This window comes from Nothobranchius furzeri, chromosome 12, assembly GCF_043380555.1.
Source record: "Nothobranchius furzeri strain GRZ-AD chromosome 12, NfurGRZ-RIMD1, whole genome shotgun sequence".
Taxonomy (NCBI): Eukaryota; Metazoa; Chordata; class Actinopteri; order Cyprinodontiformes; family Nothobranchiidae; genus Nothobranchius; species Nothobranchius furzeri.
In genome coordinates, this window is record NC_091752.1 from 64577080 (window position 1) to 64704934 (window position 127855).

General features: G+C 41.8%; 2 protein-coding genes and 1 long non-coding RNA gene across 4 annotated transcripts; 1 reads left to right on the forward strand and 2 right to left on the reverse strand.

Annotated features, from left to right (window-relative positions):
* Positions 1 to 3192: 3192 nt before the first annotated feature.
* Positions 3193 to 64970, reverse strand: sp100.1 (SP110 nuclear antigen, tandem duplicate 1). Of its 2 annotated transcripts, none has more exons than XM_070542827.1 (16): positions 64638 to 64970; positions 47462 to 47636; positions 46754 to 46975; positions 44361 to 44480; positions 34931 to 35064; positions 34800 to 34841; positions 34681 to 34720; positions 24371 to 24430; positions 24141 to 24272; positions 23896 to 24035; positions 14019 to 14087; positions 13730 to 13857; positions 8949 to 9066; positions 8786 to 8860; positions 8535 to 8678; positions 3193 to 7053 (listed from the first exon to the last, which is right to left on the reverse strand). In XM_070542827.1, exons 1-16 carry the CDS (start codon positions 64779 to 64781, stop codon positions 6967 to 6969), a joined length of 1830 nt encoding a protein of 609 aa, XP_070398928.1. In that variant the 5' UTR covers positions 64782 to 64970; the 3' UTR covers positions 3193 to 6966. The 2 variants fall into 2 exon arrangements, with proteins under 2 accessions (XP_070398928.1, XP_054591219.2); XM_054735244.2 differs by lacking the exon at positions 64638 to 64970 and adding an exon at positions 49860 to 49999.
* Positions 64971 to 67001: 2031 nt separating this feature from the next.
* On the reverse strand, positions 67002 to 89464 carry fam20cl (family with sequence similarity 20 member C, like). Its single transcript, XM_015945436.3, has 12 exons — positions 89339 to 89464; positions 87369 to 87509; positions 81798 to 82319; positions 79420 to 79598; positions 74146 to 74224; positions 73984 to 74076; positions 70969 to 71084; positions 70673 to 70853; positions 68833 to 68942; positions 68615 to 68696; positions 68483 to 68542; positions 67002 to 67291 (listed from the first exon to the last, which is right to left on the reverse strand). Exons 3-12 carry the CDS (start codon positions 82316 to 82318, stop codon positions 67042 to 67044), a joined length of 1671 nt encoding a protein of 556 aa, XP_015800922.1. The 5' UTR covers position 82319; positions 87369 to 87509; positions 89339 to 89464; the 3' UTR covers positions 67002 to 67041.
* Positions 89465 to 97838: 8374 nt separating this feature from the next.
* LOC139062287 (uncharacterized) lies at positions 97839 to 100182 on the forward strand. Its single transcript, XR_011515863.1, has 3 exons — positions 97839 to 97938; positions 98890 to 98994; positions 99442 to 100182. It is a non-coding gene; the product is annotated as an uncharacterized lncRNA (long non-coding RNA).
* The last annotated feature ends 27673 nt before the right edge of the window (positions 100183 to 127855 follow it).

A 127855-nucleotide genomic window follows, 5' to 3' on the forward strand; every position in this document is an offset into this window, starting at 1 on the left:
CAACTTTCAAAGAAAACTAAATAAAGATAAAACATTGTTTACTGAAACCAGATCTTTCTGAATATTGATTTTTTTTACCAAAACCCAGAAAAAAAGAGATTTGTAAAAAAAAAATTGACATAACCACAAAACTTCTAAATCATTATAGATTAAATAAGTTTTTAACTTCAATAACTAAAAAAACCTTAAAGGGACTTTACAGAGTTTTGAATTTTTATGCTCGCGATTGCCCCCTCAGGCCAAAAGCGTAACGGCAGCTTCAATAATAGGCTCGTGCGCATGCTGTATGTGCACACTCCTTAATGAAAATAACAGCTGAGACAGTCCCGTGTGTGTGTGGCCCGGAGGACAGGAGAACACGCAGCTAATTAATTAAATAATATGGTTCTGTACCTTTCTCTTCAGCACAGCCGACAAAGGTTTAAGATGGGTCAGTCCTCCTGCATGCTCAGATCATTCCCTTCCCTTGCTTGAAAAATTGTTCCAAAATGAAAGTTGAACCCACATCTTTTTTATCTGTGAATTCAATGCCGTTCGGCGAGTCTCAAATAAAAATTTGGGCATCTTACTGTAAAAAAAAAACTATACCATCAATGTAAAAAACTCTAAAATAACTATGCTCACATTCAGAATCGAGCCCGGGTCTTCTCCACGAGAGTCCCACGTCTTACTAGGTGAGCTAAAGTGCCAGCAAAGTCTCCTGTATCTGTAACATTTATATCCTTGATGACAGCTGAAACAACGTTCAAAGAACAGTTCGGAGCGAAAATGGCTATTTTGTTGCTAATTTGCAGGAAATATCTAGAAGAAAGTTCTACAGAAAGTAGCTAAGGGTCCTCAGAAATGTAGCTAGGTTCATCACTAGGCGTTAGGAACAGCGACAAAGTCGCTGAGTTGGCACTGCCTCTCTCTCTGCTGCTAAAGCTACGGATAGCAAATGCTACGGGCTATGCCTGAGCGTGAACGCACATGAAGCAGCCTGCTCGACCCGAGCAGCTCTCTTTTTCTGTGATTTTACAGAAAAACAGGCAATCACAGTAAAAATGCCAGGGCTCATTCTACAGGACCAGGGCATTGCAGGAGAATGTATGAAGAAGAAATTTATTATTTCTATACATGTTTTGGCTGTCAAACTTCCATAATGCCCCTTTAAAATCTCATAATAAATGTGTAAATTTGGCACCACCTATTTTTACCGTTAGTCATGATTTGTAGTAGTTCTCCAGTGGGCGGGACCTTCCTCCTGCTAGCAAACACACCTGATACTCATCAGCTCCTCACCTGTTGGGTGTGATCCAGAACTCTTCCTCTCCTGTTGCCTGTTTCTGTCTTGATTTAGTCGTTTTACGACACTCTGCAGCTCCTTCTCGACAGAACTCACCTGGAGGAGCGTAAGGATCTTCTGGTCCATCCTGCTCTTCGCTGCCTGGAAGCTCAGCCGGCCCGCTCTCCAACATTTCTCCATATCAGGATTCTACTCACTGGTTCAAACCAGGAAAGCGCACCACCCATCACCCCTCCTTCCAGTCCCCGATGCGGCCTCCACAGGTATGTCGTTTCTGAGTCCACCTAGGCCAGGGGTGTCAAACTCAAACTCACACGGGGCCAAAATGAAACTCTGGGACGGAGTCGAGGGCCAAACTTAATATTTTTGAAAAAGTGACGGCAAATTTGCAAATTTTCTTTATCAACATATATGCAATTTTGAACCTTTAAATTTGGAAACAAACTTATTTCTGCATTAACACTGAATGTGGAATAACCAAATTACACACGAGCAAGTCAGTTTGAAATAAAACACATCAGTGGTATTCATTACTTGTAGTATAATCAGTATTTTTAAAATCTATTCAGGATTTATGTTGTTTATTCATTTTTCTTATTTTTTATTCTCCTTTTTTTCTCCTGTAATAAGTGTCATCGCTGCTGTGACGTCTAGCTTTCCCCACTGAGGAACAATAAAGGGATTTTCTATTCTATTCATCTATCTGCAGCCTTTCCACTTCCTGTTTTACTGTAGGTTAAATCTTTTCTCACGGGCCAACAACAAAATAAAAATATAATTTTATCTTAAATGAAAATGCAACATCTCACCTGTTAACTTTCATGTTTTGGAGCAGAAAAAGAGCATAAAACCAACATATTTAAAGCTCAGTTTGCTCCACTGGTTTACTGTGATGCTCACCTGTTCCAGCCAGATACCTGCATCATGGGGTTGATCTGAGCTGAGGAGACTCCTGTTGTTTTGTTCATCTTCATCATAATAATGACAACATTAGATGACAACAGGTGCTCACATAGGTTTGTGCTGATGAACATGTCTGAGCAGCTTGACCACGTTGTTGTGTGTCGGGGAGGAAACACAACCACAGAGTCGTGCTGGTTTGAGCGTGTCGCTGCTCGCTGCAGTTATCAGCTCTGTCTGGACGTTAGTTGGAAAACTTTCTCTTTCAGTCGTGAACACATTACTGAGCGGCTAGAATCTCTGTTTCTGGGCTTCAACGTCAGAAAACAGCTGCGTGAACTTGGCGCTGAGTGAGAGGAGTGTAGTTTGTCTGAGACAGCGGAGCTGCAGACACCGGCAGCAGGCACTGGAAAAAACTCAAAGGAGGGGGCGCGTCGGCTCCGCGCTGACGCAGCAAAGCATCATGGGAGTTAAAGTCTTTGCGGTAAAATCGGCCAGCTGGCTAGTTTTATTATGTTTTTGATATTTATCTCGCGGGCCACATAAAACTGCCCGCGGGCCGCATCTGGCCCGCGGGCCTTGACTCTGACATATGTGACCTAGGCCAATGGCGACCTGCACCTGTCACATAAAATTCTCCCTCGACTTTATTTTAGCCAACGTTTTCCTTCGCAACACTGAGCAGGTTGGATCCAAATATTCATATCTGGTTTTAAAACCATTCTGGTTGGTGCATTTAGGGGTCTTAATCAAAATAAATGATTAAAGATAAGAGTAAATATTTTCATACACTTTAACGGTTGCTTTTCTGTAATTCTAACTTTATGTACATGTGCTATTTACACACATTGATGTTTAATGTTTGCAGTAGGATGGCTTTTTTATGTTGCCCAATAAAGCTTTAGAATTACAGCCGATTATGTAACTGGTGCACGTGTGATGGTTAATAACTATTAGTGGTCTTTGACACATCAGAGGTTTGGTGATCTCTTCATGAACAATAAATCTGGAACATGGCTCAAAGCGGTTTATTTAAAAGCAAACATCCACATTAACGGTCAGAGGGACATAATACATCATTACAGTAGCATTAAAACTGTTTAAAAACACAAACGTGATGTAGGGAGTTGGACATTTTTTTAAAAGTGATCAAATGTCATGTTTAATATGTCTACTAGATAGAACCTGAGCTCACTAACAAAACGACACCTCATTTGTCAAAATCCACCCAGTCAATCCAGAAACATTAAACTTTTAACAATCCTAATTAACGCCCATTAGTTTCAACTGGAAATGCATTAAAACCTGTGATCAAATTTTTATTAGCTGTCTAGTTCATTGCATGTTAGTTATTAATAGATAATTGGTTGAAAATTTCAGATGTCAACAGATGAAGAATGTAAAAGAATTTAGCTAAACTGCACCAAAATAAACGAATAGTAGGGCTGCACGATATTAGGAAAACCTGCGATATTCGATAAGTGCTTAATATTGCGATATCGATATTACTCACGATAAATGAACAAATACTAAAGTATGCAGTGTTGATGTCGTCTGGCGTGTGACGTCTGCTCTGGGTTCAAAGCAAACAAAAACTAATGCATGAATTCAATTACAACATAACATTTTTATTGCAAAAGTATGCAGCTGCACCTGCTACTGTATTAGCAGCAAAACAACAAACTGCATGCACGCAGTTTCTCAGTGACTTTAAAACATCACCTCCACCATAAAACTTTTTCTGATGCTCCAAATACAGAAAAACATCCCTTACCAGGGTTTCTGAATAAATAAAAAAATCAGAAAATAAGTTTGAATGTTAAATAATAGTTAACATCACTTAAATGCAACAGCAAATTCTCTCATTGCTACTGAACATTTTCTCCACTTATGTGCTTATGATATAAGGCTGTTGCTGTAATTGGGAAGTGATCTGTGCTGGGCCAAACTAGGAGAATATTAAGATTTTTTGAGGGAAAGAGAAAAACAATTGTCTACCTTTCAGAAGAGGAACTGGCAAAAAAACTACATGGAAAATATGTGAAAACGTTTGTTTTTAACCCCAAATTGAACAAGTTTACCTGGATCATAAAAAGCAGCTCAGATGATGAAACTGCAACTATGATTCTGATAACAAGCTAACAAATTGAACTAGCTCCTCTAAGATAACCAGCTAGCAGAGCTTCTGACTGACAGTTTATGTGCAGCAGCAAATCAACTATCCTGATTAACAAGGTTATGAATGAAAAATCACTTTGATGTGTGGGGGAACTTTTCCAGGCCCTCTTTAGCAGGGTGGGACTGGGAGGAGAGTGCTGTAGCCTTTTAGCTGGAAGCTAATCGGAGCCTGGGGCTAACATCACCACCCGGTGGAACACTAGCGACATGGAGGTGGGTTGATTCACCGACACGTGTCGGAGTCAGCCCGGTAAAAATGATTAACGACACCGAGGGCTGCGCAGTGGTTAGAACTGTTGCCTTGCAGCGAGAAGGTCCTGGGTTCGATTCCCGGCCTGGGATCTTTCTACATGGAGTTTGCATGTTCTCCATGTGCATGCGTGGGTTCTCTCCGGGTGCTCCGGCTTCCCCCCACAGTCCAAAAACATGACTGTTAGGTTGATTGTATCCTGCCTACTCGCCTGTTGACTGCTGGAGATAGGCACCAGCCCCCCCGCGACCCTGCGTGGACAAAGCGGGTTCAGAAGATGGACTGGCCGCATATCGGAAGGGCTACATTTGATTGGTCAAATAATACTTCTGCGTAAAAAACAGAGCTGGTTTACAAAAAGTTGATGTATGACATGGATGGAAATGTTTGAACCAAACATTTATCACCGTTAGGGATGGGTACCGAATTCGGTACTTTTTAAGGTACCGACCGAATTCCACAGTACCGACCGAGCACCGATTCACTTCATTTGAAACGGTGCCTCGTTTCGGTACCCGTCCGTCACAACGAGAACTTGCCTAGACAGCTGTGCATGCGCAAGAGCGTTATGTCATCGGACGCTGTGAGCGAGTTGTAAACAGAGCAGCATGGTAGAAAGAATGCACGCTAAAGCTTGGGTCCACTTCACTAAATGTGATGGGTAACTGGGTGATGATGAAACCAGCGACAACGATCTAAGTGAGACATCCTCATCTTAATCTGCTCCGGTAGGTAAACAAAATGTTTAAGATAACGTTAGCTTGATTTGTTAGCTTCCGTTTGCTAATGGTGCGTTTGCATTCTCCTTGGAACTCCGAATTTCCGACTAGAAGAACATGAACGCGCTCTAAAGTTTGGCTTCACTTTACTAAATGCGACGGGTGATTGGGTGAAGATGAAACCAGTGACAACGATTTAAGTGTGAGGCATCATCGTTTAAATCTGCTCCAGCAGCTAAATAAACTGTTTAAGATAACGTTAGCTTGATATGTTAGCTTCCTATGCCACCATTGTTATCATCTAATGGTGCGTTCGCTTTTTCCTCGGAAATTCTAACTTCCCAGTAGGAAAAATCAAATGGAAAAGGACGGCAAAAGGAATGAAGATACAAAGTAAATTTAGTTCACAGTAAAGATGTTTGCTTCAGTTTAATTATCAGCTTATAAAACTACAAGGACGATGTTAAAATACAAACAGTTGAATGTTATTTATTGTGATATTTATCAAATATGGTTATATATTGAAAAAATATATATTTAATTATAAAAGAGAATTAAAAATATTAAACACTCAAAAGTAACAAATTGGTACCGTTAAGTACCGGTATCGATTCGTAGGTACCGGGGATTATACCGGATCGATTCAAATGTCAAAGGTACCCATTCGCCGTTTTTGACGTGCTTTGTGATGGGCCTATCGCACGTCCTGTTAACCCGATGACGATAATTTTTCGATATGTTGTGCAGCCCTAACGCATAGAAACCCATCAATTTGCTCCAGAGTTCATTCACATCTGAAATTACATGGCTACTTGTTTACAAACACAACGCCACTGTCCAATCAGATGACATCATTTTTGGTCACGTGACCCATACAGACAGCTAGCGTCAAATATGCCAGAATCACCCGATGAACAGTCATCCATTCGAGGCTTGAAAACACACTTTGTACTCTTCGGTATGCATTAAAACTTTGTCAAACACCAGATTGAAATATATTCTAATATCCTCTATACCTTTCGATACATCCTAAGAGCTCCGTCACCGTTTTGAAGAGGGCTGAATGTGAGCCAAAATTTCGATCGTGTCAAACTTCATCACAGACATACCGAAAGGGACGAAATCGGCAACGAGGTTGAAGAGGGGGGTTTCCCCTACGTCATATCAAAGAATCACAGGGACTTACCACCTCTACGCCAATGAAAACGCTGAATTCTGAGATGAGCTCCCTGGCCCCGTGATCCTCACGCACAAGTAACAGTGGAGAAAATGAACGCAGCTGAGTGTCAGGATTTCCCAAGTACCTAATTAATGTGGTCTTACAGAATCCTTTTGTAAACATTACACGTATCTTTTTCCTTATTGGTACATTAATAATTTAATTAAATGCTTTGGCTTTCCTTTAAAGGGGTTAATAATGGTCCGGGAGCGGTGGTTTATAGCCTTTAGAAATGTAAACGTAATGAATAAAAAAAATGCACATAATCGAGGAAACGGACCTTATTTCCATCGTGTAAGGGTCCCGTGTAAAAAGTACAAGATGAGCTAGATAAATCACAACGTTCTAAAACATTTTCTTTAAAAAAAAAAAACCTCCCAGTTTCAGGGCTGAACGTTCACTGTTCAGCCGGCTTCTAGTCTGGGATGTTGAAGACTTTCCTAATCTCCTGGTCCAACAGCAGTTTCAGATGTTTGCCCACGGCATGAAATTCAGCGTTGTTCTGCAAAAGAACAACACAGGTCAGGTGCATTATGGTATTTACCCCAAAAGGGTCCTGAAAGAGAACCATAGCTCATATGACTGATGTGGAGAACTATATATCACTACCCACCGAGAGTCGCTGCCCAAGAGGAGAAATGCACGCAAGAAACAATGTGAGAGAGGAAGAGTACAGATAAAAACCAGTTACTTCATAAAATAACAATGCTGTCTTTTTTTAAATCTTCTATAATTATTTAATTACTAGAATTTTCTAAAACAATTGGAAAACTTTTATTTTAACATATTTTCATTGTACAGGGTATCTGCAGATTTAAGGGACCCAAATTTAAGACTTTTTAAGACCTTTTTTAAGGCCACTTTGACCAAATTTAAGCTATTTTAAAAATTAAATTTAAGCTATAATTTCCAGCTATTGCCTGGAACCGGTGCTAACCACGTCGCGAACGTGGGATTAGCCATCCAGTTACCATTAAACTTGCACTTCCCCATGGCGCAAGCTCCCACTAGCTTAACCAGCAAATGTGCTCATCTAAAACAATAGCCCCCTTTCACAACCAACTGACTGCGTACGGTTCCGCTTACGGCAACATCATACACAAAAAATGCTGAACACTAACTAGAAATTCACGAAATTTTTATAGAAATAAAAGAATCTTGTTTATTGGGTCTTTGGTCATTTAAGACCTTTGGAAACTGGATTTAAGGATTATTTGTCATTTTTAAGGACATTTAAGGCCTTAAATTAGGAAAAGCTAATTTAAGACTTTTTAAGACTTTTTAAGGACCCGCGGATACCCTGATTGTAAAACTGTTAAATTTACAATGAAACAGTTCAAGGAAAGTTAAAATGTTTTAGAGTTTGTTTGTTTTTTGTCTTGGAACAAAACAAGTTGGAAAAACTCTTGAGGAAAGTTAAATAAGTTCTAAGCCAAGTTAGCCTGGAAATCTAGACCGACAATAGCTGAGATTTTCTCAGCAGGTCTAAAATTAGCCTGAGCAGTCTTGTGTTATGCCAATCCCAGCGCTCCATCGGTTGGGCGGGTCGATCGAATTTATTTGGAAGAAGGATTTATTTGCGTCTTTTTTGACAGTGTATGGCGGACTGCCCTGTTTGACATCTGTAGCTGTGAGTATGGCCATGTACGGGATATAGGCCATAAAGAGAAATGTGATTTGTTTTCTTTTGTCACGTTTCCTATAAGCACACTAAAACTACAGCTGACAACCTTTACGTATTATTACAGTCATATCTTCACATACAATATATGATATCCACAAGCATGCAGTTGCTAACAGGCGCCCGAATTAAAATTGTAAATTAAACAAATATGAACGCTAACGCAATATCTTCATCCACCGTCACCCGCGAGCTACATGAAGGAAAATCTCCAAATTTCTGCTTTAAGTGTGGCGAAGTGATAGAAACATCTTTGCATGAGTCCTATTACCCAAGTTTCTACAAGTAAAATGCTTTCTTACCTTGTTGTATGTGGTGCAGTTGGTGAAAATCAGTTCAAAATCAGCCAGAAACTCTCCCAAAGTCTTGTAAAGTTTCTCCTGAAGTTTCTCAGCCATTTTGCCCAGCCACATTGGAGTCTTAATAATGCTGGTGTAGGCTTTCAGCTGTTGGCATCAAGCACAAACTCTACTTATTTCTATCTGTTTAGGATGGGATTTTAGCATCTGCAACAGAATCTTTTGTAGTAACTTTAGACCGTTTGAAAACTCACATATTCTTCAGGGTTTGTGGCGAATATTTGATTCTCGTCGGCGCTGTACACAAACAGGAGGAGATACGGGCATGCCTGGCAGAGAACGACAGGAAGACATGAGTAGCAGCAGTGAGACAGCGGTGAGCGAGAGAGAGACTGGGAAAGAGACGCTGATGCTAACCACCATGTGTCTGGATATTTGATGAGTCATGACGTCTTCTAGCTTCTGCTCATCAGGGTAGAGAAGTTCTTGGATTGATTTGAAAGAGCAAAAAATGCACATCCATGGTTTGTCCTCCCTGTGCAGACAAACATATTTAAACACGTAAAACGATACACTCGCTATCGTGTGGCTTGCAATAAAAATGATTCAAAAGAGGACACCCTGGAAAAGCCGCCAGTCCATCACAGGGACATACAACAAGTCACACACTCACTCACATCTAGGGACAATTCGGAGTCTCCATTTAACCTGATATGCAAGTTTTTGGTTTGTGGACCGAGGACCTGGGGAAGACCCACACATGCTAACTCAGCATGGTGACCTTCTCTCTGTGAGGCAATAGCGCTACCAATTGTGCCGTGATGGTGGAAATAGTAATTTTAGGGGAAATATTACTAGACACTAGAGATACTTTGTGATCGGATCCAATCACCTGATTTTTAAACGATCAGAATCGGGTAGAAAAGGTCGGATTTGACTTTATAGAACAACAAACATGACTTTTCCAATTCATCAGCACAGTCGATGAGGCAGTTCTACACCACAGTCAAGCTCATCCTCACCTCTTCAATCACCGTGTGGTATGCTGGAGCTACCACCAGGGATAAGAAGAGACTGCAGCAGGTTGTACGCTCTGCTGAGAAGGTCATTGTCTGCAGACCCCCCTGCAGGACATGCAGGTCGCATCACAGCAGACCCGTGTCACCCTGGACACAATCTCATTGACTCGCTCCATCTGGCAGGAGGCTCAGATCTATTCGGACCAGAACCTCCCACCTAGAGCTGTAGCGAAGCTTCGATGACGTCGACGGCTCGATTCTAAAAATTTGTCGACGTCAGATCCGGAAGTCGACGCACCACGCCCACTTGTTGCATCACCAGGAGTTTGTAAATAGAGGAGGAATCTGCCTGTTTCTCCTCTAGTTCACCCTCTTCTCCACCTTCACTAACATCTCCACCAAATACCGAAGACCCGGAATAATGTCCGTCCGCTACTGGATTCCTTTCTTGTGTTGCCCGCCTTCGTCTCCCGGCAACGGACAACAACTTCCGGGGTCAGATGCGCTGCTCCGTCTCTACCGCAGATGTAGAAAATCACCGGGAGCGTTTCTCCCTTCATTAAGGAGCTTCTTTCAGACATTAGGAGAGCTGTTTTGGTGCTAGCAGTCTCTCCTCCGTGCTGGTCTGTTTGCTGCTGGGTGTTTTTGGTTTATTTAAACCTGGTAACTTGAACTTAACGTTGGTAAAGCTACTGTTAGCATTTTCGCTAGCAGCTTCGTGCGTTTGGATAAGCGGTTACGTTTTGGTTTAGAGTTAATCTTTTTTGTGGTGTAGATCTCCCTTTTATTACATTTAGAGTGTTGTGGGTTTTCGGTTTAGTTTAAAATATCATCTTGAGTTTGGTTTAACCGCCCAGTTTAGAGTTTGGACCTTTGGAGATCCTTATTTTGGTCCAGAACCCAGTAATCTTTGCCCAGTGGGACATCCCTAGTTATTTGTACTTTTGTTTTAATTCCCCACAGGCAGAATTAGTTTTATTATTCCCAACCTGTGGATGGAAAGATTTATGATTTTTTGTAGTTGTAAATAAACCTGGTCATCATTTTAATTTTTAAATCCCGTTATTGTACCTTCCTTTTTGCACACGAGCCAAACTCCCCAGGAAGAGTCGTAACACCACTCGCCTCACACACATAAGTGACCAAAACAAAGCAGCATGGAGACACTCCGTCTCCAACCACCTCTCAGGCAGCAGCCTCCACTCCCAAGTTCTACACGTCACCAGAACATAACCAACCAACCAACACAATAAAAGCAGTGTTATACAAAATGGAAGGCCTGTGGTGTTTATTATCTTACAGTAACAATTTATCAATTTTTTGGAGGAATTTATTTGAGATTTTCTTGTTTTTATTAATTGTGCAATAAAAAATAATCAGTATATTAGTCGCCTAAATAGTCATTAGAATAGTCGACTATTCAATAAAATAATCGTCAGAATAATCGTTTTAAAAACAATCGTTTACCCCAGCCCTACTCCCCCCACAAGAAAAGTTTCTTCCCCTCTGCGGTTGGACTCATGAACGACAATCGTAGCCCTGCCCTCTCCAGCTGCTTTGTTTCAGTCACATGACCCCAGTGTTGTGTTTGCACCTGAACTGACCTGCTCTGACCAGTACCGACTCTACTTGTATAAAGAAGCTGCTTCTCTAAATATTGCCTCAAATATTATCATTTTGTTGTTTATTAATTAATTCTAATTTTTCTTATCATTTATTTTTTCTTGCACCAAGTACCGCAGCGATTTCTTTATGTTGTGATTCTTGCACATATGCAATAAACCCTTCTGTAATGTGTGCAAATTGAATATTTCATGTGATGGAAAAGACAGACCTCCATGGTACGCCGCCTCACAAACAAACTTTCACTTCAGGTGTCGCCACAGCAAATCATGTACTGTGATATAACGTAAGCCATACACCTTTTTTTTTTTGCTAAGCACGCCCCCTTTCCCGCAGAGCTCCGTCCAATAGGAAACTGAGCGCCAACCAGAACTAACCAATAGCCTTAGACTACCGCTTAGATGCTTCAAAAATTTAAGGAATACCTCGGTTGATGCAGAGTTGATGAACTTTTCATGGACAAGTAAATCTCTAAAATATAAATATATGAGAGCAAAACATGAAATGAGAATAATACTCGTAAAACAACGTGTTTTAGCTGTTTGTCGGCTACAGAAGCACATTTATAAACAAACGTGAAGTCGCCATCTTAAAAAAACGGATCAACAGACTTTTTGTGTGATATGCTTGTCAGCCACTAGATGGTGCCATCGGATAAGAGCTAGCTGCTTTAAGTCCTAGTCCGCCAGTGATACTCAAAGTTCGCTGTGGAAACTCGGACAAAAACACAAACAGCGACATTTAGGGTTTGGCATTCTCCCGGGGCCACCGTATTGGTTAGAGGTGTCATGCCAATAAAAGTTAGTCTGCTGGTCTCAGAGTTCCGGTCCCGTCGCAGAAACGCAGATCGCTCAACACAGCCATATATTTGGGAAGTTAACAATTTCAAATATGAGCAACAAGGCAACGTTTCATTATATTTGTAAAACATTTCTTATCAATGAACTTCCTGAAGAGTGACGTTTTTTTCTATAGTATTAATAAAAAATTCTTTTTACTACAACAAATGTGATTTTTTTCTCCATGTCACCCCACTCTATGCGTGATCGCTGGTTTGTGTGGTAGAACATTTGTTTTGCCAAATAAATGACTGTGAGGACCCAACTTTAACATAACTGTAATCCTGTGGTTTTCATGATGACCCGAGAATGTTGGAGTAGAGGAAACATTACAACTTTAGCTAAACCAATATTTTCACCAAACTTGCATGTGACTAACCCCAAAATTCCACTATCTCCGCCCCGCCCCCGCTTTCCGCTGCTGCTCGCTTTCGAACTCAAATTATACTATACCCGCTCTACAAAGGCTCCGCTCCGGTGCGGAGACCTGAGGTGCGCAAACAGGCATGCGCGGGATTTTCGAGATCTTGCAATACAGTCCGAGCAATAAACGCGGAAGTTAGATCCAAACACCCGTTGTGTGGGAGAAGCATCGGCATGAACTGTTTAATCTGCCCATCATTTGTGTTGAGAGATCAGCAGTGTTTGGATCAACAGGGTGACTACTTTGATAGTAGAAACTGTATTTATGGCTTATTTTTGTGCATTTAAAGTTCAACCGCCATCAATAGTTGTTAAACCTGTGCATTTGAAATAAAAAACGCTTTTTGTTTATCGATTTATTGTGAAATAACGGAAGTTGTGCTTGCTCCCTTTCCTGTTGTGCGGTTGTGATTTCTGTCCATTGATTGCGGAGGTGCTCCGGCGTCCGGCAAAAATAGAATCAATCCTATGTTTGCCGGATGGCGGAACAGCAGGCGGCGCACTGCGCCGCAGTAGTGGAACAGCTCTGATTGACTAACAAAAGGACCGTTTTTGCTGCGGAGTTCGTGCCGGAGCGGAGCGGAGGTAGTGGAATTTTGGGGTAACCCCTTCTTTTCACCAGACAAGGCAACATAACACCTGTGAGATCCCTTCTAATCGGGAGTGATTTAGATGCAAAACGGGTGCGAAAGCGCTTCATGCAGCTAGTCCCGCAACGCTAGAAAAATCACGGGAGAATTGTACCACCACGCGTGACACGATAACAAGCAAGGAGAAAAATGGCAGTATGAATCCAAAAAGGTCTGGTTTATTTCCTGTTTTGTTGACCTTGGCTACAAAGGTTTCACAGGAAATGGCGTACTTTTTTTTTTACTAGTCAAACAACTGAAAATCTGAACATGACTTTCATTTTAAAAGTTTCCAGATGTTTTACACTGCTTTTGTGTTTGAATTCCTGTCTGTCCCGATCTGAACTACGCAGTCTGACAAGCTCTGGAAGTGTAGCGCATAAAAATGGACTGGAAATGTAAGTAACGTGTCCTCATGCTTCGGGGACGCATTCAAAACGTGGCGCCTTGCGGCCGATGGAAAGGCATCCGTCCACGATAACGGCGGCTAATTTCTGCGAAGTACGTTTTGTGGCCATGTTGTGTCCAGTGGAAAGGAGGGGTGAACCTCTGGAACATTTTTCACTAAAGTAAAGTGAAATACAAAGAAGGCAGCAAAGTGATTTGCATTTTAATTGAAGTTTTAATAGTAAGTATCTGTACACTCTGTAATAAGTAAAACTTACTTAATGACTTGTTCTTTGACTTGAGGCACATGGCACTTTTGGTGGAAGGATCTCGGACAGAGATCGCACTTTACCAGTTCCCCGTTACTTTTACAGACATAACACTCGTCATCATTTTTCTCATTTTCCTGCCGAGGCAAAGAGTCCGTGAATTCAATCATAATCAAATACAATACAGTCTTGTCTTTTGGGTTTCCTGAACATCAAAACATTCTGACTCGCACAATTTGTATTATCTAAAAGCAGCTGAAAACTTTTACGAGGGTTGCGTGAAACTGACAAGACTTACCAGGTCTTTGGGACTTGGTTTGCACAGACAACATATGCACAAGTCCGAATGGATGTACAACATCTTGTTCTGAAAGAGAGAAGACAAGAGATGTTTTCTAGGATTCACACTTCAATGCATGCTGGTGGGTTGGTCAATTATTTCCAGCATTTTATTTTTACCTCTCCATCTCACTCAGTTCACATCTCAGAAGAGCCACATTAAGTATTGTCAAAGTCTCACTGCCACGACTAAGGTTGGGCACCGTTTGATTTTTAACGATTCCGATTCCAATTCCTTGTTTCGATTCCAGTTCCTATCGATTCCGATTCTTTCAAGACGTGACGTGTTTTACGTGAGCTAGCTACCCACAGGTCCTACTTGATGAAATAATCTTAACTTCAACATGAATTTTAACTCTATGAACAACAACATCACCTTCATTTAGACTAAAACAAGTTTTGGAGAAAAAGAGAAAAAAAGAAAAAGACTTGCAGCACAACCAGTGTGTTTGTTTCTGACCACAACCAAAGTCTGGGAGAAGCCTCTGGGATGAGAGGCTAAATGTCTCCAACACATCCAGAAACGTTCAGCTGTTTTCAGCTAAAACTCTCAGGATGATCATGTCCAGGATGACTGAGAACTACACCTCCATGCTGCAGCAGCATTCAGTCAGAACAGAAACTTAAATGTAGCTGCTGTCAGTGACGATCTAACAGATTTTAAACATTAAAACTCTCAACAGAAATAGTTCAGAAAGAAAAATAAAATCTTATTTATTATTATTATAATTATTTATTGTGGCAGAAGCTGGTGTGGTCCACCACAGAGAAGCTTTTCTAGCATGATGACTTTAATTATTCTACAGGTTATTGTTCAGCCTTCTGACGCACACACGCACACGCACGCGCGCACACACACACACACACACACACACACACACACACTCACTCACTCACACTAGTGTTGGTGAGCGGCTGTGTCTGACTGCTGATGCTCCGCGTGTGTTTTTATTTCTGCAGTGAGACAAACTCACCTCACACCGTCCAGTTTGTTCTTTAAAGCTTCTATTAAATCCGCCGTGCTGACGTGTTTTAACAAGTTTCCTCTACGCTGCAGGAGTTAACGTTTACATCACGGAGTAAAAGTTCGGCAGACGTGTTTGGTTATATCTGGGTGGGGGGAGGGGGGACTCGGTGCTGCACACAGACAGCTGGTGTGATCAGCTCTGAAAAGCGTTGATCACAATTTGCAGATCACGTTTATTTTTCACGGAGATCGGCTGCGGATTTCTCTTCTGGTCGGCATTCTAGAAATCAAAATAAAAAACTTTAACCATTCCGGGAAAAACAGTTGGAACCAGTTCCAATCGATGCTCGATGCCCAACCCTACTCACGACCCATGGATCCCATGCTATACCACACAATACCATAGCAGATGTATTTGTACAGCACATTTAAAAACAGCATGCCAGCTTACCAAAGTGCTGCACATAATCAAAGATGAACACTTGGGTCTCATTACTGCACTCATTTGTTTTAAACTGAGCCTTTATTGTTACACTTAAATCTTTAATGGGAAATCTGCAAAACATGCCAACGTTAAACATTTTTATGCTTCTTAACATGTTTTAACATAATACAGCTTTTAGGGACGGACAATATATCGGCATCAATATCGGCCGATGTTAGTCATTTTTTAACACATCACTATCTGTCTGATGAAAAAAAAAAAACCAGGCCGATATTGACAACCAATATTTTTTCCATATTGTCACCATTTGTTTACCTGTTTCCGAGGGAGAGGGGGGTGATGTGTAATTGCTTGGTCATGTCACAGTGATTGTAATCATCTCAGAAGCCAAAATGTGTGTGGTGTGTGTGCATAATAATGTAAACTCAGCTTTAATAATTTCTATTCTATTCAAAATCTGCTGATATTAGAAGCATTAATGTCAGTATGCCGTAGGGCTGGGCAATCAATTGAAAATTTATCGTTATCAAAATTTCTGTGTTATCGATCATTTTTCCCATGTCAATATATTTGAGAACTAAAACTAAAGAAAAAAAAATGTGTGTAGGTTGGCAACATTCATGTCCCTTTAACTCATTCACTGCCAACTGCATTTTTTTTACTGTGTGGGCGTCGGACGAGCCCCCGCACAGTGAGAACAAACATCTCAGCTCTAAAGCCGATCTTCATCCACATACATCACACGTCACGTGATCAGGAAGCAGAAAATCCATGTGTTAGGAGATCGTTTTGGGCCACTGCTGTAAAAAAAGTGAGGCGCGAACCGGAAAAGCTTCTGCCGATCACAGTTCAACAAAAGATTTTGAAAGAACAGATAACGCTCGAAACGCGCAGATTCTTCCTGATGTAAGAGGTGAGTCGCCGCTTTGTTTTGGCGTCAACATTAGGGCCCGACCGATATAATTTTTTTGGGACCGATACTGACACCGATATAAAACTTTTAAGAAAGGCCGATAGCTGATATAATGGCCGATAAATGTCCCTCACAAAAAAAGAAATAAAAATTTTCTTAAGCTTAAACCCTTCATTCTCTGCCATTTGATGCAAACTTATTTCTCTATTACACACCAAAGAACGGTCTCAATAACTCACTCGGGTTTCCAAGTAATGCAAATAAGATTTATTTAGCAGATCTAAAAACAACAGAACACACAAACTCAGTTGCAGCATAAATCTAACATTCAAGTTTTTTCTTGTAAACTGTGTTTGTCACGATCTGCCCCTGCCCAACCTGACTGTGTTCCTCTCCTGCCGTGATTGCCCTTATTGTTCTCACCTGTCCCTCGTTTACCTGCCCATGTTTCCCTAATTAGCCCTCTGTATTTAAACCACCTGTTTTGCCCCTGTCCTTTGTCAGTTCATTGTTGTTGTCTGTTGGTGTTCCTGCTCATCCCATCCTGCCATTAAACCATTTTTACTTTTACCGAAGCCTGCATTTTTCCTCCGTTCAGCTCATCCACACATGGTCCGCCGTCTCCACCTCCTACACCGTGACAGTGTTTTCCACAAATACATTTTAACTTAAAGGAATATTCCACCACTCAGTAAAATTGTGTCTTGTTAAGATTCCCCAGAGTTAGACAAGTCAGAAAAAGCATTTTATAACCAGCCCAATATGATCTGGCAGCAGTTGGTTTTCTGAGTTTAGCATAAAACGATGTAAGTGAATTCACCTACATTGTAGTGTTTTTTATGTAGGTGTGAATGCAAGCCTTCCCTTCCATTGCTTTATGCTAAAACAACTGGTTACAAAATGTTTTTTCTGACTTGGCTAACTCTGCGGAATCTAACAACACACACAAGTTTAGGGACAGAAGATCCTGTAGCGAATGAATGACCTCATTTGTGACCCAAGGGTCACACTTCCCCAGCTAGGTCACGCTGTCCTGGCTGAACTTCTGTCCCACAGATTATCCATCACAGGAGACGTAAAGTCTGCTAAAACCATCTTTAATCTGACTGCTTTTTATCTGTCTGCTATTCCTCCGCAAGATGAAGGACACTTTAAGATTTAAAATAATAATTTTTAATAAACTCTTTTCACGGTTTATTACAAGGTTCATAATAATCATCATAAATAATCATCATGGTTCATTATAAATGTATTTAATTACTGAAATGAATTATTATTCTTTGGTTAGTAATAATTATTATTTATGTCTGTGAAGGTTCTCAGTCATCCAGGTCATTGTAGTCTAATGAGCTTTGAAAGAAAAGCGTCTGGACTTCTTTGAGTTGCTTGAAGACGAATAGGACCTACACCCACCCTCAATGTATTTATGTAGAAGATCATCAGGGGGTCTTTTGTTCCCTCCTCAGGGGGAAACTCCCACTGGGTTTAAATCTGGACTCTCCACCATTTGACCTTAGAACTGAAGAAGCCTCTCAGATGAGAGGTGAAACGTCTTCAAGCAACTCAAAGAAGTCCAGACGCTTTTCTTTCAAAGCTCATTTGAATCATTATTTATGATAATCAGTAATGTTTAACAGTGTGAAGAAGGTCATTTGCACTTGTACACACCATGCAGAGGGGACTGAATCAGGGTAAAGGTAACTTGCTCTCACATGTCTTTGCTCCATAACAACAAGCTTTCTATCTCTGAGAGGGCGTGTCCTGAGGTTTTAATAAAACCAAAAACTCCTCAGTTCAAGTCCAGTTCTTGAACCAACCAGATACTCTCCGTGGCGACGAGAGTCCATGAGGATAAGGGTTGGCCGCCCGAAGCCTCCACCTAAGCGGTTCTGTCACGCCGATAGAATTACTCCGACAAAACGCCACCTGTGACCAGCTGACGCAAAACTCCTTCAGAGTTACTGATTTTGAGACGCAACTAGTTTCATCAGTCGTTGTGACCCGGAGACATCTCAGGACCGATTTGGTCGCACCAAGGTCCTTCTACCAACCTCGTGCTCGGAGGTCATCATCTCCACCTGACATCTCGGATCCAGAAGAGGGTCTCCTAAGTGGGTGAGGTAGACACTTCCCACAGATTGCGTCTGTATGCTGTTATCTCTAAGAAACAACTTAGTTAGCTGCAAAACAACTTTTTCCACTTAGAACGCAATTCTCTCTCTGAAAGAAATCTTCTGAGATTCCATTCACACATCCAAACACGCACATTTCAATTTAGTCTTCACCCAGACACAGGGTTGCTTTTGATACCAAGTTTTAATATCAAAGCTGTTATAAATTGTCAGTTTTAAATTGTTGGTAATAAATTCTCAACTTTTTAAACCTGACTCTTCTTTGAAATGAAACACAGAATGGTGTGTATTTGGTTATTGAACAAGCAAAGATTCCATTAAGTCTTCTGTTTAATAAATAAACTTTTGCTATTAATTAAATCTCTTAAATTAAATATTAATCTTTGGATTAAATATAGACCAAGACAGTTGGTGTATGAACTTCTATCGATTGTATAAATATCCTGGATATACATGATATAAGCTTCATATGCTAATATTGTTGATCTTTCTCAGGCTGATAGCAAACAGCGTTAAATCCTAGTATGTAGATTGTCAATGCTACAATCCCTATAAGAATATTAAAATAATAAAAATGCAGCAATAAATAAAACGTAATACTTGTGCTTTGTAACAAAGTAACACTCTGTGGAAGTTAACTTGGATGAACTTATTCACCCTGGACAGGACATAATTGCACATAAGAAACATAAATAAGAATAAATTTAAAAAAGTTCCAAAACAATAATTTGTGTTCAAAGTTCAAAGGAGTGGAGCCACACAACATGGGTTCATAAAGCTGGCGCCATCTGCTGGATAGGTAGTGCAATATCGGCCATATCGGCCGTATTTTTGGCCATTAACCGATACTGTTAATGACCCCAATGCATGTTCCAGTATCAGGGAGGTGTGGCCTAGGGATGATACCCAACAAGAAGGGTGAGAATTCTGTGACCACATTTGTGTTTAAAAGCTAAGTTTTAGGGCTGCACGATATTAGGAAAACCTGCGATATTCGATAACAGTGCTTAATATTGCGATATCGATATTACTAACGATAAATGAACAAATACTAAAGTATGCAGTGTTGATGTCGTCTGGCGTGTGACGTCTGCTCTGGGTTCCAAGCAAACAAAAACTAATGCATGAATTCCATTACAACATAACATTTTTATTGCCAAAATATGCAGCTGCACCAGCTACTGTATTAGCAGCTGCACCTGCTACTGTATTAGCAGCAAAACAACAAACTGCATGCACGCAGTTTCTCAGTGACTTTAAAACATCACCTCCACCATAAAACTTTTTCTGATGCTCCAAATACAGAAAAACATCCCTTACCAGATCACTTAAATGCAACAGCAAATTCTCTCATTGCTACTGAGCATTTTCTCCACTTATGTGGTTATGATATAAGGCTGTTGCTGTAATTGGGAAGTGAACTGTGCTGGGCCAAACTAGGAGAATATTAAGATTTTTTGAGGGAAAGAGAAAAACAATCGTCTACCTTTCAGAAGAGGAACTGGCAAAACCTACATGGAAAATAAATGAAAACGTTTGTTTTTAACCACAAATTGAACAAGTTTACCTAGATCTTAAAAAGCAGCTCAGATGATGAAACTGCAACTAGGATTCTGATAACAAGCTAACAAATTGAACTAGCTCCTCTAAGATAACCGGCTAGCAGAGCTTCTGACTGACAGTTTATGTGCAGCAGCAAATCAACTATCCTGATTAACAAGGTTATAAAAGCTCATAAATGAAAAATCACTTTGATGTGTGGGGGAAATTTTCTAGTCCCTCTTTAGCAGGGTGGGACTGGGAGGAGAGTGCTGTAGCCTTTTAGCTGGAAGCTAACCGGAGCCTGGGGCTAACGGTGGGTTGGTTCACCGGCACGTGTCGGAGTCAACCCGGTTATTATCAGCTGCTTAACGACACCGAGCGGACTAACGTTCACGTTTGAAAGCAGCTCTGATTCCAGAAACCTCAGCACAAAGTGCGTTCGTTAATCTGAGCCAGCATGACGAACAAGGGAAGCGAGCGGCAGCGGAAAGCGGGGGCGGAGCAGAGCGGAGATAGTGGAATTTTGGGGTAAGGGTCTACGTAGGGGGCGGGCGTATTACGTGAACGGACCCATCTGATTGGCCGCATATCAGAAGGGCTACATTTGATTGGTCAAATAATACTCCCGCGTAAAAAAGAGCTGGTTTACAAAAAGTTGATGTATGACACAGATGGAAATGTTTGAACCAAACATTTATCGATGTTTTTGACGTGCTTTGTGATGGGCCTATCGCACGTCCTGTTATCGCGATGACGATAATTTTTCGATATATTGTGCAGCCCTACTAAGTTCTTTTGTAAATTTACTATTGCAGCTTTAATAATAAGTTCTAAGTTTCTCAAGTGAGTTATGGTGCACCTCAGGGATCCATCCTTGGACACTTTGTCTTCCTTTAACCTGCTTCCTTTTGACCAGCTTGATCAGAACCATCTTTATGCTTTTAAAAAACAGCTTGTCTTTTGTGGATTATATGGTTCAATATATTCCTTTTTAATTTTAAGGCCATGCAGTGATGGAGTGTCTGAACTCATTTCATGTCAGAGTTTCAAGCCTAAAACTTCTTATTGTCTGTCACGATTTCTGTTCAAAGTGACGATTGAGTAAGTAGAAAATGATTGTTCCCATGCCCGTTCAAATGTCAGGCAGTAATCGCTTTATTCAGCCCACCTGTGGTTGCTGATTGCTCTGATGTCTCATTTGTGTTCTACTCCATTTAAGCTCCTTTTAGACACTGATTGCCAGTGTGTGAATAGATGTTCAGCATTACTCCAAAAATTTTGATCTCCGGGTTTTGACTGTGCTTCTGACATCTGCCTTAACTCTCTAAGACTAAACATATTCAAGCCCAACTGTGCCTCTAACTGATGTAAATTAGTATCTACGGTCTCTAAAGTATGAAATTTGGTTATGTTAGCCACTACACAAACAACAACAAAAGCCATCAAAAGGTGCTTTTAAGACAAAGCCCGTTGATCGACAAAAGAAATTGATATGAAGTTATTTATTCAAAATATACAACTGTATAAGAACTTTACTGAAGTGAACGCCGATTTTGATCAAACCTACAGAGTGCCTTGCTGAGCTTTCTGCGTTTAGGTGCACTTGAGTATTCCTGGTGTATTTTTAGTCTAAGAGGAAAATTAAATATAGTGTTTCACAACTCGATGCCCAAAGTTTAAATTCAAATTCAATTCAATTCAAATTCAAAGATACTTTATTAATCCCAGAGGAATATTAGTAATCAAGTAATTGTGAATAGGAATTTTAACCATAATCTGAGTAGCTCTACTTTTTTTGCTCGATTCTTTAAAACAACTTTTAATTTCTCAAAACTTGCATTAGAATAACTTCAGCTGGCCTCATGAATATCAATTATCCTGTTCATTAGAAAAGTAAAGGACTCAAAGCTGAAACAATCATTGCGCTGTTAGAAAAAAACCTTGGGAGGTTTACATTAGGGAAGTTGTTGGTCTAAAGCGGTGGTGTTCAATCCTGGTTCTCAAAGGCCAACACCCGGACGTGTCACTGTATTTACACATGTAGCTGGCTTTTTGTAAAACCGATTGTCCTACCCTGCCCATATATGAAAAGAATGTGGATCCACATCGAGGCTGTAAACTGCATTAGTCCCCAAATTAGGGCTGTAGCGAAGCGTCGACGGCTCGATTCTAAAAATGTGTCGACATCAGATCCGGTAGTGGACGCACCGCGCCCACTTGTTGCATCCCCAGGAGTTTGTAAATAGAGGAGGAATCTGCCTGTTTTTCCTCTAGTTCGCCCTCTTCTCCACCTTCACTAACATCTCCACCAAATACCGAAGACCCGGAACAATGTCCGTCCGCTACTAGATTCCTTTCCTGTTTTGCCCGCCTTCGTCTCCCGGCAACGGACAACAACTTCCGGGGTCAGATGCGCTGCTCCGTCTCTACCGCAGATGTAGAAAATCACCGGGAGCGTTTCTCCCTTCATAAAGGAGCTTCTTTCAGACATTAGGAGAGCTGTTTTGGTGGTAGCAGTCTCTCCTCCGTGCTGGTCTGTTTGCTGCTGGGTATTTTTGGTTTATTTAAACTTGGTAACTTGAACTTAACGTTGGTAAAGCTACTGTTAGTATTTTCGCTAGCAGCTTCTTGCGTTTGGATAACTGTTACGTTTTGGTTTAGAGTTCATCTTTTTTGTGGTGCAGATCTCCCTTTTATTACATTTAGAGTGTTGTGGGTTTTCGGTTTAGTTTAAAATATCACCTTGAGTTTGTTTTAACCACCCAGTTTAGAGTTTGGACCTTTGGAGATTCTTATTTTGGTCCAGAACCCTGTAATCTTTGCCCAGTGGGACATCCCTACTAATTTGTACTTTTGTTTTAATTCCCCACAGGCAGAAATAGTTTTATTATTCCCAACCTGTGGATGGAAAGAGTTGTTTTTTTGTAGTTGTAAATAAACCTGATCATCATTTTAACTTTTAAATCCCGTTATTGTCCCTTCCTTTTTGCACACGAGCCAAACTCCCCAGGAAGGGTCGTAACATCACTTGCCTCACGCTCATAAGTGACCAAAACAAAGCAGCATGGAGACACTCCGTCTCCAACCACCTCTCAGGCAGCAGCCTGCACTCCCAAGGTCTACACGTCACCAGAACATAACCAACCAACACAATAAAAGCAGTGTTATACAAAATGGAAGGCCTGTGAGTTTATTCTCTTACAGTAACAATTTATCAATTTTTTTGAGGAATTTATTTGAGATTTTTTGGTTTTTATTAATTGTGCAATAGAAAAATAATCATAAGATTAATCGTCTAAATAGTCATTAGAATAGTCGACTATTCAATAAAATTATCGTCAGAATAATTGTTTACCCCCAGCCCTACCCCAAATTGTCAACATTTTTTGCAAAATAAATTAATAAATAAATAACCTTGGACGCGGAATAACTAGGTGGCGGGAAACATCCATTCTTTACGTTGTCCTTCACTTGTGTTCCTTTACATAAGGCAGTATTTGTAAAAACAGGTCACACATGAGACGTCAGAGCATTTCTGTGGCAGGCAGTGACGTTTCTGAAACTAAAACCCGTTATGTTCATCTACAACGAAGATTTTGTAAATATCTGTTTTGGTCGGAGGATTTTAAATGAATCGTTTTTGAAGCGGTTTATCTTCACTTTCGTGTGGATAGGCCACATTGTAGAAAAATATCTTTGGTTTGTGGGAAACCCTGCTCCATGCGTACGGAACCTTAGATGTTCCTCTGCTGCACCACACTTTATTTGAATGAAATGGGGATTAAACGTGCACGTTGCAAAAACTCCCATTTCTGACACCACTCTAATTATTTTCACCTTTATGAGATGGCCGATTGGTTTTCTGTCGTACTCGATGTCCTTCATCCAGGAACCATCACGTTGGCCTAGTGCTTCATAAACAAACTCCAGAGGGGTCAACCACCTTGTCTCAGTACGAATACTTTTCCCACACCTCCCTAATGCAGGTAGAAAAAAAACGACATTTCAAACATCACTGTTCAACAGATGCAACAAAACCACTGCTGACTTTCAGACACGATGGACAGATTTTTTTTTGTTACCTGATGCAAATCGCTTTTTATGCAATTGTCCAGATAAAGCTCCGCATGTCACCAGGAATGCTACTTTGTCACTGTCGGGGTTGGTCGCTGATGCCTGCTCATCCAGAGTGTCCATGTTTTCTTCTTCCTCTTCTGAATTAGACATGTGAACAAGATGCACAAAAGCTGCCATGTTATCTGTAACGCTTATATTTTTATGAAGTAAGCGTGGAAATCAGAACTTGGAGCACCTGATGAATTAACTGTTTTGATTGATGAATCCTGGTGTTCCTCTTCATCTTCACTGTTCCCTTCATGACAAATAAAAATAGATTTTAGCAAATAAAAACCAACGTTCGTTCCGCCAAGCTCGACAATAATTTTATTGCAACGACAGACTTTTGAATGAAGCTATCACCTTCACACAACAGAGGGTGATGTCACAATCGTGTTGAATATTGAAAATGCAAGTAAACATGGGGAGTCGGTTTGGTTTTTATAAACTAGTTCAGCTGAGATGGCAAACTGAAGCGATGCAGAGATGTGGGAGCTTCTGACCTTTAGCAGCTGAAGCACAGATCACCAAATGGTTCACAAGGACTGTGAAGTTCAGCCACCTTTTTGAGAAGTTTGCAAAAAATAACTCAAGGAGTGTGGCACTAATTGGGATTAAAAACATGTTACATCAAAGCTAAATGGAGGATGTCTGTGACAGCGCGTTGACCAACCCCATACCCCTATAAAAACACATGATCGCACCACATTAATGCCAAAGGGGTGACTGATTTCACCTTTGCTTTTAAAGTGAAAGTCCCATTAGTTGCCACACTGGTGTGTGAAATTTGTTCTCCGCATTTGACCCATCCCCCGGGGGAGTGGTGAGCTGCATACACGGCCAAGCTCCGGAACCATTTGTTGGTTTAACCCCCTGATCACCTTAATGCTGAGTGTCAAGCAGGGAGGCATTGGGTCCTATTTTTAAAGGAGATATAACATGCTTTTAAGTTATTCCTTTTTACATCTAAATCCTTCAGTTGGGGTCTAAATACAGTGGAACTGCAGTTCTTTGGTCTGATTTCCTCATTATTGTTGCTCTACAGACCCTCATCTACCCCTGTTCTGAGGAGAGTCTTGAGAACGAGCCGTTTTTGGGTACTGTCTCTTTAAACTGGAGGAGGAGCTGTAAACTCCGCCCCCCTCCATAGTGCAGACCTGTACTCTCCTCCCCCAGTCGGACTTTGTAGTTCTATAGAGAAATCATTATTTAGCATAGCAGATTTAGCATAGCAGATTAGCATTTTTAAAACATGTGGGGAGGGTAGTTCATCAAGCTGTTTCAAGGCTGCTAACTCTCTCATGCATTTGTCTGTAGTCACTCACTCACACCCGTCACTGCCGACGGAGGGACAAGCTAGCAGGCACGTGCGCGCGCGCGCACACACACACACACACAAGGAATGCTGCTTGCTTATTTATTTCTATAAAAAATGTTTTAAAAAATGATACAGCTCATTAAAACACCATTAAAAGAATACATTTTATTAAGATCTCTATCTCTATATATACATACATATAATTATAAATAATTTTATAAGTAGTCTTATTTTATATTGGGTGTCTTAATGGCTGAAAATGGATAAAAAGCAGTTACATTTTAATTTAAAGATTTGAGATTCTAGTCAAAAATAAAGAACATTCCTCCAAATGTTCTTTAATGTGATCATTATAATTCTAATGCTTACAACTTTGTTTTTATTGTCTGCAATGCGTAGCCTATATCTTTATTAAATGTGTTAAGCTGTAAAGTGGTAATTCTCTCTAATGTGTACAGAGAGGTGGACATCAGTGCTGCAGTGAAATTCCCAAGATCAGTCTGCTTTGCTAACAAATATAGTTAAATCTTACCTGCATTCTAAATAAATACCGTTAGGTGAAAACATCAGTAGGCATTGAGTTATTGATACAATCCCTAACAGCCAGAATGGAAGAAGAGCATGCTGGGTCATCCTGGATCTGAGCCTGTTCTGTGTATTTACCTACAGGATGCAATAAATGTCTACAAGGCTGATTTTGGACCATTACATCTAAAAGAAAACATACAATCAGTGATTTTTTTTAATTGTTTACATTAATATACAAATTTTCTAAGTATTAACCTCACAGCAAATAAGTAGAACAATATAATAAACAGGCTTTAGTAGTTAAAATAGGCGTTGTGCACACAGGTGCTTTGTGTCTCGGTGCTGGTGGTGTCTAGGTCTCAGAGTTCCTGTCCTCCTGCCGTCTTCTGTTGTCCTCAGGATACGGATTGATGTTTCCTGATGATGAGGGAGGGGCAGTATGTGGGCTTCAAACTGGTCCTGGATAACAGTGGGAGACCTCCGTTGTCTGAATACTGAGACCAGAGAGTTGGTGAGATGCAGATCTTCTCTACCTCATCTAGAAACGGAGTTGGTTCAGGGAAAACTTTTCCAAAGACCAGTTCCATGATGTCATCGCCATATTCTGCAATGATAGACAATAACTTTAATGACATATTTTGTTTACAAGCAGCTTTAGGAAAGTTGTTTCTTTAGCTTTCATGTTTATAGTCACGTTTGTGTTTGTTCACAAGTTCACTTTGCTGCAGTGACTTCATATTCTTACAAATGTAATAAAATAGTGACACTAAAATTATACAAATGATTCCTTATGAAAGGAAGCTCATTAGAGAGCAGTGCAGACAGACTTACTACATGCTGCAGCTGTTTTTACAGGCCAGCTGCTGCTGAACTTGGGGAAAGTTATTCTGCACACATCCAGATCAGATGGTCGATTACAGAAAATAATGTAATTCAATAATTTCTAAACAGATTAAACAAGTAAAACATCAAATAAATCACTCTGCTGTCATCAGACGGAGTGATTCAGGGGGTGAGGTGTTCTTAATGATGAGGGTGGCTGAGGTGTGTCATCACTCACTTTGGTCTGGTCCAGCTACCATCTCTTTACTGGTGGGTCTCCTTCCTCAGTAGGTGACGTGAAACGCCAACATCTGAACGTTCTGTGTTCCTTAGAGGAGAAGAAAAGTAACATTTGCAAGCTGGCTAAATTATTTTTTACTAGCATCTCGGAGAAGCAGATCTTCACTTACCTAAACATCAGACCAGTTTGTCCCAGCTGAGCTCATCAGGGCGTTAGTCTGACAGCCTGTCAGTGAAACACGGCTCCAGTCTTCTGGATGTGGACTCTAAAAAGCAAAGGAGCATTTTTACTTTTGTTTTAATTATTTTACAGCCAATTTTATCAGCTTTCCGATGCTCACGCTCATACAGACGGTGAGCTTTGCTGCGTCTGACTGATAAAGTTAGTTTTTATATCTGCAGTGAGACAAAAAACTAACCTCACTCCACTCAGAGATTGTTCTTTAAAACTATTAAATCCACTGTGTTGACGCACTTTAATGACTTTGTCACGCTGCATTTTAGCTGATATGGGACTTTATTTACTGGATGCTAAGATTACATCACACTCACGTAGAATAACACACAGGCTCTCTGCTGTTACAATCAGTGGGAGGTTATCATCTGGTGTAAAAGAAGGCGTTGATCAGAAATCACGTTTTATTCCACGAAAATCAGCCAAATCCACATTAATCTGGGTGCTAACTTTACTAGCATACTGTGCTAGCGATAGCAAGCCGGATGCTAACGCTTTAGAGCTGCTAATGCCCGTAAATCTAAAGTAAAGTTTGTCGACATTTTAGAGTGATATGAAGCTTACCGCTCTGCTGCTGTGTCCCGGTGCTGCCAAATTCAGATGGAAATAACTCCTTTTAGATAGATGAAGCCCTCAGTACTTAGCCACTAGCCTGGAGACACGAACGAACGAACCACGCGCACGCGCGCGCACACACACACACACACACTACTTTTTCTTCTGTGTTTTTTTAGCAGTAGTGTCATCAGCTCCTGGGTTTAAATACTGCCACACCACCCTTCCTTAAAACGAGGAACAGTTTTGAGCTGTGTGTGGCTAAAATAACCAGACATTCTGCATTTTTCCAATAGGACTACAAAAAATCTTAGCGAGAAGAAAAAATGGCGGATTGGCTCTGTGTTTAGCCGAGGGCCATTACCATATTTGGTAGTTATCCTGACTAAATTAATTACTGATGTAATAGATAATGTAAAAACTGAACGGATGGACAAATATGCCCAAAACTTAATTATTAAATATCTAAATAGCAACTCCAGTGAATAATATAAGCCTTTTTGCTCACTTAGACACTTAAAATGTGAAACACACTGTGTTAATGGATAAAAAAGTGGGTTTTTCATGTTATGTCTCCTTTAAAGTCTTTGGAATGACCCCTTATGATGAACAATATAAATGGAAACCAGACACCCCCCCCCCACCCCCCCACCCCCAGGATTGTGTGCTTCTAAGCGCATTCTGGAGGCCATGGTTTTTAGAAAAACTTTTTTCTTACATTGAACTAAATAATTAAATGGACATTTCTATCTTTAACTAGACAGATTAGGAGTCAGACACAAGCAGGAGCATCAGGGCACACTGACCTTTTGCTGGTCTTGGTTCAGTTTGCTGCACCATGTTCTGCCACGCTCAGCGCTTTGATGTGAGGCTTATTGTGTTCCAAGAATGAAATAACCAAGAATAAACTGCTCCAATGCTTGCTCATTGCTAACTGCTTCGTGCTTGAGCACATTTGTTTGATCATGTGATGAGCTCATTTATTCTTCTGCGGTTGCCCAGTAGACATTTTTGATGGTGGTGCTCTTGCGCCAACTAGTGGCACAAAATTTATTACACCCAGCACAGCAAACGGATTTGATACAAATAACCGGGCAAAACTATTTTACCCGGTTATAACGTTTATGGCAATTAACCGGTTAATTACGTATATCCCTAGGCCTGGTATGACTCCATTTTTGGAGTCCCTTGAGGGGGCGCGGGAGAGCGCTCCTTCCAGTGACTCCTTTGTTCTGATGGAGGACTTTAATGCTCGACAGTGTGACCTGGAGTAGTGTGGTAAGGAGGAACGTCCCTACTGATCTTAGTCCGAGCTGTGGTTTATTTGACTTCTGTGAACGTCATGGATTGTCCATAACAAACACCATGTTCAAGTACATGTGCTCTTGATACCTTAGGCCGCAGTTCGATGATTGACTTTGTTGTCATTTTAAGCTGATCTTTGGCTGCATGTCTTGAACACTCGGGTGAAGAGAGGGGCGGAGCTGTCAACTGACCACTACCTGGTGGTGAGTTGGCTTCGATGGTGGGGGAGACAGCCAGTCAGACTTGGCAGACCTAAACGTGTTGTGGGGGTCTGCCGGGAATTTCTGGCAGTCTCCCGTATGAAGGAGCTTCAATTCTCACCTCCGACAGAATTTATAACATGTCCCGAGGGAAGGGGGAGACATTGAGTCTGAGAAGGGCCATGTTCCGTGCTTCAGTTGTCAAGGTGGCTGACTGGAGCTGCAGCCGCAGGGTTGTCTGTGCCTGTCGTGGTGGCAACCCTTGAACCCACTGGTGGACACTGATGGTTAGGGATGCCGTCAAGCTGAAGAAAGAGTCCTATCAAGTCTTTTTGGCCTGTGGGTCTCGAGAGGCAGCTGATGGGTACTGGCAGTCCAAGTGGAATGCGGCACGGTGGTCGTGGAGGCAAAAAACAGGTGTGGAAGGAGTTCGGTGATGAGACCATGGAGCAAGACTTTCGAATAGCTTCAAGGAGATTCTGGTCCACCACCCGGCGTCTCAGGATGGGAAAGCAGTGTGCTACCAACACTGTTTGCAGTGGTGATGGTGTGCTGCTGACCTCTACAAGGGAAGTTGTAGACCGGTGGGCAGAATACTTCAAATACCTCCTGAATCCCACCGGCTTGTCTTCCAGGGAGGAAGCGGAGTCTTGGGACTTTAGGTTGGACTCTCCAGTCTCTGGGGTTGAGGCCACTAAGGTGGTGAAAAAATTCCTTGGTGGCAAGGCTCTGGGGGTGGATGAGATCTGCTTGGAGATCCTTAAGGCTCTGGATGTTATGGGGCTGTGTTGGTTGATGCGGCTCTGCAGTATCGCAAGGACATCAGGGGAAGATCCACTGCATTGGCAGACTGGGGTGGTGGTCCCCAGAGTGAGTTCCAATTATAGGGGGATCACACTCCTGAGCCTCCCTAGTAAGGTCTTTTCAGGGGTTCTAGAGAGGGGACTGTCGGATTGTTGAACCTCTGATTCAGGAGGAACAATGTGGTTTTAATATTCATATGGACAATACGGCTCTCCCCCCCACCAAAGATTTCTCCTCATCTTTGGACAGTTTCAGTTTTCATCAAAATGCAAATTTTCCCACTCACATTAAAGGTCACACCCTGGATTCAACCTACTGCTCCGGCCTGACCCCTTCCAACTGTATAGCTGATCAGCTCCCTTTCACGGACCACTTCCTCATCTCATTTTCACTTCCCCTCCATCTCTCCATCAAATCAGCCTGTATCATTTCATTTCGTAATATCAAGGACATTGATCTAACCTCCCTTTCCTCCAGCATTACCACCCTGACCCCATATTTATCCTCTAGTCCTGGTGATCTTGTCACTCAATACAATAATGGTCTGGCTTCCATCCTCAAATAATTTGCTCCTATCAAATCCTGTTCTGTCTATTTCACTCGGTCTGCTCCATGGTTTCCCTCTGCCCTACGCTTCTTGAAAGCAACAAACCGAAGGCTTGAAAGACTTTCCAAGAAAACCGGTCTCACCATCCATTTAGACTTATATTCATTATTTTCCACAATGAACAGCATCTTTCAGCTTCCTGATTCCTTACCCATCCATCTTTATTCTTCAGAAACCTGTATGTTTATGTGCTTAGCAGACGCTTTTACCCAAAGCGACTTACAATTTTTTTTAACCTATAGGGCATGTTGTGATCTGTGGGGGAAACCGGAGTACCCGGAGAAAACCCACGTATGCATGGGGAGAACACGCAACTCCACGCAGAAAGGCCGCAGCCGAGTTTCGAACCTGTGACCTTCGTGTTGCGAGGCAACAGTGCTAACAACTGCACCACCATGCAGCCCCTGTAACTCTCTTCTTCAGTTTTTCAATAATAAGGTCAGTAGAATCTATCTTTCGTTACCTCATTCCTTCCCCCCTGCCCTGATTTCTTCGAACCCTCCATTCAGTTCTCCTCCTTTAAACTTCCCCATCCCTCAGAACTATCGGATCTCATTACTAAGTTCAAACCTTCTACCTGTCAGCTAGATCCCCTTCCAACAGTTTTAGTTGGTTTCACTCTTACTTTTCCGGCTGCACTCAGTTCATCCTGTTAACATCCTTCTCCTCAAAACCCTTCCCAGTCAAGTCAGGCTTGCCCCAGGGCTCTGTCCTAGGACCCCTCCTCTTCATAAACTATCTCCTCCCTCTAGGCAATATCTTCCGCAAATTTAGTATCCAGTTTCAGTGCTTCGCGGATGACACCCAGCTCTACATCAACTCCACTCCACCACCATCCTCCCTTACCCTCTGCCTCTCAGAAATCAAATCTTGGTTCACCTCATATTTCCTCAAACTCAACAGCAAAAAAACTGAACAACTTATTGTTGGTACCAAATCCACCATCTCCAAATCTGACAGCTTTTCTTTAACTATTGACAGCGCCACAGTCTCCCCCTCCCCTCAGGTTAAGAGCCTGGGTGTCATCCTTGTGATCCAAATTGCGAGAATCGAGAAAGATGGCGCCTGCTGTAATGGCTGCTCGTCTGCCGCTCCTGTTTTTGCTTCTTATTGTGTTCACAAACTGCTGGATTACCGAATCCAGTACTGTCATCTCATATGACCGACTTACTCTCGTCGATCTCCGGCAGACACTCGGATCACTTCAGTTCCACAGTCGTGAGTTTGGAAGATCTTTTGGCTTGCGGTTTGCTACGGTCCCAGCGTTTCTGCTCTTCGCCCCACATCCAGTTTGGTTCCGAAAGAGGCGCCGCCATTGCGACAGGTTGGGGTGACGCAGAGCGAAGCGAAGACTGTCACCAGGGTCCTTATCTTTGATATCTATCATTCCTCTGCAACCGGATCCTCAACTCTGTCACTGGCAGGCGGAGTCCATTCAAACCCTCTGTCGGAAGATCCCCGTGAGTGATCGCATGGACGGCGGCTTTCGGCGGCGGCGAATCAGTGGGGCTAACTTGGCTAACCATAGCTATCCCAAGGTGATCGGCTCTGGCGGGCGCTTCAATCCCGGCTCCAAGACGTCCACTTCACTCCTCAGGATTGCTCTCATGAATGTCCGATCGACTGGGAATAAAACGGCTTTTTTGAAAGACTATTTCATCGACCAGTCAATAAACCTGTTCTTCATGACTGAAACCTGGGTCCAGCCTGGTGAGTCGGCCCCTCTATCAGAACTTTGTCCTCCTGAATGCCTAGTCTTAAACGAGCCTAGACCCTCTGGTCGTGGTGGGGGTTTGCTGACTTTATACAACTCCTTTCTCCCTATGAAACCACTCTCTGGTTTTGTGACTCCCTCCAGTTTTGAGCTGTCAGTGTTTGAATTAGCCTGCTGCCCACCTGTACTCTGTGCTCTCTGTTATATTCCACCTAAATATAACTCAGTCTTTCTAAATGAATTTTCAGACTTTTTAGCTGATTTCCTCCCAAAATATGAAAGAGGGATTATCCTTGGTGATTTTAACATTCATATCTGCTGTCCCACAAAGCCCTTGGTAAAGGAGTTTTGGGACATTTTAGATTCATTTGATCTACAGCAACTGGTCAAAGATCCTACCCATGAACACTTCCATACACTGGACTTAGTTTTATCTTTTGGACTCTGTGTTTCTGATTTATTTGTAGATCAGGTTTGTATCTCTGATCATTTTCCAATCATTTTTAATATCTCAAACCTAGCATCTCTCCCTACAAGGCATCAGGCTAAACATTATGCTCGGTATATTGCTCTGTCATCCTCTGTTATGCTGTCATCTAGCCTGGAGGCTGGCCTTATGACAGCTTTTATCTGTGTTTAATGTGTATGTATGTGTATTTTGAATGGCTTTTTAGGTTTAACTCTGTGCAGTGCTTTGGTCAGCTGACATGCTGTTTTTAAATGCGCTATATAAATAAAATTGGATTGGAGCTCAATTTCTTTTCATGCTCACATCAATAACATAACTCGGTCAGCCTATTTCCATCTTCGGTCCATAAACCGTCTCCGCCTCTCCCTTACCCCTCATATAGCCGCTCTTCTTGTCCAGTCTCGCCACCTCCCGTCGTGATTACCGCAATTCACTTCTTTCTGGTCTCCCCTACAAACTACGTCATAAACTTCAACTGGTCCAGAACTCAGCGGCCCGTCTTATCACCAGAACCCTTTCCTTTCACCACATCACTCCGGTTCTTCAGCAGCTTCACTGGCTTTCAATTAAATTCAGATCCATCTTCAAGATTATCCTCCATACCTTCAAAGCCATCCACAACTTCTCTCCTCCATATATTTCAGACCTTATAAGTATTACCACCCCCTCCTGTTACCTTAGATCGTCTTCGTTCCTCCATCTTGCTGTTCCTTCTGCCCGTCTCACTACCATGTGGAGCAGAGCTTTCAGCCGCTCTGCTCCCCGTCTCTGGAACTCACTCCCCCCAGACATCAGAAATATTGAGTTTCACCCTCTTCAATTCCAGACTCGAGACACACCTGTTCAAATCTGCCTATGGCCTGATTTTATTTGAATTGGTTTGTTTTTCCATGTTCTAGCTTGTGTTTTATTGTTGTTTTAATGCATATTAATGTACAACATTCTGAATGTATTTTTCCTGTCAAGTGACCTTGGGTGTCCTGAAAGGCGCTTTTAAATTATTTATTTTATTTATTTATTTAACTTATGTTTTTCAGGAGGATAAACTGCTTGAGATGTAACATCTCGTTTTCGAGCAGGTCCTCCTACAACACAACCAATAACAAATAAGGTGGCAGAGTTAGAAATTTATAACAGACTTAAAAAAATTAAAATGTATTATTATTATTATTATTATTATGTTGTCCAACCCTACTTTTCACTGTTCTGAATGGCTTAACCCTTTGATGCATAATGGTCACTACAGTGGACAGGTACTCAAAATTGTTATTTCTTTATTTTTGCTATTAAGCACAGCTGTTGAAGACTTTATTGCATGTGAGCCCCTGCATTTGGACTTCAGTAAGTCAAGCCACCATATTTCAGGTTCAGAATGCACGTTGTACACTGAGATGGACATGTAATAAATTATTTGTAAATTAACAAAATGGTACAAAAAATATTTGTTGAAATTTGTTTCATTCACACCTAAAGATGAATGAAAAAAATTGTTTAAAAAATCATGGTTGAAGATTTCATAATTCATGCATCAGAGGGTCAAATATAGCAAAGAAGACAAAATAGCTCAGAGGAATCGGCTTGTTTTAAACGGTAACATCAGGTCTTATAACTGAAGCATCACAGGGTCTGGCAGTGTGCGTGGTTATTGGGCAAAATAAAAATGTCTTAATTTTGTAAAGGGTGTGTTGTCCTAAAAAAAAAAAAACAACCTGTGGCTGAATCGCTGGAGGAAAACAGGAATTTCTTCACCTAGCAGAAAAAAACAAGTGTTTTTGGTTGAGATGAGTACAAAAGAGGATCAAAAAACTTTTATCCAATCATTTGTTACCTTTTTTCTTCTTCTGAAACTTGATGACTTCAGGTTGCCCTCCTTTAATCAAGGCAAAAGATGGTTTAATAAAACACAAATATGAAAACAAATACCCATAACGCCAAAAAAAAAAAAAAATTCCACCAAACCTTGATAAGTGTAAGCAAGGGGGTGTCCTGACATCGAATGGACCACTTCCAGTTCTTGTTGCTCCCCTTCCCTGTAAGCTTCTCAAATTCAGTTGGAGTAAACCATTCTTTCTCTGCCCAAATGCATCTTTCCCCTGGAACAATCAGAGGACAAAATGCTCAAATTATTGTACTTTCATGAAAATACAGAAGCTACAATCAGTTTCAAGGTGAGTTTTCATGATTTTCTAGCATCGTTAAAGAGGTAATGACTTACAGATACATCTGTGGAACATAAAAAAATTGAAATGCTGTATTTTCAAGTTTTTCAAGCATCCATAAGAACCTCAAACCTAGGTGTATTGTTTGACTTGGCTGCTCGATTTTCTCTTGGTTCTGCCATCTTCATCTGTCTATTACGTCACTACAACTAGCATGTATGGAAGGGGAGGAAGTGTCAAAGTCAAAGGCACATGGTATTGTAGGGGCTTTAAAGGTCAAGAGGTCACCTGTACAATAAGTATAGAGCTGAATGGTGAATCTTTGGTTTAAAAGCCTGTTTGCTTCACAATGTTCGTGTGCAGTTTTTCCAACAGCTCCAAAAGAATTGTTTGTGCAGTCGGTTTCCGAGCAAAGCTTAAAGGGGTATTATGGAAGTTTGACAGCCAAAACATGTATAGAAATAATAAATTTCTTCTTCATTCATTCTCCTGCTGTGCCCTGGTCCTGTAGAATGAGCCCTGGCATTTTTACTGTGATTGCCTGTTTTTCTGTAAAATCACAGAAAAAGAGATGCTCGGGTCGAGCAGGCTGCTTCATGCGCGTTCACGCTCAGGCATACCCCGTAGCATTTGCTATCCGTAGCTTTAGCAGCAGAGAGAGGCAGTGCCACTTTGTCGCTGTTCCTAACGCCTAGTGACAAAGCTAGCTACATTTGTGAGGACACTTAGCTACTTTCTGTAGAACTTTCTTCTAGATATTTCCTGCAAATTAGCAACAAAATAGCCATTTTCGCTCCCAACCGTTCTTTGGTTTGGCGTTGTTTCAGCTGTCATCAAGGATATAAACGTTACAGATACAAAAGACGTCACTGGCGCTTTAGCTCACCTAGTAAGACGTCGGACTGTCGTGTAGAAGTCCTGGGTTTGATTCTGAATGTGAACATAGTTTATTTAGAGTTTCTTTTTTACATTAATGGTATATTTTTTTACAGTAAGATGCCCAAATTTTTATTTGAGACTCGCCGAACGGCATTGAATTCACAGATAAAAAAGATGTGGGTTCAACTTTTATTTTGGAACAATTTTTCAAGCAAGGGAAGGGAATGATCTGAGCATGCAGGAGGACTGACCCATCCTTTGTCGGCTGTGCTGAAGAGAAAGGTACAAAACCAAATTATTTAATTAATTAGCTGCCCGTTCTTCTGTCCTCTGTCCTCCGGGCCACACACACACACACACACACACACACACGGGACTGTCTCAGCTGTGCACGTACAGCATGCGCGCCTCGAGCACGAGCCTACTATTGAAGCTGCCATTGCACTTTTGGCCTGAGGGGGCAATCACGAGCATAAAAATTCAAAACTCTGTAAAGCCCCTTTAAGTACATTGCTTACGAGAACTGTTTATCAGATGAATTCATGACCGGTGGTCCAGACTTCTAATAACAATATTTAGACAGGTCCATTAACTCATTCACTGCCAATGATGACTAAAGTCATCATTTGCATCTTTTTACTGTGTGGGCATCGGAACAAGCCCCCGCACCGTTAGAGCAAACATCCCAGCTCTAAAGCCGATCTTCATCCGCGTACGTCACACGTCATGTGATCAGAAAGCAGAAAATCCATGTGTTAGGAGATCGTTTTGGGCTGCTGCTATACAAAAAAGTGAGGGGCGAACCGAAAAAGCTTCTGCCGATCACAATTCGACAACGGATCATGAAAGAACGGATAACGCTCGAAACGCGCAGATTCTTCCTGATGTAAGAGGTGAGTCTCCGCTTTGTTTTGGCCAGTGTTGGGAGTAACGCCGTTTAAGTATAACAGCGTTTCTAACGGCGTTCTTTTATAGTTAACGGAATAATCTAATTAATTACTTTTCCCGCCGTTACAACGCCGTTACCGTTACTGGGGACGGAAGGTTGTGCGTTACTATGTGCTTGTCGAACGTTGAGCAACAGGCTTTCTGACCGCCACACTTCAGCTGCAGCCAGGGAGAGAGAGGTGTCGCGCGCTAGGATGATGTCAACGCCAAAACAACCAAAACAAAGTGGAGACTCACCTCTCACATCAGGAAGAATCTGCGTGTTTCGAGTGTTATCCGTTCTTTCATAATCCGTTGTTGAATTGTGATCGGCAGAAGCTTTTCCGGTTCACGCCTCACTTTTTACAGCAGCGGCCCACATCTTCTTTTATCAAAACGTTGTTTCTGTTACTGATAAGGAAATGCGTGCGTTAAGCAGCGCGGTGTGTTGAAGCTGTCATCAGCTGATCAGGAGCTAAGGAGGCAGATGTTTTCATCCAAGAGCATCACGGCCCGTGAAGAACGAGGATGACGTGATGAATATCTACGGCTGCAGACCCCCCGCAGATTTGTTGCTGCAGCAGCGAATCTGCGGGTCTGCAGCCGTGCCCTTAGCGTGACAGCGGGACGTCCCGAAGGTCCGCTCACCTGTTCACCGCTCAGACGTCCTGATCTTCTACCTTCCTAGATCATCCAGCTGTAACCTGTTTCTGATCATGTCTTTAGTCCCGCTGTAACACTGATGCATCAGTCTCAGACGTCATGGAGCTCAGGTGTTATCAGAACTACCTGTGTGTGTTTACCACCCAGCTTCAGCTCTTCTGTGGTTGGGTCTGACCCACGTTAGTACATTTAAGTCCTCCATCAGATTTGTGCCTCTTCTACTGTCATTTTAAAGGTTTTATTTATTTATTAAACCGTTACTAGATTACCAGCAACAGAAATGCTGCTAAAAACACACAATTATGTGAAGCTGGAAAAATTAGAATACTGTGCAAAATTACATTTATTTCTGTAATTTAACTAGACTGAGAGACCATTTAAAGGCTCGGGAACCTTTACAGGTGTTTCTATTTGCAATTTTAAATTGTAGCTGATTGGGTTTTTGTTAAATATCACACAGTGACCTTTTAATAGTCTAGATTAGTGTAATGTTCCTGTTAGTAGTTCCTCCTGTTAAGTGCTTATTTATTGAAATTATTCAGGTTTATAAAAAACATTTGGACATACATTTTATTATGTTCCAGTCATTAGTCATTTATATTTCACTATTGTAGTAATTCTTGCATTCTTTAATGAAAAAAGTAACTAAGTAGTTACTTTTGTTGGTAATTAGTTACTTTTATGATTCTGTAATGCAGTTAGTAACTGAGTTACTTTTTTGACAAAGTAATCAGTAACTATAACTAATTACTTTTTTAAAGTAACGTTCCCAACACTGGTTTTGGCGTCGACATCATCCTAACGCGCAACGTTCCGTGACTCTTAAAAAAACAGTAAATAGGTGAGAAACGCTGGCGGCGAAGGGCTTTAGCGATCAGGAAACGGCTGGCAGCGAATGAGTTAATTCTCAGAGTTCAACTGCCAAGATAAAGCCAACTTTGGAAAGTTTAATCTGTTATCAAGTGGAAAATTCCAACTTAATGTCAAAGACTTGGCCAGCTTGTGATTCTGCTGTAATGCCATTGGGACATCACCAAGTTTGGGAAGATGGAAAATTTTCGCCATGTATCACTGTTGTGTGAGCACACGCACATCTTGTGCTCATAGCAGAAATGTATAAATGAAGTGCTGCGCTCTAACTCTTGTGTGCCGATTGTTTCATTAAAAGACCCAAACTGTCTGATGGAAGAAGCCTGTTTCCAACTCTGTTTTTAAAGCCACTCAACCCTCAACAAATTGACGATACCACGAAGGGTGAACAGAGAGAATTTTCCTCGACGCCTCTCTCGGCTCCTCGTCCGGTGACAGAGGGCAGACTGTCCAAAAACAGTCACTTTTACGTTTATAAATCGAAGAAAAAAATATATTGCAGTATATCAGTACTGCTTGTGCTTAAAAATGTAGTGATATCAATTTTAGGCCATACTGATGGGGCTGGATGAAAAAAAAATCATTGATTGATATCAATAATTATTGAAAACTATATGAAGAATGTCTATATGTTTTAAGCAGTGTTGCCAACTCAGTGACTTTGTCGCTGTTCCTAACGACTTTTTGACCCCCCTCAACGACTTTTTTTCCAAAAAGAAGAAAAGAAGAAGAAAATATCATTTCTATAATGCCTCTCAAGATAAAAATCACGAGGCGCTTCACAAAAACAAAAAAAATGTAAAAATATAAAAAAGCATTTAGAAAATGTTTAAAAATATATTTAAAATAAGCAAAAATAGGCAACTGGGATTTAAAAGAAAAGATGTTAAGAAAGAGAGAGAGTGAATAGGAAAGAGGGAAATCAGTGGATACTGAGGAAGGTGGAATAGGTGGGGAGAGCATGATAAAGAGAGAGGGGTTGAAGAAGGTCATACAAAAGCCAGCTTGAAAAAGTGAGTCTCCAGCTGCTTTTTGAAGGAGACCACTGAGTCCACTGATCTCAGGCTCAGGGGGAGAGAGTTCCAGAGTCTGGGGGCCACAGCAGCAAATGATCTGTCACCTTTGCTCTTTAGCCTGGTGCTGCACAACCAGTAGGCTTTGATCACTGGACCTCAGGGACCTGCTGGGGGTGTAGGGACTAAGAAGATCACCGATGTAAGATGGTGCTTGTCCATGTAAGGCCCTATAGACCAGAACCAGGATCTTGAAATGAGCCCTGAAGTTGACTGGCAGCCAGTGAAGCTGGAGGAGAAGCGGGGTGATGTGGGTGTGTTTGGAGGACTTGGTCAGAAGCCGAGCACAGGCGTTCTGAACCACCTGTAGACGGTTCAGGGAGGTTCTGCTCAGACACGTGAAAAGAGAGTTACAGTAGTCTAAGCGTGAGGAGATGAAGGTGTGGAGAACTGTCTCAAGTTCAGAGCGGGACAGAATGGGACTCAGCTTAGCAATGTTCCTGAGATGGAAGAAGGAAGAGCGAACAAGAGAACTGACATGAGAATCCAGGGTGAGAGCTGGGTCAAAGGTCACACCAAGATTCCTGACAGAAGGTTTGGTGTGGGAAGCAAGCTGACCAAGAGAGTCTCTGACTTTGGGAACCAGCTTGTCTGGGGCACAGATGAGGATCTCAGTCTTATCTTCATTCAGCTGAAGAAAGCTCCCAGCCATCCAGGTTTTGATAGAGTCTAAGCAGGTGTGTAACAGCTGCAGCTTAGACATCTCATGGGGCTTAAAGGTGATGTACAGTTGGATGTCATCTGCATAAAGATGGTAGGAGATTCCTTAGAAGGAGCTCAGGATGTGCTGAAGAGGAAGCAGATAGAGGAGGAAGAACAGAGGCCCCAGCACAGAACCTTGTGGGACATCACGGGTCAGGAAGGTGGTGGAGGACCTAAACTTGGAGACGGCCACAGAAAAGGAGCGCTCAGAGAGATAAGAGGAGAACCACCCCAGAGCAGATCCTGATAGGCCTACCCAGTCTCTCAGCCTCTCCAGTAGCAGGTGATGGTCAACAGTGTCAAAGGCTGCAGTCAGGTCCAGCAGGACCAGAACAGAACAGTCCCCTGCATCACTGTGAGTCAGAAGGTCATTAGAGACCCTAAGAAGAGCTGTTTCAGTAGAATGAGCTCTACGAAAACCTGACTGGAAGCTTTCATAGATGTTATGTTCATCAAGAGCAGCTGTGAGTTGTTTAGCCACAACCTTTTCCAAGATCTTGGCGATGAACGGAAGTTTAGAGATGGGTCTGAAGCTGCTATGGAGAGAGGGGTCGAGACTCAATTTTTTAAGAAGCGGGTAGATTACAGCGTTCTTAAAGTAAGCAGGGACCTGACCAGAGACCAGAGAAGCATTAATTATAGAGAGCACGCTGGGACCGATGGACTGAAAAGCACTTTTAAACAAAGATGAGGGTAAGATGTCGAGGGGGCATGCAGAGGTCTTCATAGAGTTAACTAGTTGGGTTAACTCAGGCAAAGAAACAGGAGCAAAGCTATCTAGGATGATGAACCTGGTTGGAGTCTGGAGAGGCGGCGATAAGGCTGAAGGAGAGATGCTAGATCTAACCTTACTGACTTTGTCCACAAAGAAAGACAGAAAGTTCTCACAGTCTGTAACAGAGTGGATGGAGGCTGTAGATAAGGCAGGAGAAACAATGCTGCTGATAGTGTTAAACAGCACTTTGGGGTTCCCTTTGCTCTGGGACACCAGGTTGGAGAAATAGGAAACCCTGGCGTCTCTGACTGCAGAGTTAAAGGATGACAGAAGATCCTTTAGGTGCAGCAGATGGACGTTGAAATGGGTTTTCCTCCACAAACGCTCAATTTTTCTGCATTGGCGCTTCAGGCTGCGAAGGCTGTCATTAAACCAGGGAGTAGGGTTCACTGCAGGAACTGATCTGGTTCTGACAGGACAGATGTTGTCCAGAATGGAGAGGCAGTGCTCGTTGAACTGAGAAGTTAAGGAATCTGGGTCGTTATCAGAAGAACAGGGTGGATCAAAAGCAGCAGAAACATTGCTAGCTGTGCTCTCATTAAGAAAATGAGAACTAACCATATGGCGAGCAGGAGGTGGGGATGCAGAAATTGACAAGTTAAAGAAAATGCAATGATGATCAGAAATATAAATGTCCTCAGGACAAACACTGTCAGCATTTAGACTCAGGGTAAAAACATGGTCTAGAGTGTGCCCCCTGGTGTGTGTGGGGCCAGAAACATGCTGGGTAAAGCTGAAGGAGTCCATAAGGCTGGAGAAATTCATGGCAAAGAAATCGGAGGGATCATCAACGTGGATGTTAAAGTCACCAACAATCACCAGTCTGGACAGCTTCACAGTGGAGGATAGAAAGTCACTAAACTCCTGAAGGAAAGAACTGTTTGGACCAGGTGGACGATAGACCACAGCACAGTAGAACGGGTCCTTACGCCAGACTTTAATCAGCTGCAGTTTAAAGGAAGCAAAGTGACCAGAGGTTGTAGAGCGACATGGAAGATGGTCTCTGAAAACAACAGCTAGGCCTCCACCACAACCAGAACCCCGGGGCTGGCTAAGAAAAGAATAACCACTCGGGCAGAGTTCAATCAGAGCAGAATAATCAGATGTTTGCTGCTAAACTTCAGTCAGAAACATAAAATCCAGGATTTTAGACAGAATTAGATCATTGAGCAGGAAGGTCTTATTGTTAACAGAGCGGGAATTTAATAGAGCCATGCTGAGTGAGGAGGAGGAATCAGAAACTACAGAAACAACTGGAGTTAGTGGACGCAAATTAGCAGGGTTAGATCCACGGTGTTTATAAAAACCACTTATGGAGGGAACAGGAGGAGAAACCACTGAGGAATAAGGATAAACCGACCTTAAAAAACTTGCACGGATGAACTGCGTCCCAAGCAGAAGTGGCTCTCAGGTCACCAAACAAAGGACAAGAAGCTAGAAGATCGCGCCGATGTTTACTAGATAAACCATGCTTTAAGAGAAGTCTTATTCTCACCTGGATTCCTGCTTGTTTACCTCTTTTCCTCCAACGTTTTCCTGGGACCGGACAAACATAGCCGGAGGCGGGCAGCTCGGGACCGTCGATTGGTTCCGGGCCAGTGCGCCACTCAGGTAAGCAAACAGGATGGCACGTCCTTGGTGCATCTTGGGCGATCGTGAACGAACGGAAGGACATAAGAGTCTGGCGATCATAGGAGATGGTAGCAGGGACACTACTGAAGAGGATCGCAGACAGGAGCAAGGTGGAAAAGAGGAGGTTAGTGGAGAAAAGTTTGAAAAAGTGGCCGGTGACTGCGGCTAAGCCAAGCACAGGTGCCATCTTGTTGCCGACCGGAAGCGCCTAGCGACAAACCTAGCAACATTTCTCAGGACCCGTTGCTACTTTCTGTAGAACTTTCATGTAGATATTCCCTACAGATTAGCAACAAAGAAACCAACTGAACTCTGAACCGTTCTTCCGGGAGTAAGGAAAGAGGACGATAATCTGCACATGTGCACGAGGACTGACCAATCATAAACCGTTTTCGGCTGGGCTGATTCGCCGAAGACAAAGGTACAGTTGCAGAGCTGGAGACCGCCGATTTACGTCTGCTGCTGCTGCAGACTCACGCTTCTACTAGAGACGGCGCAGGCATCAACCTGCGATCTCTGGTTCTGCAACTGTCAGACACTTTGGTTTTTCCTGCATTTGGTAAATAAAGTCAACGGGAGATTCAACTTCCGTCCCGTTTACACACGCAGCTCTGTGGCTCATCTGAATTTCCTTCAGTGACACAGGGATGGTTATACTATGAGACACCCGCTCCCTTTTGCTCGGAGCACCGTTATTATCACGATGGAGAGAATACACAACAGAAGTTGAGAAACTATGAGGTGTAAAAAAACAGCTTTTTAGGAAAATGTCTGTGAGAATGAGGAGAGCAGGAGGTCTGAGTTATATCCTACAACAGAACTGTTTGGATCACCACACCATATCTGTCTTAATTCACTTTATTGATACTTTTGGAATTAATTGTACATAAAGCAATTTGGGCCATTTTAATCATTAATTAATAACTTTATCACATAACAGTTTTTATTTTCCTCCCTTTTAGTCCTATATATATATATATATATATATATATATATATATATATATATATATATATATATATATATATTAGATGCTATGGGGAAAATGAAAGCCAATGTGGCGTGATGACGTCATCAATGTGTAAATTAGCACGTGACGTCATCTGGCGACATCTAGTGACTTTTGGGGGGGAACTTCAGCTACTTTCAGTCAAAAACAGTTGGCAACACTGGTTTTAAGTGCAGTTCTGGCCATCTTAGGCCTTTACTTCATGATAAAACAAGTTGATTACGTTACCAGACATGTTTTTTATCGATTCTCTGTTGCAGACTTGTAAGATTGAAGATATTGCCACGCTGGTGAACTACTGTAACATTTTTTCATCCACCTCTCTTTGCTGCAACATCTTGTTTAAGTCACATTGCTGTCTGTTTAGGTTTGAGAGAGGAGGGCTTGGTGCTTGGGTCTGTGTTTTTGATTGGTTGGGAGTAAGCAATGACTCTAGTATGAAGCTAGGCAATAGGCTATAATGGAAAAAGGAAACTTTTATTGAAGTTTTTATTGATAATTTATTTTCTATTTAACCACATGTTTATTGATCAATATATATCGTTATTGAATTATTGTCCAGCCCTATATGTTGCCCATTCTTGGATGTAGGTGCTACAATCTAGATTGTACTTGCAAAAAAAAATAAAATAAAACATCCAATCATGCCTGACCTTTAGGTCGATGATTCTCCTTCAGACCCTCCTATCAGACATCTTACCTTTCGCCAGTTTGTCTCGTATCAGTAACCCCTCCCTGCCCCCACAAGTCACAGGCAGCTGGGACTTATAAATGGGCCAGTTCCAGATGTCACCTTTCTCTCCTTTCTTCAAGGCAGAAGCTGGAAATGAGAAAGAGAATTAGTAGCTGTTCTGTAACCGTCTGCTGCTGAGAAAGACAGTTTACCAAGTGTGAACGACTCTGCAGGAACGTAATTGTTGTTCCTGATGGGGATTCACGAGCCCTTTTTAGAAGACACACCATGCCGGCAAATCAGCGTAATGCTGCCACCACTGTGTGTTTTATGAACGCGCCATGGCGGCACCGACTAGGGTTGGGCATCGAGCATCGACTGGAACCGGTTCCAACTGTTCATTTTTCCTGGAATCGTTCAGTTTTTTATTTTGATTCCTAGTTTCGATTCCTAGAATGCCGACCGGAAGAGGAATCCGCAGCCGATCTCCGTGAAAAATAAACGGAATCTAAAAATTGTGATCAACGCTTTTCAGAGCTGATCACACCAGCTGTCTGTGTGCAGCACCGAGTCCCCCTTCCCTCCACCCGTCGTGCAGCAGCCAAATATAAACAAACGCCTCTGCCGAACTTTTACTCCGCATTGTAAACTTTAATTACTGCAGCGTAGAAGAAACTTGTTAAAATATGTCAACACGGTGGATTTAATAGAAGCTTTAAAGAACAAACTCTGGATGGTGTGAGGTGAGCTTGTCTCACTGCAGAAATAAAAACACACACGGAGCGTCAGCAGTCAGACGCAGTCGCTCACCAACACTTGTGTGTGTGTGTGTGTGTGTCAGCAGGCTGAACAATAACCTGAAGAATAATTAGTCATCATGCTAGAGAAGCTTCTCTGTGGTGGACCACACCAGCTTCTGCCACAATAAATAATAATAATAATGATAAATAACATATTTTATTTCCTTTCTGAGCTATTTCTGTTGAGTTTTAAAGGGACTTTACGGAGTTTTGAATTTTTATGCTCGCGATTGCCCCCTCAGGCCAAAAGCGTAACGGCAGCTTCAATAGTAGGCTCGTGCACGAGGTGCGCATGCTGTACGTGCACACTCCTTAACGAAAATAACAGCTGAGATAGTCCTGTGTGTGTGTGTGTGTGTGTGTGTGTGTGTGTGTGTGTGTGTGGCCCGGAGGACAGAGGACAGGAGAATGCACAGCTAATTAATAAAATAATTTGGTTCTGTACCTTTCTCTTCAAGTAGCCTCCTAATCAGATACTTTTTTACCCTTACTTGAGTAATAAACCCTGTATCAGGAAAATATTGTCCTCGGTTTGTGTCCTTCCAGTGAGCTTTGCAGATGTGGGAAAATGTCATCAGGCAGTAATCGTTGTTAAATTCATAATTATTCTCGGAGAGAGACCAACTCTTATCTGCCCCTGGGAGCCCCGTAATGCATAGCGTCATTTCAACATGGCGGTGTCCGCGACACGGTTTATATGCAGGTAGCGGCGCTGCGGCTGCTTTATATAGCGACTCGTTGCATTCTCCCTCAACCCCAAATCCTCGGATCACGCATTTTAGCTAAAACGCTAACGTTAGCTTGCCTTGCGTTGACTGTAGAGTTGTGGGTGATGGTCACGCAGATGTGTCTTGAGATTTGAAGCGTTGCTGCCTTTCACAGACACTTTTTCTGCACGTGCTGCAAACAGGATAGCCGTCTTCTATCAACCGTCCCTCGGCATTCTTCGAATATCCAAAAAATGCCCGTACTTCCCACTTTGTCTTCTTTGAGGGATAATAAATGTCCTGAGCGCTGCCGTGTCCTCCTTTGGCCATTATTTCAGCTTTAGCTTCAAGAAAGTTTTGGTTGTAAACAACAAAGCGCGCATGAGCCGCCGGCAACTTCAGCAGATGATACGGTGGCTGGTAAGGGTCACCGCGCCTACACCGCAGCCACGGTAACCCACCGAGTTAATATAGTTTTTAAAAAACAAGACTGTTATTATTATTGTCAACTTTTTTACCGGGGTTTACCGCTACACCGGTTACCGTGACAACCCTATTATATAGAATTATCCCACCTTGTTGGTCATAATTAATTTGCAGTCGTCACGTTATAAAGCGTGACCGCTACACCAGCTTATAGTTTTCTAAAAGAGGCTGTGGAGACGGAGGCTCAGCTGCTGTGAGACATCCATCTAAAAAACAAAACTAGGTTCTGATTTTGTTTTCCTATAGGAGTTAAAATCAGGTAATTTCAGTATAAGTCACATGACCCAGAGTCAAAGACCAGCACCAACCTGTGGATCATATGGGACCATGTCCAATCTTAGATGTCTTTCATCAACACATCTCTGCCTCCTAATATGATGGACCGGAACGGCCTCAGCTGGATGGAAAACGAAAATGAGTGACTTACAGAAGAGTATTTTCTTGGCCTTTTTCTTCTGACTGGGAGTCAGCCGAGATGAAGGTCCAGGCTGCTCGTTCTCATCGCTGCTCACGCTCTTGCTTCTGACCTTCCTCTTTTTGCTGACTGAGTTGGTTTTTGGCTCCTCATCTTCTGGAAGCGTCAGACCTTCTGTTTTGGTGGTTTCTGTCTCTTCCACCTCAAGGATTTGTGTGTCAAAATGATAAGTGCCTGTACATAAATGACAGTCCAAGAGTTGACAAAGTATTAATAATACCAATAATTAATATTAGTTACTGTAAGAAGCGTAATAAATGGTGTTTATGTATTCCCTATGTTAAAATATTTTGACTGCAACAGTTTTCCCTTTTACCGTGCTTGTTAATCTAATGAGCACTTGGGTTTTTATAATCTGTTTACTATAACACGTCAATATTAATGTCACCATACCAAAGGAGGGGGTGGACAAAGGACATGCGCACCATTCATGCACCCTTAGTTATCACTGAAAATAAGAGGAGGCAAACTTTATGACACTCGTCTTGCACTGCCAGTGTGTTTTGCTTTCATTCTGCCATCTTTATTAAAACAACACAGCACGACATCTGTTTGATCTCCAGGAGTGGAACTACACACAGTGTGCTTTGGCTTTTGGAGTTGCAACAATTGCTAAACCATAACAGAAAAGTAAAAAAGAAACCCGTGAACACATCTTACCATCCATGATGCTGTTGTGCAGCATTTTTAAAGTGTGGTACTGGTTCAGGATTGTATCCTTGAAGACACATTTCCAGAAGAGAGGAATTTCCTTCGGCCGCTCTCTCTCAAAGCAATCCAGAATATCATAAATAGCTTTCTTCGACTTTTCTCCACTCTTCATTCGGGTCACTTTCTGCAAAAGTGGAGAAAGGATAAATGCTGGATTATCGCTTAAGTTAAAGAAAGTCTGAATCACTTTAATTATAATAGATTAAACAATGATTATTCTATTGTTTCCAACATTGGCATCAATTTTATTTATTATCCGTGAGACCTGACTGTACAAAGTTTGACCTATCTAAAAAAGAAATAGAAGCTACGGTTCATTTTTATTTCATAAACGATTCTGCATCATAGAAGAGCAGCCATAACCAATTATAGTGGAATGTAGTTTTGTTATTTTAGCGGCGGCACCAGCGCAGCATCCAGAGCTGTCAGAGCAGGTGTTCTCCACATTTACCAGGTAGGAAACTTTGGTCCGCCTTTATGTGGTACTGCAGGGCTGAGCGCTGGAGTTATAACCTGAGACCGAACCGAACCGAATCAGCCCGATCGGTTGTGTTGAATTTGGGCCGTGAATTATGTTGAGTGAGTGAGTGAGTGAGTGAGTGAGTGAGTGAGTGATCTGGTTTTGGGGAGGGGGCGGGGTCAGTGATGGCGGCTGCAGCATAACCTGTCTCTTATTTAGGGACACAGAGAAGTTAAAAGGAGAGAGAAATAGAAGATATAAGTGCTTGTTCCACTTTATTCTTTTGTTTCATAATGATAAACTGATGTTAAATTCAACTTAAAGAGAAACTGGGAGGAAGCTTTGGTTCATTTGAAGTTACAGGAGATCTTGTTTCCTCCAGAGACGGCATGGACATGAGGGTTACATGGTGAGGGTTACACACATCGACATAAATATATGGACAATGGGTTTCCATAGGCTCCAATAACAAGTTTTTCTGCTAAAATGGGAGGTGGCCACCACCGCCATTTTGACCGTGTCACAGGTTCCGTCAAGCCCAGACAATTCCGTAAAAGAGATGAGAGGAGGAGCTGAAGGTGGGGCTGTAAGGCTGGGATCAACTAACGACACCCGGTCGAACTAGCTACAAGCTAACCCTGGCTAACCCAAAGCTAACGCGGAGGTGGGAGCTAAGCTAACGGATGTAGCTACCTAGCTTCAACCCAACCGGAGCTAACTGTGGAACACCCATCGACCTGAAGCTCACACGAAGTTTAGGTGGGAGTTTGCGGCACTTTTTCGTGAAAAGTACCTTGAATTAAAAAATATTAAATCGGTAAGTTTATAATTTATTTCCGTAAAGAAAATATATTTTCCTTTGAGCAAGTTTTCAGTACCGTATTTTCTGGACTATAAGTCGCTCCTGAGTCGCACCAGCCATTAAATGTATAATGAAGAAGAAAAAAACATATTTAAGTCGTATTTTGGAGGGACATTTTATTATTTTTCCTTACAAAATCTGAGACCAAGTGTTTCACATTGCAAGACAAGCACCGGTAACAATAACAGAATAAACAACGCGGGCGCAGCAGCGTGCCACGTTCTCCAGCAGAGGATGGCGGTGTTTCAAACCCTCCTGGCGGGCGAGGAGAGCTCATTCCTGGGCGGGAGCTGGCCCTCAGCACCCCGCCACAGGCTGCAGCAGGCGATGGCGGTGTTTGAAACCCTCCCAGCGGGACAGGGGAACTCATTCTTGGCTCGGAGTCGGCCCGCAGCAGCGCGGTGTAGCCTACATAATTTGTTATATAAATTGCTCCGGAGCAGAAGTAGCAGGACCGGCCAGACTATGTAAAAAAGTGCGATTTATAGTCCGGAAAATATGGTAGTTATTAGTGTTAGAGCTAAATTAGCAGCCTAAATACATTTCATAAATTTCCAAAACGTAATACTTGTTTGTATCTTGTACAGCCAAGTAGCCTTTATTCTGGACTCAGTACAATTTACCAAAAGTAAAAAGACATTATACAGATGAAGTAAGCACAAGATAACTTACTGGAAGAAACTGAATTATCATGAGAACCAGAACAAGAGAGCCTGATAACAGTCATGTGAAAATAACAGTTAAAAGGTATGTATGTATATTAGAAATAAAAATATATTAGAATTCATGTAACTCACTGTGATCCAAACAGTAAATCAGCCATAGCTGATTAGTAAATATGAAATGAGGTCTGGGAGTTTTTAAGTTTCATTCTTTTATTACATTTTTTCTTAGATCTGTTAAAAGGTCAGCATGGCAGCCTGTGTGTCTCCAACATCAGCTACACAACGCAGCAAGTGTAAGTACCAAATACCTGTCTTGACCACTTCATGAATGGTTTTGTACTTTAAACAGCTAGGCCAAACCTGTTATTTTTTCTCCATAGCCATTTGGATCATTGGAGACAGCTGAGTAAGGCGCGGTGCCCAGAGAGCTGCAGAGACCCTCGGAGACAACCTTGGCCTCCCTGACGTCTGTGTCTCCTGGTTCGGTTGGGGCGGACTGAGGTGGAAAGACCTTCTCCCATTCGTTTTCCACTCCTTGCATGGAAGAGCAGTTCCTCATGTCCTCATCATCCACTGCGGCGACAATGACATGGGGGTGGTCAGCAGTGTGAAGCTGGTCAACATGATGAAGGAGGACCTGCACCAGCTTCACCTTCTCCACCCTCATATGACCATCATCATGTCGTCCATCACCCAAAGGCGTAGATGGAGGGCAGGTGTAAAACCTGCCAAAATTGAGAAGGCCAGGAGGTTCGTCAACAGTGTAATGGCTACTTTTATTTCTAATTTAAATGGTGCTGTTGTTGTGCATCCTCACATCAGACATGAAGTCCAGGGATATTTTTGTCAGACAGAGTTCATTTCACAAATAGGGGAAATGATATATTTTTTACTAACATTGCATTGTCTTAAAGGCCCGCTCCAAAAGCAGTGAAAGACTTCCAGGTGGGAGTCTCGCTGCTTTTGAATTTTGGCCTTTAGGACAGATTTATTTTCAGGCAAACAGGATAAACATATCCCTGACTGTTCTAGCTAATGTGTTGATGATGTAATTTATCTGTAGCCATTACACTGTTGAACTGTTCTTCCTTCAAACCACAATGTTGCACTCACTCTGCAACTCTCTGGGCCCATTTTATTATTACGTTTTTTTTATGTGCCGACACTTTGTGCCCTGTTGTTTTATAAAATGTAGTATAAAAAATATACATTGAGTTTTTGCTCAATTACTGGAATTTCTTTGGTTAAGACAAAAAAGGAAGAATCATTTATTCCAAGTTATTTGTACAACAGGCCCATTTTAAGTCCAACAGTTTCTTAGCAGCCAATAGAAATGTGTTCTTTACTAACTTTACTTGGTTTAAAAATCTTACTAAAATAAACCTTAGAGGCTGCCGTATTGCAAAACCCAGTCATACTTGTTATGTAAATATTAGCTTTGTAGATATTTTTTACAGATATATATATTTGTGTGCAAAAAAAAAAAAAAACTTAAATAATTTGTCATTCTTTATTGAAAAACAACAAAGTACAGGTATACAGAAAGTGTGGGAAAATGATAATGTGAAAGTATTGCTCTTTAAATGTAATACTACTTATCTTTAAAAAGAAAAACTCTAAAAATGTCCTGTACAGCAACATGACAGAAGAATGGTGGTCTGTCTGTCAGAATGTGCTGAACAGATTTGCTCTATCAAGAGGAGCCTTAATGTGTACGAGGTTCCCCTTGAGTAAAAATTTATGTTTTTGTAATATTGGTTTGGGTTATGTATCGCCACATCAGCATGTAAATGCTGAACCAATCTGGAATAAAGACTGTTGATAGAGGATAAACAAGTAAATAAGAGAAAAATAAAAAAAACTAGGAAACCAACATAAAAACAGCAACCAGCAGCTGCATCTGTGAAGAAACATTTCTAACCCCGGGTTTCCACGGGAGCCGTCAGCAGCACGTCTTGCTCGCGTAATCTGCTGCTTGGCCCTTCCCACGAGACGCGAAGCAGCAGGGGAGCAGCTGTCACCGACAGAGCACGAAGTCACACGAGTGACTTCGTCAGTAAACACAACAACAAGCAGGAGAAAACTACAACATGGTTTGTGTTTTATGTTCTGTCCGTTTTATAATCGCCAATACGGACCTGAAAAACAAAGGAGACCGCTAGCTAGGTGATAACTTCTCACGGGGACGCACAGTTAGTAACCTTTTTTAAAGTAAAGCAACCGGAAGGCAGTACGTTCTTTATTCTGAAAATCTCGGGAGCTTCTCTCCATTTCCGCGTCTGATTTCCTGTCTTTCCTTCCCCAAAAATGTCGAACTTGACCCGTTTCAGAGGCATCGCGCGTAGAAAATAGAACCGGCGCGTAAAGGCCGCGACATGCTGCTCCTAGGGATGAGTACCGAATTCGGTACTTTTTATGGTACCGACCGAATTCCATAGAACCGACCGAACACCGATTCACGTCATTTCAAACGGTGCCTCGTTTCGGTACTGCCAAGACAGTTGCGCATGCGCAAGAGCGTTATGTCGCCGGTCCCTGCGAGCCCGTTGTAAACAGAGCAGCATGGTAGAAAGAACGCACGCTAAAGCTTGGGTCCACTTCACTAAATGTGATGGGTAACTGGGTGATGAAACTAGCGACAGACAACGATCTAAGTGAGACATCCTCATCTTAATCTGCTCCAGTAGGTAAATAAAATGTTTAAGATAACGTTACCTTGATTTGTTAGCTTCCGTTTCGCTAATGGTGCGTTCGCTTTCTCCTCGGAACTCCGAATTTCCGACTAGAAGAACATGAACGCGCTCTAAAGTTTGGCTTCACTTTACTAAATGCGACGGGTGATTGGGTGAAGGTAAAACCAGTGACAACGATCTAAGTTTGAGGCATCATCGTTTTAATCTGCTCCAGCAGCTAAATAAACTGTTAAAGATAACGTTAGCTTGATATGTTAGCTTCCATTGCCACCATTGTTATCAGCTAATGGTGCGTTCACTTTCTCCTCGGAAATTCTAACTTCCCAGTAGGAAAAATCAAATGAAAAAGGACGGCAAAAGGAATGAAGATACACAGTAAATTTAGTTCACAGTAAAGATGTTTGCTTCAGTTTAACTATCAGCTTATAAAACTACAAGGACGATGTTAAAATACAAACTTGTATGTTATTTATCGTGATATTTATCAAATATGGTTATATATTGAGAAAAATATATATTTAATTATAAAAGAGAATTAAAATAATAAACACTCAAAAGTATCGAAAATTGGTACCGTTAAGTACCGGTATCGACTCGTAGGTACCGGGAATTAGTACCGGATCGATTCAAATGTCAAAGGTACCCATCCCTAGCTGCTCCTGAGACGCGGCCGACTCGCGCTGCTGACGGCTGCCCACGGCTCCAGTGGAAAAGGTTCTGTTGACCACAGCGGTTCCTATCAGCAGCTATGACGTGCTGCTGCAGTAACGTGCTGCTGACGGCTCCTGTGGAAAGCCGGGGTGAGAATCATCAAGAAAACGTGGGATGAACAACTATAAACATGTAAACCATGAACCACAAATATCATGAACAACAAACATCAACAAGCATGTGTTCGTGCGTGTGCTGGGATGTGAAGTGTTAGACCGCCAAGGATCAGGTGCACTCTGGAACGGCCACAAGCACCAGAAAACCTTGCTACAGAGAACTCAGCAAGGCCACATCCAGAACCGGGCTGACACAGTTCATGGGCCACAGGACACACACAGTATTTCCACCTGAAACAGAATCATTAAAAGCATTATATCCACTGCTACCTTTCTAATTTTAAACTCAGTAACTTATGCTGTAACTTCACCTTGCCCTGCCTCCTCCTCCTTGCTGCCCGCCGGCTGTGATCACAAGCGACAACATAGTAGTTCCCGCTGCTTCTTCGGGAAACAGCGCCAACAAAAACAAAAAAACTTGGGATCTTGTCGGCGTGGCGGTGGGATTTCAGCCGTAAGGGAAACCCTGTATGCCCTATAGCAGGGTATCTGCAGGTTTACGGGAGCCAAATTTAAGACTTTTTAAGACCTTTTTTAAGGCCACTTTGACCAAATTTAAGCCATTTTAAAAATTAAATTTAAGCTATAATTTCCAGCTATTGCCTGGAACCGGTGCTAACCTATGTCGCGAACGTAGGATTAGCCAACCAGTAGGGCTGGGGGTAAACGATTATTTTTAAAACGATTATTCTGACGATTATTTTATCGAATAGTCGACTATTCTAATGACTATTTAGAAAATTAATCTAATGATTATTTTTCTATTGCACAATTAACAAAAACCAGAAAATCTCAAATAAATTCCTCAAAAAAATTGATAAATTCTTACTGTAAGAGAATAAACACTACAGGCCTTCCATTTTGTATAACACTGCTTTTATTGTGTTGCGGTTGGTTATGTTCTGGTGACGTGTAGAACTTGGGAGTGCAGGCTGCTGCCTGAGAGGTGGTAGAAGATGGAGTGTCTCCATGCTTCTTTGTTTTGGTCACTTATGTGCGTGAGGCGAGTGGTGTTACGGGTTAAACCAAACTCAGGTGATATTTTACACTAAACCGAAAACCCAAAACACTCTAAATGTAATAAAAGGGAGATCTACACCACAAAAAAGATGAACTCTAAACCAAAACGTAACAGCTTATCCCAACGCAAGAAGCTGTTAGCGAAGATGCTAACAGTAGCTTTACCAAGGTTAAGTTGAAGTTACCAAGTTTAAATAAACCAAAAACACCCAGCAGCAAACAGACCAGCACGGAGGAGAGACTGCTACCACCAAAACAGCTCTCCTAATGTCTGAAAGAAGCTCCTTAATGAAGGGAGAAGCGCTCCCGGTGATTTTCTACATCTGCGATAGACACGAAGCAGCGCATCTGACCCCGGAAGTTGTTGTCCGTTGCCGGGAGACGAAGGGGCAAAACAGGAAAATAATCTAGTAGAGGACGGACGTTGTTCCGGGTCTTCGGTATTTGGCGGAGATGTTAGTGAAGGCGGAGAAGAGGGCGAACTAGAGGAAGAACAGGCAGATTCCTCCTCTATTTACAAACTCCTGGGGATGCAACAAGTGGGCGCGGTGCGTCGACTTCCGGATCTGACGTCGACAAATTTTTAGAATCGAGCCGTCGACTTCGTCGAGGCTTCGCTACAGCCCTACCAACCAGTTACCATTAAACTTGCACTTCCCCATGGCGCAAGTTCCCACTAGCTTAACCAGCTAATGTGCTCATCTAAAAAGCCCCCTTTCACAACTAACTGAATGTGTACGGTTCCGCTTTTGCCAACATCATACACAAAAAACGCTGAACTAGAAATTCAGGAAAATTTGATAGAAATAATAGAATCTTGTTTATTAGGTCTTTGGTAATTTAAGACGTTTGAAAGCTGTATTTAAGGATTATTAGTCATTTTTAAGGATTTTTAAGACCTTAAATTTGGAAAAGCTAATTTAAGACTTTTTAAGGACCCGCAGATACCCTGTATAGACTTCTGGAGACTAACATCAAGCACTATCAAACAAATCACCGAGCTGCAGTATTTCTGCGGTCAGGTCTGTCTCAGAGTCCGAGAGCTCCACGAGCGGTCAGCCTGCGCAGCAGCTAGGCGCCGCATCGGTCAGACGAGCACCGGGCTGACCGCTGGGGAGAACCGGATGGAATAATGGAACACAGAAGTGTCCCTCCAAGCGCTCCGTCATATTTCAACCCATTTTTATGTTAAATGCACTGGGTTTTACCCATCGACATATGCCCTATTAATTATTTTACCGTATTTTACATCTAAATTTCATGTTTAAACAGTACATGATACATGTTAAAATGATAGTTAGCTAGCTACTTTGATAAACTCAGCTAGTAAAAAGGCGGCAGTGACCTAAAATACATAAATATAATTTAACTTACCGAAAAAAAGTGAAGTGGAGACTCCTTGGACGCTCTATTACAGGGGTGTCAAACTCAAACTCACACGGGGCCGAAATGAAAATCTGGGACGGAGTCGAGGGCCAAACTTAATATTTTTGAGAAAGTGACGGCAAATTTGCACATTTTCTTTATCAACATATATGCAATTTTGAACCTTTAAATTTGGAAACAAACTTATTTCTGCATTAACACTGAATGTGGAATAACCAAATGACACACGAGCAAGTCAGTTTTAAATAAAAGGCATCAGTGGTATTCATTACTTGTGGTATATTCAGCATTTTTAAAATCTATTCAGGATTTATGTTTTCTTGTTTATTCATTTTTCTTATTTTTTATTCTCCTTTTTTCTCCTGTAATAAGTGTCATCGCTGCTGTGACGTCTAGCTTTCCCCACTGAGGAACAATAAAGGGATTTTCTATTCTATTCATCTATCTGCAGCCTTTCCACTTCCTGTTTACTGTAGGTTAAATCTTTTCTCACGGGCCAACAACAAAATAAAAATATCATTTTATCTTAAATGAAAATGCAACATCTCACCTGTTAACTTTCATGTTTTGGAGCAGAAAAAGAGCATAAAACCAACATATTTAAAGCTCAGTTTGCTCCACTGGTTTACTGTGATGCTCACCTGTTCCAGCCAGATACCTGCATCATGGGGTTGATCTGAGCTGAGGAGACTCCTGTTGTTTTGTTCATCTTCATCATAATAATGACAACATTAGATGACAACAGGTGCTCACATAGGTTTGTGCTGCTGAACATGTCTGAGCAGCTTGACCACGTTGTTGTGTGTCGGGGAGGAAACACAACCACAGAGTCGTGCTGGTTTGAGCGTGTCGCTGCTCGCTGGAGTTATCAGCTCTGTCTGGACGTTAGTTGGAAAACTTTCTCTTTCAGTCGTGAACACATTACTGAGCGGCTAGAATCTCCGTTTCTGGGCTTCAACGTCAGAAAATAGCTGAGTGAACTCGGCGCTGAGTGAGAGGAGTGTTTAGTTTGTCCGAGACAGCGGAGCTGCAGAGACCGGCAGCAGGCGCTGAAAAAACACAAAGGAGGGGGCGCGTCGGCTCCGCGCTGACGCCGCAAAGCATCATGGGAGTTGAAGTCTTTGCGGTAAAATCGGCCAGCGGGCCAGTTTTAATATATTTTTGATATTTATCTCGCGGGCCACATAAAAATGCTCCGCGGGCCACATCTGGCCCGCGGGCCTTGACTCTGACATATGTGCTCTATTACTTCAATTAATTTTGTCCAACAATTGCACCAATAATATCCAAAACAGAATACACAAGCACAGACACTCAAAATCCCGAAACAGTTTCCAGGAGAGACCGAGGCTCTACTGAGGCCTTTTCACTGAGCTAGCTCTGTGGTCACGTGGGTCTGATGCTCATTAATTATACAGAATTTTAGGCTTTTTGTGTTTATAATGGTATTTGTAAAATAAAACACTATATTGTATTCATAATGTTGAACTCCTCTTTGAGCACATCCCTTGAAGGATCATAGGTATTATAGCAACACCTGTGAAATTGTATTTGCAGGAAAGAAGTGTGTCCCGTTTATTGAAGTATTTTGTGTTTAGAGTTTTTGACGTCTTGTCCATGAGTAGTTCAGCTACGCTCATAGCTGCTAGCCAAAACTCTGGAGTTAAAAGTTTTCTGGCTTTACTAAAATACCTGTCTGTACTTATTTGATTGATGGTAGTTTTACTTTCTATTCCAATTGTAATCATTTGGCACGTTTCTAATTCATAATTTGTAATAATGTAATCGGTGATATTAGCATTAGCATTCCTATGGGTTTTTCCATCTATATTAGCATTGCGCTAACCACTCGCTGCCAAATTGCAGCCTTTGCGATTAGAAAATCTCCTTCTGTCACCTCGCAATTTAATTGCACATGCAGTTAATCGTTCAGCCCTAATATACATGCAGCTCTATGCTAAAAGTGTATTTTCAAAGAGGTAATGATGGATTTCTATGTAAAAGTTGTCCATCTTTCCAACAGAAAAATTTGCCTGGACCAACGTAACGTGATAACAACGTAACATGGTAAGGTCTAGCTCAGGGTATATACAGCAATCCTTAAGTAAAATTTACTACTTTTTAATACTTTTTTTTACTACCTTCAGAATTTTTTTAAAACCATCACAACACTAAATTGCAAGTGTTAATCAGCGACCTATTTACACATATTTTAACATATATAACATACAAAAAGAATAGACTTAGAGACTCACTGATGTTGACAACGTATTGCACATATTTATTTTACTTAGAAAATAAGCCAGGCACTTCTGTTCAGCGGTTCAGACAGTTGACCATGAGGCCTGAAATGATGCACAGACCACTGAATATGACGTCATCATTATGTGACCGGATATGTTAAAGTAGGGCTGCTCGATTATGGCGAAAACAGTAATCACGATTATTGTGACTGAAATTGAGATCTCGATTATTTAAGATGATTTTTCAATTTATGTAGATTTTTATTTTTTTATTTTTATTCAGTCATAAAACTGCTCAGGGCACAATCAGGGCAAAAATAAACAAGAAACAAGATGATCACTAAAATAACTCCTGATTCCCAGTATAAAAAGACCAATATACTTATAGCTCATAGTCTATGACCCAAGGGCTATAGACCTTGGTTTAACTCATTTAAGTCTAACCAGTACAGACCCAAATACCAATATCTTGCAAATACTGACAGCAAGAATTATACAGTGGCATTTATGACAAATACATGCAAATTGATGTTCACAAAATTTTGCATAACATTTATTGAGTCATGTCAAGGTGCTGTAGGAGCGTGCACTAGCACCGTGTCCTCAGAGAGATTAGTTATCAGCGTGAGGAACTTACTTCTACCTTATTTATAAACTATTTATTTACAAGTCCATCAGTTAATGTAATAATTGTCCCAACCACAGCTGCACCCCTCACCCCCCAACCCGGTCTCACAGCAATCAGGGGCAAGCTGCACGTGTGTTTAGCGCGCCGCACGCGCACATTTAGCCATTTTTAGCGACTCAGGAGCCCGCAGATACGGTGTGTGTCACTCACTCTGGTTAATCCAAGATTCCGAGAGCTGTTTCTTTAGCGACCGACACATCACTACATCATTCCCTTTCCTATAATGTCCTGAAGAACGGTCCGGAGAGCAGGCGGAGTGTTTAGCTAACCTGCAGGAAATGTCGACGATAGTTATCCAGAAAGTAGCTAAGGCTTACAACTTACCAGAGATGTTTCTGAGGTGTTCGCTAGGTACTTTTAAGATTTAAAAAGTTAAGAAGTGGGTCTGAAAAGCTGTTAGAAATAGCGTCAAAGTCGCTAAGTTGGCAACACTGTGGAGGAGCGCTTCATTTGCAACTCAGGGCAGCGCAAGTGGGAGGAGCAAATAATCGGCTTGTTTTGTTTTCATAATCGTTCAAAACATTTCATTCGGAATATATTTCTATGTCGATGTTCAGAATACGACACCTGATAGTCTGAAAAAAATAATACCTAATTTGGAAAAAATAATACCTCTGTGACCAAATTTAACACTTTTAATGGCCTTAAATTTGACTATTTTTATTTATCACTTTTTAATACTTTTTAAAACCCCGCGGACACCCTGTAGCTGCAGACGCAGCCCCGAAAAACCACGCCCCCGACCAAACACGCCCCCATGTGCCTGTTGAGCTCCCCCGAGCTCCCCTGGTGGTCAGAAAAGGGAAATATCTCAATAACGGCAGCCCTCCCAGTCTGCAGCTAGGTATTATTGACAAAAGACGCCTGCATGTTCGAAGACAAGAGAACTCGCATGCGTGTTGCAACACCAGATGGAAATGACAGTTCAGGTAAAGACAGATTTATATTTTTACAACTTGCGAAGATTTTTTACTTTAAATTTGAACGTTTAAGACATAGTTTGATAGCGCATTAGTGATTTTTTTCTGAAACACTTTTATATAAAATTAAGCATTATTGGCAGTGGGGGAAGACATCATGGACGCAAAATATGTTTTATATAATTTTTAATGGGCTACATGCAAGCCTTTTGGCCAAAACAAACGTAACAATAGGCTATTTATTTGACCATTTATGACTCCTCATCTAATAAGCAGCAAACTCACGACGGCAATGTGGTAGGCCAAAAATTGTCGCACTCAGACGTGTAAAATTTGTTAAAACATGTAACAGAAAATTCCCTTAAAAACCATTCAGATATATTTTTACATGTCAACATTTAAATGTATTATAGTTTTTTTGACAAGTAGTTGCGTGTATAGCATCCAGTAAATATTAGTCTGATGGTAACGTTTCGTATTTAGGATAAAAAGAAAAAGAAAACATGAAAGCAGCACCATGGTCAGTGACGACCTTACTCCTGCCTGTTTGAAAATAGGTCACCACTTTCAGGGATGGAATGATTCTGAGACAGCAGCAGTCCCACAATTATCAGTTGTTGTATTTAGCTTTTCCAATGTGTTTTGGTTGATTTGTTGATTTTAAAAAGCAGAGAGTTTGATATGTTGTCAACTTTCAATAGTGGTGGTATAAGAAGTGCAAATGTCAGTCCTCTTTGGATAACTGTAAAACAAACTGATACAATTATTTGCTTTCCTCTGAGTCCACAGGACACCGACCATGTGTATTTTAAGACACCTTACAGCTTTCCACCCAGAGAGCAGGTGAATATGAGTGAAGATTATTGCATGACAACAAAATAAAATTAATTTTAACTGCTGTGCATGAAGTCATGTTTTTGTGTGTCTTGATTAAAGACAATGACGGCATGGACCAACACAACGTTGTCTGATGAGAATTAAAAAGAGAGATCATATCTCTCCTGTCTTAGCTTCCCTACATTGGCTACCTGTTAAATTCAGAATAGATTTTAAGATCCTTCTTCTCACATATAAAGCTCTTAATAATCAAGGTCCATCATATATCAGTGATCTGATTGTTTCATACGTTCCTAACCGAGCACTTCGCTCTCAGACTGCAGGTTTACTGGTGGTTCCCAGAATATCTAAAATTAGGATGGGAGGCAGATCTTTTAGTTATCAGGCTCCTCTCCTGTGGAACCAGCTCCCAGCCTTAGTCTGTGAGGCAGACACCTTGTCTACTTTTAAGAATAGGCTTAAAACATTTTTATTTGATAGGGTCTATGGTTAAAATCTGATGTTAGCTTAAATCAGGACAAGTGGGGGAGTAGAGGGAGGTGGAGTGTACAGTCGGTAAAGACGGCTCTCCCTTGTCCTGCCTCCAACATGCCTACATCTAAATAGTATAGGTTATCCTGAGTTATCTCTGTAGTTATGCTGCTATAGGCTTAGACTGCTGGAGGATACACTCACCACTTTTCACACTCTACTGCTTTTTTCTACAGTCTGCTCTTTAACTGTACTATTTTGTGCAATTTCAGCTGTTAACTTTATTTTCTCTGTAGTGTTTTTCTCCCCAGAAGAAGCTACAGCGACGTTCTGCTGAGCTGTGGTGGCCTCATGGAGGGGGCCATCGTCTAGCACACTGTTGCTAACCACTAAAACATTCTCCCTCTCCTGATAATAACTTTTTGTTTCCTTGAAGTTGGATGTGCTACTACTAGTTTACCCGTTTAACAATAGATTCACTAGGATAAATACAATAAAGTTTATCTCTCACCAAATAGAATATTTACTAAGATATCACAATAGAACTATAGACACATCACTTGTCTTTGTGTGCGTGTGTGCTTGTGTGTGTGTGTGCTTGTGTGTGTGTGTGCTTATACTGAGCCAGGATCCTCTGGAGGTTTCTTCCTGTTAAAAGGGAGTTTTCCTCTCCACTGTCGCTTTATGCTTGCTTAGTATGAGGATTGCTGTAAAGTCACTGACACTAGTCAGTGACTTGATGCAATTGGCAGGGTTCCTTATATAGGAAACATTATTTCTGATTGGCTTAATGAACTGACCTGAATTGGAATGTTTATTATGTGAAGTGCCTTGAGACGACTCTTGTCGTGATTTGGCGCTTTATAAATAAACTTGAATTGAATTGAACGTGGTCACCACAACCTGAGATGTTGGGATCCTGAGTAAAGACGTGTCTTACGACAGGCTTGTGGTAAGGACATGCAAAGGACCACGAAACAACTTATCTTATTTAATCTGCTTAACCAGAATAATTCTGTTAAGCATCTAAATGGTTTTTGATCTAATTTTAGGAAAGGGCTCAGCAAGCTGAAGACCAAAGAAGAGTCAGCAGGTGATCTTCTTATATCATTTATCACTCAGGATAAAGGCCTACTGCTACATCTGGAAGTGAGTTTGAAATTTATAATTAAATTTGCACACTGTAACTAATTTCAGTCAAAACATGACTTATGAATTATTCAAGTGAAACATGTTCTGCTAACCTAGTGTTTGGACATTTACTTTGAGCATCCTCCAAAAATATCTCTATTTACAGGCAATCATCGCAGGAAAAGTGTCATCCACCTGGGCTTCATCAAAGGGCAGGGTGGACAGCTGGACAGAGTGATGGGCTTCTTGACAAGCCTGGTTGAAGCACAGACAACCAGATGTCACAATCAAGTGGCATTCATGATGGATGTGCTTCTGCCAGAGGTACATGCTGAAAATGTTTATGTATCACATGAAAATATTTTGTAGCAGTACTGTTGTCAGTCTATAACTCATGGATAATATCTTGTTACCTGCAACATGACAGACTAATGTCTACATGAAAGATGTCCTTTTGTTCACCTCATTACTCAGGCAACCATCCATGCGCTTTCAGCTGTCCATGAATGTTGACGGACAAAGACACAGAAATGTACGGCAGTGGGCTGCAGTATGACTGGAGGTATTCTACAAACACAAGAACAGGGCTAATGTCTATATGTATTGTTTTCACATTGTTTATGACAGCCTCTAGGTGTGAATGTCATTTTTACTAGGGATGTAAGAAAATATCGATATGGCAATATATCGTGATAATTTTTCCAGCAATATTATATCGATATTCAAAAGCCGTTATCGAAAATATTGATATGGCAATATATCGTGATTTTTTCCCTGCGATTATTACATCGATATTCAAAAGCCGTGTATCTAATCTTTGAAAGAATTTACATGCAAACATTTGTGTATTTACTTTTCGTTTGGTGCAATTCAATCGCCACCCGCTAGTTGGCAGCAGTGTGCAACGGGTTTTGTTTCCACCATTTAAAATGTAAATCCCTCCATCATGGGTCAGATACCTCATGTTAAACATGTTACGTATCAGTTTGGACAGTTTATTGAACATTCTTACAATAAATTCAGTAAAAAAAATTGCTTGTAACGTCTGACTGAATGTATTGCAATATATCGTGATATATCGTATCGTCTCCCCTGTATCGTGATATGTATCGTATTGTCAGAATTTCAACGATACACATCCCTGATTTTTACTAATTGATATTTATCTTTGTCTCATTAGTGAGAGGCAGCTGATGTCCAATGGCATGGAACTGCTCATATACTCAGAGAAATTCAGAAAAGTTCTGGACTCAACTGAATTTTTGAAGAGGCTGTAGTATTGTGTTGACTTTTTTTTTTTTGAAGGTATTTGTAAGGCCAATAAAAGTTGTTGCTGGTTGTTTCATTTGTCTGAACTTTTTTTCTGAAGCAAAACTTTTCTGCTTTTGTGTTTACAGTATATTTTTTAAAGATTAGTGTATGGTCAATATCAGTTTACTAGTCTTGTGAATTGTATACTTAATGCAAAATATTTTAGTAATTTCTAAATCAATACATTTTGTGTCAAAGGGCCAGCAATTATTCCTGTTAACAGAATATATGAAATGCATATATACACATGTAAATATGCCTAAAAATTACACATCAGCAGCTTTTCACTGTAAAGAAGCAATAAAAAATCATAAATAGTGACATAAATATTAACTACTCACTCGTATTGACTTAGACCCACTGTTAGTGCCTGTAATAACAAATGTTTGAAAGTTAAATGTTGCTGTAGGAAGCGTGCTCCCACATAAATGGAGGCTAGTGGGCTTAAGGGGTTAATTAAAACTATTACCACTAATTACTTTTTCTGATATTTTATCTTATTGCATTTAAAATAAACACTTGCACATACATTACTCACCTGCTAACTTAAGTAAGCATAGGTATGTTGCGCCTATTGTCCGGCAACTGATTATTTGTTGGTGGTATCTGTGTTTTATAATCCCACTGGGGATGGCCAAAAAGTGTGTATGCAAGAAAAAAAATCCATGCATTCATATTTAAATCTGGAGTCCTGTCTGTTTAATTACATTGTTACTATTTCTGTATAAACGTATTATTTCAATTGTATTGTTCGCATTGAAAGGCGTTTGACAAAAAGGAAATTGTTTAGGGGGCTTGAGGCTGGGTGCTGCACCCTGGATCCGACCCAGGAATGAGCTCCCCTGCCCCGCTGGGAGGGTTTGAAACACCGCCATCACCTGCTGGAGCCTGTGGCGGGCTGCTGCGGACCGGATCCAACCCAGGAATGAGCTCCCCTGCCGCGCTGGGAATTAAAACCACAGCCCGATCACCTGCTGGAGCTGACAGTGGGATGCTGCGCCCTGGATCCGACCCAGGTTTAAGCTCTCCCCGCCCGCTGGGAGGGCTGCCGTTATTGAGATATTTCCCTTTTCTGACCACCAGGGGAGCTCAACAGGCACATGGGGGCGTGTTTGGTCGGGGGCGTGGTTTGTCGGGGCTGCGTCTGCAGCTAGGTATTATTGGAATGGATCTTGCACCCAACCCAAGTAGATCTTGTACCGACACCGGCCCTCTTGCTTCTGGGTCTTTTTTGAGAGTGGCCCTCGGACCATTATAACTGAGGACCCCTGGTGTAGGTGCTGTACTATTTGAGCTAAAGCAGTTCCAGTGTCGGGCAGGTGCTGAAAAAATGCATAAATCTGGCTTTGTTTAAGTTTCACAAATCAGGGAAATTTTTCACAAATCCCAAACAAAATTTTATGCAATCTACTATTATCGTAGAATAATCTAGAACAGGTTTGAACAGTGTGGGAGTTGTAGTTTCAGAGATAGAGCAAAGATTTTCAGAGTAGAGAAAAATTGGGTGTAATGGCCCTTTGGCCTCGTGGTTTCCCGCGTTAATTTCAACTCTGCTTCTCTCGGGTCTGCGGAGATTCTGCGATCGTAAATAAGCCAAACTGTTTGATTTACCTTGAATATGTCGTCTGGGATCAGTTTGTGGTCCTTGAGCTGGCTCAGAAACGTGTACGGTTTCTCCATTAGGGACATCTCTGTCTTACTGCGGCGGAAGAACCGGAGCAGTTCGTCGGGCTCCAGGAAGTCCAGCGGGTCCATCTCTGGTCAACAACCCAGTTTCTGCGAGTTTGGCCACTAAAAACGGTCCAGCGGAGTCTTTTACTGCGGCACGAGTACAAATATAAACTTAAGAGGTTCAGTGTTAAGGAACCAAACAGGGAACGTGCTGCTGCGGGATTACTCAACCAAGAAATCAGCTGTAATCTGACTTCTGGCCAGATGTGACGTTTAGAAAGTGAAAGTTATCGTTATATAGCAAGCCAATTTTAGATTTAAGATTTAATCATCGCAGCACGTTTAGCTTGTAATAACATAATTGCTGCTTGTCAAAACTCTCATTATTATTATTATTACTATTATTTGTCCGTACTATGTATTTAAATAGTAAATTCTTGTTGACATTATGTACAAATTATTTGGTTTAAGACGTCTACAAAAAGGAAATTGTTTAGGTTTTTTTTTTAAACATTGAATGGAGCAACAGTTCAATTCCACCTACTCAAAATAAACATTTAAGATATCTCGAACATAAATCTTTCTAGGAAAACAATGTGAAACAATCATAGAATAAGATTTAGCTTTATTGGACATGATTGTTACACTACCAAGAAATTTAGTTTCAGTTTCACATGATCCCATCATACAAATGGGATGGATAACCACAGACATCAAGAATAGACCCTGCAAACGCCGCTACAGCCTCTTGGTGCTGATGATTGGCGGGGCTCCCATCTTACTGGTCTCCCACTTGTCTTTTTGACAGACGCAATGAAGAGTTAATCAGTCATAACTCCTGGAATACTAAATTTATTTTCATGCTTTTTTTTCTGCAAACATCTGACATGTTACTTTGATACAGGACATTTGGTTTGGCATGTGGGCTTAATAGTCATAAAATATTCATCATATATGTAAAATACAGTAGAAGTACAATCTGTATAAATAGAGATGCAGTGGAGAGTTATGGGGGACTTCCTAAGTTCTGCTGCAAGATGGATGCCCGATTGTTCCTCCATACTTTAAAGAAATTCCTGTGGATAAAGTTACTGCCGTCCGGCTCTCTACCCACCTCAAAACACAACAACTCCCCTACTTTCTTTGCACACACTTCCTCTCACATAAGGTGATTTAAGCGGATTTATTCTTGACATTTGCTGTACCTTCTAGAATGAGCTGTTTTAAATGGTAAATGGTCTGTATTGCATATGGCCTTCTAGAGTCCTGGAACCCCCAAGGCGCTTTACATTCACACGCTGGTGGAGATGAGCTGCGATGTAGGTTTGGGGCGCACTGACAGAGGCGAGGCTGCCGAACACTGGCGCCACCGGTCCCTCCGACCACCACCAGCAGGCAATGTGGGTTAAGTGTCTTGCCCAAGGACACAACAACAGCGACAAACCAAGCGGTGCTCCAACCTGCAACCTTCCAGTTATGGGGCGAGCACTTGACTCCTGTGCCATCGTCGCCCACACCGTTTTAGGGCTCCGTCACTTTAAGAAAACAAGTTGGATCTGACCCCCCCCCCCCCCCCCCCCCAGACTGCTGAAAGCTGAGAAGCTCCGAAATTCGGGAGGAGTTCAGAGTAGTGTCGCTGCTCCTCCAACTTGGAGAGGTGAGAGGTGGTTGTGTGATAATTTCCTCGTTGGTGACATCACAAACGGGGACTTTTTGAAACGGCTTGTTTTAGACACATAATTCCTACAACTGAACACTGGCAGAAAACGGATGGATGGGTTTTTTTTATGTTTGGAGTGTTTATAGAGGCAGTAGCAACATGGTAGCACAAAAAGATGCAAAAGGTGAGTTTTGCATAATATGTCCCCATTTCGTAAAAGCCTTCCATAAATGCTTTCGTAAAGGCTGTAAAATGGTGTTTTGTTACAAAATCCAAACGCTACAAACGGACTGATGGGGAGAACCCTGAGACATTTTACAAACGGTAGTTTGAATGCCGAATCAGTATTTAAAACCCTGTTGTAATTAAACATGAAGAACTACGTTAAATAACAAAATGTCTGTGTGTAAAAGGAACTGAAGAATTAAGCCCAAATGATGAACAACTGTTTGCTTTCAAAATGATTGAATTCATATTTTAGTTTAGTCATTAATTAGTTAACATGGTTTAAATATTCATCCTAACAGCTGGGAGCAGTGGAGCTAATGAGGCCCATAAGGAGCCCACCGAGGGCACTCTTTCTCCAAATGTGATCCAGAACACTTGAAACATTGCTTATTAATTCACATTAATAACACAAGATGCAAGTAGAAAATATATAATTTATTAATTTGTTTTTTTCTTTCAGTCGGGCCAATGATCGCCGTGTTTTTTTAAATCATCATAAATGACATCGGTGTGCTTCTCCTGACAAGTCTGAACGGCTCTCAGGACCGCCGCCAGGCGTCGGTCCAAAGCAGACAGGTGTGGTTCAGAGAGAAGGGGGGCCACGGCCCCCAGAGGATCCAGGTCCAGTGATTCCCGCACAACGTCACTCAAACGAAACTCGGGGAGGGACAAGAGACGCAGGCGGAGCAGGGTGGAGCGACGGATCCTACCAAAACAGAACACAAGGTAAGTAGATATGTTTCAGACACTCTACTAGATATTTTAATTCCAGCATCAATCCCACGTCTAGACTAAAACCTAATCACTCATCCTCTGAACTGCACATTCCTCTCTAGCCACGTGGGAGCTGCATGGTGCCCAACGTCGCTCAACAGTTGAGAGGCAGGGGACACCCTGGACAGGTCTCCAGTCCATCACAGGGACACCCGAAGACGACCATTCCCTCACACACTTGCACCTGGGGATAATTTAGCATGATTTTGTCCGTTGAAGTAAACGAAGACAAAACCCAAACATGCACCCAGAGAGCACACTAACTACGATTGAAGACTACTGCTGGGATTTGAACCTGTGACCTTCTCGTTGTCAGGCATCAGCGCTACCAGCTGCGCCACCATGCAGCCTGGGAAAACAAGTCACCTCACCTTAACATTTTGTGTTTATTCACAGTTTGGACAAATCCTCTTCACTTTTTTCTTTGCATGGCACAATTCCTCGTTTCTATTTAACGTTTAGTTTTATTGTTTGTTCTGCATCTTCATCTATTGATGGTTTCTGCAGACGAATCATCCCTGAGGGACAACAGAGCAGAGGTGTGACCAAGTCACTGCTTTGCAAGTCACAAGTCTTGCCAGTCAAGTCCAAGTCAAAGACAACCAAGTCCAAGTCGAGTCCAAAGTCAATGATGTGGAAGTCCAAGGCAAGTCCAAGTCCTTAACTTTGAATTTTCAAGTCATATTCAAGTCATCCGTCAAACTTCAATTTAATGACAATGATAAGAAATAAATTCCAGAAACAAAACTTCTTAAAGCTTCGTTTGTTTGCTCAAACAAGCAGAAAGTGCTGTTGCGTTTAGCAGAACAAGATCAAACCCAGAACCAAGAATGAGTTAGGATTTTCGTCCACGTCGAGCCACTTTTGTGCTAAAATATCAAAAATGCTCAAGTCGTCATCGAGTCAACAGAAGCAAGTCGATTCAAGTCGCAAGTCATTGGCGTTCAAGTCCGAGTCAAGTCGTAAGTCTTTATAGATTTCATCAAGTCAAGTCAGAAGTCGTTAAAATAATGACTCGAGTCTGACTTGAGTCCAAGTCATGTGACTCGAGTCCACACCTCTGCAACAAGGTGTTTTAAACTTCATCTTCTTCTGTTAGTTATGGTTTCATGGCTTGTTTCACCTGCAGCACTGCGTCAAAGGAGCAAGAATGGAAGGCTCATCCTGGGAGTGTCGCCCAAACCTGAAAAATGTTACCAACATCAATAATCAGTAAACATTTGTTTACATAAACGACAGTGTTCACATAGCTCACGCTCGTCCGTTGTCCAGGTGAAGTAGAAACGTTTCATTTCCAAATTTCTCAAAGGTCTCGTAGTGGTGTCTGTCCATATTGCCTTGAGTGACAGAAGATACCAGATCAGGCTTTTTTACTCTGAATTACAAGCGGCGTGAGAATGTGGTCCCTCACACAGGTGAGGTACCACATTCTCACTATGACTGTTTACATAATTAAGAAGTGAATGAACAAACTCATGAGAAAGTCCAGCACAGCCATGTCTACGAGGTCCACCAGCCTGGTGCCGCTGTTGTAGGGAGGCGTTTGTTTCACAGTGTCGCAGTAGGCCGGGTCCTTCTCCCACCTCAAAGAAACAGTCGGGGAAGAACAAGGTGACGTAAAGTTGACTTAAAGCAACATAAAATTGTTTTAAGGCTTTAAGTTTTTGCTTTCAAACTGGTTTCGGTGCCTATTGAACAGTTTCGCATTGAACGGTACTTTGTGGCCCTCTGCTCGCCAGAAACGGCACTGAACAGCTTTGTGTTTGAGGCGGGAACACTAGTGGGAAGTGTAACAGTAGCTGTTTACGGTGCTAGTAGTTAATCTTAAGGCTAATGGTTAGCCTTTTCAGTTTTCTGACTTTCAATAAAACGCTCAATAAGAAGAATTTAGCATTTTTGGATGGCAACATGGCGGAGCCTGGAAGTAAAAGTAACAGAGTAATGTCTTTGGAGTAATGTATAAATGAAAATATTACCAATACGTTTTTGGTAACTTCACCACCTTATCAGAGAAAATTGTGGGGACCCGAGTGTGTGTGTGTATTTGTGTGTGTGTGTGTGTGTGTGTGTGTGTGTGTGTGTGTGTGTGTGTGTGTGTGTGTGTGTGTGTGTGTGTGTGTGAGTGGGGTGGGGATGGTGGTGGGTGGGGGTGGGGGGGGGTTGATTGTGAACCCCTGCTCTAGGCAGCTCAAATATTGTTGGTGTGGTGGGATGAAACTAAATAATTTCTTAAAGTATCATGTTTGTTCTAAAAAGTGTGGTTTCATGAGCACATGAAGTGATATTTTGTCTTTGCTGTTGTTTTATTTAGGCTGAATCACTACTGAAAAACAAGACAAAAGAACACTAAAGTACACCGCTGGGTATACCTTTTTGGGTGTTTGTTGGATTTTTGCTTTAAGCTTTAAACAAATTGCTAGTGGTCTTTTTAGCTGAAGTTCAGCACCCCCGACGATGGGCTTGAAACACCCATGAGGACTCTAAATACTCTCTTCTTATTGGCTGAAACTATTAGCACCAGTTTTTGCCACCAGAGGGCAGCAACTCTCCACCATGTTGTTCTATTTTCTGCCAGCGGAGGGAACAAATTCCCCATTCCTTCAATGAAACGATACATAAAGAGCAAGTGTTGTTACTAAGTCTTGCAAAATTACATTTACACGGAACAAAAAGTTTAAAAAAAGATCTAAGATTGAATTGTTGCTGGTTACCTAAAAATAAATGGATGTTTAAACAGTTAAAATAATCTAAAACTCTAGGGAAGCTGGGATTACATTTAGGAGCGCTGCAAACCCCCAAAAGCAGGCCTATGAGGAGGCTAAATGCTCTTCTCACTGGCCAAAACTATTAGTACCAGCTTCTGCCACCAGAGGGCAGCAACTCGCCACCTTCTCCAAACTGTGTTGGAAATCAGAGTTGTTCTATTTATTGCCAGCAGAGGGCGCAGACTCCTCATTCATTCAATGAAACAATTAACATCAAGCCTTTTGTTTTTACTAAGTAATTATTGCAAAATTCAACATACAATGAAAAAGAGTAAAATATATCAGTAATGGTATTCAGTTACTGGTTACTTAAAGATGACCACTAACAGTAAAATTAAATAAATGTTTAAACAATTAAAACAATCCCAAACTTTAAGGAAGATGGAAATAAACAGCTCCACACACACACACACACACACACACACACACACACACACACACACACACACACACACACACACACACACACACACACACACACACACACACCAAAGTACTCTGGGAAAACCTCATTGCTTTGGAGTGACGTGCTGACAAAGTATACCCACTGTGCCAGCTTTGTACGACTATAGGATCGTCTCCACGGTGACCTCCAAGACCTGCGAGGAGCCAGGGTGAGATCAGGCAACATGGCAGCCAGAGAAACCTCCAGTACATGTGGCCGACCGCATACCGGGTTCTCTGTTGAACAGTAGTACTCACACTGGCCATAGAAACACGTGTTCCCAGCTAAAGACAGAGATGGGATGGGGGTTAAGGCTGGGTCAGAGGTGTAGTGGGGGTTAGTGTAACTAATGGAAACTGTGTATCTCCAAAATTTGCATTTGTGCCTCTAAACATTTACCCGGGGAGGTAAAGAAGGTCCTAGAGAGCTTGCGGTCAGCGGTAATGTCTCTGATCTCTGTGGTGATGTTGACGAGTCGACCGACCACTGGAGGGATCCGGTTGAAGCCCAACAGTCTGAGACAGGAAGTTACCAAAGACAAAGTAAAAAAAAACGTGGAAATGTTGTGTGAAAGAAAAAAAAAGTGTCTGTTCACAGAATCGTGTTATAACGGTTCTAACTGCTAAAGTTTCTACAGTTGTCCTTTATCGCCCACCAGCCTTGTTGGTAAGCTTCAAAATCTGTCGTGTTCTACTTCAGAACATGACTTTCTTTTTCTAATTTGACAAGAACATCCAGAGATGGTCGCAGCTCGGCTGACTCCCTGTAGTCGATCCATTTGACCGTAAGACTAGCACATCTCACAAAACCGGTCAAGAGCTTTATCACGCTCTCACCTGCAGCATCTAAGCTGACACTCTGCTTAAACGAGAGACGCACCACTTCCAAAGCTTGTTTCATCTTCTTCTCCACTTCTACAAGAACCCTGACCCATCACCTCGAAACAAGAACATTCCATTCAACCTGAAGTGTTCTTATAGGATTAAGAAACTGCCTCTTCTCTGACTGATGGCATCTGATTTCCACCCATCCCCCCCCAACGCCACCCCCTAAAGCCGGGCGTACGCTGTGCGACTTTTTCACTTTTTTGAGCCGATTTTCCACTCGTGAGAGAATCCACGAGATCGGGGCGAGTTTTGCGCCGAGCGGTCGTGTAGTGTACAGGGGGTTACGAGAGGCGATCAACACCACGTGACCAGCTACCGATCAGCAGTCGTGAGCTCGCACGGACTTCTGGCGTGTTTGAATTTTTGCTCGTCCCTCGTGAGGGTATCGCACTGTTGAAGCGGCGCTGCGAGCAGCTGCGACCCAAAAAGTACCAGAACCGCTCACGGTGCATGCGCAATCATGGATCAACGCCGCTCACCCGCTATTTCCCTGATAACACACGTTGTTTATTTTTATTTTTACAAGTTTTTTTTTACTCACAAAGATTGTCAAGAAAGCGTGTTTGTCGTGTTCATGTCAAATTAACCTGATCACAAAACACAGATTTACTTTCTTTATTTCGTTTTCCTCATCCAACCCCCATAAATCCCCGTGTGTCCTCCTGCAGCACTCCCGAAGGACAACAGGCAAGACAAGACAAAAAAGTCTGACGTGTTGTGTAAAAACGGCTATTTTTAGCATATTTTTTAGGGCCGACGTGTTGCTACCAGACGTACAGTGGGAGCAGTCAGGTCGCATCGAGAACTGGGTCGTACAGTGTGAGCACATGACTCGTGAGATCTGCCCTGCGAGGAAGTCGTACAGTTTGAGCTGAAGCTGAGTGCTACGAGTGAAAAAGTCGCACGGTGTCCGCCCAGCTTAACTAAGGTTGAGCTAAATCCTTACAGTTAGCAGTTCTACTGATGCGTCTTCACAAATCTCGGCTCCCACCAACCTTCTTCAGGCCATTTCTCTACCCATTCTGCTACCGTTCACACATGTCATGCTTTGATTGGCCTCAGGTACGTTTGTTTGCACCTCTGCCTGCGTCCGGCTGGAATCTACTGACCCAACTATTGCTGTCTAAGGCCTAATTTAAACTTCTCCATCAGCTCCAACGGGGAGAGGCACGCACGCACGGATGGAGACAATTTGCCCCCATGCTTATCCGTCTCCTGGGGAGTGTTGCAAAGCAATTCCCCGCCAGGACAACAGAGGGCGTAGCGCAGTTCTGTGGTATCCTGTCATGTGTCCGGTCCAAGATAGTAAGGTTTATATTGTGGGTTTTATTTTTATTTTTTGTATTTAAGAGACTCTTTAACACGGACAAATTTGTCCCTCATTCTCCTCCACCTCTTCATACACTCGCCACCTCTTAACCCACGTTTCCCATCATTTACGTCCACGAATAAAATTCTTGCTCGCTTTTCTCTCCTCCAGTCACGGGGGAATGAAACGTTCATATTTTAGAGTTTCTCCGCTAGGTATTCTTCAAGCTGCTCCGTGTCTGCCGTTAGTTATCCTCAGCTCTTTATGTTTTTGAGGGCGCAATGGCGGCGGTGTAGACGACAGCGGCGCCCTGACCAATCACAAGCCTGTGTTCTCTGTCTCGACGGACGGATGTTTAGAAAAGAGAGCTCAACTCCGTCCGTCCTTGCGGCGAGGGCTCTCCAGCAGGCTCGCAAGGACGGATAATGGCGTTGCGTGCATCCGTCCCGACGCAGACGGAGAAGTATAATTTAGGCTTAAGGCCATTTTTCTAAAACGTTGAGTTTCATTAAAAACCAACCTCCTTGGTCCAAACCAAAGACGTTTAGGAAAGACAAGTCTATCATTTATCTATTGTCGAGTAAGGGAACTACCAGTGTTGTAAATGCAGCTACAGCTTCCATAAGGGCCTTGGAGCTTATCTTATGTGACCCCTTTTGGAGCCTTTGACCACGTGCAGCATGGGTGGACTGGCCTATCTGGTATTCTGGCACTGTCCCGGTGGGCCTCCTAGCCAAGTGGGCCGCTTGCCCAGCTTGGACCGACACAAGCCCCACCCCGCTTTCACATTCGCCGGAACAGACGAGTCTGTGATCAACTGCAACAACACCCCCCGCCCCACACCCTCGCTCTGAGGGCCAACGGTCCATAAAAATGCCAGGGCCGATTTTTGGTCCCAGTCCACCCCTGATGGCATCTCAGTGTAGGTATCTCACACTTGACACACCCTTGGTTCCAACATACTTGATTGTCATTTAAACATCTCACGAGTTTCATCTCCCATGGGTTGCGGTCTAGGACCCCTCTCCTGGTAATCCATACCCTCGCTCTCTTCCCAGTTATCTGCTTTCATGACGTTCACATAGACACTAAACTGGACTTATCACTGCTTCCCTAAAGGCGTAGCTTGTTCTGAATAACCAATTCCTGTAACACACTGATGAGAGTAACGTTCTTGCCCAGAACATCACTTGCTGCGACGGTTATAATCATCTGTACCTGTCCAGGTGGAAGGCAGCGATCTCTGCATTGTGTCTCTCAAAGTCTGAGAAGTAGAAGAGGTTCACGTCTGTCTCGGCGTCTCTGGATTGTCTGATAAAGAAAACGAAACACGGTTTGGTGGAATCCTCTTGTGTTTGCTGTTAGGAGGGCGTGGCTCACCTCATGGGTTTGAGCAGAGCTTGTCCGTAGTTTGGGAATGACAGAAGCAGTTTCAGCTGTGTGCCCCCGGTCTTCTGAACTAACGGATGCACATCAAGCAAACACAGAGAGCGCATAAATACTCAGAGGGAAGGATGATCTTCATCTTCACTTTGTATGCAGCTATAGGAAAGATATTAATATTACATAAAGGCAGAAAAACAACCCTGAGGTAAGAACAGCAGGGACTTTGTTGAAGGCGTTCAAATTACAAAATTAAACCACATATGCTGCTCAGTCACTGCTGACTTTCATTTTACTAAATACTTGAACATATTTTTATTTACTGATCAGTTGATTTATCTTCAGGTGTGTTTCCTAAGCGGAAAAACTGGACATTTTAGCTTAATTTAAAGACCAAGTTCACCAATTTTTTTCAACACATTTGCAGTGGTCTCTAGTGGAAATGAATGCCTTGTGAGTTGATCTATTTGGGGGGAAAAAAAGCTCTGGCGCTCCTGTTTCAGGAACTAGAAGTGAGCCGGGGCACGGATGAGCAGATGAAGGCGGGATTTCATCGACTCTGAATGGAAAATAGCGACACGGGTCTCACTGTTTCTCTGCAACTTTCATCATTTATCTCCTCAAAAAACACAAGCCTGAAGGAGTTCTGCCATGTGGTGGATTTGCTAATAAGTAAGTAATTTTTTTTAAATTTATATAGCACTTATCACAGACATTGAATCACAAAGTGCTTCACATAGATTAAAACAAAGTCATAAAATCCAAATGATTTCAAAACAGAAATAGATTTACATCACAAAAAATGTTATAAAATTATAAAATTTTATAAACAGATGAAAGATTAAAATTTTGAGTTAAAATAAGAAAATAAAAATTTTAGGTCAAAGCAGCTTTAAATAAAATGGTCTTCAGCTGTTTTTTAACATGTCCAGACTGTCAATGCTGCGTGAGGATAAAGGAAGATCATTCCAGAGTCGGCGTGCAACAGTCTGGAAGGAGCGATCACCTCGACTTTTGTATCTGGTCTTTGGAACTTCTAGAAGGTTCTGGTGTGTGGATCTGAGGGCTCGGGTTGGAGCATAAGGCTTTAACAGTTCAGTAATATAGGGAGGAGCTTGCACATGTAGAGCCCTGGAAGTTCTAGTCAGGATTCTAAAATGAAATCTAAAGTTAACGGGTAACCAGTGCAGAGACATCAGAATAGGAGTGATGTGAGCTCTTCTGTTAGCTCCGGTTAGGAGCCTCGCTGCAGAGTTCTGGACCAACTGAAGGCGGTCAAGGGCTTTTTGTTAAAACATGTGAAAAGTGTGTTACAGTAATCTAGACGGGAGGAGATAAAGGCATGGATAACCATTTCAAGTTCATTTTTTGACACTAACCTTCGCAGTTTGGAGATATTTCTTAAGTGATAAAAACAGTTTCGGACCTACGTTTTTGAGTGATCTTCAACAGACATTGATTGGTCAAAAACACCCAAATTCCTTAAGTTTGTCTTGACAGCAGAAGATAAATGACCAAGTTTTTGACTAATCAGGGGAACCATGCTCTCAGGGGCAATGATCAGACATTCAGTCTTTGCAGAGTTTCACTGCAGGAAGTTTTCTTCTAGCCAGCTGGTGATAGCTGAAAGAAACTTGTAATTCAGACAGTTTGTAGAACTCAGAATCCTTAAAGGAGCAGTACAGCTGAATATCATCTGCATATAGGTGATAAGAGACATTATGAAAATAATCAATTATCTGTCCAAGAGGGTGTATGTACAGCAGAAACAACAGTGGACCCAAAACAGAGCCTTGGGGTACCCCACAGAAGATTGGTAGGAACAGTTCCAGAGAATGATAACAGTTAGCTTCTGCTAGTCGAGGTGTGCTCTGCTCTGTCCTGGATGCTAAATCAACAACAGCCTTTTCTGGTCATAAACAAAGATGTCTATAAATGCTCATTTTTACTGGCGTAGATCTGACTGGCATTTCTAATCCAAGAGTTTCTCCATCTATTTTCTATACGCAGCTGATGCAGGAAACGGGTAGAAGACTATTATTATGTTTAGCTTGCATGTTAAATCAGAGTGATCGATCACATTTCAAAAGTAAAAAACTAGATTTTTAGGTAATCTTGTCCATGTAGGGACTCATATTATGGTTGTTATGTAATTCACTTCAGTATTTAGTGTTTTGTTTCTTTTAGCTAAGCAGCAGTTGAGCCAAACAGTCAGCCTAATAAAATTGTTTTGTCATTTAATTTCCACATAAAGTCAAATTCTGCATGTGTTGGCAAGTTCCTCAAACATGGATGAAAAACAAAATAAGCTTCTCAGACCTGATCTTTTGTTTTTGTGACCAATTTCTATTTCAGTTGGCTAATTAGGATTAGCATGCTTTCATGAACACACACTGTTTTAGAACATTTAATCATGGAAACAAAATATAGCCTATTTAAAATTTTGATAATTAGAAACTAATAAGATTTGATCAACTAAAGTTAAAGCATCCCTCCTCGAATGAGAACAGGTAAAACTTGACAAAATAAAATGTTAGTGTGGGAAAGTCATTGTCTTTACATTAAGACACTGCATGACATTTATTATGTGTCTGTGATTTACGCTGGCAGTTCTGATAAAAACTAGGGGTGGGACTAGATTAAAAATTAATCTAATTAATCAGAGGCTTTATAAGGAATTAATTGTAATTAATTGCATTTTAATTGTTCAGGACAATTTTAACCCCAAAACATTTTAAAATCGATAATAATGATAGTGAGGCACAGATGACACATCTACACTTTAAGAAGTATATTTCTGTAACCACAAGGTCTATTTGATTACTTTGGTCTCATTATGAAGGTGTGGCATTTGTTAGGACGTGCGCTGGTGAAGGTTCTCAATCATTCAGGTCTCAGTAATCCAAAAGGGTTCAAATGAAGACAGCTTGACTTCTTTGGTTTCTTGAAGACGTTTTGCTTCTCATCCGAGGACCTTTGTCAATTCAAACTGGAATATGGGAGAGTCAAGCTTATAAACTTTGGCTGTCTGTTGTTATTTAACGAGCAGAAACTACTCTGGGTACCCCGCCTCTCCATCCCCTGATGAGTCTTTAGCCTCTATTGATTAGATGCAGGAAGGCATGACCTAGACTGAAACTGCTTAAGAATGAGATTCAAAGCTGCATTATAGGCCCTGGAAAGGTGAAATCTAAGCCCCTCCCTTATTTAAAGTGGGGTTTTCACATTTTACATAGATAGCTTATTTTACTCCTCTCTCAAACCATCTACCTTCTCTGTCCAGAATATGTACTTTGTCATCTACAAAGGTGTGTCCCTCGTCCTTCAGGTGTAGGTGGACTTGACCTGAAGAGGTGGCTCTCCTGAGTTGTGCCATGCATTTGTTGTAATTGGTGTTTAGTTTCCCCAGTGTAACAATCTGGACAGTCCTCACTACATCGGACTACATAAACAGCACCACTGAGCTTCTGTTTGGGTGTTATGTCTTGTGGATGGACCAGTTTCGGTCTGAGGGTGTTGTTGGGTTTAAAGTTTACCGGGATGATGTGTTTGGAGAAGATCCATCTAAGATTCTCTGAGACTCCTGCCACATATGGGGTGACAGTGCCTTTGTGCCTGCTGTCCTTTTCTTTGCTGGTTGCTGCGTTGGATGCTTTTCCAGACTTCTTTGTAGATTTCACAAAGAAGTCATGTCTGCCAACCCTAACCCTGCATCTAATCAACACGACTCCCTCTCAATAGAGGCCAACGACTGACTCATCAGGGGATGGAGAGGCGGGGTACCCAGAGTAGTTTCTGCTCGTTAAATAACAGAAAGCTACAGCGTATGGGCTTGACTCTCCCATGCTTCAGTTAGAATTGACAAAGCTCCTCAGATGAGAAGCGAAACAAGAAACCAAAGAAGTCAAGCTGCCTTCATTTGAACCCTTTGGGTTGTTAGGATGTGTAACTATTAGTTTATGTGTTACTGATTAATGTATATGAACATGGAACATTGTAAATATGTGTAGAACTAAACACTAGGTGGCAGCAGAGCACTGCTTATATAAACAGAGGTGTAGGGTAGAGTTCAGAGGAAGTTCAGCTGAGGGTTAAAGGATGAATGCTGCATGTGTGCTTGTCCCTCCTGCTGTAATCAAGTTCATATGGATAAAGTTACTGCCAGCCTGCTTTCTACCAACTACAAAATATAACGGTAAAAAATATTTATTTTTCTTTTATTGTCAAGATTAATTTAATTGTGGTTTTAGTCACGTTTAGAACGCATAAAAAAGGTTTATAGGGTTTTGTAACCCAGGGTCTGCAGTTTCTCTAGAGGTGCAGCTTGATATTTATTTTTACACACACACACACACACACACACACACACACACACACACACACACACACACACACACACACACACACACACACACACACACGGCATACATTGTGATGGGAATTTTTTTAGGGTTAGGGTTAATTTTTTCTGATTAATTAATCATGATTAACTCATTAAATTCCCACACCTAATAAATAAATAAAGTAACCCACACTTTATGATACAATCTGCAGTTACTATAGTGTTAATCATGAAAATCAGATGTGACAAAGTGAGGAAACAGAAATCTTCCTGTAGCTGAGATAAATGCTTAATCTGCACCGCATAGCATAAATATCAAAACATTATTTATTCTCCAGGGCGCCGAGGACAAGGATGCTTCATCTGTGAGGTGCAGAAACAAAATGAGCTGATGCAAGTGTAGTGAATATCTGTGTTTATGTATTTGCATTGAGCTCAGCTGCAGGGTAGGCCTCTAACACGTATAAAGCACTCATGCGGACGACTCAATCTGTAACTGTGTGTGGTTTTGCATGGAGCTGATTTAGTACGATCTTCCAAGAGGACCATGTTTATGACCTCACAATAAAACACCACGTAGGCTGCCATTTTGGTTATGTAAGTGGTCCGAATGAGGACCGTTTGTCTCCGTTTACTGTTCTTCAGTTGTGTTGTGTGTTTCCACTCTTCCATGAATACTTTGCATTTTCACAGCATGAATAAGAGAAATTCTTAACCTTATTGGAGCTTTAGTGAAAAAAGGAGATTATGCTTTTAAAAGAAATTATTAAAGATCACATCAGAGAAACAGCTTGAAGTTGAAAGGGCGACTAAACGAAATACTGCTGTTACTTCACCCAACCAAGTGCTGCTTTTAATTAGTCTGATCTGTTTCATTTCTTGGTCCTGTCCTTTCTTCTCTCTCCTATTAGCGCTCTTTAGTTGCTCACCAGCTCCAAGGATGCGGTTTGTTGCCAAATAATGAGTCAGTTGAGCCAGGTTGGGGTTGTTCCTGTCATACAGCTCCCAGCGAGAGATTCCCAATTGGAATTGCAACCAGGGAGGATGGGTTTCCTTGTCTCTTGTCCAAGTAACTTTATCGTAGCCATCCTCCTCACTGGCGCTTTGCCTATGGAAGGAGATGTAACACAGGAAACAGGTTTAATAAAACAATAGCTTAAATGAATTAAAGCACAGGAAAGTCAAATAAAAAAAGAAATACAGCTTAAAATATATGTAGAATCAAATTAAATGAAAGTATGAAGATAGCCTGCCATAATTAAAGAGATTCTAAGTAGTTTTGGGTGCTTTTAGCACCCCCTAGTGTTCGTAATTAAATTTCTGCCATCAAAGCAAAAGAGAAACTCATCTCCTTGCCGTGCGTTCATCTTACAGTGATGACCAGGGGATGGGGGGTGGAATTGCTTTGCTTCCATGTTGTCCGTGAGATGGGGGTGAGTTGCGTGAGGATGTTTTTTTTGGGGGGGGGGGGGGGGGGGGGGGGTTGTAGCTGTGGCTGGATTTCCAGGTGTGGATAAGGAAAACATCTTCTTAATCTAATAGATGAAAAGTCTCCCCAGCCTTCATTAGTGTCTACAGGAGCGATTCATCACATTGAACAAATCAGCAATATTCCCGATCTAAAACATGCAGGAAACGTGCTAGAAGCAGACTGCAGGGCCAGGTATGGAAGCTGAATCTTTCCACAGGTGGTGGCCCGGCACTCTGAAGTTGCAAATGCAGTGCTCTGGCCACAGAGGGCAGTAGGGGTCTGAGTGATAGTTCATTAACCCTGTAGAAGGTCCTCTGTATAAGATCTCATTGTGAGTCCGTTTATCATTTAGCTGTTAGCGTCGTTAACTCAGACAGGAACAATAATAAAAGGTCAGAGGTTGGGCAACCTCACAGAGTGACATCATCAAGGGGAATCTTGAAATGTTTAGTAGGGGATCTCCTAACCCCTTTTGTTTTGAAAGGGTTTCTGCTGCAGATGCTCAATATTGGCTTTTGATATCAGCTCTGACTCTTAATTTCTGCTATGGATTTAAACTGATACAAACATGCTGCTCCTCTCATAAGAAAGAAAAACACGTTAGGGTACTAACTTTGCATAAACTTTGCCGTTCCTCCCAATCACACCCCTCCAGGTCAAGCTGTCATTGCCCACGTGAGCATTGAAGTCTCCCAGCAGTACAATGGAGTCCCCTGATGGAGCACTATCTAGCAGGGACTCCAAAAAGGGTGGGTACTCTGGACTGATATTTGGCCCATAAGCACAAACAACAGTCAGGACCCGTTCCCCGACCCGAAGGCGCAGGGAAGCTACCCTCTCGTTCCCCGGGGTAAACCCCAACACACAGGCAGAGAGTCTTGGGGCTAACAAAAAGCCAACCCCAGCCCTCCGCCTCTCACCCGGAGCAACTCCAGCAAAGGAGAGTGTCCAACCCCTCTCAAGGACTTGGGTTCCAGAGCCAATGCTTGTGTCGAGGTGAGTCTGACTATATCTAGCCGGTACCGCTCAACCTCTGCCACAAGCTCCTGCTCCTTCCCTGCCAGCGAGGTGACGTTCCATGTCCCAAAAACCAGTTTTCTTGTCCGGGGATTGGACCGCCAAGGCTCCCGCCTCGGTCTGCCACCCAATCCACATTGCACCGGACCCTTCATGTTCCTCCTGCGGGTGGTGGGTCCACAGTTGGATGAGCCCATGTATTCGGTTCGGGCTGGGCACGGCCGGGCCCCATGGGTGAAAGCCCGGCCACCAGACGCTCGCTCACGGGCCCTAACCCCAGGCCTGGCTCCAAGGTGGGACCCCGGTAACCCTCAGGGCCGGGTACTCAGACTCTTTGAATTTTCTTCCATGAAAGATCCTGTGAACCATTCTTTGTCTCACCCTTCACCTAAGACCAATTTGTCATGGGAGACCCTTCCAGGGGCACAAAGTGCCCCAGACAACATAGCTCCTAGGATCATTAGGGCACTCAAACTCCTCCACCATGATAAGGTGACGGTTCAAGGAGGAGTGATATGATTCAATATTTATTTATACAATAAGAATTTGGATTTATCTTTAAACGTTTGGACAAATTATTGCAGTTTCCTAAATAAATGTGGTGGAAAACTGACTTTCAGAAATGCTCACCTTGTTTTTTTTTATTGTTATGATTAAATAAATATAGAAAAGTGATAATTATTTTTATTGAACTGCTAAACAACTGCTACTCCAAACAAAGATAACCATCAGGTTAGAGATGCTTGTCTAAGTTCATGAGGAGGTAAACCGTTGAAAAACCTAAGCTAATGAAGGCGTTTGTCGACCTTTTTCACTCACCACTCACTGTCGTTAGTGATGGAGTTCTCCTCATCCTCATCCTCACCCACCGAGTCTTCTGCCTCAGCGTCGGTCTTTAGCCTCAGCAGCCAGTCGTCTTCCTGTAGCTCTGGACGTGGCAGGTTGTAGAGCGGATGTTGAAACAACTCCTCCAGCTTAGAGCGACCCTTCTCCTTTTTCATTAGTTTTTCAACTCCGAGCAGTTTCTTTGCCTCCTCAGTGGCCTCGCTAATGGAGCCATTCCATTTCTGGTCATGCACGCTGGCATTTGATTTGTACCGTTCTCCATTTTGGGAGTTGGCTGGTGGTTTGTTTGAGGAAAAGGCGGCAGAAGAGGAGGAGGAGTGCGAGACCGGATCTGTTCTTGGAACAAAGGCTGGAGAGAACGGCGTGGGAAGAACACAGGCGGACTGAAGGACCGAGAAGCAGAAGATTGCTAAAAGGAGATGGAGAGAGAGAGAGATGCACGCCAGTCCCAGATAGATGGAGCGAGTAGACTGACCCCGGCTTCGACGCACCATGCTGGAACAACAGAAGACCACAGTGAACCCAGATTTACATAAAATATCATAGTTTTTCACATTTTTCTTAGTTGGACCAACAGTCCATGGTGTTTTAGACTCTCAACCATTATGCTCACATACCAGGATTCCTTGTTATTGTTAATGTGACACAGGAAGTGTTTTTGAATCACCAACCAGGACCTCTCTGCCTGGTCAGACCATAACGGACAGCTTGGCTGCCCGATAAAAACATGTTGTGTTTATTTCCTTCCCAGTTTTGCACCACGATTGACGGCTGTGATGCTGAAGCAATTTGCTGGGTTCCTTATATAGGAAAGTTTTTTTCTGATTGGCTTAACTCATTCACTGCCAGACGTTTCCTGATCAGTAAGCCCTTCGCTGCCAACGTTTTTCAAAGTTTGGATTTTAAACAACTACTTTTGTGGTCAATGGCAGTGAATGAGTTCATCAATTGTTTTTTAAGCGTGTTTATTTCGCATTTGTTTATCACGCGTGTGTTCATTACGCGTGTTTATTGCGCATGTGTTCATCATGCATTTGTTCATTGCACATGTGTTTACCACGCGTGTGTTAATTACACATGTTTATTGCGCATGTGTTCTTCATGCATTTATTCATAGCGCATTTGTTTACCACACGTGTGTTCATTACGCGTGTTTATTACACATGTGTTTACCATGCGTGTGTTCATTACACGTGTTCATTGCACATGTGTTCATCATGCGTGTGTTCATTACGCGTGTTTATTGTGCATGTGTTCATCATGAGTTTGTTCATTATGCATGTGTTTATGTCACGTGTGTTCATTACACGTGTTTATTGCGCATGTGCTCATCATGCATTTGTTCATTGCGCATGTGTTCATCATGCATTTGTTCATTACGCATGTGTTTATGTCGCATGTGTTCCTCATGCGTGTGTTCATTACGCATGTTTATTGAGCATGTGTTCATCATGAGTTTGATCATTATGCATGTTTATGTCGCATGTGTTGATTACGCATGTTTATTGCGCATGTGTTCATCATGCATTTGTTCATTGCACATTTGTTTATTACGCGTGTGTTCATTACGCGTGTGTTCATTACGCGTGTTTATTGCGCATGTGTTCATCATGCATTTGTTCTTGCACATTTGTTTACCACGCATGTGTTCAATACACGTGTTTATTATGCATGTGTTTACCATGTGTGTGTTCATTACGCATGTTTATTACGCATGTGTTTACCACGCATGTGTTCATTACACATGTTTATTGCACATGTGCTCATCATAAATGTGTTCATTGCGCATGTGTTCATCATGCATGTGTTCATCACGCGTGTTTATTGCACATGTGTTCATCATTAGTTTGTTCATTATGCATGTGTTTATGTTGCATGTGTTCATCACATGTGTTTATTGCGCATGTGCTCATCATGCATTTGTTCGTTGCACATTTGTTTATTACGCGTGTGTTCATTACGCGTGTTTATTGCGCATGTGTTCATCATGCATTTGTTCTTGCACATTTGTTTACCACGCATGTGTTCAATACACGTGTTTATTATGCATGTGTTTACCATGTGTGTGTTCATTACGCATGTTTATTACGCATGTGTTTACCACGCATGTGTTCATTACACATGTTTATTGCACATGTGCTCATCATAAATGTGTTCATTGCGCATGTGTTCATCATGCATGTGTTCATCACGCGTGTTTATTGCACATGTGTTCATCATTAGTTTGTTCATTATGCATGTGTTTATGTTGCATGTGTTCATCACGTGTTTATTGCGCATGTGCTCATCATGCATTCGTTCGTTGCACATTTGTTTATTACGCGTCTGTTCATTTTGCATGTTTATTGCACATGTGTTCATCATTAGTTTGTTCATTATGCATGTGTTTATGTTGCTTGTGTTCATTACGCGTGTTTATTGCGCATGTGTTCATCATGCATTTGTTCATTTCACATTTGTTTATTATGCATGTGTTCATTACACATGTTTATTGCACGTGTTCATTATGCATTTGTTCATTACGCATGTGTTTACCACGCATGTGTTCATTACGCTTGTTTATTGCGCATGTGTTCGTCATGCATTTGTTCATTACGCATGTGTTTACCATGCGTGTGCTCATTACGTGTGTTTATTACGAATGTGTTCATCATGCATTTGTTCATTACGCATGTGTTTACTACACGTGTGTTCATTACGCGTGTTTATTGCGCAGATGTTCATCATGCATTTGTTTATTGCGTAAGTGTTCATCATGCGTTTGTTCATAACGCATGTGTTTGTGTTGCATGTGTTAATTACATTCATGTTTATTAACTCATTCACTGCCAGACGTTTCCTGACCAGTTCCCCTTCGCTGCCAGCATTTTCAAATTGCATTTTTTTTATTTAAAATGACAACTTTTGTCATCAATGGCAGTGAATGAGTTGATGAACTGACCTGTAATGGAATGTTTTATTATGTGAAGTGCCTTGAGACAACTCTTGTCGTGATCATCGACACATAAATATTGGACAATGGGTTTCCATAGGCTCCAATAACACGTTTTTGAAGATAAATGGGAGTGGCCACCACCGCCAATTTGACCGTGTCACAGGTTCCGTCAAGCCCAGACAATTCCACAAAAGGGAAAAGAGGTGGAGCTGAGGGTGGGGCTATAAGGCTGGGATCAACTGACGACACCCGGTCGAACTAACTACAAGCTAACCTGAAGCTAACCCAAAGCTAGCGTGGAGGTGGGAGCTAAGCTAATGGAGGTAGCAACCTAGCTACAACCGGAGTTAACTGTGCACAACACCAGAGCTTCTGGGTCAGAGATATGCCGGGCTGACCGCTGGGTAAAACCGGGTAAAACAGAGGTCTCCCGAGAGCTCCACAATCCGGCAGCTGCACAGCAGACAAGCGCCGCTGCGATCTGAGATGCGCAGAGCTGCCGCTGGGGAGAACCGGCTGGAAAGGTTTCCATCCCAGAGCTCCACAAGTCAGACCGCGCAGCAGTTAGGAGCCACGATCAGACAGAGATGCGCCGAGCTGCGGGGAGGGGAGAACCACAAGCCGGCAGCCCGCGCAGCAGACAGAAGCTGCGATCAAACAGATGCGCCGAGCTGCGGGGAGGGGAGAACCACAACATCTTAGGTGTGTTCTTGCTGTGTCGCATTTCTAATTCCATGCTGTAGTTCTTTTTTAAAACACAGAGCAGTTTTTTTTACTTGTTTTCCCGCTATGTTTCGTTTGCGGCTGCAAACTTCCTCAGGCTGACGCTGATGGTGGCGTCACTTCCTTCTCCGTTCATCCGCGGGCAGCAGAGGACGTTGTTGCCCTCTGCTGCCCGCTCTCCCCTCTCCGACGATGCAGTCCCATGCGCGGTCCGTGTAAACTCCATCGTCCCTGTTCATGGTCCCACATCCACGTCTCCTTATCTCGATTGCTTCTTTTATCCATCTTTTGTATTTTTGTTGTTGTTTTGAAAGCCGAAACCTACCAACCACAGTTTCACACACTGATTCAGACACAACATCAATAGTAGATTCATCTACCTGAATATTGATTAATTGTGAACATATTTGGTAATTGCTATTATCCATCCATCCATTTTCAGGTGCTTATCCAGAGACGGGTCGTGGGGGCAGCAGCCTAAGCTGACTTCCCTCTCCCCAGTCACTTGGGTCAGCTCTTCCGGGGGAATCCCTAGGCATTCCCAGAGACAGTCATTCCAACGTGTCCTGGGTCTTCCCTTGGGTCTCCTCCCAGTTGGAGGTGCCCGAAAAACCTCACCAGGAGGCATCCTAACTAGATGCCCGAGCCACCTCAACTGGCTCCTATCGATGCGGAGGAGCAGCAGATCTACTCCAAGCCCCTCCCGGACGACCGAGCCTCTCACCCTATCTCTAAGGGTGAGCCCAGCCACCCTGTGGAGAAAATTCATTTCGGCCGCTTGTATCTGTGATCTCGTTCTTTTGGTCACCACCCAAAGCTCGTGACTATAGGTGAGGGTAGGAACGTAGATAGACCGGTAAATCGAGAACTTCACCCTCTGGTTCAGCTCTCTCTTCACCACAACAGACTGGTACAACGCCCGAATCACTGCAGACGCAGTACCAATCCACCTAACGATCTCATGCTCCATCTTTCCCTCACTCGTGAACAAGACCCCGATACACTTAAACTTGGGGCAGGACCTCGTCTCTGACCCGGAGAAGGCATTCTGCCCTTTTCCGATTCAAGTAACTGCCACCAGTGCCTCCCTAATAAAGAAGTAAACAGCTTACCGGGCCTGGTTGGTTTTGAGCGCATCTGGTTGGTGCATTAATGCTGTATTATTTTTGTGTCCTTGTTGACTTTTTGCCTCAAAAACAGTAAATTACAATTAATTGGTCAAACAACAGAGGCAATTAGGCTCAAACGCAAATTTTGAGATTTTATTTACACGTTACCATGACTATATGAGTATCATGTACTAAATTAAAAGCTGTAATAAGGTTAACTCTGTCTGACGAAGGCAGCAGTGGATGCAGAAGCATGTCAGCAAAGGTAAAAACGAGCTCTATTTGCTCTTGTGTGTGATGAAGAGCCACTAAATATGAAATCAGATAGAAAATACAGAAGGAACGTAACAAAGACTAAACCTTTAGTGTAAAAACACAATGTCCTCTCGAGAGGACGGGGCACCTGGAGCTTTCCATGATGGTTAAGATGTTAACAAGAAAATCTGCATCATTTCTAATAAACTACAGCATTACTATAAAGAGACGGTTGACGTCATTAGCCTAAGGTAAACCCAGCCCTCATTACCGGGTTTTATTTAACATTAGCTTGTTTCTGGGATAACCGTGGCTTTTCTTTGAGCTGAAATCTGCTTGGCCTGTTCCTTATTCACTCTGGCGTGTTACCCAAAAGGACGGCCACACAGAAAGGCATCTGTCAAGTGACGAACTCAGGCATTTACGTCTGATCAGGGATGAGAAGTTCCCAAAGAAAATCAATGAGCTATTTGCTGCTTCCAGATTCGCTGCGAGGATCTGCAGATAGAAGGCGTTACTTACATCTTGTTTGCTTGAAGACCTTTTTGATTCTTCCCCCACCTCTCCACGTTTCGATCGTCTTCGTCTCCGGTGAGAATCAGATTCAGCGTTCGCCTTTGACCCGGTCTTTCCCAGGATGGTTGCGTTGGAGTGTTTGCTCTGCTGTGACCACACGGTGACAAACAAACAAGAGTATAGGGCAGCCGGTTGAAATAACCTGTCAGCGTGACCCATCATGAGGAGGAAGGTCACCCAAAAACAGCTGAATGATGGTATCAGCCCACCTGGCTGACTGATCACAGATCAGCAGGAGTCCTCTTCAGATCGACTGAATAATGCAAAAATTACCACAGATGTTGAGTTAAAAATCCCCCCCCCCCCAAATAAATAAATTACAGCAACTTTAATTCATGACTTGTGCTTTCCATACAGAGTAAAAACAACATACTCTCCAGGTGTTGTTGGCTTTCTTAGAGTATTTAGTTCAGAGTAAACAACTGCTTAGCTTATAGCCAAGTACTAAGAGTTTAATAAATGTGTAGATAGACTTCGAAATGTAAACACCAGCGAGATCACATCATTCATCAAAGCAAACCAGAGTTCAGAAGTTTCAATGTTCTACAGGTTCTGGTCTGTCTTGACATGACAGCAGCATGAAGCTCCCTCCATGATGAGAATCTCCCATTCCACCTCATTCCAGAGTTCTGCACTGAGATCTGGTCACTGTGGAGGCCGCTGCTGTGGCCCCCAGACTCTGGACCTCTCTCTCCCTGCGATCAGTGGACTCAGTGGTCTCCTTTAAAGAGCAAGTCACCCCCTACCAGAGTATTACTCCACTCCCATGTCATGTTTGAAAAATGCAACAAATGCTGTTGCCTAGCAGACCAAGAGGGCGGAGCCGCTAACAAATACACACACACGCAGGCTCACAACGACATTGTGACATCATATGGTACCATCTAACATTCTAGGGTACCTCTTAGCCAATAGCGGTGGCAGATTTAAATTCAACTGCAGTGCAGAGTTTTTACCTGACAACAGTAAAACACTGGCAGTTTTAGGCAGAAATTTTAAATTTTAACTAAAATGCACTAAAGTGCAAAACTATTGACGAAACGTGTCCGCAGCACGATTAGACACACATTTATATAGTTTATCAGAAAAAAGTTGACTTGTGGGTGACTTGCTCTTTAAAAAGCTGAAGACTCAACTGTTCAGGCTTTGGTGTGACCTTCATCACCACCCTCTCCTTATTCTGCTCTTATTCCTCTTTTCCCGGGAAAAACTGGACTCATGCAATATTCACAAAGAATATCATGTTTAATGTGGATTTCAAAAGTCTTCAGTCTGATGATTCCCATCAAATCCAGCATAAATGATCTAACACAAAGTTCAGCATCATCAGCAAACACCCATGTCTGTAGGACAGCCTTTAGTGATCACACCCAGCTCACAGATGATGGCAGATTTTAAAGCAGCTGTAATAAATGAGTTAAACCATAAAGTTAGGTCAGAAACGGAGGTCAGCATGTGCAGCTATTCTAATTCTGCATGATAAAGAAGCTTTGATCCAGATCCAAGAGTTAGAGATAAGATCTGTACACAGACTGTCCCATAGATGCAACACTGAGAGTATCGCACGTTGCAGTAGAAAGTAATTGTGAGTGTTAAAGTAACACACATCCCCTTCTGCCATGAAACGTCATAATTATCAGAAAAGAGATCATAAATAGTCTCACAAGTCACAGCTTCTCTTGGAGAGCAGTGGCTCAGCTGATATTTAAAGAGCAAGTTCACTGACAAACGATTTTTGACCTTTTTTAGATTTGATCAGTCACTCTGAGTTCTGAACATGCAGACTGAACGTGGAAATGGTCGTTCCCCCATTTCCTGCATTAGCCGCCAAAAAAAAAAAAAAGATGGGGAAAGTCTTGGGTCAGAAACCCCCCACAGACTTACGCCACACTGAAAATTGACCTTCATGGACTCACCCAGCTTGGCTCACGACGGAGAAGCCTGTTGTTGGTTTAGCATCCGGGAGAGAGTAGAGTCCGGCTTGGCCAATGACTGTATAAATAATGGATGAACCCTCCACGCTGTCACCTGTATATTTCTGGAGAGCTGAATTTAAGCCCAGTGGGCTGTTCCCACCACCGCCATCTTGGCTGCTTGAGTGTCTCGTCACTCACTTGAAATGCAAAATTTAGTTGAGAGTGGGGCTGTGAGGGTGGGGGCAGATTATATACACCCATCAGACTCTGAGTCAATGTAGCTACGGGTGAACTGGGCAAAAAGCTAACGGAGGTTGGCGGGAAACCACAGACACTGCTATCCTTTGCCTCTTTGGTCTTCCCTGAAGCAAGCAGGCGACAAGCTGCTAGCATTTAAAAAGATACTACCCTACTGCAACTTATGATTTCAAGCTTTAAATTTAAACGGATGTCTTAAGAAAGTATCCGGCACCTCAAAGTTGTCACAACTGTAAATTTGACCTATCAAGCATAAAAAGTTTTTTTTGAACCAGGTTGAAGCCTGTTTCTATTTCTGCTGTGAAGTCAGCATTTTTAGCAATGCAAGTCAACGGGAACTTGAGCTTTTCTTGAGCCAGCCTCTTGCAGGTTAGGGGGGAACGCAATTTTTGTCCCTCGTTGACTTCACTTTTGGCAGGCAAAGTTTGCACCTTGGTGTTGTCCAGTAGAAGCTAATCGTTAGCGTTGGCAACTCCACAACATGGTGGAACTTGTTCAGGCTTGTTATTTGTGGCAGAGCGAACAGAGGCAGTGAAAGAGTAATGTTGCCGTTAGCCAATCAGAGGTGAGATGTCCAAATATCATCAATATTAATGAGTAAGAGTCCCAAACCTGATGTTTTCTGCCCCCTCTCCTCTGGCTAACATCTACTTCCTGAAACAGGAGCGCAAGGGCTTTTTGTCCACAGAGATTCACTTACAAGGTAATTCATTTAGAGACCACAGCAGATTTATTAAAATAAATAAATAAATAAATAAATAAACAAGTGAATGAAAGCTTTAAAAGGCTGCTTTTTGGAATTTTGGGGTGTGTTAAACATGGCTAACGCTAGCTTGTACATAAACAGCCATTTTGTTTATAATATTGCTAAAACTCTGTGTTTTATCAGCATTTCAGCAAAATAAATATATTTGGTGCTTCTTGTGGACAGTAACTGTATCCAACCCCCACAGTTACAGCCCCATACTTCCAGCACTAATCTAGTCAATGCTAATGATTTCATCTTGTTGGTTCCCTTATTAATATGCTCAGTGGTTTACTGTAACCTTAAGGGACAATTGATAATAAGTGGGATGGGTTCTCCTCAGAGACAATGTGCAGCACAGTGAAGTGCACAGAAACACGGGGCAGTGAATTAATATTCTGGAGGAGCTCAGAATAAATCAAATATTCATACCACAAACCTGTCTCCCTTTTGTCATTTCATCTAAATGCCACCTCCTTTATAACACACCATCAGTCAAATCTCCTACATAGACTTTTAATGCTTTTGTCAGACTTGGACAATTTTGCTTCTTCAGAGATTTGAGAAGTTTTCTGAGTAATCGGTAAATGTTGGCTTGACAACAGCGATTGTATATTTTGTTGTGGCACGTTCTCGTGGATTGGGTGAAAGCTAGGCTTGTATAAGAAGGCTCCTATAAACCAGCTTAACACACACACAAAAAACAATGAATCACTCAAGTGCTCGAAATGACCCACATTAACCCTCTAAATGTGTCCTTGTATTAAAAACATTATAAAATTTTGCTGCTTAATTGTGAAGTGGTTAATGATGTATTAGTTAGAGTAGCATAAGCAAATGTATACAGGCTGAGAGTCAATATGAATGCATAATTTCCATCGAGGAGTCCCGGATGGGTTGGGACTTTATTTTATTGTCCATACAACCGACCCAGACGGCACCGTTCATGGACTGCCTTCAGTTGTGGGTCCCTAAGACAACGGAGCGATAAGACTAGGGCGGAGTGGCTGGCCTCACATGACACAGTCCACCAGTTGGGCAACTGAAAAAGTTGCTGCTTGTGTTTGCATCGGTATTTGAACACGGATGTGAGAAGATGCCAGAAAGTGGTAGAAAGGTGTGGCTGGCCTTCAGAATTCCTCACAATTGTCGGTGATGACCACTTACTGGACGGTTTGCATTTAGATTCAACCGTGTGATAGTCAGTGTTGGGCATCTTGTGTTAATAAAGTAGTCAGATTTAGTTACAAATTACTTTTTCCCAAAAGTAATCAAGTTAGTAACTCAATTACTACATTGTAAAAGTAATTAGTTATCTTGAAAAGTAACTATTACTTTAATGTTCTATAATGCAGTTATGTTCTTTAATACCTGTAACATGAAAGGTTTTGTTAACTGAATGATTCTCGCAACTTAAAATGAACACTTCAGATATCTGAAAAGTTCATTCAGTAAGAATATTCTTATAAATATACGGAATATTCACTTATACTAGGAACAATAGGAATATCTGGAATACATATTCAGTCTGCCTAATAAATGTTAAAAAGGTCACCTTATGTTTTTAGGGTATCTGATATTTCCCAATCTTAATTCCTACTAGTGCTGTTTTTATGGATATCCTTAATTATGATTTCTACTAATAATGACATAGCTGTTGATGTCTTCATTTGCAATTATGACTAATAAGAATACAATTAGGAAAAATTACATTTTTGCTATATAGAATAGGAAATCACAGAGAGGTCTGATTTTTGTTTAAATGTTAAAACGGCTTGCCACCGTTTGGTATTGCTTCATTCAGCCACATTATAGCAACAGAGTAACCCCCAAATTCCACTACCTCCGCTCCGCTCCGCTCCGGTCCGCCCCCGCCTTCCGCAGCCGCTCGCTTCCGAACTCAATTTTTACTGCTACCCGCCAGGCACGTGCAGGGGGGGGGGGGGGGGGGGGGGTGCTTGAGACCCTGCCCCTTTTCTCCCATGTGCCCAAAGTGCCCTTTTTGAGGTTTAATGATTTTTTTAATATTTATTTATTTATTTATTTATTTTATTTTATTTTATTTTTTTAAGAAATTTTCTGTTTGTGACCCCTCAAGAATAACAAAAATTAATAATTAATAAAATTTCTGTTTAATAATGTTATATAGCTGGCGTGAGTCACGTGACCATACCGTCACGTGACCATTCCGTCTCTTCCTCACGCCAGAGCGCGCAGCCGGTCACAACAAGCTGAAAGCAAGCATACAAAAAAAAAGCAAAATCAGCTAACATCTCACCTGAAGGAACATCTAACGATGACATCTTGAAAGCCGTAATGGAACTATCTGGCCGCTTTGCAGCGCTAGAGCAAAAAATAACTAAAAATACAGAAGTTATCGCTAATGTCTGTGATCAGCTAAAAGCAGTTGAAATGCATGTACAGAAGAACGAAAACATGATTAAAGATGTATCGGAGCAGTTGGTTAAGGAGCAGCAAAGAAGTGATGATGCCGAACGATACAGCAGACGATGGAACCTGCGGCTGTATGGCAAGAAAGAAACACCGGGGGAAAACATCAGAGAGGAGATAATGAAGCTCTTCGTTGCGCTTGCACCAGAGGATAAAGAAAAGTTGGATTTCCTTGTTGATACTGTGCACAGGGTTGGTGTAGTCCGGGACAATTCCACTCGACCTGTCATTATTCAGTTCACTATGCGAGCTTTCAGAAACAAGATCTGGAAGGTATCCCGTGACAACAACACACTTAAAGAGAAGAAACTGTTCCTGAAGGAAGATCTGACACAGGCTGACCGGATGGAGCGAAATCGGTTGTGGCCGATAGTGGAGGAAGCTAGGAAGCAAGGAAAGCGTGCTGGCTTTAGAGGCCCTCATGCTTACATAGAAGGGAAAAAAGTTACTCGCTAGATGTTGATTTAAAGCTGTGTGACGATGGATGCTGGTAAAATTATTTTCAGTTAATACTTGAAAAAGGTTTAAAAAATGTGCATAAAGCAAATGGGTACTTGCAGTTAAGGTTAAAGGTTCGTAAGTACTATTCTTTTATTATTTTTCTTTTTTCTTCATCTTTTTTCTTCTCGGTGATTGTTATTGACATCAGCAATTTGTTCAAATATGGCAGGTTTTAGTTTTAAGGCACTAAATGTTTGTTCACTTAACGTTAGGGGTCTACGGGAAATCACAAAAAGAAAGGCAATTTTCATATTTTGTAGGAACTGCAATGCAGACTTCGTTTTTCTGCAGGAGACTCATTCATGCAAGGATGATGAAAAGTTTTGGAAGTCACAATGGGGGGATTCCATATTTTTTTCTCATGGCTCAAATCACTCTGCTGGCACGGCAATTCTGTTAAATAGATTTTGTGGTGACATACTGCAGTCTGTAATGTCAAATGAAGGTCGCTGGCTTATGTTGGCTGTGAAATTGGATAACCAACATTTTATTATTGGAAATGTTTATGGCCCAAACAATTCATCTCATGCAAGAACTGTTTTTCAGGAATTTTCTTTAAAGTTGGATTTTTTTGAAAGCAAAATACAATAACCCCATTTTAATTATTGGAGGTGACTTTAATGATGTTTCAGATGATATTGTGGACCGGCTTCCTCCAAGGTTTACATCAATAAGTTTCAAACCTACTGAATTTTTGAGCGCAAATTACCAGCTTACAGATGTGTGGAGATATATGAACCCTGACGCTACACAATATACGTGGTCCAATTCTAGCAGGAGTTCCCAGTCACGAATAGATTTATGGTTAATGTCTACACATGGATTACAATATGTCACAGACGTTTCTCACTCACATGCCCCATTATCTGATCATAAATTAATAAATCTTAGATTAAAAGGAGTTAAAGAACGACCAAGTATTAGGGGCTATTGGAAATTTAACAATGACCTTTTGGAAGATAGAAATTTTAAGGAAAGTGTTTCATTTTTGGTTGAGAAAATTTTTAAGGAAAGAGAGATGAATCCAATTCAAAAGTGGGAGTTTTTCAAATATAAGGTTTGGGAAACAGCAATAAAACGATGTAAAGAAATACAGAAACAGAACACAAATAAAATGCAACATTTAATTGTTAAATTAGAGCCCCTAATATCTAAGCAAGACTTGTCTGAAAGTGAATTAAGAGTTCTGTCCAATCTAAAAGATGAACTTGATAAAATGTATGTCAATTTAGCTAAGGGTGCATTCATAAGGTCTAGAGCTAAGTGGTTAGAGAAAGGAGAGAAAAATTCTAGTTACTTTTTTGCTCTAGAAAAAAGAAACAGGAAAAGAAACAACATTGTGGCTCTTAATATTAATGGTATAATAAACTCAGACCCTGCTATGATCGCCAATTATACTACCTCATTTTACAGTGATTTGTATTCTACAAAATTTAATCAGACTAATTGTGACAGATTCTTAAATAATATTAGGATGTTTACACCTCTGATATCGGAGGCCTTTAAAGACTCTTGTGATTCTGAGCTTTTATTTCCAGAAATTACAGATGCTTTGCATTCAATGAAGTTAGGAAAGTCACCTGGTAGCGACGGACTCTCAGTAGAATTCTATCTTTGTTTTTGGGAATTAATTGGTAGTCACCTTTTTCTGATGTTCAAAGAATGTATAAGTAGGCAAGAAATGACAACAACCATGAAACAAGGTCTTATAACTCTGCTCCCTAAGACAGACAAAGATCCTTTAAAAATAGAAAATTGGAGACCTATCTCACTTTTAAATATTGATTACAAAATTTTATCTTTGGTGTATGTGAAAAGACTAAAAAAGGATTTAGGTGAGATAATAAGTGAAAACCAGAACGGATTTCTTCCCAAACGTCACATTAGCTCTAATATTAGACTAGTGTTGGATCTAATCGATTATTCACATTTTATAAACTCAAATGCTTTGATGATTTTCCTTGACTTTTATAAGGCATTTGATTCGATTGAACACACCTTCATTTTACAAACACTTCAAATTTTAGGTTTCGGAGAGTCGTTTATTAGTGTTATTGAAATGCTTTATAAAGATATAAACAGCTCAATAATTTTCTATCCACAGATGTCTGGGAGGTTTCCAATATTAAGAGGTGTACGACAGGGCTGCCCAATTTCTTGCTTTTTGTTTCTGATTGCCGCTGAACTTTTGTTTTTAAATATTTCACACAATCCATATATTCATGGTTTAGAAATTTTTAATAGAGAAGTTAAGATGTCCCAACTGGCTGATGACACAGTCTTGTTTCTTAGAGATAAATCACAGATACCAAATGCTCTACATGCAATACGAGAATTTTCAGAAGCTTCAGGACTGAAACTAAATGTTGATAAAAGTGAAATTTTATGTTTATATGAGACCAATGACCAATATATGTTCAATATTCCCATCAAACAAACTGTTAGATATTTAGGAATTCACATAATAAAAGACAAAATGATGAGACAAACATTAAATCTGCAATCAAGGATTAAAAAAACTCATTTGATTCTTAATATGTGGCTGCAAAGGGACCTCTCTATTTTTGGCAGGGTGTTGTTAACAAAAGCGGAAGGCATATCAAGGTTAGTATATCCCGCCCTCTCCCTTCATGTTAATGATGCAACTTGTAAAGAAATTAACAGTTTATTTGTAAACTTTGTCTGGAAGAACAGGTATCATCATCTAAAAAAAGACATACTCTATCTGGAAAGAGCAAGGGGGGGCTTAGAACTCTTAAATTTTTTCCACTTAAACAACACCTTTAAAGTCAAATGGATTAAAAAATGTCTAGAAATGCCAGAATCTTTATGGAATTTTATTCCACACAACATATTTAAAATGGTAGGGGGGTTAAATTTTCTGTTACGTTGCAACTTTATTATTTCTAAATTACCAGTGAAACTTTCAATGTTTCACCAGCAGGCTTTACTTGCATGGAAATTATGCCATACACATAATTTCTCCCCACACAAAGAAATATTATGGAATAACAGTAATATTACCATAAACAACAAAAGCTTATACAAAATTAATTGGGTTGAGAAAGGCATCATTTTTGCTGCGGATTTATTTGATGATAACGGAAGCCTTTATACCTATGAAAACTTTTTGAAAACTAAGGACTTTCCAGTGAAATACAGAGAATTTGCCTCGGTCATGAGAGCCATTTCTTCAGGCATAGTTGAGTTAATGAGAGCACACTCTGTTTATCAGAGATTTAGTTTGCAGATGCCATTTCTAAAAGTTGGGGGTATTGATTTATTAGACAAGAAATGTTCAAACCAGCATATAAGGAAGGTTTTATGTTGTTCTGATACAGTGGCACCCAAAGGAAAGTTTTTCTGGAACACACAGTTTGATATAAATTGGAAGAAAGCATGGATGGTTCACTTTCAATACTGTATTTCAAACAAGATAAGGGAACTTAATTTCAAAATTTTACACAATATTTATCCATGTAACAAAAAATTATCATTGTTCAAGGATCTGGATGAGAAATGTACCTTTTGTCACACTGGTTCAGAGACTATCATACACTTATTTTATAATTGTCCTCTCTCATCTGGATTTTGGAAAGATATGGAAAATTTCATTATGATTAAATCCAAACACACTATCCAAATCAGATCTAAGGATGTTATTATCAAGTTTGAATGTAATGATAAAAGGTTAAGTTTTATAATTAATTTAATGCTTCTTTTAGGGAAATTTCATATACATAAAGCGAGGGTCTCCAAATCTCTCCCTAACTTTTGCGTTTTCTTAAATGACTTCCATTCATATGTTAACACCATAAAGTTAATTGTAAATAAGAAGGCAGAACTCACTTTAATAAGTCTTCAATGTTTATTTCTGATTGACCCTGCATAACAAAAACAATCAAAAAATGTACCTTTTGGAAGGTTGTATTATCTGTTATGTGCCTCTTGTCAATTAATGAGCTGATGTCTGTTCGTGTGTATATTTGATGTATGTTTGTTAGTGCGACTATGTATTTGTGACAAAAACAAATAAAGTTTGTTAAAAAAAATAAAAAAATAACTCACGGCCATCATGACTCACCGTGTTATGTCAGGCCGTTGTAGTACATAATCAAGCCAAACGATGTAATTTGTTTATATATTTTTATGTGCTTACTTTTCTTTAAGACGCACGTGTCATGGCAGTTACACATTTATTTTTTCTAGAGAAAATTACGAATGGAGCTGGAAGAAAACTTTCTAACTTTGTGATATTAGCAAAGCCTTTATAATTATTATTTTTGCACAAAAATAAAATACACCTGAATACATACTTTTCTTTATGATTCATTGTAACAAATGTTTGGTAATAAGTTATTTAAGTACTTTAATGCCCACACTAAGAAGAAAAACTATGCTGTTTTTAGATTATTGTTTATTTAGTAGTTGTTGTTTTGTTTCTTCTACTTCAGTTCACAACATGCTAAGGGACGATAATGTTTTCCTCCAATAGTGTATTAATATTCATTATCAATAAAAACAAGTAATTCCAAAAAAAAAAAAAAAAAGCTGAAAGCAAGCACCCACATTTTCTTCATGGCCGAGCGAGTGGTGCAGAGCTTTTAGGACATACATATTGATTGGGAGAAACGGACTAACACCGGTAAGTAGGATGCACACTACTATACACAGTTATTAGATTATTTTGTACATTATTAAGTTGTTTTGTGGCACTAGGTGTGTGATATATTACTAGCTGGGTGTGTGTCTGTGGCTGGGTACAGATTCTGAGCCTCAGTAACTTTAGGATTAACCAAAAACATTCTGTACATAAGTACTTGTATGAAAATATTTTTTCAATCTTAAATATTGGGAATTTGCCAATAAAATGTCATTGTTGTTAACTAGGTACCGCAAAGTTGCATTCCTAGCGCTGCTGCGTGTCACGTGACTAGGGTCTCACACAGCCCTGCTTCTTGTTTACAAAATCACTTCCTGGTTCGCGGACTAATAAAACTTGAACAAATTTAAAATTTAGATACCTTTTGTGAAAGGAAATAAGAAAAATACTAAAGGTAACATCCGTCACAAGTTTTGTGTTACTAAATATTCAGTCCTTGTTTGTTAATTCTGTCCAGCGTTTTAGGGAACATAGTTTTGTTTTAGATTTTAAGGTTTCTCAGCCCTTCTGGTGGGTTTTATAGTTCACTAATACTATGCATATTCTCAAAAATTTGGAGTTTATATTTGCTCTCTTTTTGAATGCATTGTATTAAAAACATTATGTTTTAAAGATGTACATTTAAAAAAAACTACTGTTTTCACAGCAAAATTATTTTATCTGTACAGTTCTCTGTTTTGCACAAAGTAGATAGTAAAACTGAATGAAAGCATAAACATATTGTTTTATTCTTTATTTTTATTATAATTACTAAAGCACTATGATTAAAATATTATGGAAATATTCTGGATCAGCATCATGAAGCTAATTTGTGGCCAAATTATATACAGTTAGTTTTCTGGAAAAGGAATGAAATGTCCCAGTATGTGTATGCATGAGTTTTATATGCATGAAAACATATTTGTAAATTAATTATGATATATCATTGTACAGACATGCTTCGTAAGGAGAGGAGGCGGAAGCAGCGACAGAAAGAGCTACATGAGGCAGCTAAAGGCAGTGGGTCCCTCACCAGCTGGATAAAAAAAAAGAGTACAGGTAAGTTGCATCACAGCAACAAGTGTAGAAACAATAATATACACAACTGCAATGTTTTGATGCCAGAAAATGTTTTTTGTTAGCCTCTTGATCATGGATTAGGTGCAAGACCTGTTAAATGTGAATAACTACATAATTCATTCATACAATAGCTAATTTTGCCTTGTCCTCAGATGGACAGCAAGTGGAGAGTGATAGATCACACGAGGAGATTGAAGACACACACAACTCTTTCTGTTTATATTTCCGTCACATTCTTATCTCTGACATAAACTCCTCTATTATCCAGTAATGTTTAGATTTCCATTTATTTACCACAGGTGTTGTCTCAGATATTTCTGTCTTACAGTTCTAAGAGTTTTCACCAATTTTTGCCATTGTTTTATTATCTTACATTAATTTTGTAATTGACCAACATTTCTCCTCTGTTCGTTTTAATACCTACAGTCTGAGATCAACACAGCCTTGCCCTCCAGCATCATCAGCAGCAGCAAGAGAAGCGACCCTGCAACAGCTAAACTGTACCCCATCATCAGGTAAAATAGGACAGCAATAGATCAGGAGGTGGAGCAGGTTGTCCAGTAATCGGAACGTTGCAGGTTTGATCCTGACTTCAATCAGAGATTGATGCTGTTGAGTCCTTGGGCAAGACACTTAACCTGCTTTGCCTGCGGGTGGTGGTCGGAGAGACAGGTGGCGCCTGTGCTCAGCAGCTTCACCTCTGTCAGTGCGCTCCAGAGCAGCTATGGCTACATCATAGCTCATCACTATCAGTATGTTAATGTGTGTGTGTGAATGACTGATTGTGTTGTAATGTGCCTTGGGGGGTTGTAGAACCCTAAGAAGGCATTATACAAATACAGACATTTACCAAAACAAGTTACTTTTGCTTTACATTGTCCTTATGTGGTAAGGGTGTATTAAATGATTCCCTTCCATTTTGAATTTCTAATAAATATGATTTGTTATTCAGCCGGGTATACTGTGGTTATGTCATGGTGTTTGAAAATATTATTCTGTGTGCCCCTTTTTAAATTTGAGCACCCGCCCCTTCAAAGGTCTCTGCACAGCCCTGCTACCCGCTCTACAACGGCTCCGCTCCGGTGCGGAGACCTGAGGTGCGCAAACAAGCATGCGCGGGATTTTCGAGATCTTGCGATACAGTCCGAGCAATAAACTCGGAAGTTAGATCCAAACACCCGTTGTGTGGGAGAAGCATCGAAATGAACTGTTTAATCTGCCCATCATTTGTGTAGAGAGATCAGCAGTGTTTGGATCAACAAACTGTGACTACTTTGATAGTAGAAACTGTATTTATGGCTTACTTTTGTGCATTTAAAGTTCAGCCGCCATTGATAGTTGTTAAAAGTTGTTAAACCTGTGCATATGAAACAAAAAACGCCTTTTGTTTATCGATTTATTGTGAAAAACTGAAGTTGTGCTTGCTCCCTTTCCTGTTGGGTGGTTGTGATTTCTGTCCATTGACTGCGGAGGTGCTCTGGCATCTGGCAAAAATAGGATCGATTCTATTTTTGCCGGACGCCGGAACAGAGGGCGGCGCACTGCCGGAGCACGGCCGCAGTAGTGGAATTGCTCTGATTGACTACAACGGGACTGATTTTGCTCCGGCGTTCGTGTCGGAGCGGAGGTAGTGGAATTTGGGGGTAACACATCACTTTACATGCCCAGTAATGGTAATTGCAACGATGAGAAAAGTAAGCAGTTTACTCAGTTACCTAAACAATAACACCGTTAGTAACACTGTCGTACTTAAAGGCCGTTACTCCTTTCACTGGTGATGGTCCAACTGGTGATGGAAACGCTCTCCTGAAATCGCCGGTCCATGTAGAAGAAAGAAGAAGAAGAAGATATCATTTCTATAGCGCCTCTCAAGATAAAAATCACGAGGCGCTTCACAAAAACAAAAAATGTAAAAATATAAAAAAGCATTTAGAAAATGTTTAAAAATATATTTAAAATGAGCAAAAAATAGACAATTGTGATTTTAAAATGTTAAGAAAGAGAGAGAGTGAACAGGAAAGAGGGAAATCGGTGGATCCTGAGGAAGGTGGAATAGGTGGGGAGAGCAGAATAAAGAGAGAGTGGTGGAGAAGGTCATACAAAAGCCAGCTTGAACAGGTGAGTCTTCAGCTGCTTTTTAAAGGAGACCACTGAGTCCACTGATCTCAGGCTCAGGGGGAGAGAGTTCCAGAGTCTGGGGGCCACAGCAGCAGATGATCTGTCACCTTTGACCTTTAGCCTGGTGCTGCACAACCAGTAGGCTTTGATCACTGGACCTCAGGGACCTGCTGGGGGTGTAGGGACTAAGAAGATCACCAATGTAAGATGGTGCTTGTCCATGTAAGGCCCTATAGACCAGAACAGGGATCTTAACATGTAAAACATCTTTTGTTTTACTTCAAACAAAGAAAATGCATTCATGTGAATTATCTCTACATACAGGATTGTTTAACCTTGAACCGCCCTTGTGATGGCCTGGTGATGGTCACCTTGGATCTCTCCGGGCACCAAGTTCCTGTGGTAGCAGTTTGGTACATTTCTTTTACGGAACTCTAACGTGAGCTGAACGACTTCAAGTGGAACAGATTTAACATTCTGAAATATGAAAACACATGAATACAATTCCCAGTCAAGTTTTTTTTCCCATTTAATTCAATGTTTGATCAGTCTGTTGTGTTTGCTAGTGAGAGCTGACCGGAGGGATATTTTATGCTCCCTCATAACAATCGTGTGTCTAAATGGCAGACTAATTCTGCTGCTTTTGTTGAGGCTGGCTGATAACTGACGATTCAGTCTGAGTCGTGCTGTGACACGGGGATCAGTGTTCAGTAAACAAGTCCTGCTCGGGTCAGATGCCTCAGAATAATCACTCAAAGATGTGTTTTCCTACTTCCTGAGCTGCTCTGACCCCCCAAAACAAAGCCCAACATCCAATAGGTTTCATCTATCAGTGCACTGATCTGATTACAAGTGTTCAGCGAATCACAATGTAAATTTGTGCTGCTTTCATGTCTTTAGATCGCCTCTCAGTTTCCGTGGCCCTTTCCCTATTCACCCACACATAAAACAAACCCAAACGCTCCCATTCAAACAGCAAAACATCCTTCAAAGCTTTGAAGCTGGGTTTGCCTCACAGCACTTGCAGCCTAGTGTTGCTTAGAAACAACCCAGAATTTAACACCTAATTGGGCCGTGCATGCACTCGTTCCAACAGGCGGGCGGCTGTTGTGCAAACTCAGGATAATTAGACAAAGTGAATTCGAGATCACATCTGGCGCACTGGAGGGAGATCGTCGAGCGGAGGCCTAACCGGGTGATGTGGAGGGTCGACCGATGGATGCCACAGGGATCTAATCTGAGTGGTGGTTCTACTTTTCTGTGTGTTATTCTTTATGCATAAAGGAGGGTTGGGTCTGTTGTATGATGCTGTCCACGTGACTGTGACACAAGTACTGAGTACTTGTTTTAAAGTGAGCAGACAACTGACACACATGTTGCCAGGTCAGAAAACGGAATCATAATAAAACTTAGTTGTGTTGAGGCTTGTTGGGGCCACGGTTGGAGGTAAGGTTTTCAATGGGCTCATAAAGAGAGATAAGCATATATGTGTTGCTGCTTGTAGCAAAAGAAATCCTAAACATATTTCCTTCCACATATCAATGTTAGGAGAGCATCCAGGATCCAGGAGAGAAACCCAGGCGTCCCTCCCCTCTACCCAGCTACTGTTGGGGGCATCCGCAAAAATGTTACGAAACTTTCGTAGCAAGTTCCGAGTCTGCACTGAGGTCTCCTCTTAGTAGGGCATCCCTGGAAAAGCCGCGTGAAACATCTCAGCTGACCTCTTTCAGTGCAAAGGAGCAACGATCCCTGAATGATGTTCCTCACCATGTCTTCGGTAGATTCTGGGAATTATATGGAGGAATCCAATTCCAGTCACTCATACCCAGGATCTAAATCTTGTGACATTGGTGAAGATTGGGATGAAGACAAAGTAAGAAATGTTTTGCTTTTTCTTCTGGTTCAGGTCCTTGTTTTCCACCACAGACAAAACCTAAATCAATCTCACTCTTGACTCTACCGTTGCTTGTGCAAAACTCTCCAAGGAACTTGAACTCTTCCATCTGTCTCGTGTCCATGCAAGAGACATCATTGTCCAGGGTGCGTCTTTTGCTCTCAATCAGGCCTCATCACGCCAGTCTCTCTGGTGTTTGCAGCTCTCCTGGACCCATTGCTCAGTTCCTTTTATACCTCGTTTTTTGAGTCCACTGCATCTGTGGGCATTCCACACTTGTTCCCATTTGTTCTAATTAGTGTCTCTGGGAGGTACCACGAAGGAAAAAACCATTCAAAACACAAAATAAGCATGTCAACAATATAACATATATCATGCAACTTAAACTAAATCCAAACTTTTCCACTTTGTGACATATGCACAACAGCGTTGGGACGAGGAGCCGGAGAGAACCAGCCGGCCGAACGGCTCCAGCAGCTGGGAGGAGCTGCAGGATGATCAGTCCTGAGGAATAAATGTTTGAAAATGACAACGCCGGTGGGGTGTGTAGTTCTGTGTGTGACCCGTGCTAACAGTCTTGTTTCAATAATTACACAAATGTGGTGGAATGTTATTTTAGCGGGCAGCCGCTAATGTTGCTCATCATAATGTATGGAGCATCCGTTAATCTCCAAAGACGGCCCGCGTCACGGCGACCGCTCAGCATTAACCTGAAAAACGTAGAATAGATTCGGTTAGCCCTCCGGTTCAGCTGTGAGCAGTCCAGATGGTCCGGTTCTGAGCTAGCTATTTCAAATGGATCTGGAAGCTTTATGCTAAACACTGTTAGCTTTGAGATGTTTCGTTTTTTTGTTCTTCTGCACAAAGACTTAGATGATCTAAAGAGCCAAATCCTGTGGTTTAATTTCGTTAGCTTAAGATACAGCTCTGAATAACGGCCGGGGGCGGGTTCTTGCCCTCCAGCTTGTGTGGATGTGCACGATTACCCAGATGTTAAAAAAAAAAAAACTTTCAATGGGTCTGTAAAGTTAAACTATGAGCTCTATTTTAAAAAATTGTCTGCTTGTTAAAAACATGATTCAGTTCAATTATTTTTAGGTTCTAAAGTCTGAGTTTATAGTTTTGGTAGCACTTTAAGATGAGAGTCCCTTTATTAACATTCCCGATATTAACTGAAGTATCCTTAAGGTTAGGGAAAAGGGCCAGGGGGTGTCTGCGTAATATTAGGAACCCCTTAATAATAATATTAAGCAGTTAACTTTATTTAACGATTTTTTATACGGACTGCACGTTCCAAACGTCGCTCTTGTAGCCACAAATGTAACTTTCTCTGGTCGCTAGTACAACCGTGACGCGTTCCTGAGACCTGCAATTACATTTTTCGGAGGCAAATAGTTGTTAAAATCCTCTTGAAATGTCCAGATAAACTGCTTTGTGGTTGTGTGACGCTTCCGGTATCTCACCGGGTGTTGCTCGCTCGCATCACCGTTTCTACATGAACCAGGTGGATAAAGATGGAATTGGATTCAGGCAAAAGCATATTCCCATCTCGTCATGATTCATGAGTCAAGCTGCCACTGTTCTACCTCTCTGAGACACCTATAGGAGGTGGTGGCAGAGCTAAAGGTAAAAAGGCGCTAGGGCTTAACGGTGTGTAGGACCAGTTGGCTGGGTAGTGCCTCCTCTCCAGTGCTGCTGATGAAATGTTTCAGGACGTTGTCGGCTCATCTGGTGACTTGTGAACAACCAGAGGCGGCTTCAAGTCGGCCGTATCTTTGCTGCAATGTCAAGGACGTGTTTTGTAAAAGAAGCTAAGATTTTGAGTTTAATAGTGTGTAAAAAAAATGGGAGGGCTCACTGTTTATCTCTGTTTTTTTCTGAAAGCAACCATTCTCTCCTTCCCCTCCATCACCTTTCCGGCTCCTCTCTTTCCTTCACACTGTAAGCTCAGAAGCCCCCCTGCCTTTGAGAGCAATGGCTCCTGTAGCTCCGGATGCTGCCGCTACACCCCCAGTATGGACGGGCATTAATATTTCATCTGGGGAGGGAGAAAAGAAAAGGAGATGAGAGGGCGTGGACTTAGACAAAGGAGAAAAAGGTGAGGGGTGAAATCAGAAGCGAGGGAACACTTCAGGTGAGTGTTGAAGGTACAGAGAAAGAGAACAAATGCAAATGAGGAAGAGATGAAAACAAGATGAAAACAGAGTTAGGATGAATGTTGGAGGAGAGTGAGACCACAGAAAAGAAACTCACTTGGAATAGCAACGAGGATTGAAGCAATAAGCTGATTGATGTGCACACTTTATCTGGGGAGACGTAGGAGCTCCACTAAAATAACACCCTGTGCATTCCCTTGGAAAATTAATTCAAACTCAAGCAATTTCTGTTATTTGTACAAGTTCATTTGGATCTTGTTTCAAACTACGTTTCCTCTCTCTGTCTATCCTCAGGGCGTCCCTCTGTTTCTCTAGTCCACATCCATTTGAAGGTGGCAGCTTGTGAGATAATCTGCTCTCACATTTTTCACATGGGACAATCTGTCATCGGCTGCCAGCAGAAATGTGAGGGTCTGTGTTGTTCGTGGATGTGCTTCTAATGCAGAGAGGAGATGTGAATCAGTGGACTGACTGGCTCAGCGTGGATCGTGTCTGATTCTGTCGCTGCACGACCAAACAAAATGACGGTGTGTTTTTTACAGTGGGACAAAGTTTGCATGTCTCACCCTGGACGAGCCAAAAACGGCTGGTTTAAGGAAGGAAATGTCGGAAAGCTGGAAAAGATGTTCAGGATTTGTCTTCTAATTAGCACGAACTGGATAAAGATCCTCGCAAATTCAAATTCAATTCAAAGATACTTTATTAATCCCAGAGGGAAATTAGAGTTTCACTACACACAATTCTGAGATCAGACATACATAGGCATAGACACATGACAAAATTTGGTGACTGTGGTCATTCGCAACCCGAGTCGCGCTACCTTAATAGATCAAGAGGGTTTATACCAGGATTGAGTCAGGTGGAGGAAAAAAAAGGCACTTCAGAGTTACCCTCCACAGGGAGGGCAGCTTTGCTATGCAAAAACACCTCAGACAGATATGCAACAGACTTCAGACATTACACAACATAAGTGTCCACTAAGTGGGGAGGTAGGGTTGGGGACTCTCCTCACATCAGTGCGTGCAGCCGTGATAAGCAGCGCTCGTCACCTCCGTTTGGACAAGGGAGGGAGGTAATTGGGTTTAGAAAGCACAGTGACTCCTGGAAACGGTTCCACGGCCTTCACCGGTCGCAGTTTCACCCAGGCTGGGATAGGGAGACAGAGTTGCCATGGCGACGGCAGCATTCCACATTTCTTCTGAGGGGAAGTAATCACTTCAGCCTCACAGGCTCAAGGGCACCAGATTCAGATAAGAACTTGTTTTGGGGCCAGACAGAGATAATTTCCTCTCTGTCTTAAAGTTCTGTTGGTCTCCAACCCCTCTAAATCCAATAACGGCGTAATTAATCTATCCCAATCTGTGCTGATCCATCAACTCAATCCTTGATGGCATCAACCTTCTGTGCCAGAGTCTGAATCTCAGCCAAAGTTCCAAGCTTACGACTCATCGACAATTATATGAGTTTGTGCTCACAGCGGGGCGTAATCCATCCCTGAGCTCCGAGATTGAGCCAGTATTCCTCGAAAGCTCATTAATTTTCCGGTAAGCCAGGTAACCGCTCAGTCCAACCAGCTGGAATCCCAAAACCAACACCACGAATATCCAGACGTCTTCAGAATCCTCTACAGACAGCTGAGAGAGGCAGATCAGGTTCCACTGTTTCCAGGAGTCCATGATATGCCCAGCTGGCTCTGTCCCAGAGGGGCGACCGGGAGCCCCTTCTCCCGTTCTCATCGTTGAAAAAATCTTGTCAATCGCGTTGAGAGACCAACTGACCAGGTCCATTTTTAATAATTTCCAGTTTCCACAAAAAATGCAGAAGTGCCGTACACCCAAGGACAGACAAAAAGCCTTGGGATAAGATAGGGAGGAGGGGAGTAAAAAAGCATCTGTACTCTCTAAGAGCCGGAAGAAGAAATGTCGGAAAGCTGGAAGAGATGTTCAGGATTTGTCTTCAAATTAGTATTATAGGGAACCTAAGTCCGGTCGGCTAATGACACCCAACTTTTTTTTAACTTGTTTAAGTGTACAAAATAGTTTAGTGTTGCTTTAAAGAACAAGTTCACTGAGAGTGTCATGAACAGAACTCAGAAGACCCGTAATGACGCCAAACACAGTAAAGTTCCTTAAAAGTCTTTATTTGGATGCAGAGTTACCAGAGGATGGCGAGGCTGGAGACAGAGTCGGAGAGGAGGCGAGGGTAAAAACCAGATCAGACAAGCAGGTACAGGGAACAGGCAGGAGATGAGGTGGAGGACAGGCGAGGGTCGTGATGGCAGGCAGAGTAAAAGGCAGGGGTCAGGCAAAAAACGAGGTCCGGAGGCAGAGATCAGGCAGGGTGGGTGGCTGGAAGATTTACTTGCACGAAGCTTTCAATAATCTGGTAGGGAACTGGTGGCTGACTGGTGAACAATAGCAGGGGAAGCAGGTGTGAGTGATGAGCCGAGGAGTCAGGAGCAGGTGAAGTGGATGAAGCTGATTGTGGTTGCCAGGGAAACAGGGCTTGTCAGGAGCTTGGTGAAGGGACCAGGTGAGCTGAATGAAGGTTAAATGAGGAGGCAGAGGAGGGTGAAGGATGGGAGTCATGACAGAGAGACCATTTTTGCTATTTCCCATATTTCCTGCATCAGCCATTGATAGAAAATAGACGGGGAAACTCGGAAGCCTGCTAATTTCGTGTCACATAGAAAAATTGGCATTCATGGACTCACCCATTTGGAATTGCGACAAGGAAAACTGTTGCTTTAGCATCAAAGAGCGAATGGAGCACATCTCGGCTATTAGACGCTAACCGTTAGCATTAGCAACTCCACAGCATTGCAGAACTCGTTCTGGCTGAGCATTTCCTCGTCTATTTTCTATCAGTGGTTAATGTAGGAAAAAGGGGTAAAAGGCTATTTTCACATTCAGCATGTTTGTCTAATTGTCTGCTAGACAATTAGTGCACTTTAGCACCTTTACATTTAGCCAGTGATACCTCAACATGTGACTGTTTACATTGACATGATGTTTACTTTGTATTTCAATTCACAGTTTAGAGTTGTCTTATTACCATATTTCCATTTATATCTATATTTTTTATGTGTGAGTGAGTGATTTTTAAGTTTTCCTTAGATTTTACTACAGTGAGCGCAAAGTCAACTTTGCTGTACACCTGTGCAATGACAGCAAAATGATCTTGAATGTATGTGAAGCTGATTGACTGATCCCATTTCAAAAATAACAAGTAAAAAATATTTCTCAGTAAAATTGGTCTTTAAATACTAGGAAGTACCTAGTTAAGTACCTTAAGTATCCCTGTCTGCTCTTAACTAAATAAATAAATAAATAAATGTGCAAGAGTAATGCAATTCTAAAATCCAGTCTCCAGTTGTTATTAATGATGTGATTTAGTTTCCCTTTAGCTGGTAGCTAAAGGGAAACGGATCAAGAGAATCTGAAGAGAAAGAAGCGGATTGCTAATTTGATGCAGCTTGATATTTATTATATTAGGTTTTTTTAAAGCCTGGGAAGCCATCCTACACATGTGAATATATAGTCTAGTCATTACCCATATAGACAGATCTCAGTCGTGAGATGGAATCTGCGGTTGTCTATTGGACAACAAACAACATACTCACTGCTACGGATGTCAATAAACAGGGCAGTCCACCACACATCATCAAAGAATACACAAATACATCCTTTTAGTAAAATAAAGGTCTTAAGTACCTCTATCTGCTCTTGACTCAAAGAAAAACCCATTTATTTTTATTTTTTATTTAACCTTTATTTAACCAGGATAGAGACCCATTGAGATTAAGAACTTCTTTTACAAGGGTGTCCTGGCCAAGAGGCAGAAAAAAATAAAAACTGTTACAACTTAAAGACAATGATAAAAACACTCAATCATTAAAAGCAGTTACAAGTTACTAATGCAGTCTCTGAAGCTTTCAGTTTGGTTTTAAAGGCATGTAGTGAAACCTGCTCAGTCATTTTCCAGGTTTTCTGCAGCTGGTTCCAAGCAGAAGGAGCAGAGCAGGCGAAGGCTTTCTTTCCTAACTGTGTGCGAGCAAAAGGAACAGAAAGTAGCAACTGATCGTTCGACCTTAAAGAATAGGAATCAACATTTGTTCGTGTGATTAATGTGCAAATATAAGGAGGTAACAATCCAAACAAAGGAGGTGCTGCCATCTTGGATTTTGATAACCCATGCCTAAAAAGTCCAACGTTGAAGCCAACTGCCATTACTACTAAAGTTAGACTTAAAGGGTAACACAGCTTTTACAAGGGACTAATCATTAAAAACAAAGCATTAATTAATACATTGGTTAATTGTTTATTAAGTACGAGTCATTGTTATTTAATTATTTGTTAGTAGTTACTTACATGTTTGTTCATGTGTAATTAAGGCTAAATAAGATGTAGTTATTATAAAGTGTTACCAGTTAAGGTTAAAGTCCCATTAGTTGTCGCACACACTGATGTGTGTGTGAAATTTGTTCTCCGCTTTTGACCCATCCCCTGGGGGAGCGGTGAGCTGCAGACACGGCCGCGCTCGGGAACCATTTGGTGGTTTAACCCCCCAATCCAACCCTTAATGCTGAGTGTCAAGCAGGGAGGCATTGGGTCCCATTTTTCTAAGTCTTTGGTATGACCCGACCAGGAATCGAACCCTGATCTCCCAGTCTCTGGGCGGACACTCTACCACTAGGCCACTCAGCTGGTACTAGAGCCATTCTTAAGGTTGTTGGAAGGATTGGGTTTAAAAGTTGGCGTAGTTATCCTATGGGTGAGCATATATCGTTGAACTGTCGATATCATTGATTAAATATTCAGGAAAATGAATATACCGGTGTAGATTACACATCCATCCATTCATCCATTATCATCTGCTTATTCGAGATTGGCTTGCTGACTTAATGAAACTGATTAGCTCCATGAAGCCAGCTGGCTCTTCGGTAGACTGCCTCCCGGCTGAATTGGTGCGCGACTCTGTGTTTCTACTGAGCACTCATGAACATTTGTAACATTAGCCTCAGCACTGGAGTGCTCCCTAAGGTTTTTAAAGATGCGGTTGTTCAGCCGATATTGAAGAAACCTGGTCTGGATCACTCCATTTATGAGAACTTCCGCCCTATATAAAAAGTCCCATTTCTCTGGAAGGTCCTTGAGAAAACTGATTATGGTCAGTTCTCTGCTCATATGAACAGCAGCTCATTGTTGGATGTGTTTCAGTCCACCTTCAGACCACACCACAGAACTGAGTCTGCTTTGATTGGGGTGCTAAATGACATTCTGGTGGCATCCGACTAACGTTACATAAGTAAGTAAGTAAGTTCCCGCCGTCTCCCTGAATTATTATTCACCGAAAATGTTCTGGTATTAATTCTTTCACGGAGAACACCCCCCCCCCCCCCTTCTTCACAGAGACAAGCGACATGCTTCCCTCCAGCAGCACCTCCCACTCATACTCTCCTGTATTTTTAATTCCAAAACTTAAAACAGGATGTCAGACAGACTCCTGAACCCCTCTGTCAGCGCTTCTCCTCAGGAACATCCACACACGACGCTCACCTCCGCTGACTCCGTGACATAGGAGACTGACTTAATGCAACATGTTTTGTTTATTTATTTGGCAGACGCTTTTATCCAAAGCGACGTACGATTTTTAACTTGTAGGGCATGTTGGGATCTGTGGGGGAAACCGGAGTACCCGGAGGAAACCCACGCATGCATGGGGAGAACACACAACTCCACGCAGAAAGGCCGCAGCCGAGTTTCGAACCTACAACCTTCTTGCTGCGAGGCAACAGTGCTAACAACTGTGCCACCATGCAGCCCATGACATGACCATTCAGACCGTAGTCGCTTTCAAAAATATCAGATATGTGTCAGAATCAGTACCACATATGCAAGTAACACAAAAAAAATCGGATCTGTGTGTTCAGACTGTCATGAAAAATCAGATATGTGGGGGAAAAAAGTGGATTTAATGCGCTTTTGCCTGGAGTGTGAACGTATTGTCCCTCCACCGTGTTCTGGGTCTGCCTTTAAGTCTCCTCCCGGTTGGAAGTGCCCGGAAAACCTCACCAGGGAGGCGTCCAGGAGGCCACTTCAACTGGCTCCTCTCAATGTGGAGGAGCAGTGGGTCTACTCCAAGCCCCTCCCGGATGACTGAGCTTCTCACCTCATTGCTAAGGGAGAGCCCAGACAATAACAGATAACAGACAATAAATTCTCATTTGGACACCCATTTCTTGCATTTTGTACAATTATTACACCTTGGAAAAAGACCAAAACTGTTTACATAATTATGATTAATCTGCTCTTGTTTAACACCAAAGAGGTCAGGTTGATCATAAACCCTAACCCATGGAAGCAGGTTCCGTGAGGATAACAGAAGAAATGAGTTTTATGGGAATATGTCTGGAGGATTTATCACTGTGTTTCAGCTCCAGGGTGAAAATCATGTCCTGGTAACAGCCTTGATGAAATGCTTCAATGTTAGGTTTCAATAAAGCAAAACAACTTCAACGGCCTTCATGTTTGTGCTTTCAGGATCTATAAAACGAGTGTTGAATCTCAAAGCTTTATTTATTCTCTTACAAATACACTGTTGTTTATGTTCAAGAACTGGAAGATATTTATCCACAGTATGGAATTAGTTGTGTGTCATCGGCGTAGAGGTTGTTATCGTAAAACAAAGAAACAAAAGAATGTTCTGCTGGATTATGGTTGACCTTGCTCGCGACTCAGAGAGCTGTATTATCGTCGCGTTGCCAAGTTTGGATCATGATTCTTAATTGATGAATGTCATGGAGACCGAGTGTAGCACTCCTGAGGAATGTATCACTCATGAAGTCTGGCTGAAGATGTGGGCTGTGTTTGTGTGTTTGGGCAGATATTTAAAAATCTAGAGGATAAAACATTTGAGAGGAGACACTATAGCAAAGAGAGGGGTGGGCGGGGGGTGGGGGGGGGGGAGTAATTATTAATCTGCTCCAGATCAGGCTGTCAGCAAAAAGCCAGGATTGTAAAATGTGTGTATGTGCGAGCATTCATGGGAGTGTGTGTGTGTGTGTGTGTGTGTGTGTGTGTGTGTGTGTGTGTGTGTGTGTGTGTGTGTGTGTGTGTGTGTGTGTGTGTGCGCATCCATATCCAATCATTGGTGAATGCAGCAGAAAATTGATTGTGACCAGATGGCATGAACACAAGCGTGTGTTTGCTCAAAATGTCGTTTTTCGGGGGAAAATACAAAACAGAGGTCGATCCATTTTTAAACAGATCTGAACCTTTTTATATTCTAATAATAGGCAGCACGGAGGAAGGACAGAGGAAGAAAGGGAAAGTAAACATCCATTTTTCATGTGTGTGTGTGTTTTAAACTGCCTTTCTGCTGTGCGCTCCACTATCCTTTCATTTGATCACTGCACTTGTTTCCTCTTCTTCACTTGCTGTGTTACTTGTTTAAGTCTCTGATCAGATCCTGGTTCTATTCTGAATACAACGCTGTCTGTTGGAGAGAAACAATGAATCCATCTAGGGGAGAAAAATAAACTGATGCATTTTCAAAATGCCTCAGCCGGGAAGGCTGAGATAAAAAAAAACCTTAAGGCTTTCCCTTACAGATAACAATAAAATGCTTCCATTAACTCCCACGAAGGTCACAATGTAACGGCAGATTATTTCAAATACAAGGATAAAGGTAACTAAAAATATGAAAGAAAGTGTGCAAATATAAAAGATGCAATGAAAGATGTTAAGATCACTCAGAATTAATCATGTAGCAATGGCCATCTGCCATCCAACGTGGATGGGTGCCATGTGAGTGCAGAAATCCCATGGATTTACTCATCTGCTAGGTCATGTGTTTTATTTGTTTTACACTTTAAGATGAGGCGAGGATCAAATTAAACGTAATGTTCTTCATGTCATGTCGGCAGAAATGATGACAAATATTTTCATGGTTTTACAGCTTTTAATGTGACACCAGCATGTTTTTGTTGTGTTAGAAGGTGAAGTGAGCCTAACCCTGGTGGGATGTGTACAGGAAAAATATCCAGCTATCTATCCATCCATCCATCCATCCATCCATCCATCCATGCATCCATCCATCCATGCATCTATCCATCCATCCATCCATCCATCCATCCATCCATCCATCCATGCATCCATCCATCCATGCATCTATCCATCCATCCATCCATGCATCCATGCATCCATCCATCCATCCATCCATCCATCCATCCATCCATCCATCCATCCATGCATCCATCCATCCATGCATCTATCCATCCATCCATCCATGCATCCATCCATCCATCCATCCATCCATCCATCCATCCATCCATGCATCCATCCATCCATCCATCCATCCATCTATCCATCCATCCATCCATCCATCCATCCATCCATGCATCTATCCATCCATCCATCCATCCATCCATCCATCCATCCACTTCAATTCAATTCAATTCAAGTGTATTTATAAAGCGCCAAATCACCACAAGAGTCGTCTCAAGGCACTTCACACAGTAAACATTCCAATACAGGTCAGTTCATTAAGCCAATCTGAAAAAGGTTTCCTACATAAGGAACCCAGCAAATTGCATCGAGTCACTGACTAGTGTCAGAGTCTTTACAGCAATCCTCATACAGTGCTTGTTATTCCCATGATGATGGAGGAGCTGTGACTGAGAAAAACGACAAAGATGGCATCAGCTCAGGAACAGCGCTCATTTTGGCATCAACTTTGGACGATTTGGACTTATTTGAGTGGTTGCTTTTGTTTGAGACGAGCAGATATTGAAACTTTGTTTTTTTTTTCTTTTCAGAATAAAAGACTAATGCATGGCAGGCTGCCCCATTGTGTGATTGTCATTGGTATGTATGCATCACATTGTTCGTTGCTCTGATTGGTCCTAGTGCTGACAACGGTAGATTCTGAGCTTATCTAGTGTTTATAGCCACACTTACATGTATAGGGTGGCTTGCATGGCTTATATGATCATTTAATTACTTAAATAGACTTTAGTGGTTAAAAAATCATGACACATATTACTGACAGCTAACTATTTTAGAGCAGTGCCTTGATGCTAGTTTAATTAAATACAATTATAATTGTGTGAGTTAGGAAAAGGGCAAATTATAATAAGTGACAAAATAACACAAACAAACCCAGAAGATCCAGGAAATAGTCACTGCAAGGCCCCGCAGCAGGCGTGTAAACACAGAGCAAAACACAGTACTAAATAAATTAGCTGGCAAAAGTGCCGCAGGGCCGAAAATCCAATAAGAGTCTGGACAGAAAGCCAAACGAAGACCACGAAACACAGCTGCAGAGAAATAAGCTGGAACGATACCAGTTGGCGTGACTCAGAGGTGGCAGACAAAAAGATGTACACAGGTGGAGCCGAGAACAGGTGGGAGGCTACAAACACGAGGGACCAGATGGTGACTGAGATACAGAATATTAAAAACAACGTTGAGATTAAAACAAACGAAGAAAAGAGCACGGCAGGAGTTAATCTGAGGGTTGTGTTGATGCTTAAACGGATTTTAATTCAGTCATCAGGGTTAGGGTTAGTGGGTTAGGGTTAGGGTGGGTGGGGGTTAGGGTTAGGGTCATTTCCCCACTCTTCATTTGAATAGTTGTGAAGGACTAAGAAGGGAAATGTTTTCATGCATGCAGGTTTAGGACAGTGTTCACCTCAAGCAAAGAGACAGAAGAGCCGGATGTGCTGAAGTTAAATTTATGAAAAGGCAAGGCAGCTTTAGTTTTATAACCCATTTCACACAGAAGCAAATCGATGTGCTTTCCATTAGCAAGAAACAAAAAACAAACAAACAATCAAATCAACGTGACGACGTAAAACTGCAGACTTTCAAATTTAATTTCAAATTCACAAAGAAAATTAGATGTAAGAATAAGATCAAAAGACAAAGTTAAAGGGTGAGCAGTTACAGTGCAGAAGGTGCAGCATAAGAACATTTATTCGAAGGCTGAAACTGAACAGCTGGGGCACATTTGACATCATAAGGAAGCTGATTCCATCTGTGTGCAGCATAGTAGCTACAAGCAGCTTCACCCTGTTTGGTTCTGGCCCGAGGTTCTACCAGCTGACTGCTTCCTAAGGATCTCAGAGCCCTGCTGGGTTTATGTACCTAGAGAAGATCCAGCATGTATTTTGGCCCCATGCTACTGAGTGATTTATAAACCAGTAGAAGCACTTTGAAATTGATTCTGTAGTTTGCTGGTAACCAGTGAATTCACTTAACTTTTAAACTTGACTCTCTCTCTTCTGTTGTCTCTGAGTGAATACGAAGCTGTTATCTAATCCCTGCAATAAAAAGATCCAATCTTCTGGTTTAAATAACTTCACAGATCCGTAAGGTGGATTTCATATTTCCTATGGAATCCCACGCCTTACGGCTCATTAAATAACACGCAATCTATTTCATTACAGAGGTCCATTTGGTACTGATGTATGGTGAGCACTCTATAAGAAAACAGCAATAATGTTATTAATAGGGTTTTTATTGAAATGGTTGAAATTCAGTTTCTTTTGGAAACAGCATTTTAACTTCGATCATCAACACTTTCTCCTTGTTCCTCTTTTTTTTGTTCAGCATGGCACTAATTCTCCAGCAGTAGGAAAGGCAAACGGACATTTTCCTGTCACAAACACAAACTAAACAGGATAAATTTAAACTAAAGATATCAAAGAAGATCCTGTAACTTCTAAAATTTGGCTTTTTCCTTCCACCAGACGACATCTGTAGGGCGTTTGATGCTGCAGGTTTTAGAACGCATTAATCCCATTAAAGAGATGGATGTATCTAACACCCTACATTTGGTATAAAAGAGATAATTATCAAATACGTATGAATGATCAATTGTCTTATTTATGGGTCAAAACAAACACTGTGACTTAATTAACTGGTTTAAATTTCTAAAGATCAGCACCTGCCGGTACAACACCAGAATCTGCCCTCATCACACAGTAGCGTGGATATTTTTAAATCCGGCCTCGGGGGAAACACCGAGGTTGTTATGTTGCTCGTATGAAGCGGTCACGCCTGCGTCTGAACAGGCGCTGCGTAACAGAGCTGTAGAGAACAACGGAGGAAGGGTGGGAGGATATCAGCTGCAAAGTGGGTGACAGTAAGCGGAGGAAGAGCTTGTTCCTGTCCAGATGGAGCCTTCGTGGGATCCTGGACCACGAAAGTGTACGAGAAAATGAGCCACTGGTTCTGGCACGGTGCCATGTCGGGACCAAGCAGTTGGACTGTTGTTAGAAACTGGAAGGTAATAAAAAGCGGGGTTAATTTTGAATATGCTGATCGTGATAAAGGCCAGTGAGTTTTAGATGAAGAAGAAGAGACAAAGGTCTTTTTATATAGCGCCTTGGCTCTAAATACACGTTGCCTACATTATGTCACAGTGCACGATGAAGGTGCTGCATTTGTTCGTGGAAAAAAGCAGCTAAATTTAAAAAATCTGCTTAAAAGTCTGACCCTTTTCTTCAGGATCCTCTTAGTCAGAGGATGTGATGGTTGCAGAAAACTATACAACACCTGCTTTACAGCAAGCGCTTCGTTTTGTGTTTTTATGGTGAAAAACAAGCAGATTTTAGCTTTCTTAGTTTATTTTTAACTTCTAAATCACAACATCTCCGTGGCGCTGACTCTGAAAAACATCTCTACCTTTAAACCTTTCTAAAACTGGCTTTTAGAGACCAAGTTCGCTTGCTTTTTCAATACATAAGCAGTGGTCTCTACTGTAAATGAATGCCTTGTGAGTTGTTCTCCGTGGAAAACCATTCTGGTGCTCCTGTTTCAGAAAGTGAAAGTTAGCTGCTGGAAAAAGGAGCAGAAAAATGCAGGATCATTATTATTTCTTGATATTCTAACATCTCACATTTGACTGGCTAACAGCAATGCAGCTGAGTCAACTTTGCAACGTTGATGTTTCCCTCCGCAAATAACACAAGCCTGAAGGCAAGGCAGCTTTAATTATAGAGCGCATTTCAAACACAGAGGCAATTCAATGTGCTTTACAGTTATCTGGACATGTTATGAAAACAACATAAAAACACAAATTAAAATACACATTGATAGAATTATAGTTTAGAGCTAAAGGAGAAGACAAAGTTAGCGCAGGTTGCAGTGGAGATGACGCAATATAAGAAACAATGCTTTTAAAATGCTGATGAGTGCATTAGGGTTTTTTAGTTTTGATTTAAACAACACTAGGGTTGAAGGGGTTCTTCATTATTGTGGAGTTGCTAATGCTAATGGTTAGCTTCTGCGTGCTCTGCTCTCTCCTGGAGGCTAAACCACCAGCAGCCGTCTCCATCAGGGGCGGCGTTAGGCCCGGCTACTTGGGCTGAAGCCCCGGATGTTTTATGAAAAGACCCAGATCTAAAACGTGGAAGTAACATGCAGTACCAAAGTCCAACAAAGAGGGAGCAGCTGGCAGTAGTTTGTATACAGCCTGCCTGAGCCTCCACCACTGAAGAAGAAGCCCTTCAGCAGCCGGCTTCTTCTACACTCTCTGCCTGAAACGCATGAGTGAAGATGGACATAAGGACGTTTTTTAGACCAAAAGTACCGTGACAGAACCCCAGCTTTGATGAGACTGGTGTTGACTCAGGTTTGTGAGTCTTATTTGAAAATATTTGTTGTGCTGCTGGTTTGCCTAAAGTTAGCTTATCAGGTAAAGTTGATGGAGAAAGAAAGGGAATATTTACTATCATCTCACACTAAACACTAACAGAAACAATACTGTGCCCTGAATATGCTTAATATGTAGCTTCAGATTAATAATTATGTGGTACAAGACAAATATATATGATGTTGACTAGTGCGTGTCACGAGTGTGTGTTAAAAGCCCCGGATCTTCTCCAGTCCTAAATCCGTCCCTGGTCTCCATCATGAAACAAGATGAGTGAGTCCATGAATGCTAATTTATTGTGCCTTTTTATGACCTGAGCGTTTCCTAGCGATGGGTACCGAATTCGGTACTTTTTAAGGTACGACTGAATTACATAGTTTCTGACTGAGCACCGATTCACGTCATTTGAAACGGTGCCTCGTTTCGGTACCCGTCCTTCATAACGAGAGCTTGCCTAGACAGCTGCACATGCGCAAGAGCGTTATGTCATCGGTCGCTGCGAGCCAGTTGTAAACAGAGCAGCATGGTAGAAAGAACGCACGCTAAAGCTTGGGTCCACTTCTCTAAATGTGATGGGTAACTGGGTGATGATGAAACCAGCGACAACGATCTAAGTGAGACATCCTCATCTTAATCTGCTCCGGTAGGTAAATAAAATGTTTAAGATAACGTTAGCTTGATATGTTAGCTTCCGTTTCGCTAATGGTGCGTTCGCTTTCTCCTCGGAACTCCGAATTTCCGACTCGAAGAACATGAACGCGCTCTAAAGTGTCATCATTGTTTTAATCTGCTCCAGCAGCTAAATAAACTGTTTAAGATAATGTTAGCTTGATAAACTAGCTTCCATTGCCACCATTGTAATCAGCTAATGGTGCGTTCGCTTTCTCCTTGGAAATTCTAACTTCCCAGTAGGAAAAATCAAATGAAAAAGGGCGGCAAAAGGAATGAAGATACACAGTAAATTTAGTTCACAGTAAAGATGTTTGCTTCAGTTTAATTATCAGCTTATAAAACTACAAGGACGATGTTAAAATACAAACAGCTGTATTTTATTTATCGTGATATTTATCAAATATGGTTATATATTGAGAAAAATATATATTTAATTATAAAAGAGAACTAAAATATTAAACACTCAAAAGTATCTAAAATTGGTACCGTTAAGTACCGGTATCGATTCCTAGGTACTGGGAATTAGTACCGAATCGATTCAAATGTCAAAGGTACCCATCCCTAGCGTTTCCCCATCTATTTTCTTACGGTGGCTAATGCAGAAAACCAGGTAGAAGACCATTTTCACCTTCAGCTTGCATGCGGTACTGAGTAACCAATCGTATTTGAAATTTAAATTAAAAAATTGTTTGCCAGTGAACTTTCTCTTTAATGATGAATCTGAAAAGCAAGCTAGCCTTTAAACACGGTCACATAACTCTCACCACTCTGATCAGCTGTCATCTCTGGGCTACATCACCGTAATACCGAAACCCGCTTTGCCTTAGTAAACGAGAGAGCTCTAAACACCATTCGCCACTTTCCAGGTCCAAACATCTTTTGCTGTCCGTGACTTCAAATGGTGTCTTAAGCTAATTAGCTTTACTGATTTGGCCTTGAAACTTTAAAGGTGCTGAGCACTCATTTAATCGACACGTTTGCAGGAAAACCTAAAATATCGTTCCCCCCGTTCGAAAATAAGCACATTCTTGGTATCAAAATGTGTCTTTAAAATTCACAGACATCATATGTGAAATCTATGGCACAAAACAAGCGGAATTAGAAAATAACTTTTTTAGCCCCGTTGACTTGCATTCATTTTTTCATTCTTCCGGGGACCCGTGGTCCGGAAGTGACTTAGGGTCCCTATATCCTGTCACCTCGCCTCTGATTGGAAACAGCAACGCAACTCTAACTCTGACTTACAACGTTGATGTTTTAGTTCCACAAATACAAGTTTGAAGGAGTTCTGCTGTGTGGCAGAGTTGCAAATGCTGATGCTAACGGTTAGCTTCTACTAGTTGAGACATTCTCTGCTGTTTCCTGGATGCTAAAATGACAGCCTTCCCTGTCGCGAGTCAAGATGGGTGAGTCCATGAATGCTGAGCAACAGTGTGATGTAGATCTGTCAGGTTTTCTATCAGAAATGCAGGAAACAGATGTAGGAGACTATTTTCATGTTCAGCCTGCATGACAAATTCACAGTGACAGATTATAATCAGAAGTGATTCTGTGTTCCACCGTATGCTATTGACAGGAGTAGGAAACAACTGAAAAACTCAGAAAATGACACATGAGGAGTCCGCTCTAAACAGAGCACATGAGCTGTTCTGGATTGTTTGTGTTTCAGACAACAGAAACCTCCAAATGAAGCATTGATCCGCCGGAGAGGTTCCTCCCTAATGAAGTCGATCCGTTTCAGGATGATCTGTACTAAATGTGACTTATTTTTCAAAACCCTGTCAACAGTTCCTGTGGTTGTAAGAGAATAGTTGATTCTTTGAGTTTTAATCCCGGCAGAGTAGCAGTTTGTTTTGTGATCAGCAGTCACTTCTCAAAGCAGCAGCGTGATCAAGGAGAGAAAAAAGCTGCTTCAGCAGAGTGGCTAGCACTGAAAACCCAGGGGGGGGGGGGGGGGGGGTTACGGCTCTGAATTAGTGAGAAGGAGCTACTCACGATCTAATTTACTGTGAAGGAGTCTTAAACACACTCAAACAGAGACGAGGAGAACGGAGACCGTGTGGTCACGGTAGAACCACCATCTGTTGGTGTGAAATAGGAAAAAATGATTTGATGGATTAGACCAGATCACAATCTGCCCGCTCCAATTGAGCATTAGTTGGGAGATGGTAATCCGTGAGGGAATGTCGATGGTATGTGTTGAACATTAAAGATGGTCAGCCCGACAGTCATGAAGGTTTAGCAGCAGCAGAAAGGTCAGAGGTTAAACCCTCACTCACTGCAGCCTGCTCGTCCGTCTTTCCGCAGAAAGAAAAACAGCAGGGTTTGGTTTTATGTTTGGTGCTTTAGCTACGGTAAAAAACAGTAAAAAAACAAAAACAGTACATTTAGCTTTTTGTTGCCTCTACAAAACAACAAATGAGTAGCACATCTGTCTACAGTAGATCTAGAAACGTAGGTTCGTGGGCTCGGTGGTGGGAAAGTTCAGTTTCTACACGAACTAGTTCAAAGTTCAGTTCACACATTTTAAAATGAACTAGTTCAGCTCATAGTTTACAGTTCTAAAAATTTACAAGTTCATACCCCCCCGATATGTTACGGCGAGCTATTACCCCCAGAATACTGACATTTTCCAGTCATCGCCGCCCGTTCAGTCCACACTCGTACCCAGCTCCAGCTTTTACCCCTACAGTTCATTCCCAAAAACATGGGGAAAATCTACTGGTTGGATTTTTAAATGAGAGATGATTGGAGTCTGAGGATGAAACCAGGTTGAGGTAGGAAGTAAAGGGTGCTCCTCATAGTGCAAAACGTTTAAACATTAATTATCTTCTCGTTAAAGCCACAGCGTGTAACATTTTTACTGGTTTACGATCAAATTCTGTGTATCCAGTTCACAAATTTGTCCTTTTTCATTAATAATTTTCACCATCATTTATTCTAAATCTTCCTCTTAGCTTGAAGTTTCGCATTTTTATTTACTTAAACTGTGATCAACAGTCATCTTGAAGTACAGTAGCTGTTTAGGGACATACAAGCACCTCGTTTCGGGTTTGCACTGTGACATGACTGAAAGAAACAGTGGAGGGCAGCAGTGCGGCCTGGAAGCACGCAGTCTGCCATTTCAACTGAGAAGAAGAAAATAGGTTAATCATTGATGGACTTAGTTTGAATAACATTGAAAATGTTAGACATGCCAAATTTGTCAGGACCTCATCACATCCAACTTTTTTCAACAGCCACTTATGAGGAGATCTCCACCCGCCATTGGCTGGACACCAGCCTCCAAGTGGTTATGGGTTAGGGTTAGCTCATTAGTCAGTTCTTCGTGCTCCTGACCCGGTCCAAACATCAGTTCCAAAGTCCTTCTTCAAGACCCCTCCTCAAGTTCCTTCCTTCTCCTCCGGCAGCCTGCCGCTTCCACCTTCTCCACTAGCCGGTGGCTAACCGGCAGCCAGTGTTGTCCAACGCTCTAACCGGCTTACATCAGTCGACATTCACCAAAACTATCAACGAGTTCATGAACAATTGCTCATGAAATGACCGGAGCATTGCACGTTATTCCAACAGTTTACGTGATAACAAGCCAGGAGAAAACAGGTTGTTTTCTGTTTATTTTGCGTGGCTACAGAGCGTTCACCTTTTATTTACTGGTTAGGCTACTGGAAATCTGCTTGTGACTTTTATTTTGAAATTTTCCAGATATTTTACTCTGCTTTTGTGCTTGCCTTCCTGTCTAGTCCAATCCGAACTGCTGAGTTTGACGCGTTCTGGAAGCGTAGTGCGTAAAAACATAACCTGAAAATGTTAATTGAGTGAAGCATGGCATCTCTACGCTTCACACATGGTGGAAACGCACCCATCCACTATAATGCCAGCTAACTGCAACGTAAAATGCTTAATGGGCGTTACACATCACTTGTGTGTTCGGCGGAAAAGCCAAGGTCCGAGACTTTACAGTACGCGAGTCTTCAAGTGCTAACAAAGGAAGCAACGACGCCAGTCAGGTTAAAGAAGCATCACAAAACAACCTTTGTTCAAGATCGAAGAACCTTGTGCAGTACAATAAAATATTGTGATACACGAATCAAAATGATAAAATTATCCATCCATCCCCATGGAAACGTTTGCTTTGAATTCCCTGAAATAAAGAAAGAAAAACTAACAAACAAAAAGATGTAACTGAGCAGAAAGGCTAAACGAGTGTTCGGCTCCGTCCTGCCCACTGGAAAAGCTCCCTAGAGTGACACTAAACAGCCAACTGTGATGCCTTTCACTGATGTACATTCTCTGCTAATCAAAAGGTGTGAAACTTGCCATCTCTTCTGTCATTTCTCAGTATCTGTTCACAGTTCCCCCGTGTATCAGTAACAACGACAGCTCCGAGGCGAGTGCAACGTGTGCCTTTTCTTTTGGGCCAGGAAACATGGCGAGCCTTTTTCCCACAGAAAGGAATGCACGTTTTGGTGAAAAGCAGGCGATCACTTTTGATGATCAATAACCTTGAGAAGACAGGAGTGAGAGCTTTATTAATGTAAATCATTTATTATTTTCGTAAACTAGCTGATTTTATCTGTCAGGTAAACCAAACACCAGCATTCGAGCTTTTACACGGATCTTTTTCTGACACATGGAACTTCTGTAAACTCTTCTGAAGACGACAGTTTTCATGTCTGGCCTGTAGACGACACGGGCTTTTATAAACGTGTAACGGAATGAAATTACGGTTTTTTCCCCTCCTCTGCACAGGACAAGAATAAGAAGAAAGAATAAAGTATCATTTCTATAGCGCCTCTCAAGATAAAATCACGAGGCGCTTCACAAAAACAAAAACAAAAAAATGGAAAAATACAAAGAAAATGTTTTAAAATATATTTAAAACGAGAAAAAATAGGCAACTGGGATTTAAAAGAAAAAATTTAAAGAAAGAGAGAAAGTGAACAGGAAAGAGGGAAATCAGTGGATCCTGAGGAAGGTGGAATAGGTGGGGAGAGCAGAATAAAGGGCCAGCTTGAACAGGTGAGTCTTCAGCTGCTTTTTAAAGGAGATCACTGAGTCCACTGATCTCAGGCTCAGGAGGAGAGAGTTCCAGAGTCTGGGGGCCACAGCAGCAGATGATCTGTCACCTTTGGTCTTTAGCCTGGTGCTGCACAACCAGTAGGCTTTGATCACTGGACCTCAGGGACCTGCTGGGGGTGTAGGGACTAAGAAGATCACCAATGTAAGGTGGTGCTTGTCCATGTAAGGCCCTATAGACCAGAACCAGGATCTTGAAATGAACCCTGAAGTTGACTGGCAGCCAGTGAAGCTGGAGGAGAAGCGGGGTGATGTGGGTGTGTTTGGAGGACTTGGTCAGAAGCCGAGCACAGGCATTCTGAACCACCTGTAGACGGTTCAGGGAGGCTCTGCTCAGACACGTGAAAAGAGAGTTACAGTAGTCTAAGCGTGAGGAGATGAAGGTGTGGAGAACTGTCTCAAGTTCAGAGTGGGACAGAATGGGACTCAGCTTAGCAATGTTCCTGAGATGGAAGAAGGAAGAGCGAACAAGAGAACTGACATGAGAATCCAGGGTGAGAGCTGGGTCAAAGGTCAAGCCAAGATTCCTAACAGAAGGTTTGGTGTGGGAAGCAAGCTGACCAAAAGAGTCTCTGACTTTGGGAACCAGCTTGTCTGGGGCACAGATGAGGATCTCAGTCTTATCTTCATTCAGCTGAAGAAAGCTCCCAGCCATCCAGGTTTTGATAGAGTCTAAGCAGGTGTGTAACAGCTGCAGATTAGACATCTCATGGGGCTTAAAGGAGATGTACAGTTGGATTTCATCTGCGTAAAGATGGTAGGAGATTCCTTTGAAGGAGCTCAGGAGGTGCTGAAGAGGAAGCAGATAGAGGAGGAAGAGCAGAGGCCCCAGCACAGAACCTTGTGGGACACCATGGGTAAGGAAGGTGGTGGAGGACCTAAACTTGGAGACGGCCACAGAGAAGGAGCGCTCAGAGAGATAAGAGGAGAACCACTCCAGAGCAGATCCTGATAGGCCTACCCAGTCTCTCAGCCTCTCCAGTAGCAGGTGATGGTCAACAGTGTCAAAGGCTGCAGTCAGGTCCAGCAGGACCAGAACAGAACAGTTCCCTGCATCACTGTGAGTCAGAAGGTCATTAGAGACCCTAAGAATTCAAGTTCAGTTCAAGTTTATTTATATGGCGCCAAATCACGACAAGAGTCGTCTTAAGGCACGTGACATACTAAAAATTTCAATTCAGGCCAGTTCATTAAGCCAATCAGAAATAATGTTTCCTATATAAGGAACCCAGCAAATTGCATCAAGTCACTGATTAGTGTCAGTGACTTTACAGCAATCCTCAGAACAGAACAGAAGAGCTGTTTCAGTAGAATGAGCTCTAGAAAAACCTGACTGGAAGCTAGCATAGATGTTCTGTTCATCAAGAGCAGCTGTGAGTTGTTTAGCCACAACCTTTTCCAAGATCTTGGAGATAAACGGAAGTTTAGAGGTGGGTCTGAAGCTGCTATGGAGAGAGGGGTCGAGACTCGGTTTTTTAAGAAGCGGGTGGATTACAGCGTTCTTAAAGTAAGCAGGGACCTGACCAGAGACCAGGGACGCATTAATTATAGAGAGCACGCTGGGACCGATGGACTGAAAAGCACTTTTAAACAAAGATGAGGGAAAGATGTCGAGGGGGCATGCAGAGGTCTTCATAGAGTTAACTAGTTTGGTTAACTCAGGTAAAGAAACAGGAGCAAAGCTATCTAGGATGATGGGCCTGGCTGGAGTCGGGAGAGGTGGCGATAAGACTGAAGGAGAGATGCTAGACCTAACCTTATTGACTTTGTCCACAAAGAAAGACAGAAAGTTCTCACAGTCTTTAACAGAGTGGATGGAGGCTGTAGGAGAGGCAGGAGACGATGCTGCTGATGGTGTTAAACAGCACCTTGGGGTTCCCTTTGCTCTGGGACACCAGGTTGGAGAAATAGGAAACCCTGAAGTCTCTGACTGCAGAGTTAAAGGATGTCAGAAGATCCTTTAGGTGCAGCAGATGGACGTGGAGATGGGTTTTCTTCCACAAACGCTTAATTTTTCTGCATTGGCGCTTCAGGCTGCAAAGGCTGTCATTAAACCAGGGACTAGTCTGCATGAGATATGGTCTCAAGGTCTCATGCATTTAGGGATGAGTACCGAATTCGGTACTTTTTAAGGTACCGACCGAATTCCACAGTACCGACCGAACACCGATTCACGTAATTTCAAACGGTGCCTCGTTTCGGTACTGCCAAGACAGTTGCGCATGCGCAAGAGCGTTATGTCATCGGTCCCTGCGAGCCCGTTGTAAACAGAGCAAGCATGGTAGAAAGAACGCACGCTAAAGCTTGGGTCCACTTCACTAAATGTGATGGGTAACTGGGTGATGATGAAACCAGCGACAACGATCTAAGTGAGACATCCTCATCTTAATCTGCTCCAGTAGGTAAATAAAATGTTTAAGATAACGTTACCTTGATTTGTTAGCTTCCGTTTCGCTAATGGTGCGTTCGCTTTCTCCTCGGAACTCCGATTTTCCGACTAGAAGAACATGAAAGCGCTCTAAAGTTTGGCTTTACTTTACTAAATGCGACGGGTGATTGGGTGAAGGTAAAACCAGTGACAACGATCTAAGTTTGAGGCATCATCGTTTTAATCTGCTCCAGCAGCTAAATAAACTGTTAAAGATAACGTTAGCTTGATATGTTAGCTTCCATTGCCACAGTTATCAGCTAATGGTGCGTTCGCTTTCTCCTCGGAAATTCTAACTTCCCAGTAGGAAAAATCAAATGAAAAAGGACGGCAAAAGGAATGAAGATACACAGTAAATTTAGTTCACAGTAAAGATGTTTGCTTCAGTTTAATTATCAGCTTATAAAACTACAAGGACGATGTTAAAATACAAACTTGTATGTTATTTATCGTGATATTTATCAAATATGGTTATATATTGAGAAAAATATATATTTAATTATAAAAGAGAATTAAAATAATAAACACTCAAAAGTATCGAAAATTGGTACCGTTAAGTACCGGTATCGATTCCTAGGTACCGGGAATTTGTACCGGATCGATTCAAATGTCAAAGGTACCCATCCCTACTTGTCATTCCTTCTAACCTGCTTATTTTCAGCTCAACAGGAGAATGAAGAATGAACTCTTATCTTTTAATTAATCAAATAACTCTATTTTAATAAAGCTAATCCAACCAAATGTTAGTCAATAAATAAGATGTGACCAATCTGTGAAATCAAAACATTAATTACTTTATTATGATCCTATAGAATATAATAAGTAATATGACTTTACGTGTTCCAACAGGACTGATCTCACGTAGCGTTAAGACATGACACATTACTTTCACTGATCCAATCAGAATTTGACAGATCTGATGGAGGCATGGTTTTGATGGTGTTTGGTAAAACCTGTCAACTTTTCATTCGACAATAAACCAAAACATCCAAAGTATAAAACTATGCCCACATCATCTCTAACGCCAGTTCAAAGCGTTCCAGAGAAGTTGTCGGAGTGGCCAATCCCCAACTCTCCTTTTAAACCGAAAGAACCAACGACAAGCTGGAAAATCCGTTTTTGTTCCAACTGCTGCAACGGTTCCTTTCAGAATAAAAGCTGAACTATCAAGACCCAGGCTTAGGTCTCACCAGACGCCAACAAATTGTCGTGACCCGGAAGGAACTCACAGACTGGTCTGGTCGGAAACCGCTGCTTTTCCTACCAGCTCGGTTCCAGAGAAGGTCAAGCTGGACCTCGACATTCCTGATCTAAAGGGGACTTCCTGAAGGGTAGGTAGACCGGCAAATGGCGTCGAATGTGTTTATGAACCTCCTAACCAAAGCTTAACGCGAAGACATCACCTTCAGTTCCCTTCAGAACTAATTGCTTCTTCGGATTTGCTGGTTCTGATCAACATCGCACGTCATCCATTCACCGTCTCATCCACTTTAGTAACACCATACATTTAGTTTTAAAGTCAGTCTAGTTTAATTTGTTAGTAATAAAATTCTTAACTTTTAAACTTGACTCTCTCTCTCTTCTGTTGTCTCTGAGTGAATACGAAGCTGTCATCTAATCCCTGCAATAAAAAGATCCAATCTTCTGGTTTAAATAACCTCACAGATCCGTAAGGTGGATTTCATATTTCCTATGGAATCCTACGCCTTATAGCTCAGTAATAATCATGTAATTTAAATCATTACAAACATAATATTATATTTATTGGAAATAACCAAGTGTCTTAAAATCGATTAAACAAGATCTAGCCCAGCGGTAGGCTATCCTGGTCTTGGA

Coding starts and splice junctions, on each gene's coding strand:
- fam20cl (XM_015945436.3), bottom strand. CDS start 82,318: ATGGTGCGTCGAAGCCGGGGTCAGTCTACTCGCTCCATCTATCTGGGA. Junction 74,077..74,145: donor GCTCTGCTCAAACCCATGAG/GTGAGCCACGCC, acceptor TTTCTTTATCAG/ACAATCCAGAGACGCCGAGA. Junction 68,543..68,614: donor CACCTGGACAACGGACGAGC/GTGAGCTATGTG, acceptor AACATTTTTCAG/GTTTGGGCGACACTCCCAGG.
- sp100.1 (XM_070542827.1), bottom strand. CDS start 64,781: ATGGACCCGCTGGACTTCCTGGAGCCCGACGAACTGCTCCGGTTCTTC. Junction 44,481..46,753: donor GGCCAAGAAAATACTCTTCT/GTAAGTCACTCA, acceptor TCTCATTTCCAG/CTTCTGCCTTGAAGAAAGGA. Junction 8,861..8,948: donor AAATATCCAGACACATGGTG/GTTAGCATCAGC, acceptor GTTCTCTGCCAG/GCATGCCCGTATCTCCTCCT.